General features: G+C 43.4%; 2 protein-coding genes and 2 long non-coding RNA genes across 6 annotated transcripts in view; 2 read left to right on the top strand and 2 right to left on the bottom strand.

Annotated features, from left to right (window-relative positions):
- LOC145860369 (uncharacterized) overlaps positions 1-20,376 on the bottom strand; it is a 21,105-nt gene extending 729 nt beyond the window's left edge. Inside the window, exons 1-2 of the long non-coding RNA XR_014380409.1 lie at positions 17,874-20,376; positions 1-411 (exon numbers count right to left, since the gene is read on the bottom strand). The exon at positions 1-411 is cut by the window's left edge and continues 729 nt beyond it. This is a non-coding gene — a long non-coding RNA (uncharacterized LOC145860369). The remainder of the gene's footprint in view (positions 412-17,873) is intronic.
- On the top strand, positions 1,444-13,748 carry LOC106570043 (PR domain zinc finger protein 1). Of its 2 annotated transcripts, XM_014141970.3 has the most exons (6): positions 1,444-1,593; positions 6,290-6,409; positions 8,493-8,736; positions 10,578-11,446; positions 11,551-11,679; positions 12,390-13,748. In XM_014141970.3, exons 1-6 carry the CDS (start codon positions 1,450-1,452, stop codon positions 12,960-12,962), a joined length of 2,079 nt encoding a protein of 692 aa, XP_013997445.2. In that variant the 5' UTR covers positions 1,444-1,449; the 3' UTR covers positions 12,963-13,748. The 2 variants fall into 2 exon arrangements, with proteins under 2 accessions (XP_013997445.2, XP_013997446.1); XM_014141971.3 differs by lacking the exons at positions 1,444-1,593; positions 6,290-6,409 and adding an exon at positions 8,131-8,267.
- A 13,647-nt stretch (positions 20,377-34,023) lies between the features above and the next one.
- LOC106570042 (uncharacterized) lies at positions 34,024-127,556 on the top strand. Its single transcript, XM_014141968.3, has 22 exons — positions 34,024-34,918; positions 49,445-49,556; positions 76,129-79,895; positions 89,627-91,703; positions 112,570-112,617; positions 114,614-114,732; positions 117,485-117,701; positions 118,102-118,241; positions 119,152-119,278; positions 119,421-119,456; positions 119,574-119,713; positions 119,887-120,013; positions 122,932-123,086; positions 123,413-123,539; positions 123,756-123,791; positions 123,931-124,043; positions 124,303-124,432; positions 124,887-125,026; positions 125,324-125,447; positions 125,592-125,750; positions 126,090-126,249; positions 126,475-127,556. The coding sequence occupies exons 1-22, from the start codon at positions 34,740-34,742 to the stop codon at positions 126,561-126,563; spliced, it is 8,322 nt and encodes a 2,773-aa protein (XP_013997443.3). The 5' UTR covers positions 34,024-34,739; the 3' UTR covers positions 126,564-127,556.
- A 404-nt stretch (positions 127,557-127,960) lies between these two features.
- On the bottom strand, positions 127,961-143,710 carry LOC145860368 (uncharacterized). Of its 2 annotated transcripts, none has more exons than XR_014380408.1 (2): positions 143,636-143,710; positions 127,961-131,756 (listed from the first exon to the last, which is right to left on the bottom strand). It is a non-coding gene; the product is annotated as an uncharacterized LOC145860368 (long non-coding RNA). The 2 variants fall into 2 exon arrangements; XR_014380407.1 differs by lacking the exon at positions 127,961-131,756 and adding an exon at positions 136,556-141,573 and having other exon boundaries at positions 143,636-143,705.
- Positions 143,711-144,179: the final 469 nt, after the last annotated feature.

Below are 144,179 nucleotides of genomic sequence, written 5' to 3'. Positions count from 1 at the left end.
GTCAGGGGCTGAGGACGTTGTTCCACCAGATCAGATTGCTCGTTAAGGGCCAAACCACGCAAAAGTCTATCAGTGTGTTTGTCAGTGGCCACAAGCCAGCCATCTGCTCTTCCTTCTTTCATTCATTCATATGTCTTATGTGGCCCGCGGGGTATTTATGTGTGTGTGTTCGCGTGTGTGTGCATGGTCACTTGAGGCCAAGTGTACATTCAGGCAATTGTCCAAAGCCACCAGTTGTGTGTCAATTGGAGCACGTCCAACTAATCCGCTCAGTCACATGGCCAACGGCAGCTTCTCATTGGACGAGAGGACGGGGTAAAAAGCCTTGCCCAACGGTGGCTCAGGAGTTTTGGTGGCAGAGGCAAAGTGGGCACAGCCTGGATACCCTAAGGATCTTACGGGGAGGAATTCCTGGAAAAACAAAGCGAGAGTGACACTGGAAATAGTAGAAGACAAGAAAAAGCGAGGAAGCGAGGGATGACCTTACCAAAGAGATGATGATCCCACAGCAAAATGATTGTCTAAAAGTAATTGTCAACGGCTTCCTATTTTGTGCCTGTATGACAATCCATTGTTTTAGAAGGAAGGTGTTTAAGCAATATGTCAAATACAGTAATTGTGAACTTTTGTATTTGAGTCAATGCTGAGTGAATGAACAGTGAATGAACAGCACCGAATGGGCTTGACCTCTTGGGTCTAATTGAGTTTGGATTGGGAAAATAACTCATGGTCAACAACGGGGGGGGGGGGGGGGGGGGGTTGAGAAATGGAGTTGACTTGTTTACACTTACTTGATGGACTAGGATTTGGATTGGATTTGATCATCCTTGGCGATATTCAGATTAATATTGGGGCTTGGGATATGTTGAATATTTTTGCTGGGTTGAATGGAAAAGCTGCATAGATTTTTGGTGAAATTAAGCATGTTGACTTGATTCACAGTTCTGGTATTGAACAATAAGTTATTATCTTGATGATGTTTTGGCTGAATTATATTGCTGATAATTTTGTCATTCAGTGGTTCTGTTGCCTTTTTGCAATATTTTGCTGCTCCATGGATTATATTGACGACGACAAACATTGTCAACACCCTATCATGCACTGGGATTAAGTCACTTTCAATCAATTCTGACAGTACAGTGTTTTGCTTATCAAGTGACAATGACAAGTGACAACAAGAAGCAAAGCAAAAGGAATTCCACTAGTGTCACTAGTGAATTCAAACATACCATTGTATTCATGCTAGGATAAAGTAGCATGAGACCCCTTCTCTCCCTTTTCTCTCTTCCAGACCTCAAGCTTTAACCAACACATCTAAAGAAGAGGGCCCCCAAGAAAACCAAAGTATCACCAAAGTAACACCGTACCAAAGCACCCCAAACCAAGTCCAGTGGGGAAGAGAGAATCAACACAAAGAGTGTTAAGATGAAGCTGGAGACAGCCCCAGATATGAGTGAGTGGCGAGAGGACGACTTTGCCCTCAACTGCACCTACATTGTCCCTGACCAGGTGTCGGACCCCAGCTTTGGTGTGCCCAAAGCCATGACGTCCATACCCCGCAACCTCACCTTTGAGTACAGCACAGAGAATGAGGTAAGATCTTTATCAGAAATCACATTAATCAGCATTTCTGTGAAGGCGCCAGATTTAGAACCAGGAGGGGAACACAGTACATGTTCACAGCCAAGTGGCATGTTTGTGTATTGACATTTACTGTGATGAACAATGTCTTTCTTACATACTCTATTAATTAAGTCTGAATTAATCTGGGACAGTCAGAGGTTAATGACAAGTTGTGGTCAAGGCTCATGTTAGGTGCAAGCAAGAGTTTTCCATTCCATTCCTGGTCTGTTCAGTGTCACAATGGCCATCTCATGTGTGCACCGGTTAAAGCCCCTAGCCTCTTTACCGTTACCATGTCTCTAGGTCAGTATTACAATCATGTCTCTGGGTCAACACACACACACATTTCCGTGAACAGGTAGCTGCAATACTGAAATAAATACCTTGTCATTATGTGTCTTTTCCATGTTGCATCACAATCACCTTAGTTTCTTCACTGCCAGGATCTTCCAACCACAAACAGGCATAAGGGTCATGTATCTTAACCCCATGGTAGTCATCCACCTACCTAACAAGAAGTCAGGGATCAGCTCAGCTGCATCCAGGTGATCCAACCTGAGCCGTACAATCACATCAACAGTTCCCGCTCTTGCCCTCCTTCCCCCTCCCCTCTCCATCCCTCGTTTTCCTCTATTTCGGTGAATCAGTCTTCTACACAATATTTCCAGGCTATGAGTGTCAGTGAATCAGCTGACTGGCATGGCCTTATTATGACTCACTAGAGAAGGGATCTGAGGTGTGAGGTTTTAGGCTGAGGGTGTCCTAAAATGTACACCATGCTCTTATGAAAAGTGAACTTAAAATAGTGGCAGAAAAGTCGTCTCTCTCTTTTTGGGAAAAAAAGGCTGTAATTCTCTCTCGCATACTTCTCACTTGGTGTCACGCCCTGACCATAGAGAGCCTTTTTATTCTCTATTTTGGTTAGGTCGGGGTGTGACTAGGGGAGGTGTTTCTATCTAGGTGTTTTATTTCTATGTTGGCCTGGTATGGTTCCCAATCAGAGGCAACTGTTTATCGTTGTCTCTGATTGGGGATCATATTTAGGCAGCCATTTCCCCACTGTGTTTTGTGGGATCTTGTTTTGAGTTAGTGCATGTAGCACCTCTGTTACAGTTAATTGTTTGTTTCCTTTTGTAAGTTTCACTAAATAAAATATGTGGAACTCAGAGCACGCTGCGCCTGGGTCTGTCTCTCCACCCAATCGTGACACTTGGTCAATCTTCACTTTTCGTGTGGTTAAGTGAGCATACGGTTCCTTCCTCCTTCTCTCAGTATTTTCATCCGAGCAACGCTTAGATTTCCCTCCTTTAGCTATGAGCGTCTCTTTTCTTCCTCTCTCTGCTGCGTTTTCTGCCTAGGCCCGTGAGAGGTGTGAAAACTGTGGTTATGAACGCATGGTAAGCTTTTATATGGCTTTGTTAGTCTCCTTCCACCCTCACAAACATCAGCCAAACCAGATGTAGCAAGTTGAAAACACAGTGAAAGACTTCACTTTCACACCAAGGGGTTGTGAGAACTCTTTTCCTGTTTCAGCAGAGGCAAAGTGACCCTCAACTCCACTGTACTTGAATGCAAAAAAGATACGTTACTTGCACTTGTAAACACAACTTTTTAATATGAGTGTCTCACTAAAACACACGTGTAAAGTACAACATTTCAAACATGTTACAGTCTTTTGGTAAGGCTGGCTTTGTACCCTCAGAAGTTTCCCGTTCTGATAATGGCATCATGTAAATTTCTCCCCTGAGTAGTTGGGATTTGCTTGAGGAATCCATATACCCTAGGGTGTTTTTATGTCTTGGCATCTTACCTTTATGTGTGTGCTTTTCCTGGTAAAGTCACAGTGCCAAAGGGTGTGAATCGACAGGAAACAGACACATGCCAATTGAATCAAAAATAAAACCTATGAACTACCTATGGGGACTTCACACGTACTTATTAGTCCTTGCCAACCATTGTTTGTTACCAGTCATTGTTTAGTCATGGCGATTGCCGATTATGCAAAATTACTACTTTTCAATTCTGGGATTCTTTCAGTTGTTCACCAAGTTATTAATGACTAATACATTTTCCCTACTTTTTTTGGTCCTCTTTGAGTTCTAATGTAATACTTATATACAAAAGTATGTGGACAACACTTCAGATTAGTGGATTCGCCTATTTCAGCCATGCCCGTTACTGACAGGTCTACAAAATCAAGCACACAGCCATGCAATCACCATAGACAAACATTGCCAGTAGAACGGCCTTACTGTAGAGCTCAGTGACTTTCAACATGGCACCGTCATAGGATGCCACCTTTCCAACAAGTCAGTTCGTCAAATTTCTTCCCTGCTAGAGATGCCCCGGTCAACTGTTAGTGTTGTTATTGTGAAGTGGAAACTTCTAGGAGCAACAACAGCTCAGCCACGAAGTGGTAGGCCACACACGCTCACAGAACGGGACCGCCGAGTGCTGAAGTGTATAGCGCATAAAAATCTGCTGTCCTCGGTTGCAACACTCCCTACCGAGTTCCAAACGGCCTCTGCTTCCAGAGGCAGCGTCACCACAAGAACTGTTCGTCGGGAGCTTCATGAAATGAGTTTCCATGGCCGAGCAGCTGCACACAAGCCTAAGATCACAATGCGCAATGCCAACTGTCGGCAGGAGTAGTGTAAAGCTCGCTGCCATTAGACTCTGGAGCAGCGGAAACGCGTTCTCTGGAGTGATGAATCACGCCTCACCATCCGACAGACGAATCTGGCTTTGGCGGATGCTAGGAGAACGCTACCTGCCCCAATGCATAGCGCCAACTATCATTTTTGGTGAAGGAGGAATAATGGTCTGTGGCTGTTTTTCATGGTTCAGGTTAGGCCCCTTAGATCCAGTGAAGGGAAATATTTTATGCAACAGCATACAATGACATTCTAGACAATTCTGTGCTTTCAACTTTGTGGGAACAGTTTGTGGAAGGCCTTTTCCTGTTTCAGCATGACAATGCCCCTGTGCACAAAGCGAGGTCCATACAGAAATAGTTTGTCGAGATCAATGTGGAAGAACTTGACTGGCCTGCACAGAGCCCTGACCTCAACCCCATCAAACATTTTTGGGCTGAATTGGAACGCCGACTGCGAGCCAGGCCTAATCGCCCAACATCAGTGCCCGACCACAGCAATGTTCCAACATCTACTGGAAAGCCTTCTCAGTAAACAGCTGAGGGGAGGAGGTGGGTAAGTAGGTTAAGCTCCAACGATTAACTTTCGTTTGGGGCGCAGGGCAGGCATCGTCACAGGCCGTATTTCCTGGCTGCGAGAGGACCTATTCCGAGCAGGGACAGTTAGGGGGGAAGGTGGGAGGGAGAGTGGTGGCGAGTGATACTCCTCTACTCCTTCCCCCCTCCCTCCTTCCTCGTCTTCTTATAAACCTGGCTGAGCGGTCGTTAATCAGCAGCCCTGTCGCAGCTCATTCATTAGTCACACTAAAACGGGGCCACACAATGTCCCTGTCACACTCACTCTCGTCTCACCCTCCGTCACCCCCTGGCCAGGACTCAACAGATCTTCAAGACAAAGCCCCTTAAGACCCCCAAGCTATGGGTGCGTCTCACAGATGCTCCCTGCCAATGGGGGGTGTCCCCTGTGCCTTATTCAAACTTCCAGTACTTTCTAAAGAATCCCTATTGAAGTATGAGTCAGGTTGCTATTCCTGGCTGTCAAGGCTCAGGGGATAGAGTTAGTCTACTCTAGTTATTTCCCTGTTTTCTTATCCCAGCTCTTGAGTTAACTGTGGATGCGTTTTTTTTCTTTACTTCATATACGTGTGTAACTTGAGTCTGGTAAACTCTGAGTCAGAGTGTAGACATTGAACACGTACCAGAAAAAGTCCAGGCACTACAGAGTCTGGTGGTCATTCTCACCAGCAGGGGCAGCGGTGAGCTGAGTTAGGTAATTTATGTTCTGTCTCTGTCCCTGTAAAAGGCTCTGCATGGTCAATCCAACATCTGCAGCGGCCGTAGAGCGTTCACCGCAATACGGCCTCTGCAGAAGTCAGGGCATTTATACTTCTTGAGCATTGCTGAGCTGTTGTGAAGCAAGTTGTCATGGAAGTGAGTCCGTGTTTATACTGTCAATGCAGAGCTATACGGACCCCTCCGCATTGTTAAAACACTTGGTCGGCGCACAGCGATGCGGTACAGAGCTCAATTTGGCCTCTGCATGGCTCTGGAGGCTCCGCAATTGCGTCACACCATTCATACGGTGCCTCCAACCACATTGTCAGGTCAAGCATAAATTGGCTTTAAGTCAATGGTGTTTACGAGGACAGTCAGCAGGTCAGAGAAGCAGGTCAGAGAAAGTGCAATTCCCTTCATTAATTTAACTCATTAGGCAAGAGGAAGAAAGCGAGTCACCTTGGAGCTCAGGAGAGAAGATCAGAGCTCCTGTCTGGGTCAACATGTCAAGGCCATAGAAATAAAATTGGTAGAACAGAAGAAGTTCCTCAGGCCACAGCAAATTGACTGCACCCTCATGCTTCTAGTAACTCTATTTCTATGGTCAAGGCTGTCTTAAGGAACTGGCACTGTTTGACTGACTCTAATGTTTGATAGCATGGGTCCCAGATCTGTTTTTGCTGTCTTGAAATAGGATTCTAAGGCTAACTGTTTGATGATGTATTGTCTTGTGTTTAGGTGACAGGCGTGTTCAGCAAAGAGTACATTCCTCAGGGGACTCGGTTCGGACCTCTGCAGGGTGACATCTACACCAAATACAACGTCCCCAAACAGGCCAACAGGAAATACTTCTGGAGGGTAAGTTAGCAGAATAACCGTTAACACACACACAGTGTGTTTGACCTTGGTCCAATTGTCCTTTTCATTAAAGTTCATAGTTCTTCCTATCTTATCCTAACATGATTTTGGCAGCAACAATTTAGATTTGGCATACTTAAAAGAAACAGGATTACCAAAAATATTTATAAGTTGCTCTCAGTCAGCTGGAGTTGTATATGAAAACATACTGTAAATACCAACCAAGTGATACCACCTGTGATACAAGTTAGTATTCAACGTCCATCCATGTCTGAAGACGTCAAGATGTCGGGAGATGATGTGGAAACCGGCCACTAGGGGCAACAGTGAGCGCTGTTACCTTCAAGTAGGTTTGGGTTTTGCTCGGGCATTGTGGACAGGGATGATGGATGGACGTAAGCATCTGCCTCTGATTCCAAAGGTTGCAAGTGCTTATCCAGTGATATTTTTTTTGAAGCCTATCCCAGCCCCTAACCCTTACCTTAACCATTCTGAGTTAATGCCTTCACAATTTGTAGTCAATTCCTGAACTTAACCCTAAACTTAAAAATGCTGAGTTAATGCCTAAACTTAATGCCTTAAACACAAATTTGACTTTGGAACAACTTCGAAATTTGACGTTTGAACGTCTAATTCTGACGTGAGAATGTGAGAGCTGGTTGGTAAGTACAGCCATGAAAGCAGGTGAATGAAATTATACTGTGGGTTCTAGGGGATAAATCTCAATACCTTACCTAACAAGCAGCTATGGGAACTGTTTCTCGAAAGAGACGGGAAAAGAGATTCGACCCAAAATTCGTCCTTGTTTTCTTCTCCAATTATTCTTGGAAAAAGAAGCCAAAGTGGTAAAACAGTTTCACACCAAGTCAGTCACTTCCCATCTAAAAGGAAACCAAAATGCATTGCTCAGAAGCCCATAGGTATTCAGGGGTTTTGGACAGATTTTTGGGGAAGTTGTGGATCTTTACATGCACGCAACAATTGCATCCTTCCCAGCGCTCAAGTCCCATTCAACCCATTCAACAAGTATGACATATAGGAAGTGATTGTTAGTGTTCCCCTCTCTCTCTCTCATACACACTTCCTTCTCATTCCCACCCACCCTCGTCCTCTCTCTGTCTCCCGGCGGTGACTTGCCTAATTCAGGAGTTTTCTCTGAGTCGTTTCCCTGTTAGGGCTTTCTGTCCTACGCTTTCACCTTCCTTCTGGCATTTCCTGTAAACCAGATCCATCCTGTCCTACTACTGAAAATTGGTGAAAGTCTGACTCGCCTCGAGAGTATGGCAACACTCTCTCACGGGACAGGTGTGGATGTGTGTGACGTGTGTGACTGCGTGTGCCTGTGAGCACGTGCCACCATCTATTTGTGTGTGTTTGTGTCTGCTAACACAACCCCTCTTACATATCCTTAAGCGATGCCAGTAAAAACAATTACAGCGCACCCTATATTTAATAAGTGATTGGCAACTTGACAAGTGAGGAAATGTAATGGAAATGCCTATGGTTGACAATATGGTGATATGCTGTATCTCCTGGTGGGAAGCAGCCATTCAAGTCTGGGCATGTTGAGAGAAACCCCCAACCAGAGTGTGAGAGAAAGAAAGAGAAAGAGAAAAATAAATGTCTGTCTGTCTGGGCATGCGTTCAACCTCTTTGCCCTGCCCCCTCTCCGTCAGTCTAACTAGCAGCTGATAAAAGCAGTGACAGAGTTGATTTCACACCAGACAGTGACAGTAGTTCAGGAACACACACACACACACACACAGTGCGCGGGACACACGCTCAAGAAACAACCCAGGTGGAACAAGAACCAGATCATTAGAAGAGGATATAGGAGACTATTCTGTACATGGCAGAGGTGAACTACGCTTTCTATCTATATACTGTGACAATGTCTGTCAGCTCAGCAGCTCAACTGCTACAGTGAATATTACAGTCATGAGTGAATGTAACAATACAGTAGAGGTCAGTCGGTTACAAAGTTGTGTACTAACTGATGTTACACTACGTTTAAATACAAGTGTGTGTGTGTTCTATTATTGCATTTTATTCTTATTTCACTCTCCCCTCTTTTCCCTCCCAGATCTATAACGGCAGGCAGCTATACCATTTCATCGATGGCTATGACTTACAGCGTAGCAACTGGATGCGCTACGTCAACCCGGCGCACTTGCTGTCCGAACAGAACCTGGTGGCGTGCCAGAATGGCCTTGACATCTACTTCTACACCAGCCGGCCCGTGGAGCCCAAGCAGGAGCTGCTGGTGTGGTACAGCCAAGATTTCGCCCAGAGACTGTGCAGCCAACCGGGTGACGAGCTCAAACAAAGTGAGTACCATCTTTGATTCTTTTTTTTGCCCTCCTCTCATCTGTTCACTCTCCTCAACTCCTCTCCTTGTTTCTTTCTCCTCTACCCTCTCCCCTCGTCTTTCCCATCCTCTACTCTTCTCTCCTCTGCACTCATCTTTCTCTCTATGCTCTCCTTGAATTGCTTTTCCATCTCCTCTCTAGCTCTCTCTTTTCTGTGGCTCTACAATAAAGCACTATTCTATGTTATGACACTCAATGAAAAACTGTTAGTGAGTGAGAGGGCAATGTAGTAAAAGACAGCCAGGTGTGTGTGTTTGTCTCTAGGAGGAAACGATGACGAACAGTGAGACAGCTTTCTTTTCATACCTATATCAGATAAAAAAAGGGATTTAAATCTCTCTGTGTGTGTCTGCTCGATAAGATGACGCAAAGGTGAGCCATTTTTGTCCGATCACAGACTTCTCATATTGATAAGATCTGAGTTTATTAGATGGTAAACAATGAGACTGAGTGTGACGGAAACTGCTTCCTGTCTTATTCCCTTTTTGGAGCGGGTGGCATTGTTATGGAATACATACTGAGTCATGGTTGGGTGACAGACTTACTGACAAAAGACAATACACGGCTACACCTGCCTTAATGTAGAAGACAGCTCACCCACAAACACAAACACACTCACTCTTCCTTACACAACGTAGGGAAAATCTCAAAAGGAGTAGAAAAGTCATCTCAACAATGCCTGGTCAAGTAAAGTCCATGAGTCAAAGTCAGTTGTGAATTCAGGTATGGCAAGTTGTCCATTCATTATATGACAACTAGTTTTGTTGCCAGAAACTCTGTAAGGAGACATGCCCTCTTAAACTATAATTACATTACACAGTCATTCAACCTGTTGACTAATGATGACGAGGCTACAATGGCAACTGCATTGACGGTCCTTTTTACTGTGTACTCCACACACTTGGGGACACCCCTGATAAAGACTTTAGTAAATAGGCTAGGCCTCTAAAATTTAAACAAAGCAATAAAGGATAAAAGTAGCTTAAATAGTCTATCCAAACACATTTGGTTTAAAATGACCAATTTATAGGCCTAATTAAATGGCTTACAATTTTTTTCAAAGAACAGGTTGGCACTGAACAGGTGACAGTTGAAAGTTCACGCCTAAGCTTTGTATTATCACTAGTGCATGGTTTAATGCACTATTGTAGCCTGCAGTGGTTTGACTTTCCCTTTAATCCTGGTTGTAAGGCAATTTCTGTTAAACAGCGAGTAATGCGTCAGTTAAGCTACACAGCTACTCACATAAAACATAAGTAGGACTTAGAACAAGCTAACTAAATGGCAAATGTATTTCTTCCTGCGGTCCTGAGAAAGACGCTTGTGAGGTAATTGAAACCTTGCGACAGAAACGTCCCCCAAAAATGAAAGCCTTTTGTTTTACTACAAATCCTACATGACACATACCCACATACACCCACACATCAAAATGACAACATTGCTATCATAGTGCCAGACAGAAACCATGAACTCTTTGAAGTTTCATCTAAAAACTGAAACCATCATCATTTACCATAAGAGGGAGTGCCAGCGAGGATGTGAGAGCTCGAGTGTGAGTGTGGTGCGTCATTACAGTCACTTCTAACTTCGTTAAGACTGTGAACTTTGTCATTTGCCAATCAATACTGTCCTATTACAGAGTGATAAGTGAATAATTGCTCATTAGGTCTGCACAAAGGACGAATGGAAGTTGTATTATTGTGTGGATTGGCAAGGTTGACAATTGTTTTTACAGTGTATTTCATACACACTCAAACCCAACCACTATGTCTGACCTTGTGTTTTTTCTTCTTCTATAGAACACATTATCGGAGATGTCAGAGAATCTGAAGAGAAGGAGGAGATGAAAGACGAGAGAGAGGATGAAGGGGAGGAGAGAATTGACGTGGAGGTGCTGGAAAGAGACACTCCGCCCGACACGCCAGACGACCAAATCATGGACTTCAGCCAGAAGATAGAGAATGAGAAGGTGACCCAGGACCACCAGGGACCCATCCCCTCTCCTCAACCCGACCAGCGAGAGCCCAACCTGGGATCTCACGTCTACGGCTTCCCCGAGTGCCACCCTACCGCCCCCTCCTCGACCCGCGACCTCCACCTCCACGGGCTCTACGGCCACAGAGAGGGCCTAGTGTCCCCCTACCCCCTCTACCATCCCTCCAGACCCCTTAAAACCCCCTACCAGCTTCTCCCCCCATACAGCAGCCCCCACTACCCTCACCTCCTCCTCCCCCAGTACCCCCCACCATTCCCTGGGATGCTCCCCTCCGGGGGCCCTCTGCAGTACAGCAGCTACCCGAGTAGCGATGGACTTCCATACCCCTCCATGACCCACCAGCCTGGTCTGCTCCCAGTGCCTCTGCCCTACCCAGGAGCTCCTCAGGGAGGGCTGAAGGAGAGGACCCCAAATATGTCACCTCCTTGTGGGGCCCCAGCCACCCCAGAGCTCTCTCCCCTTCCCAAGCAGGAGCATCAGACACCCTTGCCGTCACCCTGTGGCTGTGAGGAGGCCATGAACCTCAGCCTGGCCATGCCAAAGAGCAGCCCCTCGCCACCTGCTGCCCCTGGCTACAAATCCCTCCCCTACCCCCTGAAGAAACAGAACGGCAAGATCAAGTACGAATGCAACGTCTGCATCAAGACTTTCGGACAACTGTCCAACCTCAAGGTGAGGATCTTATAGAAATAGGTGGTCCTTTTGATTTCTTTGGAGGCCCAATCTATTCCTGTCTTATTGTGGGTTCCTATCTAACCGAGGCATTTTTCTTTTAGGTGCATCTGAGAGTTCACAGTGGAGAGAAGCCCTTCCAGTGTCACCTCTGTCAGAAGAGCTTTACCCAGCTAGCCCACCTGCAGAAGCACCACCTGGTCCACACCGGAGAGAAACCACACGAGTGCACGGTATGTTTGCGTTTTGATCTGCTTTTTCCAGTCTACTTCAGCTCTAAAACACACACACACACACACACACACACACACACACACACACACACACACACACACACACACACAAGCACACACACACACACCCCTGCGTGCCAGTATGACTTTCACCTTGCCCTGCCCCTGTGATGTAAGGAATCCCTAGGCTTTTGTTGAACACTATTTTATAACTATGTGGGTGTGATCATGACCTCAGTCCTGTGTTGATTTTCATGGTAGGGTTCACTGATCTCCCACTCAAAAGAAGCAGTCTACACTTATAGAAAAAAGGGTTCTTCGGCTGTCCCCATAGGAGAACCCTTTGGACAACCCTTTTTGGTTCCAGGTAGAACCCTTTTTGGTTCCAGGCTGTACTCTTTTGGGTTCCATGTAGAACTCTCTGGGGAAAGGGTTCTACATGGAACCCAATAGGGTTCTACCTGGAACCAAAAGGGTTCTACCTGGAACCAAAAAGAGTTGTTCAAAGGGTTCTCCTATGGGGTTCTAGCACCTTTTTTTCCCAAGAGTGTAGGGTCATACCCTGCTAGCACGCAACCAGTGAAGGCCCTGTCTGGCTGGGGGACAATAGAAACCCAGGAGCCAGGTTTCCCCCAGTTGTTCTAATGATATCACTATCACAACATCATCCTAACCTGAACTTTCCTATCTATCTGTTCCTATTCATATAGGTGTGTCACAAGCGCTTCAGCAGCACCAGCAACCTCAGGACCCACCTGCGGCTCCACTCGGGTGAGAAGCCCTACCAGTGCAAGTTGTGCAGCACCAAGTTCACCCAGTACATCCACCTCAAGCTGCACCGACGCCTGCACATTGCCCGCGACCGCCCCCACTGCTGCCCGCTCTGCGCCCACGCCTTCCTCCACCACTTCTCGCTGCTCATCCACCAGCGCAGCTGCTGCCCCGCCTCTGCCCAGGCCCACGCCAACTCCCATGCCCACACCCACATCCACGAGCTGGTCGAGCGCTTCGACACCAGCCCCGAGGCGGACACTCTGCCTGAAGGGGCAGGACCAGCCCATTTGGAAGCTGCAGTAGAGCGCTGGGTAGCCCGGAGCTTGGAAGGGCGAGAGGGCAAGGAGGACCAGAGTGAAGCCACCCTGCTGCTCAAGGCCCTCACGGCGGCCATTAACGCCCCAGCTCCTCCCACCACGTCATCGCACACTTCTACTTCAGCCTATCAGGAGAGGGCTAGTGTGGTACGCCTCTACAACCGGCCAATGGTGAAGACGCAAGGGCAGTAGGCGAAGTAGAAGGACCCCTGTGGGGAGGGGTAAGAAATAAGAAACATTTTAAGGGTCTACCTCCTGAAAAGCCAGAGCACAATCGATAAAGTCGTCACGGAAAAATAAGTATTTCCTCGAGGGGAAGAGAGACTATGGAAAGCCAATAAGAGAGCAGCACCAAAACAAAGACTATTGAAAGACATGGCCAGTGTGTTCAGTGATTGCACTTCCACCCTAACTGAGGGTGTTTTCTTATTAGCTGTGGAGTTTCACTCAGGTTCACAGGTGTAATTTACATAGAATGTGTGAGAGAGTTTGTCAGCTATATTTGTTCAGTTGAGTGATTATTTTTCTTGTTAACGTAATGTTACGTCTTGACACTTCCAAGGAGGCTTACTCCTGGGAAAACCGTTGGACCAATGCCACAAACTATTACTGCGATATCTAATGTTTTATTACCGGACAATCTTTGTGCGTATTTATTTATTTTTGCTAAAAAGGGTAGATCAGGGATCTTGAAACTATGTGTATGTATTTGCGTTTGCCAAAAAACAACAAGAATCAAATAAAATATGAGAATAAACGGGTCTAACTTATGTAGCATAACTTTTTAAATCTTAAATAGTGTATTCTAATGTATTGTAACAAGAGAGGAAAGCAAACTAAAAGCAGTCAGAATGTTATAATGTTCCGGTTCAATACAAATAGCTTCTCAGGACTTCCTGTGAGTCATTTAGTGATGTATTGGGGGTACATACTTCTGCACAGAAACTAGCAATAAAAAGAAAAACGTTTGTTTCTCTATTTTTTGTGTCTTTTTGTATGTTAAAACATTTTAAGACAGTGTATTTTTATTTGAATTTGTTTGAATATATCCTGAAATACCATTGTGTTTCTAGCTCTTTCTCTTTGATTTAGTTGCTATCTACCCACTGTCGATAAAGCTTTATTTCATTTGTCCTCTATACTGGTGGTACTGTAGATGCGAGTGTCATCTGAATCAGAGCATGAACCATACAGTATGTGAGAATGAACCCAATGTAGCCTTTACTGCACTTGCCCCTTTACTCCGTCTGCTCCTAGTACCACTGTATATATACACTCAGGTGAATGGCTCTCGACTCTTGTTATTTTACCAAAACTATTGACAAAAGTACCTCATATGAGAGCTGTACGTTTTCGCTCTCACTGGAAAAAGCCAGAAATAGATCCATGCGCACCAAGGTTTCTGTTACCTAAAACCTAAATGGTGGAACTGTTCTAACATTAATACTGTGTGAATTATAATTGTTTTTGTATACACATTTGTAGTTTTGTCTATGTAGTTTATTTTTGGACCAAGGTTATGATATGTGGATACTTTATGTCAGAGATTATTTTGATGATACTTTTGTAATAAATGTAGCACAGTAAACATGTTGTTTTTCAAAATGTGATGTCTTTTGAGTTTTCTATTTTCTCGCTTCAAAAATCCAACATGCTTGTATTTGCACACTCACATGAACGCACACACAGACACCCCCTCACAAATCCCCCACATACTCTTACCCTCTCTTACTCATAACCAAACTCTAGAAAGTCCCACACGACTGCCCACTCAAAACTCTTGAGTTCACTTTCTTAGAAAATAGAGGAACTGAGAGTATGCACTGATGTTCACTAGAATCAGCATCACTTACCATCAGACTATACCTAATGTGCTAATAATGATTGCAACATTGAATGCGGATTATGTCTTCTGAGAAGATGTCACCTTTGTGGATATTCAGCTCTCTTCAAAATCTGTGAAACTATTGTTATCACCTTTCAGCAGCATATAGTATGTAATCAAGACAGTCGTGAAGAGGGCATGACAAAACCTATTCCCCCTCAGGAGACTGAAAAGATTTGGCATGGGTCCTCAGATCCTCAAAAGGTTCTACAGCTGCACCATCAAGAGCATCCTGACGGGTTGCATCACTGCCTGGTATGGCAACTGCTCGGCCTCCGACTGCAAGGCACTATAGAGGGTAGTGTGTACGGCCCAGTACATCACTGGGGCAAAGCTTCCTGCCATCCAGGACCTCTATACCAGGCGGTGTCAGAGGAAAGCCCTAAAAAGACTCCAGCAACCCTAGTCATAGACTGTCCTCTCTACTACCGCACGGCAAGCGGTACCGGAGCGCCAAGTCTAGGTCCAAGAGGCTTCTAAACAGCTTCTTCCCCCAAGCCATAAGAATCCTGAACATCTAATCAAATGGCTACCCAGACTACTTGCACCCCCCCTTTACGCTGCTGCTACTCTGTTATTATCTATGCATAGTCCCTTTAATAACTCTACCTACATGGACATATTACCTCGACTAACCGGTGCCACCGCACATTGACTCTGTACCGGTACCCCCTCTATATAGCCTCGCTATTGTTATTTTACTGCTGCACTTTAATTATTTGTTACTTTTATTGAAAAAAAAATGTGGGGGTATTTTTCTTAAAACTGCATTGTTGGTTAAAGGCTTGTAAGTAAGCATTTCACTGTAAGGTCTACAAGCATGTGACAAATAAAATTGGATTTGATTTGATTAATTGAATTAAATATGATTTCAATAATTACATTATACCAGAACGTGGTTTGAAATGCTGATAAAGGACCACGCTGCTGTTTCCCATAAATACATTCTTAGAAATGATATCGATTTACAAGAACTGGCTCCATGTGTTGATGACTGACTGAGTACTGGCACACCTGATGAAGGTGAAACAATCTGCTGATGAACCTCCCCCGACATTAAACCACACTTTCAGTCATCAGCATAGTTACAGTAAGCTGGGCCACTACTCCCAGTCTCTCCTCTCCTGTCAGGGTGTTTACATGAGTGACCTCTCTCTCTCTCTCTCTCTCTCTCTCTCCCTCAGAGTGTTTGTGTTTCCTCTCGTGATCTTTGCTTAAGGAGTCTGTGCTCATCAAGGGAGAACCCCACTGCACACTTCTGACCAGAACAAATACACCTCAAACCAGATTAAGAGCCATAGGTTTGTCACGTTGTCGAGCAGAGATGTAAGTCAGTTAGCATGCCTGTTAACTAGCAAGTTACATACAATATATGACCATTTAGCCAGTAAGTAAGCTTCAGAGTTAGTCAGTAAATGTATATTCTTGCCAGTATAATCCGTAGAGAATAAAGGCTTTTTAATTTTTTTCACTACATTAGGGTTCTTTGATAACTTCTTAAAATTCTTTGCACAAAGGCCTTTTCGGCATTGTTCACTATCCAGCAATGCATAAACTTCTGTTTCTTATTTTAGCCTGCCCGTTCAGCAGTCATCAAGTAAACTAGTCAATCAGTCTGTTTTCAGAATACCAGTGACAAATTAGCTCACTAGCTGATAAAAACACATCCTGGTGAAGAAAAGGATGGAGCAATTATTGTGGAGAGGGGGAAGTTATGAGGGCCAACTTCCTGTTTACTCTTGAATTTCTTTGAAACCTTGTTCCAGTCTGTAGCTGGGAAGGGGTGGGACCACAACATCACAATTTAATGGAATGCCATCCGGAACTTCTTCATTGAACACATTAAAGTGGCACCAGTCTTCTTTTAATAAAACATTTAAAAAAACATTTAACTTAAATCCAATGACAAGGTAAACATCTTTGTTGAATTCACGTTAGTTGACAACTCAACCAAATGTAAATCAAAACCAGACGTGGAACTGGCATCTGTGCCCAGTGGGCAAGGTGTTGTCTGTATCATGTACGGTTCACAGATCATTGGGTTTTACAGGGGGCATGATTTGATCTAAAAAGGGCCTAGAATGGCCACTTTCATCATCATTTTCTCAAAAATGGTTTGTGTTACAAATGTAAAAAGCATATCAAACATGCTTTCTACCAATGAGGTTTCTATGTGAGAACTGCCAGAACAATCTTAGATACACAAAATATTTTTGAGCCATGCTGGCATGGAATTGCCCAATACTATTAAGTGTAAGGCGAAGCGGTCATGGTTAATCAGAAACCTGTCAGTCTGAGTTAGATTTCACAAAATATTCATCGCCAGTCTAGCAAAGCCAAACACTCACTCTGACACGCCATGGACAGTGAACATGCAACAGGTGTTTTCTTACATCATTATTTTTGATTGATGGGTGTCTTTGTGGTGACTATGTATTGGAGGGGGATTTAACAGGTCATTAAACCACATTAACACACTTGACACCCTTGATAAAGACGAGCGATAATGATTGTATCAAATAAATAATTCAAATACTGAGCAAAACAGTTGGAAATTATATTATCTTACACTAACACAATTGCTCAGAGAAAGAGATTTAGTTGAACAAGTAATACATTTTTCCCCCAACATATATATATTTTTTTTACTTTGAAGTAGGGGTGCTGATATTTTTTGGGCACAAAATAATCTGAAACAGCCAAACTGAACTGCAGATGCATCCAATAACTTGGTAGAGTCACAAGCTTGATGTGGTCATCACAGTTCATTGCCCACCATTGCTTCACACACCATAAAACCCATCACTCAAAACTCTTTGTGGAACTGCGAAAGTAAAAGCACAACTGGTCCTCCACTTTCCTTAGAAGGAAGAATTCTGGTTATGGTAGTTCTTTGAAAGTGTGTGTGTGTGTGTGTGTGAGGTATGCCAACAGACTTCCTCTTTAGAAAAAGTCCAATCCATGGCTCCTTACATACTTCTTACTGTTGACTGATTTCTAGAATAATAGTCATTAGGGTGACACCACAGCCCTGCTATATATTGTAATTGAGGTAACAACTAGCTTCTTATCAGGAGGGCTTTAGTTTCCATATGATGTCGTCACATTTCACTGATGAACCTGTCCTGTTTGCCTTGGCCTCTGAGAGCAAACACTTATAATACACTACAGTAGAAGCAAAAGAGAAAAAACATTCTGTGAAGGTGTGGTGTTTTTACCTGGAACAGGAAAAGATCCAGGGCTTCGCTGGAAGAGAGAAAAAAAAGTACATTCTTACACTTTTTGTGGTTTGTTATCTTCAAAAGAACAACATGAAGGTAAACTGGGAGCTTTCTTTACTTTCTCTTTTACCTAACTGCTAGATTCTTATCACAAAGAACTGGTTGTTCCAAGATGTCACGTGACTGGCCCCACAAGCTCTCAGTCCAATGGGATCCTTTTTACTTTAATTGCTTTTATTTAACAACTGATTCAAGATCTGTTTCCCCTACTTCTACCTAAGCCTAACTGACAATAAATATAATTTGTTTCAGGCATAATGTACCTTCACAAACACCAATTGATGGTAGTGTATAAACAACCAAACTGAACTGCAAATGCATCCAATAAGTTTGTAGAGTCACAAGCTTGATGTGGTCATCACAGACAGTGCATTGCCCACTATTGCTTCACACACCATAAAACCCATCACTCAATTTGTAAGTCGCTCTGGATAAGAGCGTCTGCTAAATGACGTAAATGTAAATGTAAATGTATAAACTACATATGGATTCGGCTACCTGCACAGAAACATAAGCTTACATTATATTACAGAATCTGTCCTTCAATTGAAAATATGTATTAAGACTATGGCCTAGGGTTGTCTAGCAGTCTAAACTGCTGCCTCTTGATCACATACTGACGATGTTTTGTAAAAACTCTATCAAGGTCCCCAGGCGCCGAAGACGTGGATGTCGATTAAAGCAGCCCCTTGCACCTCTCTGATTCAGAGGGGTTGGTTGAAATGCGGAAGACACACTTCAGTTGAAGGCATTCAGTTGTACAACTGACTAGGTATCCCCCTTTGCCTTTCCAATAAGGCATACAAAATGCAAAAACGAACTTTATAAAAATTAGAATATGGACCTTTGATAAAAAATGAAACACAGATAAGTTTTATCTTGGTGTCCAACCCTGGTCCATTTGTCACTGTCCTGGGCTGTTTGTCTTTCCATTACACACCGTCTCTGACAACATAGGTAGGGCAGAGTGCAGAGCAGACAGTGATAAACTGGATGAGTGATAAAGTCTCTCAGATACAGTAATCTATATGGGTTTAAAGGTACAGATAGAGGGTGCTTATTCATATATATGCTGCTTGTGACGTGCACCCTACCCCCGCATCATTCTGCGGATGTCATAGAGCTGCATCCATATTCAACTGATCAGGGAAAGTGATACCAGACTGTGCTGGTGTTTATCTCGTGTTCTTTTCATTATCATATGTTATTCTGGGGGAAATTAGGTTATTCTAAGTTATTTAGCAAAAATATGATTTTCTACCTGCAACTGTACTAAACAATTGCTTTTGGTGACTTTCAAAGGGAAGATAAAGTGATATGATATTCTTCTACTATAAATAGAAAATTCCTATAGTAAATTTGTTCCATAAATACTATCAAACAATAAGGAAATGCAGTGAAATTGATTTTCTGTCATTGTGTATCAAAGTTCAGTCAGAACCCCTCTTGTGCCACAATAGATGAAAATCACAATTTGCTGTATTTTAGCGCCCTCTTGTGTCAATTTTGTAGGCCTAGTCAGCCTATTGCTGCATTCAAGACAACTGGGAATTTGGGAACCTGAAAGTCTCCGGCCTCCGACTTTAGTTATTCAAGACAAGTGGGAACTCTGAAAGAAACGAGCTTCGACTGGGGAAAAAACTGTTTTGAACGGTCATTCAACTTGGAATTCCAAGTCAGAAACTCTGGCCTCCTCCTAGAGCTCCGACTTTCCGAAACTGAAAACAACTGACTTTGCCGTGGGCTTTGAACAGGGCACCTGGCTAACGCCCGGGAGGCAGCCAGATTCCAAAATGAATGCAATCAACTTTCACCTGGTGCAAAACACACCTACCAGGGCACTCGGGCCAGATTAAATCGAATCTCCTTATTGACACAACAAGGAAATTTGACAGAGCCCATTTATCGTCAATTTATTTGCGGTTACATTAAAATACTGTAGCTAAGTCTAAAGCCTACAACAGATGGCATGGGACATAATGCACGACCATTTTTGAGGTCTTGTTTTGGAGAAGCAGAGGAAAAGTCGCTTCGGGTAATTTTAGTGAAGTTTTAGGCCTACTTTTAGGCAAACGCACCATGCAACAATTTCAATGATTTTACTGAGTTAGAGTTCATAAAAGGAAATCAGTCAATTGAAATCAATTCATTAGGCTCTCTGATCTATGGATTTCAAATGACTGGGCAGAGGCGCAGCCATGGGTGGGCCTGGGAGGGCATAGGCCCACCCAATAGAAATGAATGGAAATAATGTATTGTGTCATTTTGGAGTCACTTTTATTGTAAATAAGAATATAATATGTTTCTAAACACTTCTACATTAATGTAGATGCTTCTATGATTGTGAATAGTCTTGAATTAATCGTGAGTAATGATGAGTGAGAAAGTTAGAGGGTCAAAAATCATACCCCCAAGACATGCTAATCTCCCCTGTTATTGCTAATGGTGAGAGGTTAGCATCTCTTGGGGGCATGACCTTTGACCCTCTGTAACTTTCTCACTCATCATTATTCACAATTATTCGTAATCATGATAGCATCAACATGAATGTGTTTAAAAACATATTATATTCTTATTTAAAATGACGCAACACATTATTTAGCATTCATTTGTACTGGGCAGAAAAATTGTCTGAAACACCCAAAATGAACTGTGTGTGTGTGTGTGTGTGTGTGACGGTTTGAACACTTAACCTGATAGAGATGGTCTCCTGTAGTTGCCAGGGTGTGGCATCAACGACATCACTCTACACCTCCATCCTCAGGCCACACATCACTGGCCGGTCAAAGATGAACATCTGGAAAAGACAGCACCATTTCATAAGAGATGTTAAAAGTAAAGGGCACAATAATAAAATCAACCATAGGCCTCTATATATTGTGTGTGTGTGTGTGTGTGTGTGTGTGTGTGTGTGTGTGTGTGTGTGTGTGTGTGTGTGTGTGTGTGTGTGTGTGTGTGTGTGTGTGTGTGTGTGTGTGTGTGTGTGTGTGTGTGTTGTATGCCAACAGACTTCCTCTTTAGAAAAAGTCCAATCCATGGCTCCTTACATTAGGGTGACACCACAGCCCTGCTATATATTGTAATTGAGGTAACAACTAGCTTCTTATCAGGAGGGCTTTAGTTTCCATATGATGTCGTCACATTTCACTGATGAACCTGTCCTGTTTGCCTTGGCCTCTGAGAGCAAACACTTATAATACACTACAGTAGAAGCAAAAGAGAAAAAACATTCTGTGAAGGTGTGGTGTTTTTACCTGGAACAGGAAAAGATCCAGGGCTTCGCTGGAAGAGAGAAAAAAAAGTACATTCTTACACTTTTTGTGGTTTGTTATCTTCAAAAGAACAACATGAAGGTAAACTGGGAGCTTTCTTTACTTTCTCTTTTACCTAACTGCTAGATTCTTATCACAAAGAACTGGTTGTTCCAAGATGTCACGTGACTGGCCCCACAAGCTCTCAGTCCAATGGGATCCCTTTGTACTTTAATTGCTTTTATTTAACAACTGATTCAAGATCTGTTTCCCCTACTTCTACCTAAGCCTAACTGACAATAAATATAATTTGTTTCAAGCATAATGTACCTTCACAAACACCAATTGATGGTAGTGTATACAGTACATATGGATTAGGCTACCTGCACAGAAACATAAGCTTACATTATATTACAAAATCTGTCCTTCAATTGAAAATATGTATTAAGACTATGGCCTAGGGTTGTCTAGCAGTCTAAACTGCTGCCTCTTGATCACATACTGACGATTTTTTTGCGAAAACTCTATCCAATACGGCATAGAAAATGCCAAAACTATAATAAAAAATAATAATATGGACCTTTGATTAAAAATGAAACACAAATATATTTTGTGACGACCCTCCCACTCTGTCTGCCGAATTCTTTCTCTTTGCTCGTTTTCCTTAATAGGATGTCGGTGGGCGGAGCCGGGAGGGTCGTCAGTGAAATGGGACACACCTGGGTTCGGGTGTGTCCCGGGATAAATGCACCTCGTTCCCCAATCATTGAGGAGACTCCCTCCATGCAGACACAGATTTTGGTTGTGGCATTTTTGTGGTTGTTTTTGTTGGCTCCTTTCAACACCCCTCACTATCACATTTATGCACGCAACCACTCACTTACACTACTGATTACTGACTACACACACTGTTGTTAATTGTATTTAGTTAACTTCAGTTCATAAAAATATTTGGTTATTCCTTATCTCCACATTGTCTCCCTTTTTGTTACGAACTTCGAGCTGGTTCGTGACAGTCTTATCTTGGTGTCCAACCCTGGTCCATTCATCACTGTCCTGGGCTGTTTGTCTTTCCATTACACACCGTCTCTGACAACATAGGTAGGGCAGAGTGCAGAGCAGACAGTGATAAACTGGATGAGTGATAAAGGCTCTCAGATACAATAACCTTACATTTACATTTAAGTCATTTAGCAGACGCTCTTATCCAGAGCGACTTACAAATTGGTGCATTCACCTTATAATATCCAGTGGAACAACCACTTTACAATAGTGCATCTAAATCTTTTAAGGGGGGGGGGGTTAGAAGGATTACTTTATCCTATCCCAGGTATTCCTTGAAGAGGTGGGGTTTCAGGTGTCTCCGGAAGGTGGTGATTGACTCCGCTGTCCTGGCGTCGTGAGGGAGCTTGTTCCACCATTGGGGTGCCAGAGCAACGAACAGTTTTGACTGGGCTGAGCGGAAACTGTGCTTCCTCAGAGGTAGGGAGGCGAGCAGGCCAGAGGTGGCTGAACGGAGTGCCCTTGTTTGGGTGTAGGGCCTGATCAGAGCCTGAAGGTACGGAGGTGCCGTTCCCCTCACAGCTCCGTAGGCAAGCACCATGGTCTTGTAGCGGATGCGAGCTTCGACTGGAAGCCAGTGGAGAGAGCGGAGGAGCGGGGTGACGTGAGAGAACTTGGGAAGGTTGAACACCAGACGGGCTGCGGCGTTCTGGATGAGTTGTAGGGGTTTAATGGCACAGGCAGGGAGCCCAGCCAACAGCGAGTTGCAATAATCCAGACGGGAGATGACAAGTGCCTGGATTAGGACCTGCGCCGCTTCCTGTGTGAGGCAGGGTCGTACTCTGCGAATGTTGTAGAGCATGAACCTACAGGATCGGGTCACCGCCTTGATGTTGGTGGAGAACGACAGGGTGTTGTCCAGGGTCACGCCAAGGCTCTTAGCACTCTGGGAGGAGGACACAAGGGAGTTGTCAACCGTGATGGCGAGATCATGGAACGGGCAGTCCTTCCCCGGGAGGAAGAGCAGCTCCGTCTTGCCGAGGTTCAGCTTGAGGTGGTGATCCGTCATCCACACTGATATGTCTGCCAGACATGCAGAGATGCGATTCGCCACCTGGTTGTCAGAAGGGGGAAAGGAGAAGATTAATTGTGTGTCATCTGCATAGCAATGATATGAGAGACCATGTGAGGATATGACAGAGCCAAGTGACTTGGTGTATAGCGAGAATAGGAGTGGGCCAAGAACAGAGCCCTGGGGGACACCAGTGGTGAGAGCACGTGGTGCGGAGACAGATTCTCGCCACGCCACCTGGTAGGAGCGACCTGTCAGGTAGGACGCAATCCAAGCGTGGGCGGCGCCGGAGATGCCCAGCTCGGAGAGGGTGGAGAGGAGGATCTGATGGTTCACGGTATCAAAGGCAGCAGATAGGTCTAGAAGGATGAGAGCAGAGGAGAGAGAGTTAGCTTTAGCAGTGCGGAGAGCCTCCGTGACACAGAGAAGAGTAGTCTCAGTTGAATGCCCAGTCTTGAAACCTGACTGATTAGGATCAAGAAGGTCATTCTGAGAGAGATAGCAAGAGAGCTGGCCAAGGACGGCGCGTTCAAGAGTTTTGGAGAGAAAGGAAAGAAGGGATACTGGTCTGTAGTTGTTGACATCGGAGGGATCGAGTGTAGGTTTTTTCAGAAGGGGTGCAACTCTCGCTCTCTTGAAGACGGAAGGGACGTAGCCAGCGGTCAAGGATGAGTTGATGAGCGAGGTGAGAAGGTCTCCGGAAATGGTAACCTACAGTGGTTGCTCCACTAAAAGTTTTGCGATTATGCCGAGGGACTTAGAGGTAATTTGTGGTTAATATGGTACCCTGCGTCACCACTTCATTGCTCCAGACCAGCGCAAGGGGGAGTTAGAGCACTGATTATGCTAAATAGAAACTGATAATTGTGAACGAGTATTACTTACTAAAACTGTTACACTAAGGTTTTTATTATTCTCTAGTACAGCCACTATTGAAGACTATCAATTGCTTCTCAAAGATGCCCTCTGGTGGTCAAACTAAATATAACTAGCATTAATGGTACCAGTAGTTCACACTTAAATAACGTGCCATTGAATTCAGCGGCACCATGCAAGCTGCGCCACAGTACGCTGCAACTGGGCAGAGGCGCAGCCATGGGTGGCCCTGGGAGGGCATAGGCCCACCCACCAGGTCCACCCACCCAGAATACGTTTTACGTTTTTCCGCACAAAATGGCTTTATTACAGACAGAAATACTCCTCAGTTTCATCAGCTGTCCGGGTAGCTTGTCTCAGATGATCGCGCAGGAAGCCAGATGTGGAGGTCCTCGGCTGACGTGGTTAAACGTGGTCTGCGGTTGTGAGACCAGTTGTACTTACTGCCAAATTCTCTAAAACGACATTGGAAGCAGCTTATGGTAGAGAAATTAACATTCAATTATCTGGCAACAGCTATGGTGGACATTCCTGGAGTCAGCATTCTAATTGCACGCTCCCTCAAAACTTGAGACATCTTTGGCATTGTGTTGTGTGACAAAACTGCACATTTTAGAGTGGCCTTTTATTTTCCCCAGCACAAGGTGCACCTGTGTAATGATCATACTGTTTAATCAGCTTCTTGATATTCCCAAAATATGAGAGAAATATGCTTTTTGTGCATATTGAAAATATCAGGGATCTTTTATTTCAGCTCATGAAACACGGGACCAACACTACTCCAGACTGTGCTCTGCAATCCCCGGGGCACGCAAAGCTCCCCTATTGATCAGGCTTATATTTAAGAAAATTATTCCACCTAAGCTACAACAAGAAAGTGCAATAAGGAATGTATTATTGTTACCAAGTGAGCATACAATTATTGTCTATAAGCTGTAAAGTGCAGTGATGTAGGCTAATTTGAATAACTGCTCAAACGTCCACTTTTGTTTTAGGCTATCAGCCTAGGCCTGATTATACAACCATTTGGATCAGTTATGGGTCTATTCGACAGTTTATATGGTCCAGAAAGGTACATTATTAGCAGGCTACTCATATGGTGTATTTTGTCAGGATGTATCGGTGCTAAGATACCATAGGAAAATATGGGCTTCCTCTGACACAGATGCACTGTCTCTCTCTTTTCCAACTCCCTGCCAGTTCTTAAGGCTGTAGCCAATTTTACATTCGGCAAGCAAGAGCAAGTGTGCATCTCTCCTCCAATAGTCTATTATAAATAAAATAAGTCTAAATAATTGTCCAACAAGCTATTGTAGTCTGGCTTTTCCTAGGAATAGCCAAGGCAGCAACATCAGTACATGATTGTGTTGATATCTCCTGCCTTGCTGACTCTGAGATGAAATAGGCTAGGATGTCGTGCTTCTATACAGCACAACAATTGTCACGTCCTGACCAATATAAGTAATTATTTCTATGGTAGAGTGGTCAGGGCGTGACAGGGGGTGTTTTTGTGTTTGTTCTATGTTCTCTATTTCTATGTTGGATTTGTAGTTTGTCTATATCTAGGTTGGGGTTTATTGGGTTGACCTTCAATTGGAGGCAGCTGTTCCTCGTTGCCTCTAATTGGAGGTCATATTTAGTAGGGGTGTTTTTTCCTGTTGTTTGTGGGTAGTTGTTTCCTGTTTAGTGTATGCTCACCTGACAGAACTGTTGACGGTCGTTTTTGTTATAGTGTTTCATTAAAGTTAAATATGAACACTTCACACGCCGCGCCTTGGTCCCCTTTGTACGACCCACGTTACAGAACTACCCACCATGACTGGATCAAGCGGTGTGCCCAGGCAGCAATGGACACCTGGTCATACATGGAATGGATGGAGAGGACAAACTGGACTTGGGGGCAAGTAATTGAAAGATATCGGAGCCTACCGGGGAAGAACGAGAGGCAGCCCCAAAATGTCGTCCTGTTCCTGCTCCCCGCACTCGCCCTGAGGTGCGTGTTACTAGTCTGGCGCCTCCAAAGCCAGCCCCACGCACCAGGCCTCCAGTGTGCCAGCCCAGCCCAGTACGTCCTGTTCCTGCTCCCCGCACTCGCCCTCCAGTGCGCCTCCATAACCCGGTACAGCCAGTGCCTGCTGTGAGCACTCGGCCATTAGTGCGTCTTCCCAGTCCGGTGAGACGGATTCCTGCTCCATGCACTCTCCCTCCAGTGCGCATCCATAACCCGGTACAGCCAGTGCCTGCTGTGAGCACTCGGCCTTCGGCGGTGGTCTGCTGCCCAGAGCCTTCGGCGGTGGTCTGCAGCCCAGAGCCTTCGGCGGTGGTCTGCAGCCCAGAGTCTTCGGTGGTGGCTTTTAGCCCAGAGTCTTCGTTGGCGGTCCGAGGCCTCCGACGATGATCCATGGTCTGGTTCCTCCGGACAAACAGAAGCGGGGGGATCAGTGGGCGGTGGGGGTACTACGCCCGGAACCAGAGCCGCCGCCATAGACATTTTTCCACCCTCCCTTCCCTCCCTTTTGTTTTTTTGTGTGTTTTTTTTGTTATATTGTGTGCATTCGGAGTCTGCACCTTTGGGGGGGGTGGGTACTGTCACGTCCTGACCAATATAAGTAGTTATTTTCTAGGGTAGAGTGGTCAGGGCGTGACAGGGGGTGTTTTTGTGTTTGTTCTATGTTCTCTATTTCTATGTTGGATTTGTAGTTTGTCTATATCTAGGTTGGGGTTTATTGGGTTGACCTTCAATTGGAGGCAGCTGTTCCTCGTTGCCTCTAATTGGAGGTCATATTTAGTAGGGGTGTTTTTTCCTGTTTGTGGGTAGTTGTTTAGTGTATGCTCACCTGACAGAACTGTTGACGGTCGTTTTTGTTATAGTGTTTCATTAAAGTTAAATATGAGCACTTCACACGCCGCCCCTTGGTCCCCTTTGTACGACCCGCATTACAACAATACTGTAGCCTACTCATACTGTCACATATTTGAAGTCTATTTAATTTCGAGGATGCTTCTTGGCTATTGAATGAGCAATGGATAAATAAATGCCTAATATTTGTTGTGCAGTGGGAATAAACCAGTCATGTCAGAAAAGGAGAGACATCCCAGCTAGCACATAAAGTTTAGAGAACCATGTTTCTTAAAGCTTGGTGAGAGCGTGGTTGTCCTATGCTTATTTTGCATACAACCTTCGCACAACTTTCTGGGAATGGTGCAGGATAGTTGCTTGGCTTTGGAACATTCTTAGCACATTTAAGGAACTTGTCATAAATGTTATTTTCTTGGTATTTCATTATTTTAACTGTATGTTTCCAAAAAGTTCAAACATGGCTACATTTCATTTACATTTTGGTAATGTTCTAGTAATGTTCTCCAACTGGTTTGACATTGGGAATATTCTCACATTGTTCTAAGACATTTTTTTTTTTACAAACTTTAACAACATTCAGAACATTCTAATAATGTTATTTATAAAAACATACGTTCCGTTCTCAGCATCAACAAAACTCTCTGTATCCTGTATTTTGTTAAGTGTGTTCAGGTGTTGGCCACGCTGTCACAGATATTGCCGTGTTGAAGGGAGGACCAATACGCAGCAGGAATATGGATGCTCATCTTTTAATTAGATAAAAAGCAGCATACACAAAAAAACAAGAAAACCAACGAATGACAGTTTCGCAGGCTATACCTCGCAGTGCAAAAAACAACTACCCACAACCTACTAAACAAACACACACCCCTATATAGGACTCTCAATCAGAGGCAACTAGAAACACCTGCCTCCAATTGAGAGTCCAGCACCCAAACCTAAACATAGAAAACCTAAACTAGACAAAAATGAGGCAATACAACCTAGAACATACTAACCTAGAACATACACCCAAAACCCAGGAACACATAAATCAAACACCCCTCACAACACACACAAAAACCACCACCATATAAAACAAACATCCCTCTGCTGGTCAGGACGTGACACACGCCTGATCTTAATGAGTGCTTGTTTCTTTTGAAATGAGGTCTTTTTGAATAGACTAAAACGAACAGCTTTATATGAGCTAAAAACATGGCATGCTAGAACCAACCTGGTGGCGTAGTGGACTAATTCCATGGGTAGCGAACAGAAGATCATAGGTTGGAATCCACAATTAAAAAGAATTGTGTTTGCTTGATTAATGCCAAAGCAAATTAATTTCCATGGCCGTGTCAGCCAAATTCAGAATTTTTTTCCCCCTACCAATGGTCTTTTAAGAAATCACATCAGATATTTTCACATCAGCTCTTTTCAGAGCTGACCGGATTGGTCAAAAGACCAATGAGTGAAAAAATATCAGAGTTGGGCTGCCTGTGTAAACGCAGCCCATATGTCATATCTGTGCTTGGAGTTCAAAGCTAGCAGTGTTAATACATGTTTTAATAAAACATGTTTTCATAACGTTATTTCGTTACGTTCAAATAACCTATATTTTCTGTTCTCAGAACATGAATAAAATCTCCCAGGAAAACTTTCAGGGAACCATAGTAAAACATTCTCAGAACCTCAAAATTAACGTTCCCAGAACAGGTGAAATTTTCACTTCCGTTCTCAGAATGTTTAACAAAACAGGAAACTTATGGCTTCATTCCCAGAACCAATGGGAAACCAAAGACATACGTTCCCGCAACTTCCAATGAACCAAATGTGCTAGCTGAGATGTCCTGCAATATATCATTAAGATTTAGGACTATATAATAAACGTAAAAGAAACATATTAGGCTACATACTGCTATGTGATCTCCTTACCAAAAGCAAATGCATCTGTTTTATCATTAGGCCCACGTTTAAATGTTTTTATTATTCGAATTCCCTGTGCATCAAACACCTCCATTTCCCCATGAGAACAGTATTTGCTTGCAATACAATTGATCAACCACTAGAAGTTGTACATATGCAAGGTCTGAGCTGTACTTGGATATATGCCAGCCGCACACTTTCCTGCAAGTTCACTTTCCTGAACCAGATTACAAAATCCCAAATTGTTTGCAAAATCATTGTCATGTGGTTAATCAAAATTCTATCCAAATCTAAACGAAAATGATTCAGATCTAAAAAGTAACTTCTATTGCCATTGCCAATTATGTAGAAATAGCCTACATAAAGCCAACAAATAAAAACATTGCAGCCTTCAGGTAGAAAATATCCTGATAAAAAAATGATATCCTATACATCACATTGGCTAGACAAAGCTTGTGCTAGCGAACTTGTAACATTGTATAAAATATTATGGCAGTGGTGGAAAATGTACTCAATTGTCATACTTGAGTAAAAGTAAAGATACCTTAATAGAAAATTACTAAAGTAAAAGTGAAAGTCACCCAGTAAAATATTACTTGAGTAAAAGTCTAAACCTATTTGGTTTTGAATATACATAAGTATCAAAAGTAAATGGAATTGCTAAAATGTACTTAAGTATCAAAATAATTTCTAATTCCTTATATTAAGGAAACCAGATGGCCAAATTTTCTATTTTTTATAACTAATCTACAATGTTTGTAACTTTGGTTATGGTCATTTATTTTAATGAATTCAAGATTATTCCAGTCTTCCTGTTGTCACTGTTGGAGTGCACACATTGTTTGCAGAGTTTACAACCTATGCTACACTTGTGAGAAACAAGTTTTGATTTATTTCATTTCATTTACGACTTCTGACAATTTAGTCATTGCATTTTGTTTGGAGTGCTCTTGTCAATGTTTTGTAAGGATGTGCATGCATAGAAGTAGGCCTAAATGTACTACTAGTGATATACACTAAGATTCAAAAGCAAACAGTTCACACAATGAAGTTATGGATGAAGTTATGAAACAATGAATCTGCACAAATTGGCGGGTAAGCACATTCTGGAGAGAGAAGTGCGTTGTGCATCTGGGCGCATAGTCAATCCGACATCGGTATTAGCCATGCAGCATTTACAGTGATATGGCCTCAGCAGAAGTCAGAGCATTCATACTTATTGTACGTCGCGGAGCAGGGCTGTTGTCAAGGAAGTAAGTATGTGTTTATACAGGATGTACCCCCACCTACCGTCAACCAATCATGTCAATGCGAAGCTATACATAGCCCTCCTCATTGTTAGAAAATTTGGAAGGCGCATGTGGTACAGACCTCAATTTGGTCTCTGCATGCCTTTCGAGGGTCCGCAATTGCATCACACCTTTTTCATCTAGGCCTCCGTAATGGATTCGTTCACTGAGATGGGCGCAGGTGCCTTTCCTCAGGTGACAAATCACTTCACCATATGGAGCACAAGTTTTGCTTGTGCTCTATATGTGCGCAAGTAAGCCATGCTTGTGCGAGACTTTTATGAGTTGTCTGTCTCTGAAGAAAATACATTTTTAACAAAAGGAGTGTCAGAACTCCAGCAATTATTTTTAACCAAAAACCGTATTATGAATAATCTGTTCAGCTCCAAGGGCCAGCAGATCAAGGGCCAGACCAGTGCAAACTTTTGGGCCAGTCACTGAGGAGGAAGAATCAGGTAATGATGAGCAATTTAATAGATTAATCTATACAATTCCTTGCTAGTCAGTGGCCTTGTAATTCATTTATTATATTTTTTTAAATTAAAACTGTAATTGGCAGTTGTAACAATAACAAAGCACACTCCCCTCCCGTTTTGGTAAAAAGCTGAGTGATGGGGTTGGGGAAATGTAACCACTTTCAATTTATGGACAGAGCTATGGATGCAAGGACTTACCATCAACAATATTCAAATAATAGTTTTAACCATGTTTTAAGGCTATACAATGTTTTTTTAAAACATTTATTTTGTTTACATTTATTTTTTACTAAAACAAGGTTATATTTTGGGTTCTGATGGGGTACGACAGTTGAAGTAAGCTCATGAGGCATTCATAAGTTATATTCATCAAGAATCAATGGGTATATATCATTAATATACAGTGCATTCAGAAAGTATTCAGACCCCTTCACTTTTTCCACATTTTGTTACTTTTCAGCCTTATCCTCAAATGTATTAAATCGTTTTTTTCCCCTCATAAATCTACACACAATAACCCATAATGACAAAGCATAAACTGTTTTTTAAAAATGTAATAATACAAAAAAAACGGAAATATTTGAAGCACCTTTGGCAGCGATTACAGACTTGTGTCTTCTTGGGTATGACACTAAAAGCTTGGCACACCTGTATTTGGGGAGTTTCTCCCATTCTTCTCTGTAGATCCTCTCAAGCTCTGTGAGGTTGGATGGCACAGCTATTTTGAGGTCTTTCCAGAGATGTTTGATCGGGTTCAAGTCCGGGCTCTGGCTGGGCCACTCAAGGAGAGACTTGAGAGAGACTTGTCCTGAAGCCCCTCCTGCATTGTCCTGGCTGTGTGCTTAGTGTCGTTGTCCTGTTAGAAGGTGAACCTTTGCCCCAGTCTGAGGTCCTGAGCGCTCTGGAGCAGATTTTCATCTGTACTTTGCTCCATTCATCTTTCCCTCGATCCTGACTAGTCTCCCAGTCCCTGCCACTGAAAAACATCCCCACAGCATGATGCTGCCACCACCATGCTTCACCGTAGGGATGGTATTGGCCAAGTGGTGAGCGGTGCCTGGTTTCCTCCAGACATGACGCTTGGCATTCAGGCCAAAGAGTTCAATCTTGGTTTCATCAGACCAGAGAATTTTGTTTATCATGTCCTTTAGGTACCTTTTGGCAAACTCTAAGAGGGCTGTCATGTGCCTTTTACTGAGGAGTGGCTTCTGTCTGGCCATTCTACCATAAAGGCCTGATTGCTGTAGTGCTGCAGGGATGGTTGTCCTTTTGGAAGGTTCTCCCATCTCCACAGAGGAACTCTGGAGCTCTGTCAGAGTGACCATCTGGTTCCTGGTCACCTCCCTGACCAAGGCCCTTCTCCCTCGATTGGTCAGTTTGGCCTGGTGGCCAGTTCTAGGAACAGTCTTGGTGGTTCCAAACTTCTTCCATTTAAGAATGATGGAGGCCACTGTGTTCTTGGGGACCTTCAATGCTGGAGAATTTGTTTGATACCCTTCCCCAGATCTGTGCCTCAACACAATCCTGTCTCAGAGCTCTACGGACAATTCCTTCAATCTCATGGCTTGGTTTTTGCACTGCGGGACCTTATATAGATAGGTGTGTGCCTTTCCAAATCATGTTCAATCAATTGAATTGACCACAGGTGGACTCCAATCAAGCTGTAGAAACATCTCAAAGATAATCAATGGAAATAGGATGCACCTTAGCTCAATTTCGAGTCTCATAGCAAAGGGTCTGAATACTCCATTTTTTTTGGTAATAAATGTGAAAATGTTTTATTTTTGCTTTGTCATTATGGGGTATTGTGTGTAGATTGATGAACAAAGCTGTAATGTACAAAATGTGGAAAAAGTTAAGGGGTCTGAATACTTCCCGAATGCACTGTATTTGTTATGGTCTTGTGAAGGCTGGCTGAATTCTAGCAGAGTATATCTTTTATCTCAGCATGTCTTCAGATTCTCCCTTTTCCCTGTTTTTCTTTTCTTGTAAATGGTGATACTGGAGACTGTTATCAAACGAAACTGTGTAATCAAGCATCTAAGAAATGCATTTCCATTAATTGGAATGTTGGTTATCCTTCCACAATGTCAAGTTATGTATCACAATAGGATTTATTACAAGATTAAGGGTAAACTGGGAAACTTTCATAAGGTCTGAATGCTTTGTATGGAGTACAGTATGACAAAAGGAGTCTGTATTGAAAACATGCTGTCAGGGAAGATACCCATTTAGGCAATCCCTAACTGCTGGGTGGCTCAGTCCTGGCCCTGGGTGTTGTCACTCTGGTCTTGGCCCAACACACCCAAAACCAATAATGTTTCATTAAGACCCTAAAGTTGAGTTGGGTGTGTTGGATTGGGGCGCTGCAGGATGGTAGACCCCTAGGGGCAGAACAGGGTGACCCAGCTATATTTGGTGTAAAAGTTAAAAGAGCTCTACAATACTATTAGGCCTATGAGAGTAATTATATGGAGGATGTGCTGTTTCTGTGTGTTAATGTGTATGTGTAGTTGTATGTGTTTTTTTGTATTTTTGTTTCCAAACCTTTCCCTTGTAAAAAAAGAGTTGACAGAGTTGAGGAATTGACTAGACTGGTGGGGGTCAGGTGTGCAGGTGGCTTGGGCAGGCTGGGCAGTCTGGCTGAAATTTGATATAGAGGATGCCTTAATAAGGACCGTCAAAAGTCTTTGTACTTGATTTTTTTAGAGAGTTATTCAATTTATTAGGCTATTAGTTAAAGGTGAAACAATATTGATTATTGAATTACCTATGATGTAGTTCAATCTTATCAATCATAAACATATCTAATAATGACCTCTTACCTAGCTTGCTTACTTTTTGTTGTTCTAAATAGAGACGGCTAGAAGGGCCATGGGTCACATTGGATTGTGTAGAAATGCAGGAAATTAGCTTCTGATGCACCCCAAAAATCTGGGGTCGGACCCCAAGACCCCCCACCAGGTTATGTCCCCCCAACTTCTAAAACCAAAATGTTGCCTCTGCCTTCAACTATCGGTCACCACCACAAGTTGGTTCAACTTCTTTAATTAATATCATTGTCTGATCCTGGCACTGTCCTTTCAGCACCTTTCGCTTAACATGTAATTTCATCAAGATCTGTTGCCTACGCCTATAATAGTCATACTCATCACTTATTATTGTTATTGTTACAAATAGAAGATTATCACTTCTCACAATGGTGCTCCTGTCTCAGCCTCCAGTATTTATGCTGCAATAGTTTATGTCGGGGGGCTAGGGCTAGTCTGTTATATCTGGAGTATTTCTTCTGTCTTATCCGGTGTCCTGTGTGAATTTTCCGATGAGGTTTCCGAGGCATGAGTGCAGCATGATCCTCAAACTTGGAATTTCGAGTTGGATGATCATTCAAACCGATTTTTCCCAGTCGGAGCTCCGTTTTTTTAATGAGCTCCCAGTTGTCTTGAACGCACTGACGTCAGATTATCTAGCCAAAAAGCACAAATGAGCTGTTATATTTATCCCAAAATCTGTCTATCAATAGTCTGGCTCTAATTGTGTCTATATTTGAGCGATTTACGCATCTGCAGGTATGTGGATTTCCTTAAAATGTTTGACTAACGCATCACAAGGGCTAGCTTTGGGCCACAACATCGGGAGTCTGTGTATTGGGTGCAGCAGCAATATGGTGCGGTTCAGACAAAAGTTGGATTCAAACATGTATTTGATAGTGAGGGACACATTTGACTTTACGACTGGTAAATAGTTCCTACAGGTTATACATATGCCGTTGTTGACAGGAAACGTTTATTTGTTGTTGGTGAAGTCGGAAACATTGTTATAGTGTTACTTTCCGTCGATACACACCAGAACGATGTACAACCGGGAGTCAAACCTACACTCAATACACAGACTCCCGGTGTTGTCACTCACCTGTGCGCAACTGCGCGTGCTACCGGAGAAAATGAAGTGCGAGGATCAGCTGTCATCTTGCTGTCAGCAGGTTCAGCTGAGCTTGTGTTTTTCATGTCAAGATTCGTGACAATTCGGTGTTTTGCCAGATCTCGACCTCGTGTCAGGAATTCACTTGAAGATGGCGAAAAAGAGTAGTTCCAAAAAGTCATTCAAAAGCTTGTTTTCTAAAAGCGAAGCCAATTTAACCGACTCTGTGGAGAAAGAGAAAGATGACGGTGGACGAAAAATATTTAAGCTCTTCAAATTCAAGAAAAAGTGGAAACCCAACAAAAATGAAGAGAAGCAAGTAGTCGTCGGGTAGGCTATGCCAAATACTTGAAATAGTTCCAGGCTTTTCTTTTTGAAACAACATAATGTTACTGGTTTGGTGGAATGACACCTGTCTTATTTCGTGATAACGTTACCATTATAATGTTCCACTGAAGTCCACAGACTTTGAATAGCATACTTTATTTATTTTGTGCATGACTTGAAATGAGTTCACACGTTTGTTATATTTATTGCCCGCATCTCTAAACAGTGGGAACACTTAGGTTTTAAAAAAAGATATGTTATTGTTTTGTCACATACACCGGATAGGTGCATTGAAACGTGTTGTTTTACAGGGTCAGCCATAGTAGTACGGCGCCCCTTAAGCAATTTAGGGTTAAGTGCCTTGTTCAAGGGCACAACGACAGATTTTTCACCTTGTTGGCTTGGGTCTTCAGCCACGACCTTTCGGTTAGCCTACTGGCCCAACACTCGAACCGCTAAACTACCTATTGCTGCTAGGTACAGTAATTGACTGGATAGGTATCATTATGGTTCATGATAGAGTATAACATTGAATACATCTGCAGGGTTTATCCCGTTTGTGGGGTAGCTTTTTCAAATATTTAGTGGTTGGCTGTAGCTAGTGTCAAACTTGCGACCCTGGGTTTCAATGCCAGTACAGTTCTAACAGATGTAAGGTTTAATTGTCAGGGCTCCAGGCTAACTTTTTCAGTTGGTAGCACCAGCCCATCATTCTGCAGTGTAACACAACAGAAAAAATAGGAATAATCATCTTATAATGTGATTATAAAGTCATTCATAAAGCTTTATTAAGAAGGGGACTACTTGGGGGACTACTCAATTGGAATTCAATGAATTAGATAATCCAGTGATTGTCATGAATTTATGAATTGTCATGAATTTAAGGTTTACAAGTAGGCTATTTTTGTTATATTATAGGCTAAAATAAATAAATAAAATAGGCTACTGCCAAAATAGGGCTGAAAACACATTAGGTCTAACTCTAAATATAAAACCTACTGCTAGTAGCATTGTATTAATCAGTAAACGTAATGTCCTAAAAAATACTTTGCAATGAGACCTAGTGCACTTATGATGACCGATGCACATTTCACACGCTCCATATTTTAAATCCATATCAGATATTTATTTGTAAAACAGTGTGTTTTGAGCTCAGTATTTAGCATTGAGAAACAAATACCTACAGAAAGCTGAGACCCTCCTTTCTATAATATGGACAACTGGTTGCTTCTAAATAATAATTATTCTAATGCCATGGTTGGTGTTTTGCATGACAAGAAATGAAAAAGCCAGGTAGGAGTTATGACAAGGTAGGAACCAAAGTGTTGGTCAGTGTTTCCCAGGGGACCCTAATTACATTTTAATAGATGTTACATTTAAGACAAATATTACACAATAGGCTCTCTGATTCAGAACATACTGTTCCACAAACAACATGCTGATATACACCACACTGAATGCAATTTGCAACCTCTATTAAGCATAGGGTTTCAAAGGTCGGAAACTTTCTGGAGATTTTCCGGACATTTTCCATGGGAAGTTAGCCCGTTAATTTTGGGAATTTTAGCTTATAACAGTTAACTTTCTTTGTGGGATACACATAAGGCAATTCTAGGTCTTGTGGCATATTTTGGTTAAACTATCCCCAATTCAATGGAATTGCAACCCTCTGCATGTGCAGTGCACTCTTCCATCACATGTACAGCTGATTCTCAAGATCTTGCACACTATTGAGATGCTATTGAGCCCACACTACTACACTGTCTGAGCCAAGAACTACATGCTTTCTGGTAAGTTTTGATTACAATACTGGGTGGGGTGAATATATTTTATATGACATACATAATTTTTTGTTAACTAGTAAATAGTAGCCTACAGCAAAGTGTGTTTAAATAATTTCTAACTTGTTAACAATTTCTGCTAGTTAGATTTTGGTACCATGTGGATTTTAGCATGCTTGAGCCTGCCAACTGAGGAATGTTAATTCACCTGTTTCCATACATGTTTCATTTTAAAACATTTATCTTACAAAGGAGCTGTTTAATCTAACTGCTTAACTATTTTTTTTACCCATTTTTTTCTAATCTTTACAGGAAAATGCCACAGACACTATCTAATGTGTGGAGACATTTCACTGCAGCTAATGTAGAAGGAAAACCGTGTACATTTGCAAATACTGTGCCAAATCATATGTGAAGAATGCAAAAAAGATGCGGAATCATCTGGCCATGTGCATAAAGTTCCCTCAACGCTCACAACAAGCAACCTCTGACAAAAGTCCCTCTACTGGTCTTCCCTGTGGCTCAGTTGGTAGAGCATGGTGTTTGCAATGCCAGCATGGTGTGTGCAATGCCAGGGTTGTGGGTTTGATTCCCACGGGGGGCCAGTACAAAAAAAAAAAAAATGCATGAAATGAAATATATGCATTCACTACTGTAAGTCGCTCTGGATAAGAGCGTCTGCTAAATGACTGAAATGTAAAATGTACTTCTATTTGAGGTGAAAATTATGAATCAGACACCTTATCGATAGCAACAGCTCATGGTCCTCCTGGAATCAGACGTTTTTTTGACTCAATGGAGGAACGTAGTCAGATAAATGCTGATGAATGTCTTGCTGGAGCTGTGTATGCAACTGGTTCACCTCTGATGCTCACAGGCAATGTGTATTGGAAGATATTTCTGAATGTTCTTCGCCCAGCATACACCCCTCCACCAGACATGCTTTATCTACTAATTTGCTGGATGCAGAGTTCAACAAAGTTCAAGTGAAGGTCAAGCAAATTATAGAGAAGCAGACTGTATTGCAATCATCTCTGATGGGTGGTCGAATGTTCGTGGGTAAGGAATAATTAACTACATAATCTCCACCCCTCAACCAGTATTCTACAAGAGCACAGACACAAGGGACAACAGACACACCGGTCTCTACATTGCAGATGAGCTGAAGGCAGTCATATATGACCTTGGACCACGGAAGGTATTTGCACGGGTGACAGACAATGCTGCGAACATGAAGGCTGCTTGGTCTAAAGTGGAGAAGTCCTACCCTCACATCACACCCATTGGCTGTGCTGCTCATGCATTGAATCTGCTCCTCAAGGACATCATGGCACTTAAAACAATGGATACACTCTACAATAGAGCCAAGGAAATGGTTAGATAGGTGAAGGGTCATCAAGATATAGCAGCAATCTACCTCATCAAGCAAAGTGATAAGAATAAGAGCACCGCATTGAAGCTGCCCAGCAACACCCGTTGGGGTGGTGTTGTCATCATGTTTGACAGTCTCCTGGAGGGGAAGGAGTCTCTCCAACAAATGGCCATATCACAGTCTGCCGATATGGACAGCCCCATCAAGAGGATCCTCCTGGATGTATTTTGAGAGAGAGTGGTATGCAGCCTGAAACTCCTGAAACCTATAGTAGTAGCCATTGCATGGATTGAGGGAGACAATGCCATCCTGTCTGATGTTCAGATTCTGCTTACAGATGTAAGAGAAGAAATCCTTACTGCCCTGCCCACTTCACTGTTGCTCCAAGCAGAATAAACTGCAGTTCTGAAATACATATTTTTTTTTTTAAGACTTCTGCCTGAAGCCCATACACGCTGCAGTGTACATGTTGGACCCCAAGTATGCTGGCAAGAGCATCCTGTCTGGTGCAGAGATCAATAAGGCCTATGGTGTCATCACTACTGTGTCTCGCCACCTTGGACTGGATGAGTGCAAGGTTCTTGGCAGTCTGGCGAAGTCGTGCCAACATATCTCAGCAGCCACCTGGTGGAAGGGACTTTGTGGATCTGAAGCTCTTTCCCCTGTTGCCTCCATCATCCTCCAAATCCCACCAATATCAGCCACCTCAGAGCGCAACTGGTCCTTGTTTGGGAACACACACAACAAAGTACGCAACAGGCTGACCAATACAAGGGTTGAAAAATTGGTGGCCATCAGGGCAAATTTGAGGCTTTTTGAGCCTGACAATGAGCCATCCTCAACAAGGTTGGAAAGTGACAGTGAAGATGAGGCGTCAGAGTCTGATGTTCAAGAGGTGGCCATTGAGGAGGTCCTGGGAGAAGACATGGAAGCCTGAGAGGAAGACAGCCAAAGCTTTAGTTTCTAGACTATCATTTTACAGATGTATGTTGGAAACGTTTTTGGTAGATGCGATGGATCATTCAAAATTTCCTTTCTTTTGTTGTTCAGTGAAATCATCCCATGTGAAGAGTCAACTCATTTAATTCATGTTCAATTCATAACAAAATAGTTGTTTTTATTTCTATTGGAAGGATTTAACCATTTGCAATTATGTCTACTTATGATAAGGTAAAATGTTTATGTTTCTGTCTCCATATGATATTATAAATACATTCAATGCAAAAAACATCTACATTTAAATGGCATTAATATTAATTTGCATATATTTTCATTAATTCCCAGGGAAAGTTTCCACCTCTGAATATTCCCCAAAATGCGCAACCCTAATTAAGCATGTGTCCCGAACGTCGTTGGACGCATACTCGGACCAAAGCACAGCGTGATTAAAGTTCCACATATTTATTTAAGCGAAACTTCCAAACAAAAAGAAACAAACAATCAACGTCTACTTATGATAAGGTAAAATGTTTATGTTTCTGTCTCCATATGATATTATAAATACATCCAATGCAAAAAACATCTACATTTAAATGGCATTAATATTAATTTGCATATATTTTCATTAATTCCCAGGGAAAGTTTCCACCTCTGAATATTCCCCAAAATGCGCAACCCTAACAAACAATCAACGAACCATGACATCAGAGGTGCCACATGCACTAACTCAAAACAAGATCCCACAAAACACAGTGGGGAAATGGCTGCCTAAATATGATCCCAAATCAGAGACAACGCTAAACAGCTGCCTCTGATTGGGAACCATACCAAGCACACCAACATAGAAATAATAAACCTAGAACATCCCCTAGTCATGCCCTGACCTATACCAGGTCAGGGCGTGACAGCACCCCCCCCCCCCCCCCAAAGGTGCGGACTCCGGCCGCAAAACCTGAAACCAACTGTGGGGGGGGGGGGGTGATTAGTGTCGGTGGCGGCTCCGGTGCAGGTCGTAGCCCCCGCCTGGATCCGGCCATGGCGCCGGGCTGAACACCGTGCCTGGACTGGGCATCGGCGCAAAGGAGGGCTCCGGCCATGGAGCTGGGTTGGACGCTGTGCCTGGACTGAGCACCGGCGCAAAGGAGGGCTCCGGCCATAGAGCTGGGTTGGACGCCGTGCCTGGACTGGGCACCGGCGCAGAGGAAGGCTCCGGCCTTGGAGCGGGACTGGACGCCGTGCCTGGACTGGGCACCGGCGCAGAGGAAGGCTCCCGCCTTGGAGCTGGACTGGACACTGTGCCTGGAGTGGGCATCGGCGCAGAGGAGGGCTCCGGCCTGTGGACCGTCGTAGGAGGCTCCGGCCTGTGGACTGTCGCAGGAGGCTCCGGACTGTGGACCGTCGCAGGAGGCTCCGGACTGTGGACCGTCGCAGGAGGCTCCGGACTGTGGACCGTCGCAGGAGGCTCCGGACTGTGGACCGTCGCAGGAGGCTCCGGACTGTGGACCGTCGCAGGAGGTTCCGGACTGTGGACTGTCGCAGGATGTTCCGGACTGTGGACCGTCGCAGGATGTTCCGGACTGTGGGTTGTCGCAGGAGGTTCTGGACTGTGAACCGTCGCTGGAAGCTCCGGACTTTGTACCGTCGCCGGAAGCTCTGGACTGTAAACCGTCGTTGGAGGCTCTGGACTGGGAACCGTCGCCGGAAGCTCTGGACTGTGAACTGTCGCCGGAAGCTCCTGACTGTAAATGCGCACTGGAGGCCTAGTGCGTGGAGCCGGTACAGGTGGCACCAGACTGGTGACACGCACTTCAGGGCAAGTGCGGGGAGCAGGCACAGGACGTACCGGACTGGGGAGGCGCACCGGAGGCCTGATGCGTAGGACCAGCACAGGTTGCACTGGACTGGTGACACGCTCTTCAGGGTGAGTGCGAGGAGCAAGCACAGGACGGACCGGACTGGGGAGGCGCACTGGAGGCCTGATGAGTTGGGCCGGCACAGGTTGTACCGGACTGGTGACACGCACTTCAGGGCGAGTGCGAGGAGCTGGCACAGGACGTACTAGGCTGTGAAGGCATACTGGAGACTTGGTGCGTAGAGCCGGCACAAATTTAACCGGAACGATGACACACTTCGCAGGGCGATTGCGGGGAGCTGGCACAGGACGCACCGGACTGGGGACACACACTTCAGGGCGAGTGCAAGGAGGGGACACAGGACGTACCGGACTGGGGAGGCGCACTGGAGACCTGATGCGTGGGACCGGTACAAGTTGCACCGGACTGGTGACACGCTCCTCCAAACGCCTGCGTTGCCGCATACTCCTAGCCAACTCCATTCTCCGGTATCCCTCCTCGCACTGTTCCATTAACTCCCAGGCGGGCTCTGGTACTCTCCTTGGGTCGACCGACCACCTCTCTATCTCCTCCCAGGTTGTCACTGGCTCACTCCCCGGCTCCGCCGACCACCCCGTGTGCCCCCCACCTTTGAGCTTTCCTTGTGGCCGCGAACCCCGGCGTCGTCGCTGTCCTCCCTTCTCTCCTTGCGTCTGCTTCCATGGCAGGCTTTTGTGTCCTGCCAAGATTTACTCCCAAGTCCAGGATGTCTTCTCCTCCTTGGTCTCTTCCCAAGCCCAGGATATCTTCTCCTCCTGGGCACACTGCTTGGTCCTGTTGTGGTGGGATCTTCTGTCACGAACGTCGTTGGAAGCATACTCGGACCAAAGCGCAGCGTGATTGAAGTTCCACATATTTATTTAAGCGAAACTTCCAAACAAAAAGAAACAAACAATCAACGAACCGTGACATCAGAGGTGCCACATGCACTAACTAAAAAACAAGATCCCACAAAACACAGTAGGGAAATGGCTGCCTAAATATGATCCCAAATCAGAGACAATGCTAAACAGCTGCCTCTGATTGGAAACCATACCAAGCACACCAACATAGAAATAATAAACCTAGAACATTCCCTAGTCACGCCCTGACCTACTATACCATAGAGAACCAAGGGCTCTCTATGGTCAGGGCGTGACAGCATGAAGCATATTGAGAATCGGACTGTTGATAAGTACTTAAGTATCACAGTAGGAGGCTGTTCCTTCTCTTGCTAGAACAAAATACGTACCTGCTGCGTACGAGTTGGTACCGACGAACCAGACGATTCTACTTGTAGAAACGCAATGCTCCTCAGTGGCCGATAACTTGGCTTTGAGCCAATGATAGAGCATACATCTCCATGTGGGGGAGCTGACAGGAGTGACAGCAAAAAGGAAAAAAGTGTTGTGCTAGGTAGCGAATGACACGCTAACGGTTTAGCTAACGTTAGCTAGCGAGCTAAAAAAAACTGTCTATGGGCTGGCACTATGGGATTATGGAGAGTGAATTAAATTGTTTCTTCGTCATCTGGCTAGCTAGTTAACTAGCTGTGGCCATCTGGCTAGTATCAACAAGGGCTTTCTACAACACTAGCTAGCTAGTTAGCTAACATTGGAAAGCTTCAAAGCAAAATACAGATGGAATAGCATTGCCAAACTAAGCTTAAGAATGCAACTCTACTGCCAATTTCTGTTTTGGAGTATTTTAACAAGGCTGATGGCTTCAATGTCGGTGTGGTCGAACACAAAAGAGATTGACCGCTGACACTGTTCAGAGGTGCTAAGTACACCCGGCACGCAAACGTTTGATAATCGTACTGGTATGTGGGAGCCATTAGAGTTAACGTTTGCTTTGCTCTAGTTCAGTGCATTAGGTAAATGGCATTGAGCTGGCCAGCTAGTTAGCGATTAGCGTTACACGTGCCAGCTTCCTTAGACCGACTAACTAGTGTTTTGCAAGACACACAAACTAATAGGAAAATACAGAAAACGTGGATTCATATTAAGAAGCAACGTGGAAAGCCACATGCATTGATAGTGTGCTGAGAGAAAGTCAACAGGGGGACCTGTGCTGCCTGCTTGAGAGACGGGGGGCGGGAGCCATCAGCCACGGGAGGGAGAGTATTTTTTTTTTTAAGAGAGAGAGAGAGAGAGAGAGAGAGAGAGAGAGAGAGAGAGAGAGAGAGAGAGAGAGAGAGAGAGAGGAGAGAGAGAGAGAGAGAGAGAGAGAGAGAGAGAGGAGAGAGAGAGAGAGAGAGAGAGAGAGAGAGAGAGAGAGAGAGAGAGAGAGACTCGTTAATTCCAGCAGCCGGCCCCAGCGAAACAGGCACAGTGGCAGGGCAGACACTTTTTTTTATTACAGGAATCTTGAGGATAATTCAAAATGTAGGACATTTTGATTGAGGTAATCAGGTAGAATGTGCAGATCGCACCAGTAAAATTTTACTCTCACAACCAAGTCAAAGGGTTGCAAAATTCGACTAAATGGTTGCAGTCTGGATCCCAGGCTATGTGGGGTCAGTTGATAATTGGAGTCCTAAAATATCCAATTTACGATTGGTGTGGTCCCTATACCATTACCTTGTGTAGATGCAGTATATTGTGTAGATATCATAGGAATCCTCCCAATGATATGATACCTGTCATATCACCTTTCATATTTGTTCACCATGACCTGCCATTCAAAATTGGCCCTCCTTGGCCCCAGACATTAAGGCAACAACATCATTGTTAGTCTGTGGATAACTATTCGATAACTTTTGTTCTTTCATACAGTTGTACTATCGTATTGATAGTTCCCCCAATAGTGGCGAATCCTCAGCTGCAATTCTGCGAAGGTGGTGGGGTGATTCAGAACCAGCAACCTTACAAGAGGTCCAGTCCCTATGGTGTTAAACCATACACAACACGCTAGACAGGATGCAGAGCTACCGGGTCAAACCATCCACTTTGCATGCTCATCTGAGGGTAGCCCAAACATGCAGTATTTACACACATTTATGTTTCTGTTGATCCTACAAAATTCTCAATGGCTTTATTTAGGTATGCTATGTGGTGATGAAACTTTGACCCTTATTTAGTGTCAAAGTTGAATATGAACAAACAGGTGAATGAGCGGCATAGCACATTACACAACAATCATGTGGTTGGTCATTTTAGACAGCGGCGGTTGACATCTGTTTTTATTGGCACCAATACACCAGGTTGCCTTATTTGAACAGTGCCAACTATACACCTCAATGCCTGGATCAACAGCAAGAGTAAACATTTCCTTTTCATAGAAGAGTTCATTCAAAGGCAGGAGGGCCAAACCAGTAAAACAATGGAGTTGAGGTTTAGGCTGTGTTTGTTTTGGTGGTGTTAGTCAATTCCAGGGTATCAAGGGTAGTTGCCGTGTTTGACTATTTAGTATAGGCTTTGGTGATAAATAAATTCCTTATGTTATAAAATCAATTTTACCAAGACAAATATGAGTGTTCCATGTTCTGAATCGTTCAGTGGGGTCTTTCTCTAACATATCATTAGCATTATACCCAAAAAGTCTGATTTTGTAACCGAATATATCCATTAATAAGCACAGAGCCTTGTTGATATAGCAGTGCAGGTTTCTCTGAACAACTTTTGAAGATTTTGCCTTTCGTGGTCGTCGTCTTCAAAGTTGTTTCCGTGTGTCGCAAAAGTAGCATGACATGAGTTGAAGTTAGTCACCCGAATTCTGGCCATCCTACAAAGATAAAAACTCCAATAACTTTTGAGCGGATTATGATAGAGGCATGAGGTCTGGACCATTGGTTTTCTTAGAGGATTATCTACACATCACCCATAACCCCTTCTAGTGAAACCACCTTTATCTCTTCAATGGGGAGTGGTGAAGGGGAAAGGTTTTAAGTACACATGTCTCCATGAAAATGTAAAAAAAATAATCCCATATGTGAGACTACATAAAAGATCATTACAATATCCAGTCAGCATTGCCAAAATCACACAGGTAAAGATACTTCCAAATATAGAGCACTTCATGCCGTTTAGTCTAAAAATCCAGTGTGGAGTGTTAACTGAACTTATCACGTAGTGCTCAGAGCAGTTGTGTGACAAGAGGAAACCTGGCCTCAGCATAACCCTTTTTCACAATTTAAAAATAAAATTTGTCTTGACATAACTGAAGACACGTCCCACTCCATTCTGTCCTTGTGCATAGCTTAGCTTCTTCACAGCCATCTGTCTAGACAGAATTTTAGCTACATTATCTGTATCTAAGGAGGACTGTCTATGGACATATTTATGCCTTAGCTCAGAGAAGGGGCACGAAGAGAAATTGGGTACTTTTCCAACCACTGTCCACACTCCCCTCTTCATAGTTCTACAATGGTAGCTAAATCAATAGTGAAAACAATATGTGCTTCATATTTTTGACCCAGTACCTTCTCCCATATCTGAATGTTACATTACCTTCTATTGTTCATGTTTAGCCATTTGACTATTGATCCCAAATGTCATGTCAACTCAGTGACCCCAGTACACTAGCATTCTTGTATGCTCCACTGTTACGTCCGTTGTTGGAATGAGACCAAGGTGCAGCGTGGTAGGCGTACATTTTATTTTATTAACAATGACACCGGGAAAAACAACAAAATACGAAAATGAACGTAAAGCTACATGCAGTGCAGAAAGCAACTACACACAAACAAGATCCCACAATCACAGGTGGGAAAAAGGGCTGCCTAAGTATGATCCCCAATCAGAGACAACGATAAACAGCTGCCTCTGATTGGGAACCATACTAGGCCAACAAAGAAATAGAAACATAGATATGCCCACCCAAGTCACACCCTGACCTAATAAAATAGAGAATAAAAAAGGCTCTCTAAAGTCAGGGCGTGACATCCACAATGCGTTTTCTGGATCTCGAAACAACGCTTCCGTCAATAGAACTTATTGGTTTACCGGGAGGTGTGTAAATAAGAGTATGTTTACCTGCAAATAAGGCATATCAGCAAGAGATAATAGTAGTTTACTCTGTAGAATTCTCGTGTTTTATAGCACTGTATTTATTGCCCAACATTTGAGTTAAACAGATGTCAAATAGATGTTTTTGAATAAGGTCTACCTTTACCAAAGTGTGGCAAGGTTATCTCACATACTGTGCACAATTACTAGGAGCTACACAGGTATGCTTCACCCCTCAGGCTCTGGGTGAAACTTCCTAGACGCCACAGAACTTCATATTATATATGCATGCTTGCACATGTGTGTCAATACCAGTCTCCCCCTTACTACTACACTGAACAGAAATTTAAAAACAACATGCAACAATTTCAAAGATGTTACACATAAGGAAATCAGTCAATTAAAATAAATTCATTAGTCCCTAATCTATGGATTTTACTGGAAATACAGATATGCATCTGTTGGTCACAGATACGTAAAAGGTGGGGACGTGGATCAGAAAACCAGTCAGTATCTGGTGCAACCACAATTTGCATCATGCAGCGCGACACATCTCCTTTGCATAGAGTTGATCAGGCTGTTGATTGTGGCCTATGGAATGCAAAGTTGCTGGATATTGTCGGGAACTGGAACAGGGCATCACAAGGCATCACAACCATGCTCAATAGTGACATGTCTGGTGAGTATGCAGGCCATGGAAGAACTGGGACATTTTCAGCTTCCAGGAATTGTGTACAGATCTTTGCAACATGTGGCCGTGCATTATCATGCTGAAACATGATGTGATGGCGGCGGATGAATGACACGACAATGGGCCTCGTCATGGCATCTCTGTACATTCAAATTGCCATTGATAAAATGCAATTGTGTTTGTTGTCCGTAGTTTATGCCTGCCCGTACCATAACCCCACCGCCACCATGGGTCACTCTGTTCACAACATTGACATCAGCAAACCATCTGTCATCTGCCTTGTACAGTTGAAACCAGGATTCCTCCTTGAAGAGCACACTTCAGTGGCCATAGAAGGTGAGCATTTGCCCACTGAAGTCAGTTACGATGCTAAACTGCAGTCAGGTCAAGACCATGGTGAAGACAAGGAGCACGCAGATGAGCTTCCCTGAGATGGTTTCTGACAGTTTGCAGAAATTCTTCAGTTGTGCAAACCCAAAGTTTCATCAGCTTTCCGGGTGGCTCGTCTCAGACCATCCTGCAAGTGAAGAAGCCAGATGTGGAGGTCCTGGGCTGGCGTGGTTACATCTAGTCTGAGGTTGTGAGGCTGTTTGGACGTACCGCCAAATTCTCTAAAATGACGTTGGTAGAGAAATGAACATTCAATTCTCTGGCAACGGCTCTGGTCGACATTCCTGCAGTCAGCATGTCAATTGCACTGTCATGTCCTGACCAGTAAAAGGGGTCATTTGTCATTGTAGTATGGTCAGGGCGTGGCAGGGGGTGTTGTTTTTGTGTGTTTTGGGGTTGGTTTGTTTCATGGGGATTTGTTGTAGTTTTCATTTTCTATGTTCATTTTCTATGTGTGGCCGAGTATGGTTTCCAATCAGAGGCAGGTGTCTTTCGTTGTCTCTGATTGGAAGCCATACTTAGGCAGCCTGTTTTTTCCTGTGGGTTGTGGGTGGTTGTTTTCCGTATTGTCTGTGCACCTTACGGAACTGTTTTGTCGTATTGTTTATTTTGGTTAAGTGTTCACGTTAATAAAAGAAGATGAGCACTTTACACGCTGCGCCTTGGTCCAATCCTTCTGACAGTTATGACATGCACACTCCCTCAACTTGAGACATCTGTGGCATTGTGTTGTGTGACAAATTTTAGAGTTGCCTTTTATTGTCCCTAGCACAAGGTGCACAGGTGTAATGATCATGCTGTTTAATCAGCTTCTTGATACGCTACAACTGTCAGGTGGATGGATTATCTTGGCAAAGGAGAAATGCTCACTGAGAGGAATGTAAACAAATGTGTGCACAAAATTGGTGAGAAATACACTTTTTGTGCGTATTGAACATTTCTGGGATCTTTTATTGCAGCCCATGAAACATGGGACCAACCCAGACCATGTTGCGTTTATATTTTTGATTACTATACACTGAACAAAAATATAAACGGAACATGCAACAATTTCAAAGATTTTGCTTAGTATAGTTTGTTGTCAACCTTAATTAGGCTATATACTGTATGCATGTGATTCTATTAACGATTAAGGTTGGCATAACGCGTCGTTTGAGCAGAACTTTAAAATCCCAAATTGAATTTGTGAATAATAGCCTGAGCCCTTAAGGTGAGCCTTACAGTATATTAAATCATTTGAATAGGGAAACTGGGTGGCTTGGCTGGCTGTGAACCAATATATCTCTATGCAAATCCTGAACTCTTAAAGTGTCCTGTCTAGTTGCACTGAGGCGCTCCTCACTTTCTCCCTCTATTTCTGCCTGTGCAGCTGAAGGAGGCTCTTTAGGTATGCCCAGTTGAACAGCAGCCAAATCATGTCTTAGATAGGAAGATGTTGGTCTATGAGCCTTTATATGAAGTCTTTATGAAGCCCACACAAGCAAGGCATTGTGCTTCTGTCGGGGTATACATGCCACCGGGGAAGGATCTTGGAAGATGACATGACCCGTCTACATGCATCAGCACTCTTCCCTCTGAGCCAGAGAAACAGCAACATACAAACATCAATTACATCACACCTGCCCAGACCCACTAGCATACACCCCCATGGCCTTAAACTGCACCATTTTGTTTCTCTCTGTCGCCCACACACTTTCTATTTTTAGATAATTTAGCATTTGACCTTTCCATTGCGTTAATGACTGAGGATTGGTTGATTTCCAGCTTTTAAATATACTATATATTTTTAATATGATTAACGAGAAAGGTATCGTCCAACCCATCAGGTATCTCACTTTACCCTCATATGCCATGTCTTGATATATGCAGACAAATGCATTAAAAGTACATTTCCATTGTAATACTTCTGACAGCCAACTTTCTAACTCCGCCCATAGCTTGTGGAGGCCAGATGACCTGGCCTCCACAAACACCCGACTTCAACCAAATTGAGATGGTTTGTGATGAGTTGGACCGCAGAGTGATGGAAAAGCAGCCAACAAGTGCTCAGCATATGTGGGAACATCTTCAAGACTGTTGGAAAAGCATTCCAGGTGAAGCTGGTTGAGAGAATGCCAAGAGTGTGCAAAGCTGTCATCGAGGCGAAGGGTGGCTACTTTGAAGAATCTGAAATATAAAATATATTTTGATTTCTTTTACACTTTTTTGGTTACTACATGATTCCATGTGTTATTTCATAGTTTTGATGCCTTCACTATTATTCTACAATGTAGAAAATAGTAAAGAATTAAGAAAAACCCATGAATGAGTACAGGTGTGTTCAAACTTTTGACTGTTACTTTATAAAGTATAAAAAATATTTTCTCAAGCAACCTGAACATGGTCAGTCTGCACATTCTAAAGGTGGTATAGTGTTAACAGCTCAAGAGGTTGAAGCGCTAGAGCGAGTGGAATAATAATAAGATGTAAGAAATCTAGAGTTGTGCTTTGCCTTCAGCAAGCACACCTAATCAGGTTGTATTTGTGTGTTCTCCAGTGCTGCTGAGACCAATGGATCTGGTGGTGATGCCCTGGGGAGGGATGCTAAGGATTGGCCTGATGTCAGTCACACCAAGACAACCAGATCTCTGACTGCTCCCAGATCAAAGGTCAGTTAAGGCATCCGCATGCATCCCAACCAAAACAGTTCGGTAGAGTTTATGCCTATATTTTGATGACATTTTGTGACGTTTCGGTGGAATTCGGTCAGGGTTTTTTCAGTTGTTCCGGCACACAGCATTTTTTCTGGAGGCTATCCGAAGTTCGGACCAAAGTCTACGGCCCTTCGTCGGTGATTGGTCAACAGTAGTGATTCTTCAATAAAGTATTTCTTGTCGTTCAACAAGAGATAACTCGTTTTCATATTTTTCCATTGAAAAATACTGCACCAAACATCTCTGGTTAGATGTAAAATTGTTTGACTAATATCTCTTTGAAACAAACGTCAAAATTAATGACACATTTCTTGAGTTATCTTAGATTATTTCAGACTATTTTGAGTAAGTATATACTGGCTACGGCACCTCAAAATGGACAAACAAACACTCGTTTGGTTCAGCTCGCCAAGTTCGACTAGGCGCCAGCCGAACTGAAGCATGCTTTTAGGGTTTGTCAGTCCTTCTGGAGATACAGTGCATTTGGAAAGTATTCAGACCCCTTCACTTTTTCCACATTTTGTTACATTACAGCCTTATTCTAAAATGTATTCAACTAATTTTAATCTAATACCCCATAATGACAAAGCGAAAACAAGTTTAGACATTTTTGCAAATGTATTAAAAATAAAAAACATAAATACCTTACTTAAATACAGTTGAAGTCGGAAGTTTACATACACTGTGCATTTAAAAAGCTTGGAAAATTCCAGAAAATGATATCATGGCTTTAGAAGCTTCTGATAGGCTAATTGACATCATTTGAGTCAATTGGAGGTGTACCTGTGGATGTATTTCAAAGCCTACCTTCAAACTCAGTGCCTCTTTGCTTGACATCATGGGAAAATCAAAAGAAATCAGCCAAGACCTCAGAAAAGAAATTGTAGACCTCCACAAGTCTGGTTCATCCTTGGGAGCAATTTCCAAACGCCTGCATGTACCACGTTCATCTGTACAAACAATAGTACGCAAGAATAAACACCATGGGACCACGCAGACATCATACCGCTCAGGAAGGAGACGCATTCTGTCTCCTAGAGATGAACGTACTTTGGTGCGAAAAGTGCAAATCAATCCCAGAACAACAGCAAAGGACCTTGTGAAGATGCTGGAGGAAACAGGTATAAAAGTATCTATATCTATATCTATATCCACAGTAAAACGAGTCCTATATCGAGATAACCTGAAAGGCCGCTCACCAAGGAAGAATCCACTGCTCCAAAACCGCCATAAAAAGCCAGACTACGGTTTGCAACTGCACATGGGGACACAGATTGTACTTTTTGGAGAAATGTCCTCTGGTCTGATGAAACAAAAATAGAACTGTTTGGCCTTAATGACCATCATTATGTTTGGAGGAAAAGGGGGACGCTTGCAAGCCGAAGAACACCATCCCAACCGTGAAGCACGGGGGTGGCAGCATCATGTTGTGGGGGTGCTTTGCTGCAGGAGGGACTGGTGCACTTCACAAAATAGATGGCATCATGAGGCAGGAAAATTATGTGGATATATTGAAGCAACATCAAGACATCAGTCAGGAAGTTAAAGCTGGGTTGCAAATGGGTCTTCCAAATGGACAATGACCCCAAGCATCCTTCCAAAGTTGTGGCAAAATGCTTAAGGACAACAAAGTCAAGGTATTGGAGTGGCCATCACAAGGCCCTGACCTCAATCTTATAGAACATTTGTGGGCAGAACTGAAAAACCGTGTGCGAGCATGGAGGTCTACAAACCTGACTCATTTACACCAGCTCTGTCAGAAGGATTGGGCCAAAATTCACCCAACTTACTGTGGGAAGCTTGTGGAAGGCTACCCGAAATGTTTGACCCAAGTTAAACAACTTAAAGGCAATGCTACCAAATACTAATTGAGTGTATGTAAATTTCTGACCCACTGGGAATGTGATGAAATAAATAACATGTGAAATAAATCATTCTCTACTATTATGCTGACATTTCACATTCATAAAATAAAGTGTTGATCCTAACTGACCTAAGACAGGGAATTGTTACTAGGATTAAATGTCAAGAATTGTGAAAAACGGAGTTGAAATGTATTTGGCTAAGGTGTATGTCAACTTCCGACTTCAACTGTATGTATTCAGACCATTTTCTATGAGATTCAATTGATTGGACATGATTTGGAAAGGCTGTCTATTAAGGGACTGTCTATATAAGGGCCCAGAGTTGACAGTGCACGTCAGAGAAAAAAACAATCCATGAGGTCGAAGGAATGGTCCTTGGAGCTCAGAGACAGGATTGTGTCGAGGCACAGGGTACCAAAACATTTCAGCAGCATTGAAGGTCCCCATCATTCTTAAATGGAAGAAGTTTGTAACCACCAAGACTCTTCCAATTCCTGTGACGATCGTCAAAAGGAGTAGACCAAGGTGCAGCGTGGTGAGTGCTCATGATAAATACATTTTAACTCAGAACACTAAAGCAAAACAATAAACAACAGAAAACGACCATCACGTTCTGCAGGCTAAACTGAGCTGTACAAAAACAAGATCCCACACGGAAGGAGGGAAAAAGGGATGCCTAAGTATGATTCCTAATCAGAGACAACGATAGACATCTGCCTCTGATTAGGAACCATACTCGGCTCAACACAAAGAAATAGAAAACATAGAATGGAACATAGAAATACCACAACCTAGATTGCCCACCCCATATCACACCCTGACCTAACCAAACTAGAGGAAATAAAACGTCTCTAAGGTCAGGGCGTGACACACCCGGCCAAACTAAACAACCGGGGGAGAAGGGCCTTGGTCAGGGAGGTGAACAAGAACCTGATGGTGACTGACAGAGCACCAAAGTTCCTCTGTGGAGATGGGAGAACCTTCCAGAAGGACAACCATCTCTGCAGCACTCCACCAATCAGGCCTTTATGGTATAGTGGCCAGACGAAAGCCACTCCTCAGTAAAAGGCCCATGACAACCCGCTTGGAGTTTGCCAAAAGGCACCTTACTACAGTGGTTGCTCCACTAAAAGTTTTGAGATTATGCTGTGGGACTTAGAGGTAATTTGTGGTTTAGTACTGTACCCTCCGTCACCACTTCATTGCTCCAGACCAGCGCAAGGGGGAGTTGGAGAACTGATTATGCTTTTGGGTCCTACTGTGTCTCTAACTGACAATGAATGGGCGACATAAACCTAAATAGAAACTGATAATTGTGCACGACTTCAGTATTACTTACTAAAACTGTTGTTACACTAAGGTTTTTATTAATTTATTTTGTTAGGATTCTTTTTCTCTTACTGTAGTGCTGTAGGCCATGTTGTACAGCGTTTGAGTGGCGCAGCGGTCTAAGACACTGCATAGCAGTGCAAGCTGTGTTGCTACAGCTGCTGGTTCAATACCTGTGCTGGTCTCGACTGGGAGACCCATGAGATGACTGTAGGTTTTTGGTTTCTCTCCCTCTAAAAACAGAAATAAATCATTATAAATAACAAACTGGCTTTATTTACAAATGAGTAACCATGTCTCACCCCATGTTCAAGAATGATATTTTTGTCGCTAATTTTACATTATTTGGAAACGAAATCATCTCCAAAATATTGTTATTTTTTTAAACAAAGTGATTATTATTATTATTAATTTAGTATTATATAAAAGCCCGTTGGATATTCTCACAGATATATTATTAACCTTGTTATTAGCAGGACAGTATATTGGTCATGGCTCCCGAGTGGCATACAATGGGATTGCCTTGCAGTTCTCCAGCTGTATCCACTGAAAGTGCGTGAGGTTCAAGGCACGAGGGCAGGGGGCACGGGATGGGCCACAGAGCCGTGCACAGAAGACGGACCTAGCACATGGGGGAGGGGGGGTGGACCCCCACCCCGTCACACTGGGTAGCACAGAGCAACACTTTAAGGGGCATTGCGCTAATAATGGTGCTGACGGGGAAACGTTCCCTCTGTTCTTAGTGCCAGTCTGCACGTTCAAGCTAAAACAATGTAATTAATAATAGCATCTTTATGCTTTCGTTAATAAAATAGTGATAAAAATACTCTTTCAAAATGCCAATGTTTATTTAGTTATGCATCCATAATGAATTACTATGGGAATAAATATCACTGACTTACAGAAATATTGGAACAAAGTTGTCTAATGAAGGTAAACAAATTGTTGCTTACTGGAAAATACTCTTTCAAACACACACGGTCATGTTGTACAGCGCCATTATGGTTATTAGCAGGTAGCTGGACAATATACTTGCCTAGAAGGAGGCTAGGGGGAGAATTATATCGTCAAATGTATTTCTAAGTTAGGTTGGCTGTATCACAACCGGCCGTGATTGGTTGCAATTTCAGTTTAATCCACCAGAAAAGACAAAACAAATAATTCCACAAAAAGTATTATTATGTATCACATCTGACCGTGATTGGGAGTCCCACAGGACGGCACACAACTGGCCCAGCATTTCTCTCCCTCTAAAAACAGAAATAAATGTTTTGGCCTTTACAAATATTATTTTGGCCATTATTCAGATTACAATTGCTCACTTTTGAAAACGAAATAACCTCCAAAATATCGTTATATATTATCAAGTTGATGACACGGTCATATAGCCCGGCACCTACATTGTAACGTTCATCTGTGGAAGAAGGAGTAGACCAAAGTGCAGCATGGTACGTTTTCATGATGTTTATTATAACTGAACGCTGAAACAAAAAAACTAAGTGGAACAAAACCCCACAGCTCTGTCAGGTGAACACACCAAACAGAAAACAACTACCCACACCAACCCTGTGGGAAAGTATGGTTCCCAATCAGAGACAACGATAGACAGCTGTCCCTGATTGAGAACCATACCCGGCCAAAACAAAGAAATACCAAAACATAGAAAAAGGAACATAGAATGCCCACCCTAGTCACACCCTGGCCTAATCAAAATAGAGAATAAAAACCTCTCTATGGCCAGGGCATTCTGAACCTGAACCTATAGGGGAGGGTCTGGGTGGGCTTTTCTCCGTAGTGGCGGCTCCGGACAGGCGGGCAACTCTGGCAGCTCCAGTCAGGCAGGCGACTCTGGCAGCGCCGGACTGGAGTCAGGCACAGGACTCACCAGGCTGGGGAGACTTGCAGGAGGCCTGGCTCTGAGCGCAGGCACAGGATTCACCAGGCTGGGGAGACAAGACATGCAGGAGGCCTGGCTTTGGGAGCAGGCACAGGATAGACCGGGCTATGGGGGAGCACTGGAGATCTGGTGCGTAGGCTTGACACCACACTTTAACTAGGCAAGTCAGTTAAGAACAAATTCTTATTTACAAGGACAGCCTACTCCTTCCTCCCTGTCAGAGAATTGAACCCCGGTCTCCCGCGTTCCCTACTCTCTATTACAGCCACTATTGAAGGCTATCAACTGCTTCTCAAAGATGCCCTCTGGTGGTCAAACTAGCACTAACTAGCATTAATGGTACCAGTGGTTCACACTTAAATAACGTGCCATAGAATTCTGCGGCACCATGCAAGCTGCACCGCAGTACGCTGCAACTTTTAAAGGATGAACCACTGTACTCTCAGACCGTGAGAAACAAGATTCTTTGGCCTGAATGCCAAGCGTTATGTCTGGAGGGAACCAGGCACCGCTCATCACCTGTCCAATACCATCCCTACGGTGAAGCATGGTGGCAGCATCATGTGGGGATGTTTTCAGCAGCAGGGACTGGGAGACTAGTCAGGATCAATGGAAAGATGAACGGAGCAAAGTACAGAGAGATCCTTGATGAAAACCTCTTCCAGAGCGCTTAGGACCTCAGACTGGGGCGAAGGTTCGCCTTCCAACAGGACAACGACCCTAAGCACACAGCCAAGACAACGCAGAAGGGGCTTTGTGACAAGTCTCTGAATGTCCTTGAGTGGGCCAGCAAGAGCCCGGACTTGAACCCGATCGAACATCTCTGGAGAGACTTGAAAATAGCTGTGCAGTGTCACTCCCCATCCAACCTGACAGAGCTTGAGAGGATCTGCAGAGAAAAATGGGAGAAACTCCCCAAATACAGGTGTGCCAAGAAGACTCGAGGCTGTAATCACTGCCAAAGGTGCTTCAACAAAGTACTGAGTAAAGGGACTGAATACTTAAGTAAATGTGATAATTCAGGTTTTTATTATTAATACATTTGCAAAATAAAAACTGTTTTTGCTTTGTTATTATGGGATATTGTGTGTAGATTGACGAGGGGAATATAAAAATAAAAAATAAAAATATATATTTTAGAATACTGCTGTAACGCAGAGGTGGGACCAAGTCATTGTTTTACAAGTCACAAGTAAGTCTTAAGTCTTAGCACTCAAGTCCCAAGTCAAGACAGGGAAGTCCGAGTCAAGTCTCAAGTCAATTCTCAAGTCCTAAACTGTGAGTTTCGAGTCCTAAACAAGTCATAATGTGCTCTTCGCCAAATGTAATACCATTTCATATTTTTAACAAGGGTAATAGTTAGTATATTACATTTACGCAAATCATGAATGCTTTTACAAATATATATATTTATTACTTTAAAAAATAAACGTTATATTTTGATGGAAATATATGGGTAGCCATGAGAAAGAACCGCGCCATCAGGCGATGTAGGCTTGTACACAACAAACGAACAAACAAACACACACACACACACACACACACACACACACACACACACACACACACACACACACACACACACACACACACACACACACACACACACACACACACACACACACACACACACACACACACACACACACCCTCTGTGGTTACATCAGGCAGGATTTAGGCTACCAACTGCCTAGCCAGTTGTAGCTCAATCTTGGGTGCAATGATCACGTTCCCGCACCGACTGACTGTGTGGAGGCTCATTGATTTAACTTTACGTTAGCCTACATGCTACACTAGCAAAGTTATATATAGCTGTCGGCTATATTAGCCACGACTTACCGTTCTTTGTGCAGCTTCAAATGTCGAACAAAGTTGGAAGGAATTGCACCTCCGTCTGTAATTTTAATGATGTACTTCTTACTCCATACATTTTACCTGACACCCAAAAGTACTCGTTACATTTTGAATGCTTAGCAGACAGGAAAATTGTTTAATTCACACACTTATCAAGAGAACATCTCTTGTCATCTCTACTGCCTCTGATCTGGCGGACTCACTAAACACATGCTTTGTTTGTAAATTATTTCTGACTGTTGGAGGATGCCCCTGGCTATCCGTAAATAAAAACAAAACAAGAAAATTATGCTGTCTGGTTTGCTTTATATAAGGAATTTGAAATTATTTATACTTTTACTTTTGATACTTAAGTGTATTTTAGCAATTACATTTACTTTTGATACCTAAGTATATTTAAAACCAAATACTTTTACTTAAGTAGTATTCTACTGGGTGACTTTACATTTACATTTACATTTTAATCATTTAGCAGACGCTCTTATCCAGAGCGACTTACAGTAGTGAATGCATACATTTCATACATTTTTTCCCCCGTACTGGTCCCCCGTGGGAATCGAACCCACAACCCTGGCGTTGCAAACACCAATGCTCTACCAACTGAGCCTTTACTTTTACTCAAGTATGACAATTGGGTACCTTTTCCACCACTGCAAATCATTCACGAGAGAAATCAAGTCAAGAACACTGTGTGACACTGAGTCTTAGTTATCATTGATCAAATCAGAGGAAGAGGCGAAGCGAGAAGTTTCACTCTCGCCAAAATCTGTCCAAAATAAGCCCAATACATTTCTATGTACTTATTTTGGACCTAAGCTTGTCACCTACCTTCCCGTCTTTGGGACAACGACTTCCCTTGTTAGGGCGGAGACATGAGCATATCATCATTATATACAGATCTCTGGACAGATCACATTTTACGCCTGCTACATTAGGTTTATACACACAGACTGCATGAGAGAGGAACGTACACAACGACGAGAGGGACAGAGACAGTGTTTGAAAGTATTCCTAGTAAAATAATTTTTTCAGACAGCTCTGCAGCGTACAGTATGGGGAGGACGTAATGTTAGATGGCCTGGCTGGCTGACTGCTACTGCCTGAACATAAATTAGATGATTACTTTAAGGCATGAAAAATAATACCTGAAATATTGTATTATTTCATAGTAATTTCCTATTTTTCTATTGATGTGTACCCAATGTGTACCTGACAGAGACAATGGAATATTTTCAATGTTTTGGCAATTTAATCGTCACTATTTTTGGCTTTGAAATTACCATTAAAAAGCTAAAACATCATTGTAACGTCATTATTTCATAATGCATTTCATGTTAAGAAAATATGATCTAAACCAAAATAAAAACATTTGATTATTTTTAATAATCGAACCGGCCTCAAAAAGCACTAATCGCTCAGCACTTTCAAATACTTCAAATAGAAGTAGTGGATTTTAGCCACATGTTTTTGAAAATACAAAAATACACAGAAAATAAGTATTTAAAAAATCTGTCATATTCTTGCACTTTAGGCTATCCTTCTCTCTCAAACGTTAGGTAATCTGTGTCTCTTAAGTTGTCGCCACCGCTGTCGGCCCATCTGGAGATCTATTTAAGCAATACTATATGAGAGGCCATGAGTTATGACATTTTTATCATGGCTGTGCTGTGATCATAGAATATACTGTAATGTATGTCCAAAGTACTTCAGTTGTTCCTTTCCCTTAAACCTAATGTAATGTGAAACTGTTGTAGCTCATCACACGACATGGGTTTTACCTTTGTGTTTGTCTAGGTTGTGTCTAGGATATCTCTATGTTTGTCCTAGTCTAGTGACTCCATTTGTAACTCAATTTTGTCCAGTGCTGTTTGCTGTAGTGTTTTCAGCTCAACTGCCAGTTCTGTGTGGATATTTGTGATGATGGTCAGTATATTTGCTGCGGTATTATCCCAGTGGGGTTCCAGTTCTAGTAGACGTTTGCTCTGTAGTCATTGTCCACTGTCCTCAAAGTCTTTTTTCAGTTATGCCCAATATGGGTGCAGCTGATCCCCGTACTGGATCTTACCACTTCACTTACTGTAATAACTGTAGCTCAGTTTGAGAAATAGTAATGCACATGAATCAAAAAATGTAATTATATCACCATGGGAATAGAATCATAGTTACAATTCTGTAAAAAATTAAAAAAATTAAAAATGTTGTATACAATTATGTCAAAAATATATTTCCTTATCAGCTTATCAGCTATGGTATCCATTTAATTTGCTTTACTGTAGTATGACTGTAGCTCACTCCTAACTGTTAAGGTGCAGTATCTTTTTTCAGTAGTGGTGCTTGGGTAAAGAAATTAAGCCATATTACAACCTATGTGTTCTGATAATTGCGTGGTTTTCTCTATAAATCCTGTTAGTTCATATGCTTTGTGACCGTGATATATAGGCCTAAAGAAGACAATAAGAAGACGGTGGCAGAATAAATTCAACTACACTTTTGTTTCAACACAAAACTGGAGAGCAACCACAAAATCCACAATGCGTATTGCATGTAACAAACAGTTACATGACCAACAGCATGGTCAAGCAAGTTAATGTTTCCAACCACTAAACAACTATTAATTTAGAACCACAGAGAGTTACCTGAAGTCGCAAAGAAAACAGGAGCTGCCTCCCCTATTCCAGCACCATTTCAACTTCAACATTTCAACATCATCAAATCACCTATGCTTAGTCTAATACAATGACAACTAGGGCTGACCCCAATAAGTCAACTGTTCGATTGTTTGGTCGTTAGGCTGTTGGTCGACCGAGATTGTTTTAGTCGAGCAGTAACAAATCTATATTGCGGATGGCCTAGAATAAAAGGCCATTTATGCTTGATTTGAAAATGTGGTCAGTGGCTCCACATGGAGGGTGTGATGCAGTTGCTGAGCCTACAGAGGCATGCAGAGGCCAAATCGAGCTCCGTACCGCATTGCCATGCGCCTTCCACATTTTGTAACAATGGGCTCTGTATAGCTCAGCATGGATTGGTTGATGGTAAGTGGGGGCGGTACATCCTGTATAAACACAAACTCACTTCCTTGACAACAGCTCTGCTCTGCAAAGCGCAAGAGGTATGAATGCCCTGACTTCTGCTGAGGCCATATCAGCGTAAATGATGCATGGCCAATGCAGACGTCGGATTGACTATGCGCCCAGATGCACAACGCACCTCTCTCTCCAGATTGTGCTCTCTCCTGACAATTTGTGCACATTCATTGTTTCATAACTTTATTGTGTGTATTGTTTGGGTTAGATTGTTAGTGTAAATCAATTTCCATTTACATACAGTATATCACCAGTAGTACATTTACTGTTAATTCTTCTCATTTCTAATCTACAATATTTGTAACTTTAGTTAGGGTAATTTATTTTAATGCATTCAGTATTATTATTCCAGTCTTCCTGTACTCATTGTCAGAGTGGACACATTGTTTGCAGAGTTTACAACCTATGCTACACTTGTGAGAAACAAGTTTTGGTTTATTTAATTTCATTTACGAGTTCTGTCAATTTAGTCATTGTCTTTTGTTTGGAGCGCACCTGTAAATGTTACGTAAGGACGCGCATGCATAAAAGTAGGCCTATAGGCTACCTGGCCTGTGCAAATGTAGGCATATAGTGGTTAGAGCGTTGGGCCTGTAACGGGAAGGTTGCTGGATCGAATCCCAGAGCTGACAAGGTAAAAATATGTCTTTCTTCCCCTGAGCAAGGCAGTTAACCCACTGTTCCCTGGGTGCCGAAGACAAGGATGTCGATTAAGGTAGCCCCCAGCATCTATCTGATTCAGAGGGGTTGGGTTAAATGCGGAAGACACATTTCAGTTGGATACATTCAGTTGGACAACTGACTAGGTTTCCCCCTTTCCCTATGTGCCCATTTGTGGATCTGATAGTATTTCTGATTGGCTTAACCCACCACCACTAATGAATGACCTGTGGAGCTTCTCAAAGTAATGTTTTCTTCACCTCAAACAGCAAGCAAACGAAGTCTGTTGAATTACAATAGTACCTCAATGTATTTGAAAAATCTTTCCAGCTCTCTCCCTTTCAATAACCAGTCAGTGTGAAAGGGAAAAATGTCATGCTCTAATCCAGTGGAAACATCATATAATAGGCCTACCAGATGACTTCTTAGCAGTGCTTGACTTGGACTGAAATAGGTTCCGGTACTCAGTAGGTGCTGGTACTGTTTATATTTAGGTGCAGGAGCTCCACGATACTTTTGAGCTAATATTCTGTAAGAGGAACAGGAGCTTTAGCAGTAGAACATTTGAGGTGCCGGTACTCTGCTCCAGTGAGCTCCTGTCCAAGTTAAGCACTGCTTCTTATCTCCTGCGCAAGCAGCCTACAGCTGTGTCTGTCCCGAGCTCACAGGCACAGGAAACTGAGGGCCCAGAATATTTTATACAATGTTGCAAGTTTCGGGGCTGGACCCAACTTAATAGTTGATACAATGTTTCAAGTTCGTTGCAGACAGGCCATGCATAGCTAATATGATTTATAGGATATTTATTTTCAGCTGGATATTTTCTACCTGCAGGCTGCAATGTTTTTATTTGTTTGCTTTATGTAGTTTTTTTAAGTAGTTGTCAATGGCAATAGAAGTTACTTTTTAGGTTTATCATTTTCATTTAGATTTGGATAGATTTTTGATTAACCAGATGACAATGATTTTGAGATATGAAGATGTTATTATAAATTAGATGAAACTTTCAGGAAAATGTATATATGAAAACCATAACTGGCACACATATTAGTCCAATCAACGTAAGCTAAATATGATATCCATGGTTCTGATTTCTGTGTGTGCGTGCGCGTTCCTTTGTGCAAGTAGAAAAACATGTTGACTCACCCTACTTGTAGAGAAACGCCAGTGCCATCCTCCTCTCTTTCATGTTGACGAAACTATCACTCCGTCATACCGTACACACTTTTATTTTTTGTTGTCCTAGGCTACCTGGCTAACATGCTTGCTCGCTTCCTTTCACTGGCAACGTTAGCTCGTTAACATTAGCCTTCTACAACTAGCTACATATTGAACTTCCATCCTCTCAGGCCAGGGGCACAATGTATGCATTTATGGTTATATCAGAATCACAGTTATAATCATTGGTCAGTACGGAGAATTAAGTAAAACCACAAGTCCAAATCCCTATCTTCATCCGTGACTAATATAAGAAAGGGACAATTTTATCTAGCTAGCTATCCACCGGAGGACAACAACACAAAGAGATGCAACAATTCAAGTTGTTTCGGTCAATGACGTATGCTCTCAATGCGATTTGATAGGAGGGATGCCAAATCCAAACTGGCGTCCCTTTACACTTTCTTTTTGGTGCGCCAGGACCATTCACAGTTGAGCTTACTATTGGCTATTATTTTATTTATTTTTTCTTTCAAGGGAGGCCAAATGCTCACTGGCTTCCCTTGCATTCAATGCTACAGGTGGCAACAATGTCATACTCTGTTGGACCAGACAGCATCAGATAGATGGCCTACACATACAGAGACAGAGGGGCGCTGTTTCGCTCGCTCGGATGCTTTCTCAGGTAAGATACATTCAGCCTCTTGCGAATTGAATGAACATTGTGAAACGCAGAGAGATGAAAGATACATTATTATTGATATATTTTCCCATTTTTTGGTGGGGGAAGCCTGATTTCCCTTGGCATCCATGAATACACGCCACTGTCTGTTTGAGAAGCCTAATCGCAAAAGGGCAACTACTGCTTTTGTTGGCGTTATTATGGTGTCCGTCATTCTGATGGAGAAACCATCTGAGTATTTCTCTTAATTTTCTCAAGGCTTGTCAGAGCAGGAATATACTCGGGGGATTATTTTTGTTTGTGTTACAAAATGCATATCGCCCCTAAGGTTAGTGTGTGGCCCCTTTCTAACAGTAACTGCATTCCTGTCGCAGTCCCCCTCCACTCCCTCTGTCAGTTCTCAGTGCAGTCATGACAGTAAAGTACACACCCACACATAGACTCATCACACTGTGATCTGTGTAGCAGTAATTTTCAGTGCCGTTGTAATTTGAGTGAATTATAATGTTATCAGGTTCTGTTATTCCATGCTAGAGGGAGCTACAGCAAAACAGGTTGTGGTGCTCTGTCCCCCTCTGCTGTGCGACTGTGTGTTGCTCAGACCTGGGTTCAAATACATGTGTATTTGAGTATTTGTATTTGAAATATTTATTTTCTTTTTTTTTTCTTTTTCTGTAGCCGAAACAGCTAGACTGCAATGGGGGCACCTGTCATAGGCCTCATAGCCAGAACAACCTTGTCGACTGCTGTTGAATAATTCATCAATAGTCAGACACATCTAACCTTTTTTAAAAGAAGACCGATTTAGTAATTTAGTATAAAGCAATGAAAATGTGTATTGTATAAAAAACATTGTTTTTACTGAAGTGCCATGGCCTATAGAGCTCTACACCCCCTCGCATCATCATTTGGAAAGAGGTGTAGAACGTTTAGTAGGCAGACTAAGTTAGCAAAACAATTGCTTATAATCATTAGTTAACACTCCCACTATTAGGTAAAGTTTATCTACATGAAAATAAAGTTGATATAACGTTTAAAAAATCCCAAAATGAATGTAGGACTATTTAAACTGTTTTGACGTTGTTTTATTTTCATGACGGTCTTCATCCATAACCGTCAGTTAAACGTTTATTCAATTACCATCACAGCCCTACTTGTATTCTATCTACTTGTATTTTGAAATAAAAAAATATCCAAATACTTACTTGGAAATTTCTTAGAAAATAATTGAAATACGCGCAATAGTTTAACTCGAGTTTGGTGTAGCCTATTAAAAAAGGGCCAAGCCAATAACAAAATAATGATCAGCTTAATAATCAGATTGATTTTGGTTTAATGTAGGCTATTTCTTGTTGCTTTAATGTAGACTATTTCTTGTTGCTTTAATGTAGACTATTTCTTGTTGCTTTAATGTAGACTATTTCTTGTTGCTTTAATGTAGACTATTTCTTGTTGCTTTAATGTAGGCTATTTCTTGTTGCTTTAATGTAGACTATTTCTTGTTGCTTTAATGTAGACTATTTCTTGTTGCTTTAATGTAGACTATTTCTTGTTGCTTTAATGTAGACTATTTCTTGTTGCTTTAATGTAGACTATTTCTTGTTGCTTTAATGTAGACTATTTCTTGTTGCTTTAATGTAGGCTATTTCTTGTTGCTAGATTTCTAGAATTGCACAGAGGGATTAGGGAAAAGTTGCCCTGCTAACTGCTGATACAGATCCAGATATTATTTTATATTTCTAACACATCAGTGAACACTTCTCAAAGTGTTCCAGTGAGTTAGGAGACACATGGGAACTTTCAATATTTGGTAGCTTTTCTACTTGTGTTTGTGTGCATGTCTGAAAGCGTGTGTGTGTGTGTGTGTGTGTGTGTGTGTGTGTGTGTGTGTGTGTGTGTGTGTGTGTGTGTGTGTGTGTGTGTGTGTGTGTGTGTGTGTGTGTGTGTGTGTGTGGTGTGTGTGTGTGTGTTGCTTAAAGGAGCAATCTGTAATTGGACTTATAAATGAATTATATACAGTTGAAGTCAGAAGTTTACATACGCCAAATACATTTAAACTCAGTTTTTCACAATTCCTGACGTTTAATCCTAGTAAAAATTCCGTGTCTTAGGTCAGTTAGGATCACCAATTTATTTTAAGAATGTGAAATGTCAGAATAATAGTAGAGAGAATGATTTATTTTAGCTTTTATTTATTTAATCACTTTCCCAGTGGGTCAGAAGTTTACATACACTCAATTAGTATTTGGTAGCATTGCCTTAAAATTGTTTAACTTGTGTCAAACGTTTCAGGTAGCCTTCCACAAGCTTCCCACAATAAGTTGGGTGAATTTTGGCCCATTCCTCCTGACAGAGCTGGTGTAACTGAGTCAGGTTTGTAGGCCTCCTTGCTCGCGCACGCTTTTTCAGTTCTGCCCACAAATGTTCTATAGGATTGAGGTCAGGGCTTTGTGATGGCCACTCCAACACCTTGACTTTGTTGTCCTTAAGCCATTTTGCCACAACTTTGGAAGTATGCTTGGGGTCATTGTCCATTTGGAAGACCCATTTGCGACCAAGCTTTAACTTCCTGACTGATGTCTTGAGATGTTGCTTCAATATATCCACATAATTTTCCTACCTCATGATGCCATCTATTTTGTGAAGTGCACCAGTCCCTCCTGCAGCAAAGCACCCCCACAACATGATGCTGCCACCCCCGTGCTTCACGGTTGGGATGGTGTTCTTCGGCTTGCAAGCTTCCCCCTTTTTACAAACATAACTATGGTCATTAAGGCCAAACAGTTCTATTTTTGTTTCATCAGACCAGAGGACATTTCTCCAAAAAGTGTGATCTTTGTCCCCATGTGCAGTTGCAAACTGTAGTCTGGCTTTTTTATGGCTGTTTTGGAGCAGTGGCTTCTTCCTTGCTGAGCGGCCGTTCGGGTTATGTCGATATAGGACTCGTTTTACTGTGGATATAGATCATTTTGTACCTGTTTCCTCCAGCATCTTCACAAGGTCCTTTGCTGTACGTTCATCTCTAGAGACAGCTCCTTCCTGAGCGGTATGACGGCTGCGTGGACCCATGGTGTTTATACTTGCATACTATTGTTTGTAAAGATGAACGTGGTCCATGCAGGCGTTTGGAAATTGCTCCCAAGGATGAACCAGACTTGTGGAGGTCTACAATGTTTTTCCTGAGGTCTTGGCTGATTTCTTTTGATTTTCCCATGATGTCAAGCAAAGAGACACTAAGTTTGAAGGTAGGCCTTGAAATACATCCACGGGTACAACTCCAATTTACTCAAATGATGTCAATTAGCCTATCAGAAGCTTCTAAAGCCATGACATCCTTTTCTGGAATTTTCCAGTCTGTTTAAAGGCACAGTCAACTTAGTGTATGTAAACTTCTGAGTCACTGGAATTGTGATACAGTGAATTTTAAGTGAAATAATATTCTGGTTGTCAACAATTGTTGGAAAAATTACTTGTGTAATGCACGAAGTAGATGTCCTAACCGACTTCCCAAAACTATAGTTTGTTAACAAGAAATTTGTGGAGTGGTTGAAAAACGAGTTTTAATGACTCCAACCTAAGTGTATGTAAACTTCCGACTCCAACTATATACCCATTGATTCTTGAAGCCCCCATGCAGTCTTTTTAATGTTCTTTTCAAATCATCACTTTGTGTTCAACATTTGCTAAAAACCCAGTTTTCTTAACTCTCCATATTATTATAATTTTTGTCCAAAAGGAAAAGGCTTGCTTTCGCACAAGGTTAGCAGCAACATTCTGCGACAGATACGAGATTTCCCTATATACCATATACTCCCATAAAGCCCAGCTCATTGGCTATCTACCTAGCTTTGTTTGACCCTGATTGGTGCTTATTTGACAAAGTTGACTTCACAGTGAATCAAGTGAAGACCGGCCGCATCATCGGCGGGCCTGGAAGGCGTTGCTCTCTGACCGAATTTGGTGTCCTATAGGATATACTACACTCCTAATGATATAGTGAAGTCTGGTTACGTTCTAGGATCTCTGAGGAATAAATACAAATGTGATTTGACTGGTTGAAACAACGTGTAGGGTTTGATTTTTACAGATGCCTTTCTTTAGTAAATTGAACGAGTGGAAGTACAAAATTGATCATGCATGCTATATGGACCTTTTTAAGGATATGAAAAAGGATTTTATCTAACAAAACAACACTTCATGTTATCTCTGGGACCCTTTTGGATGATACATCAGAATGTAAGTACACATTTCACCTTCAGAGGTGAATTTATCAAACCTATCGTGGTGAAAAAAAGGGTTTTGTTGTTAGGAGCTCTCCTCAAACAATGCATGGCATTTTCTTGCAGTAATAGCTACTGTAAATTGGACAGTGCAGTTCTATTAACAAGAATTTAAGCTCTCAGCCGATATAAGACACTTATATGTACTGACATTTGTTGTTTCTCTAAAATCTGCGATCGTGACACAAGGCGCTGCATGATTTACAACTGTCCCGTTAACGGAACGCCTATCCCTCCGTCAGTCCTCCGCTAACCTCACACCCTTTCAGTGTGTTCTAGGCTATCAGCCGACCCTGGCACCAGAGTCAGATCGAGTCTCCTGTGGTGGACGATTGGTTCCGGCGAGCCAAGGAGGTATGGAACATAATAGATCAAAACTGGACGAACCCAAACGCTCGTGCTCAAAATATATCTTCATAAACAAAAAGCCAAAGGTGAACCCAAAATGCAAAATATAAAGTACTCAGGAAATAGTAAGAGCGATTTCTCTCAGGAAAACAAGTAACATTTGCAATGACCGACAAAAACAAATGGCAGAGGGCATATATATATAGTGATAGAGTGGGGATTGGAACCAGGTGTAATGATGTGTAATGATGACGAGACAAGTCGGGTTGATGAGTGAAGAGCATTTTCCAGCAGTAGGTTCGGCAGCAGCTAGAAGTCCGGCGACGCCGAACGCCTGAGCTGGACAGGAGGGGGAGCCAAAGCGAAGGCTGGTGTGACACATATGATAAGGAAAAACATATACAACTAATATAATATTTAAAAAAAACGACTTTCTTGAAACAATAAGGTTAGGGGAATACATTGTCTCATTCACCCCTGAAAATAAAGTACACGTTACATCACTATCATGACCATAACATCGCACACAACTGCTTGCCCGTGATTTCAGTTGGTCCACAAACCACATCATATTGTCCTTTCAGTCTTTCCTTTAACAGTCAACAATTTCTATAGTAATCTTCAAGTACATTGACGTTTCACTCTTTCTGTTCTGACAATCAGCCAAATACTAGCTTGGTCATTGATCTGTTTTTGCTGATGTATATAGCAACCCCTAAGTATAGCCAAGCAAACTGCTATGGTAACATGGCATGACAACCATCATACATTAGGAGTTAGTAAGAGAGCATAAACAGATCGGAGACCAGGCTGTAGAATTTCTACTACATGCCCCACCAGCTTGGTATGTACAGTGCCTTCGGAAAGTATTCAGACCCCTTGACCTTTTCCACATTTTGTTAGGTTACAGACTTATTCAAAAAAAAATCCTCAGCCATCTACACACATTACCCCTTAATGACAAAGCAAAAACAGGTTTTTAGAAATGTTTACAAAATTATTACAATAAAAAAAACAGAATTACCTTATTTACATAAGACCCTTTGCTATGAGACTTGAAATTGAGCTCAGGTGCATCCTGTTTCCATTGATTATCCGTGACATGTTTCTACAACTTGATTTGGAGTCCACCTGTGGGAAACTCAAATGATTAGACATGATTTGGAAAGGCACACACCTGTCTATATAAGGTCCCACAGTTGACAGTGCATGTCAGAGCAAAAACCAAGCCATGAGGTCGAAGGAATTGTCCCGAGACATGATTGTGTCGAGGCACAGATTGAGGGAAGGGTATCAAAACTTTTCTGCAGTGTTGAAGGTCCCCAAGAACACAGTGGCCTCCATCATTCTTAAATGGAAGAAGTTTGGAACCACCAAGACTCTTCCTAGAGCTGGCCGCCCGGTCAAACTGTACAATCGGGGGAGAAGGGCCTTGGTCAGGGAGGTGACCAAGAACCCGATGGACAGACTTACAGAGCTATCGAGTTCCTCTGTGGAGAAGGGAGAACCTTCCAGAAGGACAACCATCTCTGCAGCACTCCACCAATCAGGCCTTTATAGTTTTATTTTAAATGACTCTACAACCATCAAGATTGATTGTCAGATCCAACAGCAGATCTCTTTGTTTCTTGCGACCTAGAACTAGCATCTCTGATTTGTCCAAGTTTAAAAGTAAACCATTTGCTGCCATCCACTTCCTTATGTCTGAAACACAGGCTTCCAAGGTAGGCAATTTTTGAGGCTTCACCATGTTTCATCGAAATGTACAGCTGTGTGTCGTCCGCATAGCAGTGAAAGTTGACATTGTGTTTCCAAATGACATCACCAAGAGGTCGAATATATAGTGAAAACAGTAGTGGTCCTAAAACGGAACCTTGAGGAAAGCCGAAACTTACAAATGATTTGTCAGAGGACATACCATCCACAGAGACTAACTGATATCTTTCCGACAGATAAGATCTAAACCAGGCATGAACTTGTCAGTGTAGACCAATTAGGGTTTCTAATCTCTCCAAAAGAATGTGGTGATCGATGGTGTCAAAGGCAGCACTAAGGTCTAGGAGCACGAGGGCAGTTGCAGAGCCTTGGTCTGACTCCATTAACCTGTTGGGGCTAGACAATTTCGGAAAAAATATGTGCCCATATTAAACTGCCTCCTACTCAAACTCAGAAGCTAGGATATGCATATTATTAGTAGATTTGGATAGAAAACACTCTGAAGTTTCTAAAACCGTTTGAATGGTGTCTGTGAGTATAACAGAACTCATATGGCAAGCAAAAACCTGAGAGAAATCCTACCAGGAAGTGGGAAATCTGGATGCATGGGCTCTCTTCAAGTCGTTTCCTATTGAATACAGTGACGTAGTAATAATTGTGCACTTCCTACGGCTTCCACTAGATGTCGACAGTCTTTACAAAGTTGTTTGAAGCTTCTACGATGAACAGAGCCCGAATGACAAGGAGGGGAAGTTGTTGAGGCAGGGGGTGACATCACTTCTTGGGGCGCTTTCACGAGGGTGGATCCTCCTGTTCCAAAACCTTTTTCAAGACACAGGAACCGTCCGGTTGAGATATTATTGAATCTTCATGTTCTGAAGGCCCTAAAGATTGATGTTTTACAACGTTTGACATGTTTGAACGAACGTAAATACAACTTTTTTTTACTTTTCGTCGCGACATCGTCCGCGCGCTTTCTACACATGGAGTAGCTTACTGGACGCACGAACAACAAGGAATTATTTGGACATAAATTATGGACTTTATCGAACAAAACAACATTTGTTGTGGACCTGGGAATTCCTGGAAGTGCCTTCTGATGAAGATGATCAAAGGTAAGGGAATATTTCTAATGCAATGTATGATTTTAGATGTCCCCAAGAAATCAGCTATCTGTATAGCCTAGTGTATTTTTCTGAGCTCAGTACTCAGATTATTGCAAAGAGTGCTTTCCTCGTGAAGCTTTTTTGAAATCTTTCATAGCGTTTGCATAAAGGAGATGTTCATCTATAATTCTTTGAATGACAGTTCAATTTTGTACCAATGTTTATGACAAGTATTTTTGTAAATTGTGGCGCTGATTCACCGGCAGTATTTGAGGGAAAATATTTTCTGAACGTCACGCGCCGATGTAAAATGCTGTTTTTATATATAAATATGAACTTTATCGAACAAAAGATGCATGTATTGTGTAACATGATGTCCTAGGAGTGTCATCTGATGAAGATCGTCAAAGGTTAGTGCTGCATTTAGCTGTGTTTTGGGTATTTGTGATGCATGCTAGTTGCTTTGAAAATGGCTGTGTGATTATTTTTGGCAGGGTACTCTCCTAACATAATCTAATGTTTTGCTTTCGCTGTAAAGCCTTTTTGAAATCGGACAACGTGGTTCGATTCAGGAGAAGTGAATCTATAAAATGGTGTAAAATAGTCATATGTTTGAGAAATTGAAGTTATAGCATTTATGAGGTATTTGTATTTCGCACAACGCGATTCCACTGGCTGCACAAGGTGGGACGCAAACGTCCCACCTTGCCCAGGGAGGTTAAAAGGTAATTTACCACCTTCACGAGTGCAATCTCAATACTGTGATGGGGTCTAAAACCAGACTGAAGCATTTTGTATACATTATTTGTCTAAAGGAGGGCAGTGAGCTTGTAACGGGCATCATAAGGATTGGACCAAGGTGCAGCGGGAACGTGTATACTTTTACGTGTATACTTTATTAAATCAAAAGAAGGAAAAAACAAACAAATCACGTATACAAAACAACGAACGACACTAAACAGTCCTGTCAGGTACACAGACACAAAACAGGAGACAACTACCCACAAACCCCCATAGCACAAACACCCCTATACATAGGACCTTCAATCAGAGGCAACGAGGAACAGCTGCCTCCAATTGAAGGTCAATCAACAAACCCTAAACATAGAAATAGAAAGACTATACTGAACATAGAAATACACTAACATAGAACATAGACCAAAAACCCCGGAACACTCTAAACAAACACCCCCTGCCACGTCCTGACCAAACTACAATAACAAAATACCCCTTTACTGATCAGGACGTGACAGAGCTGCTTTTTTTTTAATTGAGAGGAATGGGAGATTCAATATATGCCGTTACATTTAATTTTTTTCTGTGTCAAGGTTTGGCTTTTTCAAGAAAGTCTTTATTAATGTCGTTTTTAGTGAGTTTGGTACACATCCGGTGGATAGAGAGACATTTATTATGTTCAACATAGGAAGGCCAAGCACAGGATGTAGCTCTTTCAGTAGTTTAGTTTGAATAGGGTCCAGTATGAAGCTTGAGCGTTTAGAGGCCATGACTATTTTCATGAAAGTGTCAAGATATACAGTATTATAAAACTTGAGTGTCTCCATTGATTCTAGGTCCTGGCAGTTCTGTGCAGACTCAGGACAACTGAGTTTTGGAGAAATATGCAGGGTTAAAGAGGAGTCCGTAATTTGCTTTCTAATGATCATGATCTTTTCATCAAAGGAAGGTCATGAATTCATCACTGCTGAGGTAAAAGCCATCCTCTCTTGGAGAATGCTGCTTTTTAGTTAGCTTTGCGACAGTATCTAAAATAAATGTTTGGATTGTTCTTATTCTCCTCAATTAGGTTGTAAAAATAGGATGATCGAGCAGCAGTGAGGGCTCTTTAATATTGCACAGTACTGTCTTTCCAAGCTAGTCGGGAGACTTCCAGTTTGGTGGAGCATCATTTCCGTTCCAATTTTCTGGAAGCTTGCTTCAGGGCTCGGGTATTTTCTATATACCAGGGAGCAAATTTCTTATGACAAATGTTTTTTGTTTTTCGGGGTGCAGGTGCGTCTTGGGTATTACGCAAGTTAAAATTTAGATCCTCAGTTAGGTGGTTAACCGATTGTTGTACTCCGACGTCTTTGGGTAGGTGGGGGAGTCTGGAAGGGCATCTAGGAATCTTTGGGTTGTCTGAGAATTTATAGCACTGCTTTTGATGATCCTTGGTTGGCGTCTGAGCAGATTATTTGTTGCGATTGCAAACGTAATAAGATGGTGGTCCGATAGTCCAGGATTATGAGGAAAAACATTTAGATGCATAATATTTATTCCACGGGACAAAACTCGATCCAGGGTATGACTGTGGCAGTGAGTAGGTCCGGAGACATGTTGGACAAAACCCACTGAGTCGATGATGGCTCCGGAAGCCTTTTGGAGTGGGTCTGTGGACTTTCCCAAAAGTCACCAAAAATTTGAATATTATCGACCATGACTACAAGGTCTGATAGGAATTTAGGGAACTCAGTGAGGAATGCTGTATATGGCCGAGGAGGCCTGTAAACAGTAGCTGTAAAGAGTTATTGAGTAGGCTGCATAGATTTCATGACTAGAAGCTCAAAAGGAGAAAATAAATTACATTTTAATTTGCTTTCGTAAATGCTAGCAACACCTCTGCCTTTGCGGGATGCGAGGTTGATATGGTTACTAGTGTAACCAGGAGGAGAGGCCTCTTTTAACACAGTAAATTAATCAGGCCAATCACATCAAGATTATGATCAGTGATTAGTTAATTGACTATAACTGCCTTGGAAGTGAGGGATCTAACATTAAGTAGCCCTATTTTTAGATGTAAGACATCACTATCTCTTTCAATAATGGCAGGAATGGAGGTCTTTATTCTAGTGAGATTGCTAAGGCGAACACCACCATGTTTAATTTTGCTCAACCTAGATCGAGGCACCGACACGGTCTCAATGGGGATAGCTGAGCTGACTACACTGACTGTGCTAGTGGCAGACTCCACTAAGCTGGCAGGCTGGCTAACAGCTCCTATATCATTGTGGAGCTAAAAGAGTTAGAGCCCTGTCTATGTTGATAGATAAGATGAGAGCACCCCTACAGCTAGGATGGAGTCCATCACTCCTCAGCAGGCCAGGCTTGGTCCTGTTTGTGGGTGAGTCCCAGAAAAAGGCCCAGTTGTCTACCAATTCTATCTTTTGGGGAGGGGTAGAAAACATTTTTCAACCAGTGATTGAGTCGTGAGACTCTGCTGTAGAGCTCATCACTCCCCCTAACTGGCAGGGGTCCAGAGACAACTCGATGCGACACATCTTTCTAGCAAATTTACACACTGAAGCTATGTTGCGCTTGGTGACCTCTGACTGTTTCATCCTAACATGGTTGGTACCGACGTGGATAACAATATCCCTATACTCTCTACACTCGCCAGTTTTAGCCTTAGCCAGCACCATCTTCAGATTAGCCTTAACGTCGGTAGTCCTGCCCCCTGGTAAACAGTGTATGATCGCTGGATGATTCTTTTTAAGTCTAATTTTGTGGGTAATGGAGTCACTAATGACTAGGGTTTTCAATTTGTCAGAGCTAATGGTGGGAGACTTCGGCAGCTCAGACCCCATAATGGGTGGAGGAGAGACCAGAGAAGGCTCGACCGCTGACTCCGACTCGCTGCTAAATGGGGAGAACTGGTTGAACGTTTCTGTCTGCTGAATGAGTGACACTGGTTGAGCATGCCGACAGCATTTCTTTCCGGAAGTCTTGAGGAAATTGTCCGGCTGCGGGGACTGTGCTGGGGGATTTCTACTGCTATCTCTATTTACTGGTGGCACAGACACTGTTTTATCCTTTCCTACACTTAAATTGCCCTTGCCTAACGATTGCATCTGAAGCTTTTCTTGCAACAGGGCTATCCTCATCATAAGGTGATAGTTCTCCTGTATATTATGAGTACAGCGACTGCAATTGGATGGCATAGTGTTAATGTTACTACTTAACCAGGACCTCCACCATTTAAAGCGTCCGGGGTGAAAAAGTTGAATCAAAAAAGTAAAACCCCAAAGGTTTTCAGATAGCCAAGTAGCAACAAACAGCCCAGCAGCACAGAGACAAGTCCGGAAGTTGAGGTTGGAGGTCAAATTTCTGCCCTGCTAGAGCTGCCCAATTGTAAGTGCTGTTATTGTGAAGTGGAAACGTCTAGGAGCAACAACGGCTCAGCTGCGAAGTGGAAGGCCACACAAGCTCACAGAACGGGACCGCCGAGTGCTGAAGTGCAGGGCGTAAAAATCGCTTGTCCTCGGTTGCAGCACTCACTAACTTTCTGTGGGAGCAACGTCAGCACAATAACTGTTAGTCTGGAGCTTCATGAAATGGGTTTCCATGGCCGAGCAGCTGCACACAAACCTAAGATCATCATGCGTAATGCCAGGAGTCGGCTGGAGTGGTGTAAAGCTTGCCGCATTAGACTCTGGAGCAGTGGAAACATGTTCTCTGGAGTGATGAATCACGCTTCACCATCTGGCAGTCCGATGGACTAATCTGGATTTGGCAGATGCCAGGAGAACGCTACCTGCCCAAATGCATAGTGCCAACTCTAAAGTTTGTGGAGGAGGAATAATGGTCTGGGCCTGTTTTTCTTGGTTCGGGCTAGGCCCCTTATTTCTACTGAAGGGAAATCTTAACTCTACAGAATACTTTCACATTGTAAACGATTCTATGCTTTCAACTTTGTGGCAACAGTTTGGGGAAGGCATGACAATGCCCCCATGCACAAAGAGAAGTCCATACAGAAAGGGTTTGTTAAGATCGGAGTGGAAGAACTTGACTGATCAAATGTCCATTGCTCGTGTTTCTTGGCCCAAGCAAGTCTCTTTTTATTGGTGTCCTTCTAGCTGCAGCTTGTGGTCCTTCTAGTCTGGTATGTTGATTCTTAACTCAATCTTTTATACACTTGGATAAAAAGGGTCATTTCCGTCATACTGAACACACTCTCTGAGCACCCTCGGGCATGGCTAGTTACTGGGAAAACATCATCAAAAACTATGATCTTGTTAGAAAACTAAAATCTATCTTAACAAAAAAATTATCTTCATCCTTTATATTTCCTACACATCGTAAAGGATGTAAACCTGATACAGTATACACAGTGTGAAAGCTCTTCAAGTTATAATATTTTAATGAAATCACTTTTATACCATGTTTAATGACATCACAAAATATACATTAATTTCCCATATTCCATCTCTCATCATTCCCCACATTCGGATGTTGAAATATATTGTCCCAGTGTTCACTGTTGGACGTTAGAGTTTTTGGAAAGTGATTCCATTCACCAATACTAGTTACCAAAAGGAGACATGTGCTGCCTACAATTTACGATTGGCGTGAGGTGTCATAAAACCCCCACACCAATCCCTGCGGGTGAGAGGGCTCTGTAGACGCTGATCCATTATAACCTGATCTTTGGATTCTCACAGGAGAGTCATGACACCTCTCAAGCTCTGTCAGGTTGGATGTGGAGCGTCCCTTCACAGCTTTTTTCAGATCTCTCCAGAGATGTTCGATTAGGTTCAAGTCCAGGTTATGGCTGGGCCACCCAAAGACTTTCAGAGACTTGTCCTGAAGCCACTCCTGCGTTGTCTTGGCTGTGCGCTTAGGGTCATTGTCCTGTTGGAAGGTGAACCTTCGCCCAAGTCTGAGGTCCTAAGCGCTCTGGAGCAGGTTTTCATCAAGGATCTCTCTGTACTTTGCTCTGTTCATCATTCCCTCTGTCCTGACTAACCTCCCAGTCCCTGCCACTGAAAAACATCCCCACAGCATGATGCTGCCACCACCATGCTTCACCGTAGGGACGGTGGCAGGTTTCCTCCAGACATGACACTTGGCATTCAGGCCAAAGAGTTCAATCTTGGTTTCATCAGACCAGAGAATCTTTTGCCAAACTCCAAGCAGCCTTCAAGTGCCTTTTAATGAGGAGTGGCTTCCGTCTAGCCACTCTGCCATAGAAGCCTGATTGGGGGAGTGCTGCAAAGATGGTTGTCTTTCTGGAAGGTTCTGCCATCTCCATAGAGGAACTCTGGAGCTCTGTCAGAGTGACCATCGTGTTCTTGGTCACCTTCCTGGCATGTCACCCACAATTTCCAAATTTTTATAAAAACCTGTTTTCACTTTGTCATTATGGGGTATTGTGTGTAGATTGATGAAGCACATTTTTTTATTTAATCCATTTTTGAATAAGGCTGCAACGTAACAAAATGTGGAAAAAGTCAAGGGGGTCTGAATAGTTTCTGAATATACTGTATACATACCAGTGATTCTTGCCTTTTGTTGTCATGTGAGCATTGCAAGCTCTGAGTAACTGGGGTTTGGTTCTTATGAAGTCAAAACATTATTCTCATGTGAATGATGCAGTGAGATTATTGGCTCTCTAAAAAAAGTTGGTAGAGTATGAAATGTTCATTTAAAAGCTAAGAAATAATGCTCTCTCTCATTTCTCTCCCCAATCTGTCTTTTATCACATTGCCCCCCCCTCCCTCTCTCTCACTCACTATACCTCCCTCTGCCTTTCCGCCTATCGCTCGCAAACAGGCCAAGGACCTCAGCTACTCAGAGATGGACCTACGTGCCAAGCCCAAGAGGTTCGGCACGTTCACCTTTGGCTTGAAGAGGAGGAAGAAGAAGAGTGACGGGGATCTCTCCCAGAGCATCGTGGTCCTCCACAGCCCCGAGTCAGAGGTCAAAGGGCAAGAGGAGGAGGAGCCTCTGAACCTCAGCCTCTGGGACATCGGCCAAGGCGGCACTCTGAACAAGAGGGTAAGGTTCGCTGTGTCTCAGCCTGACCTAAACACTAAGACACTGGTCACCTCTTATCCTCCTCCCACTGTCCCCAAGAAATCGCAGGCCCAGGAGCCCCCGATGGACAGTCCTGAGACCGCCACCAACCAACCAAATTCCCAGATGGATAACATTATTCCTCTTGAAGTGGGCCGGGCTACAAGAAAAGTCCCTTTAGCGATGGCTGAGATGGAGTGGGACAAGACCTCACAGGAAGAGGAGAGCCCGGATGTTCAGTGTGACAACCCTTATGCCTCAACAGACCATACTGACACATCTTCTCCTATGGATGTTAATAGCTTTAACCCAAGTCCTCCACCTTTCTCACCTAACCCACCTCCACCGTCCTATCCATCTAGCCCACCCCCCTGCTACCCATTGAGCCCACCTACATCTTTTTCCCCCTTTAGCTCTCCTCCTACTACAGTTTACACCTCAAACCAGAGGGATGAAATATCCCTCTCCCCTTTACCCAGCGCTGACCCTGTGAATAGTGGTATTTCTGATCCTGTCCTTCCTGTTACTGAACTCTCACTTAGCAAAGCTGAGGCCTCTTATGTTACTCTCTCCATTGGCCAACCTGTTGTTGTTGAAAATATCAGCACTTTTACCCCTAATACAGATCCCTCTCATATTGCCTTGGACCCCAATATAGAAGCCACTATTACTGAAACAGACACAACTATCCCTGAAGTTAAAACCGAAACCTTTCCTCTCAACCCTGATACTTTGGCTGACAACACTGAGACACCTATTCTCATCACCGTCACCTCTGCTCTTATTACTGTCAACTCTGTTACTGACATGGACACCAGCTCCATCAATGACACCTCTGTCTCCACCGCTGATACATCTAGGCCTATGCCTGAAACTGTCACCTCCATCACCTCTGAAGAGATCAGCACCGCTATTGCTGATCCTGGCCCCTCTCTCGCTGAAATGGTCATCCCCGTTCCAAGCACTGATAAATCTACACCTGAAATGCTAGCCTCCATTGCAAACACTGTCAACTCCATTACCAACAGTGACAACACTGTCCCCAACACTGACACTTTCTCTGCCAACACGCAGGTATTTGGAACTCTGTATGACTCACTATTTCCTCAAAGTTTCACCTCGGAACAAGAATCTGCCAGATCAGACAATGACTCTACTGAGGGATGCCTTGACACCAACCTAACCGTAATAAATTATGAAACTAACCCACACCTGTCCTTGGATAACCCCTTTGACTCACCAAGTCCTATTTTACCTGAATCAGTTAAACAGGAGTCTGAAACTGCCATTGATCACACTGAAGCTAGTGTCAGTTACCCCACCCAATCAACTCCGTTACAGTCTGCCACTGACGCCCCTGTCCCCGACATGGATATACCTGCCGCTGCAGTCTCCAAAATGGATACCAGCCATCCTGACACAGACACCACTGTTTCCCCTAATACTAACCTCACTGTTACTGATACTGACTCTCAACCAGTATTCGAAGATATTTACGACTCTCTTTTTCCTGGAATGTTTCCCTCACATCACATATCTGGCCACACCGCATCTGCTATCAGCAGTTACACTTCTGGCGTTATGACATCGGACGTTATGATGGACACTCGATGCACACCTACTAATATAGACACTTCTTTTGAAAACAAGCTTCCCTCTGTTCCTCAAATAGACACCTCCCACCCTAACACAGATATCTCCCTCACTGAGCCTGAGGCTTTTGCCTCTCTGCGCTTTGAGCCTACACTCCCCACAACTGAGCCAATGGAAATGGATGACTTAGAGCCTGAGCTTGCCACCTCAGACTCACCTCTCCCAAATACTGATATCGCTGTCCCTGATACTGGCTCTAGTGACACATATGAATCTCTCTATGACTTTCTTTTCCCTGAAAGTTTTCCTTCTGACCAAGTGTCCACCATTTCTGACCCCGTCCTCGATAAACCAGTCTATGTTACGGACGCTGATTCTGATCTGCTCCGACCAGATTGCAACACTCGACCAGACCTTGTTGATCAGTCGGAGCCTTTGACCTCAGCTCTTCCAGTATACCTTGATACGGAGGACACTGAAAACACAGATCTCGTCCTTCATCATTCTGATATGAACATTGATAACTCTGATCACATTCTCTCAGACAACGTCACCCTCGTTTCTGACATTCTTAGCGCTAACCATCCAAGCACTAAGAATTCCAGTTCTCTTGAATCCACCTTCTCCATTGATGCGTCCGTCTCCTCAACAATAGCTGAAACAATGGCTACTGAGACAGGTCAAGAAGCAGAGGTGGAGATAATGGAAGAGGCCAACAGCATAGATTCTAACAGACAGATTAAGGAACATATGCCCTGTGATGCAGAAGTTAACAGGGCAAGCTCACAGTATGTGATCATACCAGAGAACAGCAATGCCGTGGAAGTCGCTATACCAGCGGTCCATTACAGCATCTTGGAGGATTACATGGAGGAGAGTGGAGTTGAAGAGGTAAAAGCAGAGGAAATGAAAGGAACGGGCAAACAATGGAGGAATGGTAATGAAACCATTGAAGTGGGATGGAGTTTGGGGTCACAGAAAGTAACGGAAGTAATGTTAGAAACAAAGGATAGAGGTCAAGAGAATGAAGTCCACCGAGAGGAGAAGAGACACATCGAGTCCCCAGAAGACAGTGATGCAGAGAGGCTGGTGCTGGTGGAGGAGAGAGGAGCGAGAGAAGTCTCGTCACTGGTGAAAGAAGAGTGGGAGGATGGGGTGGAACCAGCCCTGCCTGCTCAGCAGGTGCACACACTCATGGAATGTGAGTCGCCCGCCCCGCCTTCCATCACAGAGCAGCATGGAGAGGAGGAGGGGTCAGGGAGTAACCGGAGTGCAGTTACACACGCTTACCTGGTAACAGAGGCCCGCGCTGATACACATACACTCAGACAGACCCCAGGCCACGAAGAGCCACAGGAGTCTCACAGCGCTGAGAATAAACACGCTGCCACCGACAACAGAGAGAGACAGGACACACTCGCAACACGTAACACACTCGCACACACCACAGACCGAGAGGGGAGCATTTTAGACACACACACAGCAGAGAAAGCGGACTTAGTCACTCGTACTACCGAGGACACATCCTCTTTCTCTGAGCAGAAAGCAAAAGTAAACACCACTAGCACACATGGCGAGAACACATTCACACTTGACAGAGAAGAGACAGCGACAGACACAGAGTCCAAAACATACACTGTAAAGGTAGAACATAAAGGGACACTCGGTACTGAGTGGACAGACAGCATTGTCACGCAGGAAACAGACAGAGCCAGTTCCGAGCCAGTGCCAGAGCAGGTGGCAGTGAACCCTACAGTCACACGAGACACAATCCTCGACAGACTTCGAAAGAGAGCCAACGGTCTTGCCACTGAGGACACAGAGAGACCCGGTGCAGAGCCAGAGCAGGTGGGAGGGAAGCTACCAGTCACTGCAGACACACTCCTCAACTCACTGAGGAACAGAGTCAAATTCCTCAGCCAGCCCGGAGGGTAAGGGATGAAATTTCATCTGCTATCCTTACTCTGATTTCCTACTTTTCTTGATGTGTGTGTTTTGAAGTGGAGGTGGAGGTGATCAAGCTTCATGTGCTCTTTCTATGGTAAATGAGTGAGTGTGTGCGCAGATTGCACAAGTGTGTCTGTGAGTGCGAGAGAATGTGGGGACTCAACAACAATAGGGCTAATTGCTCTGTGTGTGCTGCGCAGTAAATTGTATGAGTATGGTATGGGACTAGGTGGACTAGAGGGGAAATTGTTGATGTCCATTCTCTATGCAATGTATATGGAATGTTGTTTATTGGAAATGCAAAGACTGTTATTATCTCATAATGTTGTGATTGAGGGTAATTAGCTAGAATTATGAATTTGATTTCAATAGCACATCCCCTCTACTATGTACAGTACAGACAGTCTACTTCACTGTCCTGATACATGACATGTGGATCTGCGGAACAGCCATCTGAAATAGGTACGTTACGTTGTAAATTCTCCGGCAATACAACTAGAATATTTACCAGTAGAGTGGAATTCATTCTGCATTCACCCAGGCATTTTTTTCTGTCACCTTTTAATATTATTTGTGGACATTTCTTTATTGCAACGGCATCCTTTTTGTTGTTGTTGAATAGGCCAGTTTCCTTGGTGGAACACATCATGTGAAAGTCTCCAAGCCAGACTAGAAGTGGTGATTAGCCTCACCCATCCACCCACATACTTGTGGTCCTCTCTTGCACCCTCTCAGTGGGATGGGCTGTAAGGAGTCATAGTAAAAGAACTTGACTTCTAGTCCAGTGGCTTGTTTGTGTTAGATGGTTGACCCGAGATACACTTGTTGATGGATAATAGGCTTTGCCTATGGAAACACTTGTGGCGTAACATTTCATCGGCACATACTGTGGTACGCCTGTTGTCGACACCTGAACATGAATGGCTGTGCGTGCGTGTTTGTGTGTGCGCACGCGACACTCTTTGTGTAGAATATGGCTTTAATTCTTTAAGATAGTGTACACTATGTAAATTGTTTCTCGTAGAACGCAGGCACAGCCTTAACATTGTTTGCCTGATTGACAGGCCTTTTGCATGCCATGTGTTATCTGATCATGGGAATCTTGGACCTAGTCCTTTTTCATGGAACACAGTAAAGAACCCAGTGGACCCACACAGTAAAGTTTATATAGTCAAGCCACACTGTTTTCAGTTCATCTGAAAACAGACAGTACAGTGTTGTCCATATGTTATTTTCTTTCCCAATAGTAGCTGTTGTTTCCTACTGCCCCAAAAGATGGCGACAAATACGTATTGTAAAGTCAAGAACACAGTGGTCCGTTTAGTTATTACAATATCACTTAGAGATATCTCTATATGTAAGGGGGGAAATAGAAAGAATCAGGTTGTGTGAATGTGGGAAGTTTCTAAAAAGTCACACAGGACACAAAATGGTTCGCTAGCCTCAATCAGGTAAATTGCACTCTGTCCAACAACATCTCTTGTATGAACTAGGAAGTCCTGTCATAATCTGCCGATTAGATAAAACCTCCACCTACTCTTTTATGAGATGGGAGCTCTGATGGACAGGCATGTTAATGCAAGGTGAAAGCTAAACTAAGGAATAACCCTTATCTGTCCTGAGGCAGAATATTACATGGCTATCGTATTGTGGGTGGGGTGGAAACTGGAGGTAACTCTTGACACCGCTTTCAGTGTTTACCGCAGGTTGTCCATTCCATTTCCGTCCTCTCTGTTACTGTCACCTCTGTTTCCGTCACTCACAAAGACCAGTACAGCTGGGAATGCAAGGAATGACAGCACTGCATAGAATGACAACAGGAATGAAAACAGGTGCCCCTGTTTTAAAAGTGCCCCTGTTTTAAAAGTTGTGAATCAGTCTTTATCTCTCCTTCCGCCCTCCTCAGCAGGTGACGATGATGACATGTAGGGTAATAACTCGGAGGTCGCCCTGGATTGGAAGGGTCAAATGTTTCCTGATGTCATCATCTGGTGCTGTCGTTGGCGCCCTCCATTCTTTGTTTACCGAATCGACTTAGATTTTCTATAATATTCAAAGCAGTTGCTTTCGAACTAGGGATTTCATGGCTAAATGAGGTAAGAGTAAATCCGCTCATAGATTGTGTAGTACACACATGCATATTGACACATCCAGGCCAAAGCGGGAGGTTTCAAAAATACTTTCTTAGACGCCAACGTACTGGAGCATGTCTTTAATAACTGAAGATCTACAGATCTAGAATATCTGTAATGCCAGCAGAATGAGTTATCTTACGGGAACTATACACCCTGGAGCTACAGTGGTGGTCGTTTCACATGTTGACATGACTAAGAACCCAATGAACTCAGTGGATGGTGTCACTCTGTCCTCTGAAGCTGTCAGCCTGTCAGGTCACATCTAAAGTTGCGCTGGCTCTCTGCGTGTAAACCTGGTACACCTGGTATCAGATGTACACATGGTACCAACCAGATGAGTTCCCAGAGCTGGTTTCTGTGAGAATGGAGAGACCTGTGTGGAATGTGGAGGCACACAGGCAGGCCCCAATTCAAAAATACTGTAGTACATTGAACAACAAAAAAACATCCACAGGTGCTGCCAGGGTACAAATACTGCCGTAGGAAAATAAATACCTGCAGAACATTTCACTGTTGGAATGCTGCTGAATTTCAGTAGTTAAGCCTGAGAAACTCTCTTCGTGATTGATGCACTGCTATTCAAATGTAGGAACATGCGAAGAGTGTGTGGGTATTTGTTGTCTTCTTTAGACTGCAAAGCCCTCCTCCGCCTTACCCTTCAGACAGCATAGAGAAAAAACAAGTAAAAAAAAAAAGAATGGTCCCCAAATTTCAGTTGGAACATGATCAAAATCAAATCAGTTTATTGGTTGTGTACACAGCTTGGCAAGTGTTATAGCAGTGCAGCAAAATGCTTCTGTTACTAACTCCTAATAATGCAGTCGAATGTAAAAACAAAAATATGGAAAGAAAAAAATAAGAAAAAAACGTAAGAAATCAAGAACAGTTGAACAGTCTTATGGCCTGGTGATAGAAGCTGTTTTTTAGTCTCTTGGTCTTAGCTCTGATGCACCTGGACTGTCTACGTCTGTCGGACGGGAGCAGAGTAAACAGTCCGTGGCTCGGGTGACTGAGGTCCTTAATGATCTTCTTGGCCTTCTTTTGACACATGCCCTGGAGGGCAGGCAGCGTGGCCTCTGATGCATTGGGCTGTCCTCATCACCCTCTGGAGAGTCATGCGGTTGAGGATGGAGCAGTTGCCGTACCAAGCAGTGACGTAGCCCAACAGAATGCTCTCAATGGTGCATCTGTAGAAGTCTGTGAGGGTCTTAGGGGCCATGCCAAATAGATTTTTAGCCATCTGAGGTTGTAAAGGTGCCTTTGCACCTTATTCACCACAATGTTGGTTAGGTGAGACCATTTTAAGTCCTCAGTGATGTGCAGGCCGAGGAACTTGAAGCTTTTGACCCCTCCACTGTGGCCCCCTTCGAAGAGGATGGGGTGTGCTCCCTCTTCTGTCTCCTGTAGTCCACAATAAGATCCTTCTTTTTATCGTTGAGGGACAAATTATTTTCCTGGCACCACGCCGCCAGCAGGTGTATCTGCATATGTGTGAATTTCCAATTTTTCATGTTGAAGAAGATTATTGTGAGTTTGTGTTGGTCTGATGTTTATAGGGCCTTCCTAATTTGGCCTCGTTTTAGATTCGGTTCAATAAGAAATGCTAGCGGCCGTGATTGAATTCAAACGTGAGTTGATTTCGGGGTGTGGTTTGATGTGGGTGTCACTTGTGTGTGTTCTCAGGTGATTTCATACATTAGCTTCTGCTGGGTGGTGTGCGACTGTGGCAAAGTTGGTTTGACTTTGGTTAGCCTATCTCTGGGGATAGTTAGGGACCGTCAATAAATTACGCAATGTAAATGGGACAATATTTTCATGTTGCACATCTCATTATATGCTTTCAGTATTTGTATATTCATTTATACAATTTATAGTTGGTTTGAGGTTAATTCATTGTAATGTGGAGCGATTGACCTTTTAAAATATAGTCCCATGTACGTTGTGTAATTTACTGATGGTCACTAACTATCCCCATAGGGATATCGAATGTCAAACCAAATTGACCATGGGCATTACGATCGGGTCGCATGCAGCTGCACTCGGGAATTGGTTACTTGGGTGCTGCCAGCTGTGAGTAGGATTAAAATAAACCCAACCCATGACAAACTGTTACGGTACCCTTCATTCTATGACATTCCATTTTTTTCCTATCTTGCAAATCTTAGTTTTGGACAAGACTGACTTCATGACCAAAATTATCCTATTTACATTTTGTCGTCAATTTTGACACTAGAGTAAATGTTGGACTCATATCGATGCCACACCGGCCATTTAAAAAAACTAGAAGTTGCTTTTTAGGGGCAGTCGCTCTTTACAACTTCATGTTCCAGGAGAGAGGTGCAGTGGTATGTGGTAGCTATTAAGCTCTTCTGTCTTCCCCGGGGCGCAGGTGTGGTGATGAGCTGAGTTACCTGCTGAAACGGAGGGATGGAGAAGTAGCATAGCAGGCTACCAAGACACATACTGGAGAGAAGTTGGAAATAGTTTAGAAAAAAAATACACTGCTACAGAATGGCATTGTTACGGTGATGTGCTGTCAAATTTTTCCCAAGTGGTAGTATGAAATTAAGGAGGAGTTGTGAGGATAGATGAACTCCATTTACTGTAGGTAACATTAGTTGTCGGCTCACAAAAGGGCTGCTGTTTAGTCTGTAAGACATAAACTCAGCAAAAAAAGAAACGTCCTCTCACTGTCAACTGCATTTATTTTCAGCAAACTTAACATGTGTAAATATGTGTATGAACATAACATGATTCAACAACTGAGACATAAACTGAACAAGTTCCACAGACATGTGACTAACAGAAATGGAATAATGTGCCCCTGAACAAATGGGGGTCAAAATCAAAAGTAACAGTCAGTATCTGGTGTGGCCACCAGCTGCATTAAGTACTGCAGTGCATCTCCTCCTCATGGACTGCACCAGATTTGCCAGTTCTTGTTGTGAGATGTTACCCCACTCTTCCACCAAGGCACCTGCAAGTTCCCGGACATTACTGGGAGGAATGCCCCTAGCCCTCACCCTCCGATCCAACAGGTCCCAGACGTGCTCAATGGGATTGAGATCCGGGCACTTCGCTGGCCATGGCAGAACACTGACATTCCTGTCTTGCAGGAAATCACGCACAGAATGAGCAGTATGGCTGGTGGCATTGTCATGCTGGAGGGTCATGTCAGGATGAGTCTGCAGGAAGGGTACCACATGAGGGAGGAGGGTGTCTTCCCTGTAACGCACAGCGTTGAGATTGCCTGCAATGACAACAAGCTCAGTCCGATGATGCTGTGACACACCGCCCCAAACCATGACGGACCCTCCACCTCCAAATCGATCCCGCTCCAGAGTACAGGCCTCGGTATAACGCTCATTCCTTCGACGATAAACACGAATCCAACCATCACCCCTGGTGAGACAAAACCGCGACTTGTCAGTGAAGCGCACTTTTTTTCCAGTTCTGTCTGGTCCAGCGACGGTGGGTTTGTGCCCATAGGCGACGTTGTTGCCGGTGATGTCTGGTGAGGACCTGCCTGCAACAGGCCGACAAGCCCTCAGTCCAGCCTCTCTCAGCCTATTGCGGACAGTCTGAGCACTGATGGAGGGATTGTGCGTTCCTGGTGTAACTCGGGCAGTTGTTGTTGCCATCCTGTACCTGTCCCGCAGGTGTGATGTTCGGATGTACCGATCCTGTGCAGATGTTATTACAGGTGGTCTGCCACTGCGAGGACGATCAGCTGTCCATCCTGTCTCCCTGTAACGCTGTCTTAGGCGTCTCACAGTACGAACATTGTTATTTATTGCCCTGGCCACATCTGCAGTCCTCATGCCTCCTTGCAGCATGCCTAAGGCACGTTCACGCAGATGAGCAGGGACCCTGGGCATCTTTATTTTGGTGTTTTTCAGAGTCAGTAGAAAGGCCTCTTTAGTGTCCTAAGTTTTCATAACTGCAACCTTAATTGCCTACCATCTGTAAGCTGTTAGTGTCTTAACGATCGTTCCACAGGTGCATGTTCATTAATTGTTCATGGTTCATTGAACAAGCATGGGAAACAGTGTTTAAACCCTTTACAATGAAGATTTGTGAAGTTATTTGATGTTTTATGAATTATCTTTGAAAGGGTCCTGAAAAAGGGCTGTTTCTTTTTTTTGAGTTTAGATTGGATGCTTACGTCTGTGTTGTCACTCCACTTGTCTCTCTAGTACAGCAGTATTCAACTCTTACCCTATAAGGTCCAGAGCCTGCTTGTTTTCTGTTCTACCTGATAATTAATTGCACACATCTGGTGTCTGTCCCAGTTCTAAATCAGTCCCTGATTAGAAGGGGACAATGGAAAAAATGCATTGAAACTGGGTTCGAGGTCCAGAGTTGAGTTTGAGGGCTCTAGTAGTTTGCATATTGTGCACTTTATGATGAATCAGTCTAGTTGTAACTGTCCCTGGAAAGAGACTGTCAATGTTTGAACAGACCAATTACTTTTTGTTGACCGCTAAATGAAAAGGCTTCTGCTTCGTCTAATCTTGAGTCAGTGACCATGTTTACATGCACACCAATATGCCGTTATTATTTGGGATACTCAAGTATTCTATTTTTGAGTTGACGCATATAAACATCATATCCCATTTACAATAACTGGAAAAAGCTTGTATCCCGGTTATGAGAAACCAGGATATGATGCCTGGGCTATGCTGATCTAAGACGGGATACTGTGGCATGTAAACATCTTGTTCCGTTTACTGTTGTTTTTGCGGTGTTGTGTGATGATGTTTTCATCTGATTGTCAAACAAATCACTTCAAAAGGTAGGTTACCTGCGCAGTTCGATCCACCATAATAATTTAGCCTACTATAATTAATTTACTATCATTTACTATTGGCGATCCGGTCACATGCAGCTGTGCTTGGAATTGATGATTTCTTGGGTACTGCCAGAAACAGCAGGGATTCAAACTTTAGAACCCAGTTCCTACATTTAAATATAACAATTTATTTTATCAAACAAATCTATGCTACATTTTATCTCTGGGACCCTCAGGATGACAAATCAGAGCAAGATTACTGAATGTAAGTACATTATTTACCTTCAGAGGTGAATGTATCAAACCAAGTGCCGTGATATAAGCTTTTTGTTGTTGTGCACTCTCCTCAAACAATAGCATTGTATTTTTTCACTGTAATAGCTACTGTAAATTGGACAGTGGAGTTAGATTATCAAGAAGTTAAGCTTTCTGCTCATATAAGACATGTCTATGTCCTGGATTGTTGGATGTTACTGACAACGTCATTGTTGTCACATTAGCACACGTTAGCAACAACCGTCAAGGTATAGAGACGCCGATCCTGTAGAGGTTTTAAGAGATGCTGAAAGAAAGAAATCATATTTCGCCACTCCTATTCCCTAGACAAAATTAACATATGTTGTATAATATCACTGCAAGAAATGCATATTTCTGCAGGATTTCATATTATATTAATCTACATGTGAAAGGTTATAGGCCTGCAGTCAGTGTCCATATTTCAGTTACTATTCCATTTAACCCATATACTTAATGAGGAATAGTCTGTTTATTCATGGACACAAGAATACTCATGAGCGGGATATCAAAGGTGCATGTAAACAGCTTATTCCGAATAAGATTTGAGCTACTATCCGGAATACTGTGCACATGTAAACGTGGTCAGTGGTTCTAATGGTTCAGTGGGTCAGAGCAGGGTTTCCCAAACTCGGTCCTGTGTTCCCCCATGAGTGCATGTTTTGGTTTTTGTCTTAGCACTACACAGCTGATTCAAATCATCAAAGCTTGATAATGAGTTGGTTATTTGAATCAGCTGTGTAGTGCTAGTTCGTAAAAAACTGAATGTGCACCCAGGGGAGTCCCAAGACAGAGTTTGGGAAATCCTATTTCTCCTCTGGGACACCAATCCGTTCCATGTATTTGAACTATTCCAGGGCTGGCAAACCTGGTTCAACTTGTCAACTATTTATCAAGCCCTTGACTACCTGAGTCAGGTGAGCTAGTTCAGTGCTTCTAAATCCTGGTCCTGGTGACCCAAATGGGTGCACATTTTTGGTTTTGCCCTAGCACTCGCACACCTGATTCAAGTCAAAGGCTTGTTGAGGAGTTGATTAGTTGAGTCTAGTGTGTGAGTGCTAGGGAAAAACTCAAATGTGCACCCCTTTGGGTCCACAGGACCAGGATTGACAAACACTGAGTTATTTCAGGGCTACAACAAAATTGTTAGGTTTCTGGAGGGGTTTAAAAACCACTGGGTTAGAGCATGGTGCTGGCAACATCAGGGTCGTAGTTTCAATTCCCACGTGGACCACATACTGAACACACATGTCACTGTCAATGCTGACGTTTCTGTAAGTCTCTTTGGATAAAAGCGTCGGTCACACTTTATTTGGATAGTCCGTCTGTAGATGCTCTCATACATGGTCATACTATCAACAAACTATCTGTTGATAAGCGACTGCTGGCTAATGTTACGGTTAGGTTTGGAATAAGGGTTAGGGTAGGGTTGATTTTAGGGTTAGGATAAAGATTAAGGTTAGGGTTAGTAGACAGTTAGTTGAAATGTTAATGACTAGTCTGTAGAGCATCTACAGATGGACTATCCAATTAAAGGGACACCGTGCTGCTAAAAGACGATTATTAGTCATACCGACAAATATAGTAAGTATGTAACAGTGACCTATGAGGAATACACGTCTGATATCTGTGCGTTTTGATTTGACATATGAGAGAACTCCGGTTGTACTTCAACGGGTTTGTGAGTAGGTTAATCGCAACGCATTGCCATTGTTTGATCTTATGACCTTCTCCAGTGCTCCTGGAATCCACCCACCCCTTCCGTGAAGAGTGGGTAGGGCACTTTGGTTAATGTCACTGCCTGAATGTTCTCCCAACGCAAAGACCTTTAGCGTAACAGTAATTAGCTGTTAAATGTTATTTGGCACGTGTGGAATAGTACTGGGATTCAAAAATGACTTTACCTGTAACACTTTGTTTGGAGGTGAGGGAAAATGGTGATTCATTTCAAAGTCATTTCAACATTGCCTGATAGTTAACCTGTGACATTCAAGCTCAAAAGTGATTTAACAGAGTTAAATCTACAATAGTATCACAACAGTGGGTTGGGCATGGTATAATTTGAAACGTGTTTAAAGTAACCTTTTAGCTTTCATCAACTATTCATGGAACATTGCAAACACAAGCTAAAATCTCAGTTTAAACCACATTGTTGCAATGTGTGTAGGCCTATAGGCACGGAAAGAGTCTGTGGAGTTGTTGACATTATAGAAGTTCTGTGTGCATTTTTTTGTGCCTCACTGTACGTTTTAGGAAGAAAATATACATTGGCCCAACACAGTGAATGCAACTGTTAAGCATGTAGCCTAGCTTCTGTTAACACTTTTCACAGTACACCCAATTCTGCATACCTAAAGTTCACCTCTATAATTTACATAGCTCGTCTAGATAATCACCACCTCTTGAGAAAAAAGTCCTTAACACACTTCCATGGTTGGTCAATGACAATTATTAACATATGTGTAATTCTGTCTGTTTGTCTTCTACCTGTTAGGTCTCTGGATGCTTCAGCTGTTAAGAGTACAGCTTTTGAAGACTCTGAGGACGCTGATTCAGAAATTCAGCAGATAGTGGCTCATCTGGAGTCAGACAGCGAGATGAGGTCATACAGTTCCACTCTCACTATAAGACCCTCTCCCACCCACAAGGGCATGGACAAATCAAAACAGGGCTTCCGCAAAGTCTCCCGGGTCACAGACAATGAAACCACAGACCACACTGAAGACAGTGTGGACTACAGTGAAAGCACTATCAATGAACCGAATAGAACTGAAAGTGACCTAGGTCCAGTCGCACCAGAATACAAATGGAGGAACCTGTACGAGGGGGTGCAAACTACTTTCGAACCCACAGGGGAGTCCTGGCGCTCTGACTCTCAGTCAGATGAGTCAAGAGTGTCCACATACGATGGACACTACTCCTCCCTCTCCCCCTCCCTCTCTGTGTACACACGACAACTCACCTCTCACGGGCCGCCATTCCAAGAACCTGGCTTGTCCTCCCTCTCCTCAGGGACACCCCGTTCCCCCGGCAACGACCGCTGGTTGAGTGACAGAAGCGAAGTTCAGTTGACCCGGGAGAGTAAGGAGCCAGAGGCAGGAACAGGCAGGGGGAGTTGGAAGGAGTGGGAGGAGGAGCTAGCCACTGCACCTGCAGGACGGAGAGAGAGAGAGGTAGAGCAAGAGGGGAAGGAGGGAGAGTCCATGGCAAGGAAGATAAAGTCAGGCTGTGACTTGAAATCACTCCCAGTCTCAAACTTCTCCTCGGCGGGTCAGACCATTGACAACGTGGACTACAGCAGAGGCAGCAGTGACTCCTACTCCAGACAGTACAAGGCCACACGCGTGGATCTGCTCCCTTCCCCCTCCTCCTCGGACCCTTCCCCCTCTTCCTCTCCCGTGACCCCTGACCCGGGCTCCCCCTATCACTGCAACATGGAGAGCTTAGTGGACACCCTGAAGAGCATGAACCCTAACCTTCCCCAGAGGCAGAGGAGGCTGTGTGGGACCACCACCACCTCCATCATCTCCTCCCTGCCCTCCATTGAGGAGGACACCCCCAGCTACAGCTCCAGCCCCACCAATACCAAATCTCCCCAGGTGCCCCATGGGTCTCTGCTGGAGGGCCCCAACAGCCGCTACAACCTGCCCGCAGACCTTGGCCGCAACTGGGGTGCCCCCAAGGAGACGCGTTCCCCTCTGGAGTTGATGAAGCTCCAACAGCAGCAGCAACAGGAGCAGCAGGCTGGAGACCACCATTGGAACCGTGGAGACCTCATCCTCCCACTCCGAGCCTCGGCTCTTCGCAGCATCGTCATGAGGAAGAGCTCCTTGGGCAGTGACTCTTCCCCAGAGCACTCGCCGTCCCCCCTGCCAAACGGAGGGAGCAGCAACCAGTCTCCAAACCCCTCGCGCCTGGACAGGTCCCTCCTCTACTCCAGCTATCGTTCAGCATCGATTGATCAACCACAGGAGAACGGCAAGGCCCATAGCCCAGGCCAGCGGCCCTCTCTGTTCCATACGGGCTCCCTACCGGACATAGGGCCTAACCAGGATCACATGAGCTCAGGGCCTGGTATGGGCATGGCTGGTGGGTCTGGGAGTGGACTTGGATTCGAATCTGGAGTTGGAACTGGAACAGGAACTGACCCATCCACCCACTTCCGCTACGAATGTTTCTCCTCCCGGATGTCTGACTCCTTAACTGGAAACAACACAGACACCAACTCTCGAATGAGCAGGCCCCCTCCCCTACCTAGCTTCACCTCTACCCGAGAAGGCCTTCTCAGTCCCACAAGCTCATCTCTGGACATCCACAGGTCTTTTGCCAATGCTAATGAGTCCACATTAAATCTCAGCCCGGGGCTGGGTGGTATGGGCTCCAATGACAACATGGGCTCTGTGGGCTATATTGGTCTGGGTCTGCAGAGGAACTTCAGTAACGAAGGCCTGAACTCACCACTGTTCAACATGGGGTCCCCCCATGGAGGGTCCCCCCATGGAGGATCTCACTTCAGTCCAGAGGCTGAGAAGAACCTGGTGCCCAAGTACAGGGCTTTCCCTGACGCCTATGTGAGTACTGACTTCGGGTTTCTTTTTAGCATTGATTTAGATGGAAGGTTTGAGAAGGGAGAATATTTCAGTAAGAGATTGCGTGAATACTCGGATCATGGAGATGGTAAAAGGGGTGTGATGTAAGTCATGGAAAAGACTAATGGGGCAGGGTCTAGAGTAAGGGAAATGGAGGTATTTACTAGGACTGCAATTAGATTGTATTTGCCTGGGACATTTCAGCATTGGCTTCATTAATTTTTTAAATAATGCTGAGCAAGAGATTGTGGGAACCCAGTGTGAGAGGAAAAGAATACAGAAGGAGGGAAATGGAATTCAGCCTAAGTATGCAGGATGTAAATGTTTTACACGCCTACTAAGCATTTGAGCATTAGTTTATATAGAAGTTCTGAAATACAGATGAGTTTAGATTTTTTTTAACCTTTCACTGAATGAGTTCCACCACAGTGATGCCGATGCCCTTGCTGAATGAAAGGGTGTGTGAGAGAGCAGTGAAATGAGTCTAGGGTGACGATCCATGGCCATATACAAAATATATACAAAAAAATACCAAAAAAATTTATGAAATGTATGCATTCACTACTGTAAGTCGCTCTGGATAAGAGCGTCTGCTAAATGACTAAAATGTAAATATACATTACATCAGTCTACAGTATGTACAATATTTGTGCTCCCCTCTCATGTAACTAGCTCTTCCCATCTGCATTCTCTCTTGTCATGATACACATTTTCAGGTCTCTAATAAGTACAGTAGTACACAAGAATACAGGTGACACTAAAAGAGGGAGGTGACTTAAAGAAATAAAGAAGTAACTCCTTGTGTGGCTAGGGTTGCTGTGGTTACAAGGTGAGAGGGTTAAGCCAATGTTTTGCAGTGTGCCTCTGATGATAATAGTTTTCAGGACGGGTCCTGATCAGCAAGTTATTTCATGCCGACACACACATTCACGCAGACATGAATGCACATGCATGTGTGAGCGCACACACAATCATTCACTCTATGTGCCTCAAGGCTTGGATCACATGCGAAACTCATTCAACACAATCTCACACTCAAAAAAGTATTTCAGCAGATTTTGTGCGTTTTTGTGCGTTTCTGTGAAGCTTAATTCGTGTGAAAAGACACATTTTTTTGCGATTTAATTTACAGGTAAATACATTTTTGTGAGGGCACATTTTGGGAACAATCTTTTGAAAGTTATTGCATGATGGGCAATTTTGTTTTACACTGCCTTATTTTATGTCCCACATTTATTTATATAAAAAAACAAACGTTTTAACAAACCAATATTGTTATTCAACCAGGTTATCACCCCAAATAATTATAATATAATAGTAGCCTTACACAGTTTTTTAAATTTATTAACGCAAATACTATTTTCTATGCTTGTTTTCGCTTAATACTTTGGGATACTGGTGCACTTGTAGTCAGAAAGACCTTTTTCTCCCTTCTTGATAATGTATTTCATATTTCAGGGAGCCTACGTTACACAATTTTACACACACACACACACACACACACACACACACACACACACACACACACTTTGTTTGTACTCATGTTATAGCCAACACTTGTCTTGGCTGGGCCAATTGTGCGCCGCCCTATGGGACTCCCAATCACAGCCAGATGTGATGCAGCCCGTATTTGAACCAGGGACTGCAGTGACGCCTCTTGCACTGAGATGCAGTGCCTTAGACTGCTGCGCCACTCAGGCGGGAATATGGGTGATATTGGTGATCCACTCAGGCATATGGGTGATCCACACCCATATGATGTGGATCATTGTCAGGTTATTAGATGTACAAGCTTCAGTAACAGAAGAACACCATGTTTGTAATAACAATTTAAACAGGTAGTTTGCCAATGTGTAGAACGTGTTTGTTTTGAGTCCACACTGGTAAGTTAACTTATGTAAATGTCTAGTCAGAGGATTTTCTTCTGAATAACTTGTCAGGGCATAGCACTTTCCATTCATCTTCAGGCAACTTTGATGTAAGGCTTGATCACACCTGTAGTAAGTATGTCTATCCATCACGCCCATTGTTGCTTATCCATTGTTCACTAGATATATCAATGTAATTACACCCAACACAATGATGAATAACAGAACGCTTCCCACTACTCGATCACATAACTAGATCTGAGCTGGACGTGATCCCAACGCTGTCACCAATGTAGCGTAAGAAAGTGAAAGCTGCAACAGGAACTCTAACCAGGGCTCATATGTGGCAGGGGAATTTAAACCGAACATATCTTTTTTTGTAGGTTTTCTGTTTCCCCACATTAATCAATTAATTAATGTCCCATCATGAAAATGTTTCCCCATTCCCCAATCAAATACCTTCATTGATTGATACCACACAAAAAACATAAATATATTTTTTTTACTGCAATCTGTCAACCGACATAGCACCAGTATCCCAAAGTATTAAACGAAAACAGGCATGAAAACAGCATTGGGAACCATAAAAATAATGTAAGACTACTATTATATTATAACTTGGTTGATTAACAATATTGGGTTGTTAATTCATTTATATTTTGGGGGGTATTGTTTTGTATATAAAGTTGGAAGTTTACATACACCTTGGCCAAATACATTTAAACATTTTTCACAATTCCTGACATTTAATCCTAGTAAAGATTCCCTGTCTTAGGTCAGTTAGAATCACCGCTTTATTTTAAGAATGTGAAATATCAGAATAATAGTAGAGAGAATGATTAATTTCAACTTTTATTTCTTTCATCACATTCCCAGTGGGTCAGTAGTTTACACACACTCAATTAGTATTTGGTAGCATTGCCTTTACATTGTTTAACTTGGGTCAAATGTTTTGGGTAGCCTTCCACAAGCTTCCTGTCACGTCCTGACCAGCAGAGGGCGTATTGCTTAGTCTTGTTCAGGATGTGGCAGGTGGTTTGTGTTTGTTAAATGTTGTGTTGGTGATTGGGACTTCCAATTGAAGGCAGGTGTGTATAGTTGCCTTTGATTGGAAGTCCTATATAGGTGTGTGTGTGTTTTTCTTTGGGGTTGTGGGGAATTGATTTTGCACTGCGTTTTGTATAGCCTGCAAGACTGTCCATGTCGTGAGTACTGTCTAGTGTTGTTTTTCAAGTGGATGCCTTACATGTTTTGTCAGTAATAAACATGAGTGTCCACAATCCCGCTGCGCCTTGGTCCTTCTCTCTCCCGAAGAGTACGACATTTTCTGTGACAGAATTCCCCACCAAACCAGGACCAAGCAGCGGAAGAAGTCTGGCGAGGACTGGGGAACACGACGGGTAAGGGAGACCGAGAGGCACCGCCAAGATTTTTTTAGGGGGGGGCACAAGGGCTGTTTGACGGGGCAAGACTGGAGGCCAGTCAACAGTCACCAGAGCTGCCCGCCAGTCAACAGTCACCAGAGCTGCCCGCCAGTCAACAGTCACCAGAGCTGCCCGCCAGTCAACAGTCGCCAGAGCTGCCCACCAGTCAACAGTCGCCAGAGCTGCCCGCCAGTCAACAGTCACCAGAGCTGCCCGCCAGTCAACAGTCACCAGAGCTGCCCGCCAGTCAACAGTCACCAGAGCTGCCCGCCAGTCAGCAGTCGCCAGAGCTGCCCGCCAGTCGTAAGTCGCCAGAGCTGCCCGCCAGTCGTAAGTCGCCAGAGCTGCCCGCCAGTCGTAAGTCGCCAGAGCTGCCCGCCAGTCGTAAGTAGCCAGAGCTGCCCGCCAGTCAAGTCGCCAGAGCTGCCCGCCAGTCAAGAGTCGCCAGAGCTGCCCGCCAGTCAAGAGTCGCCAGAGCTGCCCGCCAGTCGTAAGTCGCCAGAGCTTCCCGCCAGTCGTAAGTCGCCAGAGCTGCCCGCCAGTCGTACGTCGCCAAAGCTGCCCGCCAGTCGTACGTCGCCAAAGCTGCCCGCCAGTCGTACGTCACCCGACTGCCCGGAACTGCCAGAGTGGCCCGACTGCCCGGAACTGCCAGAGTGGCCCGACTGCCCGGAACTGCCAGAGTGGCCCGACTGCCCGGAACTGCCAGAGTGGCCCGACTGCCCGGAACTGCCAGAGTGGCCCGACTGCCCGGAACTGCCAGAGTGGCCCGACTGCCCGGAACTGCCAGAGTGGCCCGACTGCCCGGAACTGCCAGAGTGGCCCGACTGCCCGGAACTGCCAGAGTGGCCCGACTGCCCGGGGCTGCCAGAGTGGCCCGACTGCCCGGAACTGCCAGAGTGGCCCGACTGCCCGGAACTGCCAGAGTGGCCCAACTGCCCGGAACTGCCAGAGTGGCCCAACTGCCCGGAACTGCCAGAGTGGCCCGACTGCCCGGAACTGCCAGAGTGGCCCGACTGCCCGGGGCTGCCAGAGTGCCCTGCCTGTCAGGAGCTGCCAGAGTGGCCCGTCAGTCAGGATCAGCCCGAGTGGCCCTCCTGTCCTCCGGCCCAGCCCGAGTGGCCCTCCTGTCCTCCGGCCCAGCCCGAGTGGCCCTCATGTCCTCCGGCCCAGCCGGAGTGGCCCTCCGGTCCTCCGGCCCAGCCCGAGTGGCACTCCGGTCCTCCGGCCCAGCCCGAGTGGCCCTCCGGTCCTCCGGCCCAGCCCGAGTGGTCCGTCTGCCAGGGTCAGCCCGAGTGGCACGTCTGCCCGGCGCAGCTAGCGGCGCCACCGAAGTGGGCGACGCCAAGGGTGGAACGAAGTCCATGTCCTGCACCTGAGCCACCTCCAGGATAGGTGGGTTGGGGAGGGAGGGTGTAGCACAGTGCCGTCAGTGACGTCAGCCACCCTCCCTTCCCTCCCTTATTGTTTAGGGGTTATTGTTTGTTGGTTTTGTTGGGGTATTGGGGATTTTCTTGTGTTTTTCTTTTTTTAGGTGCATCCCGGGGTCTGCACCTTGAGGGGGGGGGGGTACTTTCACGTCCTGACCAGCAGAGGGCGTATTGCTTAGTCTTGGTCAGGATGTGGCAGGTGGTTTGTGTTTGTTAAATGTTGTGTTGGTGATTGGGACTTCCAATTGAAGGCAGGTGTGTATAGTTGCCTTTGATTGGAAGTCCTATATAGGTGTGTGTGTTTTTCATTGGGGTTGTGGGGAATTGATTTTGCACTGCGTTTTGTATAGCCTGCAAGACTGTCCATGTCGTGAGTACTGTCTAGTGTTGTTGTTCAAGTGGATGCCTTACATGTTTTGTCAGTAATAAACATGAGTGTCCACAATCCCGCTGCGCCTTGGTCCTTCTCTCTCCCATGCGACATATTCGCCGAAGAGTACGACATTTTCTGTGACACTTCCCAAGATATGTTGGGTGAATTTTGGCCCATTCCTCCTGACAGAGCTGGTGTAACTGAGTCAGGTTTTTTAGGCTTCCTTGCTCGCACAAGCCTTTTTAGTTCTGCCCACAAATGTTCTATAGGATTGAGGTCAGGGCTTTGTGATGGCCACTCCAATACCTTGACTTTGTTGTCCTTAAGCCATTTTGCCACAATTTTGGAAGTATGCTTGGGGTCATTGTCCTTTTGGAAGACCCATTTGCGACAAAGCTTTAACTTCCTGACTGTTTTCTTAAGATGTTGCTTCAATATATCCACATAATTTTCCTCCCTCATGATGCTATCTATTTTGTGAAGTGCATCAGTCCCTCCTGCAGCAAAGCTCCCTCACAACACGTGCTTCACGATTGGGATGTGATCGTTGGCTTGCAAGCTTCCCCCTTTTTCCTCCAATCATAACAATGGTCATTATGGCCAAACAGGTCTATTTTTGTTTCAACAGACCAGAGGACATTTCTCCAAAAAGTACGATCTTTGTCCCGATGTGCAGTTTCAAATCGTAGTCTGGCTTTTTCATAGCGGTTTTGGAGCAGTGGCTACTTCCTTGCTAAGCGGCCTTTCAGGTTATGTTGATATAGGACTCGTTTTACTGTGGATATAGACACTTTTGTACCTGTTCCCTCCAGCATCTTCACACGGTCCTTTGCTGTTGTTCTGGGATTGATTTTCAATTTTAGCACCAAAGTACGTTCATCTCTAGGAGACAGAATGCGTCTCCTTCCTGAGCGGTATGACGGCTGCATGGTCCCATGGTGTTTATACTTGCGTACTATTGTTTGTACAGATGAACGTGGTACCTTTAGGCGTTTGGAAATTGCTCACAAGGATGAACCAGACTTGTGGAGGTCTACAGGTCTTGGCTGATTTCTTTTGATTTTCCCATGATGTCAAGCAAAGAGGCACTGAGTTTAAAGGTAGGCCTTGAAATACATCCACAGGTACACCTCCAATTGCCTCAAATGATGTCAATTAGCCTATCAGAAGCTTCTAAAACCATGAGATCATTTTCTGGAATTTTCCAAGCTGTTTAAAGGCACAGTCAACTTAGTGTATGTAAACTTCTGACCCACTGGAATTGTGATACAGTGAATTATAAGTGAAATAATCTGTCGTCGTAGGAACTGGACCAAGGCGATCAATGAAACTCACACAAAAAACAATAAAGAATGAACGAAACGTGAAGTGGAGTGCTCCCAGGCAACTACACAAAAACAAGATCCCACAAAACACAGTGGGGAAATGGCTGCCTAAATATGATCCCCAATCAGAGACAACGATAAACAGCTGCCTCTGATTGGGAACCATACCAGGCCAACATATAAATAAACACACTAGATCACCCACCCTAGTCACACCCCGATCTAACCAAAATAGAGACTAAAAAGGCTCTCTATGGTCAGGGCGTGACATAATCTGTCTGTAAACAATTGTTGGAAAAATTACTTGTGTCATGCACAAAGTCGATGTTTTAATCGACTTGCCAAAACTATAGTTTGTTAACACGAAATTTGTGGAGTGGTTGAAAAACGAGTTTTAATGACTCCAACCTAAATGTATGTAAACTTCCGACTTCAACTGTGTATATATTTTTTTAAACTTTTACCCCTTTTTCTCCCCAATTTCGTGGTGTCCAATTGATAGTTAAAGTCTTGTCTCATCGCTTCAACTCCCGTACAGACTCAGCAGAGGCAAAGGTCGAGAACCATGCGTCCCCCGAAACACAACCCAACCAAGCCGCACTGCTTCTCGACACAATGCCCACTTAACCCGGAAGCCAGCAACACCAATGTGTTGGACGAAACACCGTGCACCTGGCATCCGTGTCAGCGTGCACTGCACCCTGCTCGCCACAGGAGTTGCTAGTGCGCGATGGGACAAGGATATCCCTGCCGGCCAAACCCTCCCCTAACGCTGGCGATGCTGGGCCAATTGTGCACCGCCCCATGGGTCTCCCGGTCGCGGCCGGCTGCGACAGAGCCTGGACTCGAACCCAGAATCTCTAGTGGCACAGCTACGTAGCACTGCGATGCAGTGCCTTAGATCACTGCGCCACTCGGGAGGCCCACATTTGTTTTTTTTACATAAATAAATGTGGGACACAAAAAAAGACAGTGTAGGACATCTTTGCCCAAAATGCATTGCTCCAATAACTTTCAAAAGATTGTTCCAAAGTTTTCCCCCCCCAAAAATCTATTTTCCTATGAATGAAGTCGCACAACGAATGAAGTAGCACAAAAATGTGTGTATTTTCACACAAATTAAACCACACAAAAATGTAAGAAATCTGCTGAAATACTTTTTGTACATATTTGCACAAATTGAGTGTGATATTGTGTTATATAAAACTCCACTAGAGTTCTTCCAGTTTTTCAGCCTCTTCCATAGAACTGTGAAACTGGCACATAAATGGTTTCACAATCAGACATTATGGCTTATTTTTACAGTTTACATATACCGTTTATGCCACATAAATGTCACACCACAAGATGCATCCTCGATTGGAAATACATTTACATTTTAGTCGTTTAGGATTTTTCCTCAATAAAGTAGCTATCAGCATATTCACAGCTAGTAAGTGAGAAAAAAGTCAAGTGCGAGTATTAGTTCACGAAAAGGGGGTGGTTTTCTGTGGGACTATTTAAGATACTTTTTGAAGAGTTAGGGTTTCAGATGATTTCGGAAGATACAGATGCCATACAGTATACATTCGAGCTTTATCCGACTGCATTCTACTGAGATGTTGGTGCTTGTCCTATGCAAACTGTAGGGTGTTGTGCAGAGTTGGCACATTGCATGTGTGCCTTCTTTATTTTCCGGTCCAGATATCTAGTTGCCTTGCCTCCTGTCAGGGCCACAGGTAAAGCTCATGTTGCTTTGTGTCACTGAGACTATTATTGACCCTGTTGAGCCATGTGATTAGGCTCCTCAATGGAACTGGCTGTCTGACCTCAAATGTGTAGGCCGAAACCTAATATAAATCAGAATATGAGATCCACAACCGAAAATGAGATCCACATGGGTGAGAATTTTTATTTTATTTATTGTATTTAACCAGGCAGGTCAATTAAGAGCAAATTACTATTTACAATGGTGACCTGGCTCAAGTTTTTTGAGCAAATCTCCCATTGACATCAATACAGGATTTATGTAAGCGTTTCTGTGCATGCATAGCCTAGATCTCAGGTAAGGATTCAGACAGAAGTCACAAGAGCAGTTCAGTTACCTATAATGTTAGTGGCTCTCTGACCCAAATGCTATGTCACTAGGGCAGGTAAAGTAAGTGGCTTGTTATCAAGTGGGTGTTGCCAGGCGAGTGTTTGGGGAAATTTTGTTTCACCACCCACTGTTGGCTTTTACAGCCTCATCCTGCTTTCCCTCTGCCAACAGAGAGGAGAATTGAGGGAGAGATGGAGAGAGACAGAGATGGACATGGAAATGGAGAATGAGAGTAAGAGAGACAGAGGGATGGAGAGATTAAGAAAAGAGAAGAGGGATAGGGATGGGAGAGTGTACGAGAGAGAGTCCAACACGCAAAGACAGACCTATCAAAACACAATGGTTGGAGTTTCTGGGGAATTTTAATGCTCAGGGGCAGGGTTTTAGAAGTTGGGGGGTGGGGGGATTTTTTGGGGCATCTAGAACAAAAAGTAAGCAAAAATGCCCACAGTTTAAGTGATTAATAAGACCGAACTAGATCAAAGGTAATTCAATAATAAATATTGTGTTGCACCTATAACCAGTAGCCTAACAAATGAACAACTCGTGAAACAAGTCTTTATTAAGACATCTTCTATGCCTGCACGCCAGACCCCCACCAGTCTAGTCAATAACTCAACTCTCTCCCAACACAATTTCCTTCCCAGTTCTCACCTTAAATTTTTGTAATTCCCAGGGGAAAGGTTTGGAAAGAACAACCAAACACATCAAACTAAACATATACACTGCTCAAAAAAATAAAGGGAACACTTAAACAACACAATGTAACTCCAAGTCAATCACACTTCTGTGAAACCAAACTGTCCACTTAGGAAGCAACACTGATTGACAATACATTTCACATGCTGTTGTGCAAATGGAATAGACAACATGTGGAAATTATAGGAAATTAGCAAGACACCCCCAATAAAGGAGTGGTTCTGCAGGCGGGGACCACAGACCACTTCTCAGTTCCTATGCTTCCTGGCTGATGTTTTGGTCACTTTTGAATGCTGGCGGTGCTTTCACTCTAGTGGTAGCATGAGACGGAGTCTACAACCCACACAAGTGGCTCAGGTAGTGCAGCTCATCCAGGATGGCATATCAATGCGAGCTGTGGCAAGAAGGTTTGCTGTGTCTGTCAGCGTAGTGTCCAGAGCATGGAGGCGCTACCAGGAGACAGGCCAGTACATCAGGAGACGTGGAGGAGGCCGTAGGAGGGCAACAACCCAGCAGCAGGACCGCTACCTCCGCCTTTGTGCAAGGAGGAGCAGGAGAAGCACTGCCAGAGCCCTGCAAAATGACTTCCAGCAGGCCACAAATGTGCATGTGTCTGCTCAAATGGTCAGAAACAGACTCCATGAGGGTGGTATGAGGGCCCGACGTCCACAGGTGGGGGTTGTGCTTACAGCCCAACATCGTGCAGAACGTTTGGCATTTGCCAGAGAACACCAAGATTGGCAAATTCGCCACTGGCACCCCCCTGTGCTCTTCACAGATGAAAGCAGGTTCACACTGAGCACGTGACAGACGTGACAGAGTCTGGAGACGCCGTGGAGAACGTTCTGCTGCCTGCAACATCCTCCAGCATTTGGCGGTGGGTCAGTCATGGTGTGGGGTGGCATTTCTTTGGGGGGCCGCACAGCCCTCCATGTGCTCGCCAGAGGTAGCCTGACTGCCATTAGGTACCGAGATGAGATCCTCAGACCCCTTGTGAGACCATATGCTGGTGCGGTTGGCCCTGGGTTCCTCCTAATGCAAGACAATGCTAGACCTCATGTGGCTGGAGTGTGTCAGCAGTTCCTGCAAGAGGAAGGCATTGATGCTATGGACTGGCCCGCCCGTTCCCCAGACCTGAATCCAATTGAGCACATCTGGGACATCATGTCTTGCTCCATCCACCAACGCCACGTTGCACCACAGACTGTCCAGGAGTTGGTGGATGCTTTAGTCCAGGTCTGGGAGGAGATCCCTCAGGAGACCATCCGCCACCTCATCAGGAGCATGCCCAGGCGTTGTAGGGAGGTCATACAGGCACGTGGAGGCCACACACACTACTGAGCCTCATTTTGACTTGTTTTAAGGACATTACATCAAAGTTGGATCAGCCTGTAGTGTGGTTTTCCACTTTAATTTTGAGTGTGACTCCAAATCCAGACCTCCATGGGTTGATAAATTGGATTTCCATTGATTATTTTTGTGTGATTTTGTTGTCAGCACATTCAACTATGTAAAGAAAAAAGTATTTAATAAGATTATTTCTTTCATTCAGATCTAGGATGTGTTGTTTAAGTGTTCCCTTTATTTTTTTGAGCAGTATACATTAACACACACAAACAGCACATCCTCCTTATAATTACTCTCATAGGCCTAATAGTATTGTAGAGCTCTTTTTACATGCACACTACAGTATATAGCTGGGTCACCCTGTCCTGTCCCTAGGGGTCCACCACCCTGCAGCACAACAACACACCCCACTCAGCTGGATCTTAGTAAAACATTCACTTATTGGTTTTGGTTGTGTTAGGCCAAGGCCAGAGTGACAACCCACAGGACGGCAGACCACCAGGGCCAGGACTGAGCAGCCAAGCAGCTGCCTAAATAGGTATCTCCCCTGACGTGGGCATGTTTTCAATACAGACTCCTTTAGTCATACTGTACTCCATACAAGGCATTCAATCCTTATGAAAGTTTCCCAGTATAACCTTAGTCTTGTAATAAATCAAATCTAGTGATGCATAACTTGACATTGTGGGATGGTAACCAACCTTCCAATTAATGGCAATGCATTTCTTAGCCACTATAAATGCTTGGTTACACAGCTTCTTCAGATAAGTCTCCAGTATCAACATTTCCATGCAAACAAAAACAGAGAGAAGGGAGAATCTGTAGACATGCAGAGATTAAAGAACGTACTCTTTGCCAGAATTCAGCCAGCCTTCACAAGACCATAACAAATGCAAATACAGTATGTCCCCTTTTGTGTTTTACATCTCCAGCAGAGGAATGACATTTCTGAGTGCATGTTATTCAGTTTCACTGGCATATAGTTTCTTCTATGGATGGTCTTAAACTGCAGTAATTTATGACTGAGATGATATGAACATGACTGGGGATTCAAACATACAGTATTTTTATCCATTCATCATCATTAATAGCTTCTACCAGGTCTTCCTCACATTTTTGTTTGACATGTTTTGTGAAGTCGGGAAACGCCTCTATCAACCCTTGATACGTTTTGGTTTGTCAGACTGCCTTAATATAGCATCTGGCTTGTCCACTGTTTGCTGCACAGAGAGAAGAATTTGTATTATTTTCTACATGGTAGAATAATAGTGAAGACATCAAAACTATGAAATAACACATATGGAATCATGTAGTAACCAAAAAAGGGTGGCTACTTTGAAGAATCTAAAATATATTGTTTAACACTTTTTTGGTTACTACATGATTCCATATGTGTTATTTCATAGTTTTGATGTCTTCACTATTATTCTACAATGTAGAAAATAGTAAAAATAAAGAAAAACCCTGACATGAGTAGGTGTGTCCAAACTTTTGACTGGTACTGTATATATTTTAGCTTTACGGGTCGCCACTAGCCTAGTAATACAGATATCCTAATATCAGGGCTATGTGGGAAACTCTGGTAATTTAAACTATTTCTTAAGTTGTTTTTGCGCATTTGATATTACCTATAGGGCGCAAAATTGCTGGGACCATGGCTGTCAAGTGAGCTGCGTCACATACGCCTAAAATAACATTGCGGGACTACGGTTGTTTTGTTTTACCAGTTCTAGCGGTAGGGGGTGGGAGTCGGACAGAGGGCCAACGTTGCGGTATGAAAAGCTGCGGATGCGGGTGGGAGCGGGACGGGACGAAGAAATTGGTCCGTGCAGACCTCTACTGTGCACCATGACAGTGAAGTCTGTAACGTTAGAGCTGTTTATTACTGTGTCAGTGTGAAAAGTAGGAATTAGCTAGGGAAACTTGACAGATCAATAACGTTACATTGCCGTACTGACTAATAAAAACTCACATTGCACTGAAAAAACGTGAGAATATCAATCTTCAATCGTATGGCTGATGGTTTCATCGTTTGATTCAGGTCTAGTGTGATTGAGGCAAAAATAATAGCTAACATCAGCCAACTTTTGGACAGCTCTCTCTCTAACGGTACATCAACTGGCGAAAGCTAGCCAAGTTAATTTACTTCTGTTGAAATGGGACAAAACAAAGGTTACAAAACATTTCCATACTGCTATTAGATAGTAATAGCCACCTCATATCGCTATCTGACAGATAACTAAAGGCTAGAGCTGGGACCTTGTGAAGATGCTGGAGGAAACAGGTACAAAAGTATCTATATCCACAGTAAAACGAGTCCTATATCGACATAACCTGAAAGGCCGCTCAGCAAGGAAGATGCCACTGCTCCAAAACCGCCATAAAAAAGCCAGACTACGGTTTGAAACTGCAAACAGGGACAAAGATCGTACTTTTTGGAGAAATGTCCTCTGGTCTGATGGAACAAAAATAGAATTGTTTGGCCATAATGACCATCATTATGTTTGGAGGAAAAAGGGGGTGGCTTGCAAGCCGAAGAACACCGAAGAATCCGAAGAATTTTTACTAGGATTAAATGTCAGGAATTGTGAAAAACTGAGTTTAAATGTATTTGGCTAAGGTGGATGTAAACTTCCGACTTCAACTGTACATAACAGTTATACACCGAGTGTATAAAACATTAGGAACTCTTTCCATGGCAGACTGACCAGGTGAATCCAGGTTAAAGCAATGATCCCTTATTGATGTCACTTGTTAAATAGATTAAAGAAGGATCTTTAAGCCTCAAGACATTTGAGACATGGCTTGTGTATGTGTGCCATTCAGAGGATGAATGGGCAAGACCAACTTTTTAAGTGCCTTTGAACAAGGTGTAGTAGTAGTTGCCAGGCGCACCAGTTTGAGTGTGTCAAGAAATGCGAAGCTGCTGAGTTTTTCAAACTCAACAGTTTCCCGTTTGTATTAAGAATGGTCCACCACCCAAAGGACATCCAGCCAACTTGACACAACTGTGGGAAGCATTGGAGTCAACCAGGGGCGAAAATCTGATATCCACTTTGGAGGGGACAATTACATTAAATTTTCTCAAGAGCAATTCCTGAGGGGGACACCAAAAGTAGTGCTGTAACACATAGCCTACATTGTAATATGGTAAATGTATATTGAGGAACCAAAGAAATAAGGTGTTTGCCGTACTCCTAACTACCGGTACCCAAAACTACACAACTAATCACAACAGCAATACCATTGCCTTTAACAAATCTTAGTTCAGTCACCAGTTTAAGTTGAGAGTGGGGGTATCCATGGCATTTTCCAATTATGTTCCTATTTTACAAGTCAAAAAAATTGAGAACCTTTCATAATGTTGCCAAACAAAGACTCAACAAACTTACCTGAGACTCCCTGTCTCTGCCAGTCTGTCCCTGCATATCTGTCACCAACTCTGCTGTCTGTGTGCCATCTGTTGCCTGCTCTGCCTAATGACATCATTGTGAAACATTTCCATTAGAATTTCATTTCTTTCTTATGAACATTTTATCAACTAGTCTTTGAGATATTAGGCTACTAGGGTTCTTACTATGGGTTTTGGTGTATTGAAAAATACTCTGATGTCCGTCTTTTATTTTTCTGCCATTTTTCTACCTGGCTGGCTGGCTACACACACAGTGTGTAGGTTATTTACAGTAGGAGATGGGCTTCTATCATCTTCAATCATTCTATTTGGGCTTCGATCTAAAAGGTAGCTAGCAAATGTGAAACGGATTAAAATGACAAGAGTTGACAGCTGTATGAGTTCACCATTTACACAACATATGCTGCAACCTTTTGTAATTTTAATAGTTTGTTTCATATTGGCTGGCTTCCAACAATAGCTGAATTTGCAAAGCTAGCGAGCACCAATTCAGTTTCAGTGGTGTTTGCTATAATCTTTGCTACCCGGGTTAAATAAAGGTTAAATAAAAGTTCCCTTGCGACAATTTAGCTTTTGCAACGAGACCATTAAATATATTTAAGACAATGGTAGAAGAGAGTGTAGTTCTGTTCAGTTTGGACTTCAGTTTATCGCTAACCTTATCACAGGGACTTTGAAGCACTAACTTACATCATCTGCATGCTGATTCCATCTTTGACGACGCCACATAAATGGAATAGGTACTAGCTAGCTTAATAGTTAATATTTGCGCGCTAGCTCTGCATATTCAGCTAGTGTGTGTGTGCGCGCTTGACTGGATGAACCTCACGGCAGTTACGTGCAAACTAAGGAACTGGCAGTGGATCAAAGCATTGTGAGGCAAAGGGCGGGGGGGTCGCAATCTTTTGAAACTTAAAAACGCGCTATTAAGTGTCTATAATCAGCACAATTGCTTTCATTGCGTATTATTAACATTATTTAAATTACATAGTTATGTTTCAGTGATATATTGGGGGGGACAAATCATATTTTTCCCAGGATGGGGGGGTCGTGTCCCCCCCGCCCCCCCAAGGATTTCCGCCCCTGGAGTCAACATGGGCCAGCATCTGAAGAACGCTTTCAACACCTTTTACTGTAGAGTCCATGGTCCGACGAATTGAGGCCGTTCTGAGGGCAAAAGGGGATAAAACTCAATATTAGGAAGGTGTTCCTAATGTTTTCTACACTCAGTGATTAATGACTACAACCCACCCAATAGTAATGAGACATCAGATGTGATGTTAATTGAAATGCCAGGCATACAGTAGGTCCTCATGGCAAAGGGATGTTTTCAACTACGTAAATTCACAAAAGCAGGGACGAGCGGGGTATGGAAGCAACCGTTCCCCGTTGAAGGCAGTGAACGTCATTCCGTGAGTGACTATCAAAATCACTAAGAATAGTAGTGGGCACTAACATTTTAGTTTTAAAAATCCTGTATAGCAGTAAAAGAAGCTTGAGTGGCATGTTGGAAATGCATTGCCGCAATTGTTCTGCCAATACCGCGGAGTGACCTACCTTTTTAGTGCCTGCAACTGTAGTTATTATTATGCTTATCATCATCACTAATCAAGTCAGGCTAGTACTGCATAGTACATGATGAAATCCTGGCACTTGAGCAGAAGGTTGACTGACAGATCAGTTACTCAAGTCTTTACCTATAGTTAAGTACATCCCCCACTCTCTTTCTCTCTGTGTATCTGATTAATTGAGTGAATGCTGTCAGTTCCATCATGTACCCACGCCTCACCACCTTCCACCATGCAGATCAGGTGTCAACCTCAAGCCAAGCACTGCAGGGTGGGAATGTGCTTACAGAACATCTTGCAGGCTCAGCATGATCCGTTCAGACTGTGCACAGACTTGTGTAAGAGAGATTAACGGAACAGCGGGTAAAAGAGAAGACTTAATAATTGTTACCCCTCCACCTCCCTCCCTCTTCCTCTCCTGGGCCAGACTGTCGACTCAGCTCTGTCTGATCCAGCAGTAAACAGAGGTCTAACTTAAGGTAAACAAGAGATGAAAATACAAAAGACGAGGTGTGGCATCCAAAGCAGGATTCGACAGATAGATCGCTGGGTGGAGAAGTGCGATAGAGACTCGTAAAAATAATATAAGAAAAGAAAACATAACACTGTGCCAAGATTAATGCTACCTGGATGGGTAGTTTTCATTAATGTCATATACAGTTGAAGTCGGAAGTTTACATACACCTTAGCCAAATACATTTAAACTCAGTTTTTCCACATTTCCTGACATTTAATCCTAGTAAAAATTCCCTGTCTTAGGTCAGTTAGGATCACCGCTTTATTTTAAGAATGTGGAATGAATAATAGTAGAGAGAATAATTTATTTCAGCTTTTATTTCTTTCATCACATTCCCAGTGGGTCAGAAGTTTACACACACTCAATTAGTATTTGGTAACATTGCCTTTAAATTGTTTAACTTGGGTCAAACGTTTTGGGTAGCCTTCCACAAGCTTCCCACAATAAGTTGGGTGAATTTTGGCCCATTCCTCCTGACAGAGCTGGAGTAACTGAGTCAGGTTTGTAGGCTTCCTTGCTCGCACACGCCTTTTCAGTTCTGCCCACAAATGTTCTATAGGATTGAGGTTTTGTGATGGCCACTCTAATACCTTGACTTTGTTGTCCTTAAGCCATTTTGCCACAACTTTGGAAGTATGCTTGGGGTCATTGTCCATTTGGAAGACCCATTTGCAACCAAGCATTAACTTCCTGACTGATGTCTTGAGATGTTGCTTCAATATATCCACATAATTTTCCTGCCTCATGATGTCATCTATTTTGTGAAGTGCACCAGTCCCTCCTGCATTAAAGCACCACCACAACATGATGCTGCCTTCCCCGTGCTTCGCGGTCGGGATGATGTTCTTCGGCTTGCAAGCCTCCCTCTTTTTCTTCCAAACATAACGATGGTCAGTATGGACAAACAGTTAGATTTTTCTTCCACCAGACCAGAGGACAGTTCTGCAAAAAGTATGATCTTTGTCCCCATGTGCAGTTTCAAACCGTAGTCTGGCTTTTTTATGGTAGTTTTTGAGCAGTGGGCTTCTTCCTTGCTGAGCGGCCTTTCAGGTTATGTCGATATAGGACTCGTTTTACTGTGGATGTAGATACTTTTGTACCTGTTTCCTCCAGCATCTTCACAAGGTCCTTTTCTATTGTTCTGGGATTGATTTGCACTTTTCACACCAAAGTACGTTCATCTCTAGGAGACAGAACGCGTGTCCTTCCTGAGCGGTATGGCGGCTATGTGGTCCCATGGTGTTTATACTTGCGTACTATTGTTTGTATAGATGAACGTGGTACCTTCAGGCGTTTGGAAATTGCTCCCAAGGATGAACCAGACTTGTGGAGGTCTTCAATTTTTTTTCTGATGGCTTGGCTGATTTCTTTTGATTTTTCCATGATGTCACGCAAAGAGGCACTGAGTTTGAAGGTAGGCCATGAAATACATCCACAGTTACACCTCCAATTGACTTAAACAATGTCAATTAGCATATCAGAAGCTTCTACAGCCATGACATCCTTTTCTGGAATTTTCCAAGCTGTTTAAAGGCACAGTCAATTTTAATGTATTTAAACTTCTGACCCACTGGAATTGTGATACAGTGAATTATAAGTGAAATAATCTGTCTGTAAACAATTGTTGGAAAAGTTACTTGTGTCACGCACAAAGTAGATGTCCTAACCAACTTGCCAAAACTATAGTTTGTTAACAATACATTTGTGGATTGGTTGAAAAACAAGTTTGTAAACTTCCAACTTCAACTGTAACTCCAACTTGTGGGTCAGTCCCAAAGGTGAAGTTTACTGGTAGTATGCTTTATGAATCATGCCAGTCATGCCCTTTAGCATGGACTAGTGTTTTTTACAACCAAATCCTAGTCGCTAATGGAAAAAGCACACTCGACACAGAAACAGTCTGGATAATTGCCACGGTAACCAACACTCAATCACTTTTGACAAAAGGTCCCTGGCAACGGTGTGTCGTAAACAGACAGGTGAGGACACTACATGATGATCACTCTATTGTGGGACTGCTCACTCTGTCTCTCAGCAGTTTCAGTCAGGTTTTTCTACCCCCAAAGACACCACAGACACACGTGGTGCGTTTAATGACTGTACGAGTTGACTTAGGGCTTACATAACGCATCTGCAGCATCTATACGTTCTGCTCCAGAATGTTTCAACTGCAAAGGCATCTCGTCAAGCAAGCCACGATGTAAGAACGAAAGAGCACGAACCTGTGCCTTATCTTGAATTGCACGTTATTACATTATTTTATAGATGTTGGCACGACACCTTTGATACATTTGACAAGGTTTCAGTTTTTGTTCCAATGTTGGAATTTGTAATTGGTTATCACATTTCAAACATACATCTGCTTTTGGCCAATAAAAACAAATTAAAAGCCGATAAATAAAACTCGTGGCAACCAAAATGAGGAGATCGTTAATCATCATTTATCTTATTTATTCAAACACAACGATCACACACGTACAGCGTACAGAGCCTATTTTGAGCGGGATTTCTCCTGCAGCTCCTCAGCTGGTTGTTGCTGGAGTAAAACATGCATTTATCAACCCATTCATTGCGCAACAATTCTAAATAAAGTCCCGTGTTAAAAACAGTCTTGGTGCACGATTAAAAAGAGCTACTATTTTTATTTCTCAACTGGTAATTGATGCACACCTCCCATTCACCATTAAAGTTTAGGAAACAGGCTCTCAGCTCGTCACCCACCACTTTATAATGTGCGCTGGAGGCAGTATACATTATGAAAATATATTTAATTCTTTGAAACCTGAATGTTTTATTTCATATTATGAGGCGCATGTCCTACCTTGCTTCAAAGTAGCCTATAGGCAAAATCCGACCATGGAAGCCTGGAGGCAATTATTTTATAAAGACTTCATAGGCAGGGCGTGACTTTCAAGTTTGGAGAATCTTACAATTTGTCCTACCATTTCTACCATTCTGCATGCCAGTTGTGATTTTCATATGCGCATTTTCGTGGAGCAGTTTCATTTCAATAACTTTTTTTCCTCGCAGCAGGCCAGGTACTTCTATGCGTGCTCAGGTGCGCATGCTCCCTCAATATTATCAGGACAGGAACCAGACACGTGCTCATTGCTCACATGGAGCACTCCAAACAAAAGACAATGAAAAATTGACAGATCTCGTAAATTATGGTTATGAAATAAACCAAAACTTGTTTCTCACAAGTTTAGTAGGTTGTGAACTCTGCAAACAACGTTTCCACTCCGAGAATGAGAACGGTAAATGACTGTAATTAGTAAATGCATTACCAGCAATTTATGTAATCAAATCGCCTCACAAGTCCTCAACTGGCAGCTACATTAAATAGTACCCGCAAAACACCAGTCTCAACGTCAACAGTTTCTCAAACTAGACATTCTAATGTACTTGTTCTCTTGCTCAGTTGTGCACAGGGGTTGTCCCACTCCTCTTTCTATTCTGGTTAGAGCCAGTTTGTGCTGTTCTGTGAAGGTAGTAGTACACAGCATTGTACGAGATCTTCAGCTATTTGGCAATTTTTCGCATGGAATTTCTCAGAACAAAAATAAACTGATTCAGAAGAAAGTTATTTGTTTCTAGCCATTTTGATCCTGTAATCGAACTCACATTTGCTGATGCCAAATACTCAATTAGTCTAATTCTTTAATCAGAACAACAGTTTTCAGCTGTGCTAACATAATTGCAAAAGGGTTTTCTAATGATCAATTAGCCTTTTAAAATGATAAACTTGGATTAACTAACACAACATGCCATTGGAACACAGGAATGATGGTTACTGATAATGGGCCTCTATACGCTTATGTAGATATTCCATAAAAACTCTGCCGTTTCCAGCTACAATAGTCATTTACAACATTATCATTACTGTATTTCTGATCAATTTGATGTTATTTTAATTGGCAAAAACTGTGCTTTTCTTTCAAAAACAAGGACATTTCTAAATGACCCCAAACTTTTGAACGGTAGTATACGTATTCAGACCCTTTACTCAGTACTTTGTTGAAGCACCTTTGGCAGCATAGAGTCTTCTTGGGTATGACGCTACAAGCTTGGCACACTTGTATTTGGGGAGTTTCTCCCATTCTTCTCTGCAGATTTTCTACAAACCTTTTTTTCACTAATGCTGAGATGGTTAGGCATGCGCTGAAATAAAGTGAAACGCATAGTAAATCACTGCAAAGGATATTGTTAATTGTGTGGATGCACGCATGCACACACACACACAGACACACACACACAGACACACACACACACACACACACACACACACACACACACACACACACACACACACACACACACACACACACACACACACACACACACACACACACACACACACACACACACACACATACATACACACACAGTAGTTTGTTTTTGTCTGTCTCATACATCATTCCTCTCAAGGTGAAGTTCATGTTTGCATTCTCATGGAGTAATGGGACATGGGTAATTGCAAAAGGGGGTTGACAGGGTGGCTGGGGGTTGTGGATTTTACATTTCTGTAGTTTGGGTACTATTGCTGCAGTAGTTTAGATGTTTTGAGGTTTGGTATGTTAACTATTTAGAAGTTAAACATGACATACTGTAGAAGGTCTAGTGATGCACTGTTCCTTTTTGTTTTTCCATTTGACATTTTAGTCATTTAGTAGAAGCTCTTATACAGAGCAACTTACAGTTTGCACATTCATCTTAAAAGATAGCTAGGTAAGATAGCTATGTGCTATTTATAGTAGTTTGGTAAAGTAGGAAATTACTAAATAGCTGTTTTCTCTGTGTGTCTGCAGCTCACCAAGGAGAAAGAACATGGAAAGCTCAACCCTCGACCAGGAAAGGTGAGTCTCTGTCTGACTGTGAAACAACTACAGGAATCACCCATCTCTGTCCCTCATCTATCGTCTTTGTCCTACAGTAAAGGTCAATGTCCCATTGCAACTTTTTTTTAGATGTAATGAGGGATCTGCTCACCAACCAAGTTAGCCTTATCAAAAAAAAATGTTTGCCAGCTGTCTTGACTTGAACTATGGAGGTCTCCAAGGAGCAATAGTAACCACGTAACATCCTTAAACATGTTTTTTTTTTTAAATGATGATAATTAAAAGGGAATTAATGGCTTCACACTTCAAAGTACCCCAGAGGGACAGTTGCCAAAGTCGAGTAATTAAGGATGAGAAGAGCATGGTAAAGCTGAGGAAATGAGATTAGTATGATTGTATTCTTATTCACTCAGCCAAACATCGTTCTCTATTTAGGCTGTTGAACATTTGAATATATCAATCAGATGTTACAATGCCTCCTAGTAGGAGGGGGGTGCAGGAATCAGGAGCAGGAGAGCAAGGAAGTTCCAGTGGCACAAAACGTTTAATATGGTAGTCCCGAACTCAATAATAACATGAGGGAAAAACACGCACAAAACGAAGTCGCCACACACAGGGAAACTCATTTCACACACGGAGGAGAAACCTCGACTCCTAAACAAAGTCTCGAAAAAAACGGTAACACTACCGAATGAAACGAAAACCCTGTGGTGCAGACACGCACCCCTAACATGGAACACATACAAACAATCACAAAGACTAAATCAACTAAATGAACACAGGTGTGAAAAAACAGACTGACACAAAACGAAAAGGAAAAATGGATCGGTGGCAGCTAGTAGGCCGGCGACGACGACCGCCGAGCGCCGCCCGAACAGGGAGAGGAGCCACCTTCGGTGGAAGTCGTGACATCAGAACTATGTGGAAGTGGAAATCACGTCTTCACAAAGAAAGACATTTTCTTTTTTCCAATGCACACTCAGTAGTTTGGAGAATATTACTAAAAGCCCAGTTCATTCACTATAGACCTAACATACTACAGAGCAGGGGTTCCCAACCTAAGGGTCGCAACCCCAGCATGGGGCTTCCAAAGCTTCCAGAGCTTGACTTGAGAAAAATAAATACATATTTGTGGTGTACTTGATGGGCATGTTTTCGTTTCATCGTTGGTAACAGTTTCAATCTCTTATTATTAGTCATCCATAATTATTTCCGCATTGGCAGAAGTTACGTCGGTGCCTTGCCAACGCCAGTGTTCTCCTCTCAACAACCCTGCTCTTAACCCTGCTCTCAATTACTGTGGTATTTCAACCCTGAGTGACACTAGCTAAATGCCTGCCTCATTTGCCTATTGCCATCAAGATGGAGATTATGAAACGAGCTAAATGTCAAGCTTGCTCCTGCATGCAACCAAATTGCTCCTCCCCCAACTGTACCATTCTATCTCAGCTCTGTCATGGCACCTACAGGCTTGCTTGACATTTAGGTCTGACAGTTTCTGATTACAGAGCATACCTGTGATACACAATAGCATACCTTACCTTACCTGAACTTGCATGTGGTTCACAACACAAAGCAGTGTGTCTAAGTTGCATCTCTGTCTTTTTGCTGTTTGCTGTTTCGATTGATGTTGAAAAGAGATGGATAGAGTTAGCCTGGTCATTAGATCTGTTTGTTCCTTTTAATGCATGGACAGAAGTGGGGGGGTTAACAAACGTGAGTGAAGGTGCAACCAAAAAATTACATCGTCATTGAAAAGGAAAAGGTGCAATGCTTGCTCACCATTAAAAACATATCATTTTATTTGAGCAACTATTAAAAGCTTGGCGTTTGAGCCTTCATTCCCTTTGATAGTGGCCTTCATCAGAACCTTTTTTAATGTACGTCAGATATTGGCTAAAGACGAGCTGATCTAGCGTCCTTGCTTGGATAGAGGATGGGCCATGGTACATGTACAGTATTAGTGTGCTGTTTCATTTGAGCATCTCTTATGAAATGGTGTTGTCTTTTCCAGATGTTCATCTTTGACCAGCCAGGGATGTGTGGCCAGAGGATGGAGGTGTGGAGTGATGTCGTTGATGCCACACCCTGGCAACTACAGGAGACCATCTCTATCAGGGTTGTCAGAGGAGGGTAAGTGTTCACACACAAAGTGCAATCGTCCCAGCCAATTCTATGAACTAAAGCCTGAACACCATGACCCTGGTGCACCACAGATCCTAATCCATAGAATTATGATGAAGATAGTTGCAGTATCATCTCAACCAAGTACCTAGTAGTAATGCACACTATAATCATTTCATTATTTCTGAGAGGGAATGGATATTAATACTAGGAAGTAGAGGCATGCAGTCCAACACCTGCACTGGGTGTGTGCACTGCAGAGTCTCTCAAGTCTCTTACAACCATCCCTTTCTCCGTGCTGCACGGAATTTCTTAGGAGCTCTCTGGAGAGGGATATTTGCGTATCTGTCTTCCTGTCTCTTTTTCTTGCTATAGTTTGCCTACTCTAAAATGTTTAAATATAAAACAGCCTCTCACAACCTATTACTGTACACTCTTAGAATAAGGTGCCATCCAGAACCTAAAAGGATTCTTCAACTTTAGCCCATAGGACAACCGTTTTTGGTTCCAGGTAGAACCCTTTTGTCTTTCATGTAGAACCCTTTCCACAGATGGTTCTACCTGGAACCAAAAAAGGGTTATTCTATGGGGGCAGCCGTAGGGTAGCATGGTGTAGGGTAGCATGGTGTCCAAAATGGGTCTGAACATGCTGACTCACCCATCCCTGGGGCTCCAGAACACTAAGCAGTGATGTGGTGCAACCCCCTTCTACCGCCAAGCCTCACTGAGACACAGCGGTGAATAATCATTAGGCTGCTTTCATTACCATCACACATCATCTGAAGGGTGACATCTGTCACTTGTTCATTCTGTCTCCATCTCTCTCTCTTTTTCTGTGTGTGTGAATGTTGACTTTTCAAAACTCTCAGTGTAGGATATGCAGCTAATGAGCCATGGCCGAATTGGCATGACATGATTATTATTTATGGTGATAATTATTATTTATCACGTGTGTGTGTGTGTGTGTGTGTGTGTGTGTGTGTGTGGGTGTGTGTGTGTGTGTGTGTGTGTGTGTGTGTGGTGTGTGTGTGTGTGTGTGGGAGTGAACTTGTGGTTTTCGGAACTCTCAGTGCAGTACAGAACATGTGCCACCGGGTGGTTTGGATTTATATCACTAATGTCACGTTCGTTTGTAGAAACGAACCAAGGTGCAGCGTGGAGTAGCGTTCCACATCTATATTAGAAAGTGAAAACTTAACAAAATACAAAAACAATAAAGAATAAACGAAACGTGACGACAATGCAACTACACATAAACAATATCCCATAACCCACAGGTGCAAAAAATGCTACTTAAGTATGATCCCCAATTAGAGACAATGATAACCAGCTGCCTCTAATTGGGAATCATACAAAACACCAACATAGAAAAAAGAAACTAGAACCCCACATAGAAAATATAAACTAGACTAACCCCCCAGTCACGCCCTGACCTACTCTACCATAGAAAATAAAAGCTTTCTATGGTCAGGACATGACAACTAATACAAATGTTTGACTGAAAGAAGTCCAAATAACAAGCAAATGTTATTTGTCACTTATTCTGTGTCAACCCCCACTTTTGCAAAACTCTCCGTGGGATATGGTTTTGAAAGAATGAGAGGATTTTAGTTCCACGGATAAATTATTAGACTGTATTAGTGATTTAAATACTTGGATGGCTCACAACTTCCTCCAGCTAAATCAAGATAAGAACGAGATGCTTGTTGTTGGAGCCAAAGCACAGAGAGAATCTGGCCGCAAGTTTTAATTCACGGGCAATAAAGATAAAACACCAGATAAAAAACCTAGGTGTTATTATAGATTCTGAACTCAGTTTCAAATCATACATTAGGAACGTGACCAAAATAGTGTTTTACCACCTGAGGAACATTTCCAAGGTGCGGCTGTTTCTCTGTCAGGATGACACAGAGAGACTCATCCATGCTTTTATTACAAGCAGGCTTGACTACTGTAATGCTCTCCTGTCTGGTCTACCCAAGAAAGCCATTGGTCAACTGCAAAACATACAGAATGCTGCAGCACGGGTACTGACCAAGACCAAACGGAGAGCACACATTACACCGGTTTTAAGGTCTCTGCACTGGCTGCCTGTGAGTTTTATAATACATTTTAAGATTCTTCTATTAGTTTTTTAATCAATCCATGATTGTGCTTCCCAATACATGTCAGACATGCTTTGAAGTTAAGTATCCAGTAGGTCACTCAGGTCCTTTGGCACTGGCCTTTTAACTATCCCAAAGCCTAGGACCAAGAGGCAGCCTTTGGTTACAATGCCCCCAGCCGCTGGAATAGCCTGCCAGAGAACCTGTGGATTTTTTAAAAAAGAAATCTTAAAAAACACCTTTTTAGCTTTGCTTTTCATTTTTAGTCATTCAGTTTATTTATTTTTCTTTTTTTTTTCCTTCTGTAAAGCACATTGTGTTGCATTCCATGTCTGAAATGTGCTGTATAAATACAGTTTGATTTGATTTGACGAATCAACATCTTGTGAATACTTACATAACTGGATAGATATTTCTACTTTCACCCTTTCATATCTTGAATAGGGACACCAGTGCCATCCTCAGTGTGCTAGTGTCGAGCTCTACTAGTGTCTCCATCATTAGAGCAATGGCCAATCTATTCACCAGCTTTGCCTGTTTAACTCACTTTTAAAATAGGTCATGCATTGTTAAATGAATCTTGTTCAGACCACTGATCCTTACTGTTCATTACCCGGACTTGTTGTTAACCCCCGTCTTTCCATTTCTCTCTTCAGCTGGGTTTTGTACGAGAAGCCCAACTTCAAAGGGGAGAAGATCGCTCTGGACGAGGGGGACATAGAGCTCAGCTACCCCTTCGACCCCCCTGAGGAGGAAGAGGGACAACAACCGCAGAATGGAGAGGACAGCCAGAAGGAGGGAGGAGAAGAAGAAGTGGTGGCGGCCAAGCCGGCCAGGAGGTTCATCATAGGATCAGTACGAAGAGTAGTCAGGGTAAGAAGAAGAAGAAGAAGAAGAAGAAGAAGTCACAGATGACCCTTTATGAGGACCCCTTACTATTATGATTATATGATTAGCACTAGATCAGTGCTTCTCAAAGTGTGGGATGCAACCAGGCAACTACTGAAGCCTAGGTTGTGGTTAGAAACATGGCTTTGTGTATTTGGTGGATCAGAAGAATTCCAAAGGCTTTAGGTGAGAGTTAAGTCAATCTGATTAGGTGTGGTTCAGTAGAACCGCTCATCTGTTGGTAGACTCAGGCACTCTTAAGGATTTCTGCCTCACAACGCTGTCCTCTCTGTTAGAGCCTGTATCACAATAGCGCTGCTCTGTGAGACTATAGCACCCTCTAGTGTCAAAGTACCATACCTGTCATTTCTCTCTGCCCCCGCAGGACTACAGTGTGCCAGAGATCAGTCTGTTCCCAGAGGAGAATGCCGAGGGGAAGAAGGTGATCTTCAGAGACACGTCAGATGACGCCAGGATATTTGGCTTCCCCATCAAAGCCAACTCCGTCATCATCAACGCTGGACTGTGAGTAACTGTAGTCAGCTCTGCCAACTGCTTCTTAGTAGGCCACGTTGGGCACAAGGATAAACATTTATGAAAGTAAGATGATACAATGTATTATTTGATCAAATAAAGCTTCAAATGTAATCCCTGGGGGAGTAGTGCTAAGCTGACATATGGAATTGTTTTAAGATGGTCGTACTATAGACCATTTGGCTATTTGATTTTGAATTTTAGGACCCCTTTAGGTATAAAAAAAATGATGGCAAAAAAGACAGTCAAAAAATATATCATAAGAAACAAAGGTTTGAAGTGTCTGTCCTAAATCAAGGAGATATAAGAAAGCTCAGGAAATATTTGTAGTTTTTTTTACACATATCTAACCCCTTTGTTGTGTAGGCACAAAACTACCTTCATACTTCCAATATTTTTTTACATCTGGTTACCTTCAGCAGAGTCCTGTGACACTTGTGGGGTCGTAGAGCAAAACGGAGAACACCGTGTTCATGAGAATCTCCCCTTTCCATAGTGGTCATAATAGTTTTTAGGTCGAACCGTTCTGACGCTACATACATTTCCATGAGAAGACCGATTTTCGGGATGTCTTATGATCTGACAAACACCGCTCTAGCCCTGCCATGTGGAAGTGCAACACTGGCGGATGCAGTGGATTTGAAATGCATCCAATGCCCAAAAAACGAGATCTCTAGCTTAAACTGGCGGATTTTGATGGGGAATTTTTTATGGAAGTTAGATTGACGCACCAGTGCGTCAGTCAACTCTAGGGGTTTAACGTTGTATTGGGTGAAAATAAGTTAAGCTCAATATTACAGTATATTGGCTATTTTATTGGTGTGATAGCATGGTTTTGGTGAGGTCTGTCTTCTGTAATGATATCTCTGTTCTGATTGGATTGACTCGCTTCTCTCTTCAGATGGCTGGTATATGCTCAGCCTTTTTTCCAGGGCATACCACGTGTTCTGGAGGTGGGGGGGTACCCCAACCCTGCAGCCTGGGGCGTGGAACAACCTTACGTGGGCTCCGTGCACCCTCTCAAAATCGTAAGATTGTAATAGACAAATTGTAGAGACTGACCACAGCTATAACAATGTACACCCCATAGAAATAGCTTTAGTATAATTAATGTATTGCATTCATAGGAAAGATCCATGAAATGACATTTCCCTAATGTTTTTATGACAGGGTGAACCAAGAGTGGAGAAACCTGGTGAGCCCAAGGTAAGAATGAACAAACAAACGAATGATTGAAGCTGATACCTCACTGTTAAAATGATTGGGTAACTTTCCATTGAATCTTACTCAGCCCCACTTGTGCCTGCTGTTTTTTCTTCCCAGCTGGTGCTCTATGAAAAGCCCTACTTCACTGGGAAGACAAGGACAATCTACACCAACATGAGAGACTTCATGACCAGGAAGGATAGACAGCAGACTGCCTTCATGTACAGCCCTGGATCCATCAAAGTAGAGGGAGGCTGGTGAGTAGATGAGTAGACTGTGTGTGCATATGCATGTGTGTGTGTGTGTGTGTGTGTGTGTGTGTGTGTGTGTGTGTGTGTGTGTGTGTGTGTGTGTGTGTGTGTGTGTGTGTGTGTGTGTGCATGCGTGTGTTACTTCATGTATCTTACCCTGTGTCTCCCTGTACTTCTAGCTGGGTGGGCTATGAGAAGGAGGGTTTCCGAGGCCACCAGTATCTGTTGGAGGAGGGAGAGTACCATGACTGGAGGGTGTGGGGGGGCTGCGATGCCGAGCTGCGCTCTGTCAGAGTCATACGAGCCGTGAGTGGGCCATACCATCACGTAACACCCCCATCTCTATCAGGCCCTTGTATCTTGTATCCAGCTGCTGCAGGAATGATCATGCCCTAAATGGCATATAAACTGAGTATACAAAATATTAAGAAGGCCTGCTCTTTCCAGGTGAAAGCTATGATTTCTTATTGATGTCACTTGTTAAATCCATTTCAATCAGTGTAGATGAAGGGGAAGAGACAGGTTAAAGAAGGATTTTTAAGCCTTGAGACAACTGAGACATGGATTGTGTGTGTGAGCTATCAGAGGGTGAGTGGGCAATCATTTTGAACAGAGTATGGTAGTAGGCGCCAGGCGCACCAGTTAGAGTGTGTCAAGAACTGCAATGCTGCAGGGGTTTTCACGCTCAACAGTTTCCCGTGTGTATAAAAAATGGTCCACCACCCAAAGGACATCCAGCCAACTTGACACAACTGTGGGAAGCATTGAAGTCAACATGGCCCAGCATCCCTGTGGAACGCTTTTGACACCTTGTAAAGTCCATGCCCTGACAAATTGAAGCTGTTCCAAGGGCAAAAGGGGGTGAAACGTAATATTAGGAAGGTGTTCCTAATGTCTGGTATACTCAGTGTATATCATATATACAGGTACAGTTGAAGTCGGAAGTTTACATACACCTTAGCCAAATACATTTCAACTCAGTTTTTCACAATTCCTGACATTTAATCCTAGTAAAAGTTCCCTGTCTTAGGTCAGTTCGGATCACCACTTTATTTTAAGAATGTGAAATGTCAGAATAATAGTAGAGAGAATAATTTATTTCAGCATTTATTTCTTTCATCACATTCCCAGTGGGTCAGAAGTTTACATACACTCAATTAGTATTTGGTAGCATTGCCTTTAAATTATTTAACTTGGGTCAAACGTTTCAGGTAGCCATCCACAAGCTTCCCACAATAAGTTGGGTGAATTTTGGCCCATTCCTCCTGACAGAGCTGGTGTAACTGAGTCAGGTTTGTAGGCCTCCTTGCTTGCACACGCCTTTTAAGTTCTGCCCACACATTTTCTATTGGATTGAGGTCAGGGCTTTGTGATGCCCACTCCAATACCTTGACTTTGTTGTCCTTAAGCCATTTTGCCACAACTGTGGAAGTATGCTTGGGGTCATTGTCCATTTGGAAGACCCATTTGCGACCAAGCTTTAACATCCTGACTGATGTCTTGAGACGTTGCTTCAAAATATTCACATAATTTTCCTTCCTCATGATGCAATCTATTTTGTGAAGTGCACCAGTCCCTCCTACAGCAAAGCACCCCCACAACATGATGCTGCCACCCCAGTGCTTCACGGTTGGGTGAAATAATCTGTCTGTAAACAATTGTAGGAAAAATTGCTTGTGTCATGCACAAAGTAGATGTCCTCACCGACTTGCCAAAACTATAGTTTGTTAACAAGAAATTTGTGGAGTGGTTGAAAAACGAGTTTTAATGACTCCAACCTAAGTGTATGTAAACGTATGACTTCAACTGTAACTGCCAAAATAAAGCAAACATCCAACATACAGTGTCTTAATAGGCGTCGGGCCGCCACGAGCCAGAACAGCTTTTATGCACCTTGGCATAGATTCTACAAGTGTCTGGAACTCTGTTGGAGGGATTGTGGTGGAAAACGCTGTCTCAGGCGGCACTTCAGAATCTCCCATAAGTGTTCAAATGGGTTGAGATCTGGTGACGGTGACAGCCGTGGCACAGGGGATGTATTAGCTTTCAGATAGCTGCATTTTCGTAACGCAGACCATCCAAAAATCAGTGTTTTAAACCATTTCACCTACGTTTCATATTGAAAGTCAGTGTTTTTTGGCTTCAATAGAGTGACAAGGGGCGTGCAACACAAAATACATTAGTGCATCAGATGACAGCAAAAGTGCAACACTGTAAGGCTAGCAGCCACACATAAGTAAGTTAAATTACAATGAAAATGCAAGGTATTTTTTCCAAAAAACGATGAATGGCCATCATATTTCTAATGTTTATCATAGAAAGAAAGTAGCCAGCTGCATTTCCTAATGTTTGATGCTAACCTTGCGTTTAAACTTGCTACTGGAGAAAAACTACACCAGTTTAAAGTAGAGTGGAAAAGTAGCCTACATATCACTCAGAGCACTGTATAGTGATCCAATGGAATATATAGTGGAGAAGTGCAACTATAGTACAATAATATCCCTTTAACATTCATGATTTGGAGGGAACCCTGACTGAAGCCGAGCATAATTTACAATAAAAAGCATTTTAGATCTGCGTTTACAAAACGCAGCAAGATATTTTTCTGCATTTCATCTTTCCTTTTCTGTATGAAAAACACAAATGCGACCCCTGTGGCATATGGTTTATATCATTTTCATGCTCATCAAACCATTCAGTGACCACTTGTGCCCTGTGAATGGGGACATTGTCTTCCTATGGGGGCATAGCCATGGTAGCCAAAATAATGGCCCGCCCAGCATTTTTATACATGACCCTAAGCATGATGGGATACTAATTGCTTAATTAACTCAGGAACCACACCTGGGAGGAAACACCTGCTTTCAATACACGTTGTATCCCTCATTTACTCAAGTGTTTCCATTATTTTGGCAGTTACATGTGTTACACACAGAAGACCCCGACAAAGGGATGTACTCAGGCTTTTGGTTTGCGGTTAAGGTTAAATATCTATAATTTATAATTCACTCAAAAACAAATGTAGTTCCATTGAACTAATCAGTGTGAAACACGTTTGACCAGGCATGGAACTAAAGGTAGCATCTTTAAGGGCAGTGGCACACAGTAGCTGGTCACATTCCTGTTGGTTAAGTTTAGGATGGAGCTGATCCTAGATCTGTGCCTAAAGACAACCCCTACCTGGAGCCACAGTATGTGACCTCTGACCACTCTGTCCCCTGTAGGACCTGACCGAGCCCATGTTGGTATTGTATGAGCAGCCTGACGTGGAGCAGGAGGTGGAGCAGGACAACACCTTTGAGGTGGCCGAGGCCATTCCTGACGTGGAGCTGTTTGGCTTCCGCACCACCACTCGCTCCATCCACGTCGTCAGTGGAGCGTGAGTACAAATGCTTGTGACGAGCAGCGTTATAGTCTAACATGGGTGTCATCTCGTGTTGAACAGTAATGACTGATATCATTTTAACTGTGTCTGAGGCCTGATAAGATAGTAAGAATATGATCATAACTAGAGCCAATATACAGTAGATATGGCTCTGATAATAACTTGATACTGGCTGATACATTGATAAGAATATGATCATATTTGACAATACCTTTATGGACATACATTACACATAAGTTCCCTCCAACAGTGAATGAAGGACGGTACGGAGTATTAGTGGAGGTTTGACGCTAAGGTCCACTGTTATCCTCCTCCTCCAGATGGATAGCCTACTCTCACGTGGACTTCTCTGGTGACCAGTATATCCTGGAGAAAGGTTTCTACAGTAACTCTGCTGACTGGGGCTCTTCAAACAACCGCATCTGCTCTGTCCAGCCCATCTTGCAGGTGAGTAGGTCGTCTAGAGACGCTTTTCTACAGAGTAGACAGTGGAGAGACGGAAACAGACAGGAAATGACCTGAAAGGAGAACACACACACTGTTCAGATGCTCCTTTATTGTTCATTTTGAAACGTATTCATCGCTGAGGAAAATTTGAAGGGATTGCTGATGTCAGACATCGTGATGTTTACTCAGTGCACCCGGTTCTCTTGTCTGTTTCAGGCTCCAAGTGAAAACCAGGGCAGCGTCAGAAGTGAGGTGAGACGACTTGTAGCATCGTGTGTATATCCTTCTGCAGTCACGCTCTCTCTTTTCACACTTCACTTGTACTATGTACTACAGTGAAAGTGACTGATTTGAACTCTCTTTCTTCCTTCGCTGCCCCTGTCTGTCTCAGGTGATGCTGTACACAGAGCCAGATTTCCAGGGGGAATGCCATGTGTGTGACAAGAACCAGGAGTCCCTCTCTGACAAGCTCATCGCCAAGTCCTGCAGAGTGGTGGGAGGAAGGTGGGACAGAACCAACATGCACTATATATATATATATATATATATATATATACCAAGTGTAGGAAAAATGTAGAATTAGGAGAGATGGAAGTATACACAGGCTTAATGGAGCCGTAGAGGGATGGTATGGAGTACTGCAGGTCCTAGAGATGAGCCAGCATATAATTATTACAGTTAAAGGGGAGTTCGCTGTACTGATGAGTGTGTGGCGTTAGTAAATTCGTTTTAAATGGGTTTTGCGTGTTCCTCTACGTTTCAGTTGGGTGGTGTATGAGGGCCGTGAGTATTCAGGGAACCTGTACATCCTGTCAGAAGGAGACTACCCCAACTTCACCAGCATGGGCTGTCCTCCGAACTGTGTCATACGCTCGCTGAAGACTGTCCCGCTGGTAAGACCAATCCTCATATACTGGTCACACTCATATAAACTGGCTTATTCACTGTCAAATTTTCCTTCACTTTTTCTGTCTGTCTCTCACTCTATAGCTTTCTCCGTTTTATTTTCAATCACTTAATGAATCAATTTGTTGTATTTAGCTTAACACCCTCAGCCGTCTCTCTTCCCCATACCATTACTCCTCCCAACTCCATACCCTGACCCACTGTAACACTGCTGCAGCCTATCCAACCTAGTGTGTGTGTGTGTGTGTGTGTGTGTGTGTGTGTGGTGTGTGTGTGTGTGTGTGTGTGTGTGTGTGTGTGTGTGTGTGTGTGTGTGTGTGTGTGTGTGTGTGTGTGCGCGTGTTTATACAGGAGGGGTTGGAAGAAAAACAGAAGACACATTTCCATCCCATATGGACTAATAAAGTATATCTTAACACTGTCTCCCCCCTGTTTCCCCAGGTATTCTCAGTGCCCTCCGTCTCTCTGTTTGGTCTGGAGTGTTTGGAGGGCAGGGAGATCACAGTGGACACAGAAGTGGTCAATATGCTGGAGGAGGGCTACAACAACCATCTCCTCTCTGTCAGAGTCAACCGAGGCTGGTGAGTGTGTTTAAGTGTGTGCGTATGTATGTGCGTACGGGTATGCGTGTTTAAATGTGTGTGTCTGAGGGTTGACATTATGTGCTCTTGTGTTTCTGACCTGACAAAGATCCGTTCCAGATGGAAACGTTGTCAATAAAGCGGTGAATTGGGAGCTTTAACAGTGTGGGGGCCTTCTTGTTCTGTACTAGTATTCTTTATTAGCCCAGCACCTATGTTTTTAAGGATGTGCGTATGACCACAAACTTTTCCCTTGTGTCATTCTCTCTCCCTATACCTCACTTGCTCTCTTTGCAGCTGGGTGATGTGTGAGCACAGTAACTACAGGGGGCGCCAGTTCCTGTTAGAACCTATTGAAATCACCAACTGGCCCAAATTCAGTCAGCTTCTCACCATTGGCTCAATGTACCCAGTACGGCAGGTTAGAATCATTATGACTTCATTCACTTTGTTTGGGTTGGTTTATAATACAGTACTTCTACCCAATTCATGTTTACTCTTTTTATTACTCATATTTATATTTACTCATATATTATTTACATGTGCCCATTTCCATTTCCTGCAGAGGCGGCACTTCTTCCGCTTTAAAAGCAAGGAGCGAGGTCACTTCCTGTCCATCCAGGGTGGCGTAGAGGAAATGAAGTCGGGACGCGTGGTTGTGACTGAGCAGGTGGAGGGCATGAGCGACATCTGGTTCTACCAGGAAGGCCTCATCAAGAACAAGGTATTACTCACTAGGAATAAAGTTCCTCAACTTGTTCATTCTCATGATCATTTTCTTTCACCTTACTGAGGAACCCCTGGGACTCCCCCTCGGACCCCATGAGTTAACTCATACATACATTGACAGCCCTAAAATGTTGAGAATCCGTTTTTTCCCCCATAGAAGTAAATATCAAGCATTTTTATATCTTCAGATGTTATTTCTCCTATTTATTTTACACTATATTTATCATGTTTTACAATTAATTTCCCACATATCCTATCCACATTGCTTAGATGTTTTGCTATTTGAGCACACCAGATTTCTCAATTACTTATGTCTCTTGCTCTCGTTCTCTAGTTGGCTCCTACTATGAGCCTGCAGGTGATGGGAAACGTGGAGGCGGGGGCGAAGGTGGTGCTGTGGTCAGAGACCCGGCAGCCTGTCCAGACCTGGTCAGCCCAGATGAGAGGCACCATCCCCAGCCTCACCTTCCCTGGCATGGTGTTGGACATCAAAGGTGAGACACTAGTCTAATTTTAGGAGTGAAATTATAAGAACTACACATACATGATTTGTACTTTCATGTAATACTATGACCACTCAGCACCTATTGAGTAAATGTTTGGGGTAATTACCCCCCCCCCCCCCAATGTTTCATATGAGGCGATAGTACAGAATGTCACCTTTTATTTGAGGGTATTTTCAGCATACAATTGTATCATTCATTTATTGTATCTCTCAGGTGGCAAGCAGTACGATAGAGACCATGTGGTGATTTTACCAGAGAGTGAGGAGAGGCCTTGCCAACAGTGGGAGCTGGAGCTGCTGTAGCCTTCCAATAACCTTCCCTCAACCCGCACCCTTCACCCGCTCCTCCAATACAATACATTCCAATATCCCCAACCCTTCAGAACTCCTGATTTTCAGTCTGTGGAGATGGACATGGCCTTTAGGAAGCACCACAGACTTCACCTTGTGTCATCATGGTCAGGCACTCTCAAGAGGATCCCAGAACATCTTCATTGCAGTTAAAGGGTTTCTTTCATTCCGTGAAGAATCATATGAGGGTTATCATTTTTTGACTGAATGTGAGGAGAGCAGCATATGAATGACTCAACAACCAACAACCAGAGCCTTTGGATGTGGTCACCTGGAGAGGATGGGAAGGGTAGTGCTTCTTTTCCCCTCCCTTAAATGTGTGTATTTGGATTATTCTATTTACAGACATTCTACCCTCTCAGATTGTTCCTTGACAGATGGTATGACCCGGCTTAGCACACACAGTAGTGGACAGAACCATTCACTTGAACTCACCAATGATCATTGGGAAGGTCAAAGTTACATCTACTATATGATACATCATCTGTGGCTACTAGCAATATATTTAAGAGGCATTCATAAAGGAAGCCAAATCTATGCACATTATTTTCTGAATTGGCTTATTTCTGTATTTTTTTTAAATTTTGTTTGACTATGTAATTTACTACCTTTTGGGAAGACATTGGATGGGAAGTGTATTCTTTATGCTGTATAATACATACACAATACATATAATAATGTATGATGCAGTGCAATGACTCTGTGGGCTTTTATGCAGTTCCTCTCTAATGCTACAGTATGTTCTTCTATTTCACTATGGTCGATCTATTTTCATAGATATGAATCATACATTGCCAATCACTGTCAATATACAGGTTACTTTCTTATTTTTATATTTAACACCAAATGCCTTGCACCTCAATGCATTATTCTTTGATACCAAAAATAGAATGTGAAAAGAAATGAGTGGTTTTCAAATATTAAATAAAACTATCAAAAATGGAACTGTTGTTCAAATGTCTTGTTAATCTAAAATGTGTCTTTGTTCTTTCATGGATCTTCAATTGTAGCTAAGTTAGTATACTGTCATGTATTCCTTGGAGAAAGAAATGCTGGGACATCATGGGCTTTCACATGTTATTATAATGCAGACAGGTCAAACTTGAGGAGTGGTACTGTCTGACTATCATCTAGATTGGCTACCAGGATTCACACAGATAGAATCTAGAAACACTGAGCAAGCTGTTCTGAACACCATGGTGATGTGTGTACAAGATACAGGACTGTTAAGAGTGAGACAAAACAACTGATAGTAGTGTGGCCTACTCTGTACAGAACATACTATGCATATGTACATACAAGTAGCTCAAAGTTAAATACAGTACCAGTCAAAAGTCTGGACACACCTACTCATTCAAGGGTTTTTCTTTCTTTTTACTATTTTATACATGGTAGAATAATAGTGAAGACATCAAAACTATGAAATAACACATATGGAATCATGTAGTAACCAAAAAAGTGTTGAACAAATCAAAATATATTTTATATTTGAGATTCTTCAAATAGCCACCCTTTTCCCTGATGACAGCTTTGCACACTCTTGACATTCTCTCAACCAGTTTCACCTAGAATGCTTTTCCAACAGTCTTGAAGGAGTTCCTGCCTATGCTGAGCACTTGTTGGCTGATTTTCTTTCACTCTGCGGTCCAACTCATTGTGTTGAGGTCGGGGATTATGGAGGCCAGGTCATCTGATGCAGCACTCCATCACTCTCCTTCTTGGTAAAATAGCCCTCTACACAGCCTGGAGGTGTGTTGGGTCATTGTTCTGTTGAAAAACAAATGATAGTCCCACTAAGCCCAAACCAGATGGGATGGTGTATCGCTGCAGGATGCTGTGGTAGCCATGCTGGTTAAGTGTGCCTTGAATTCTAAATAAATCACAGACAGTTTCACCAGCAAAGCACCCCCACACCATAACACCTCCTCCTCCATGCTTAACGGTGGGAAATACACATGCGGAGATCATCCGTTCTCACAGTGTCTCACAAAGGCACCGTGGTTGGAACCAAAAATCTCAAATTTGGACTCCAGACCAATGGACATATTTGGTCCATATCGTAATCTAGCATGTGTAGGATGGTCATCTGAATCAGGGTTAGTTAGGCTGCTGGGGTGAAAGAGGAGCGATTACGGTAGAGGAAACCAAGTCTAGATTTAACTTTAGCCTGCAGCTTTGATATGTGCTGAGAGAAAGACAGTGTACCGTCAAGCCATATTCCCAAGTACTTGTATGAGGTGACTACCTCAAGCTCTAAACTCTCAGAGGTAGTAATCATACCTGTGGGGAGAGGGGCATTCTTCTTACCAAACCACATGACCTTTGTTTGGGAGGTGTTCAGAACAAGGTTAAGGGTAGAGAAAGCTTGTTGGACACTAAGAACGTTTTGTTGTAGAGCATTTAACACAAAATCCGGGGAGGGGCCAGCTGAGTATGAGACTGTATCATCTGCAAATAAGTGGATGAGAGAGCTTCCTTCTGCCTGAGCTATGTTGTTGATGTAAATTGAGAGGAGCGTGGAGCCTAGGATTGAGCCTTGGGGTACTCCCTTGGTGACAGGCAGTGGCTGAGACAGCAGATTTTATGCTAATTGCTATTTGAAGTTGTATCTGGTCTGTCCTAGCAAGCCTGGCAGCCACTCAGCATTCAGTCCCCATAAAGCAAAATATATCATTGTAATGTTATTTTTTTCATTTTTTTCTTCATATTTCTCTTTCTTCTTGGCCTTCAAAATAGCATCAGATCAAACACTACTCACTCAGTTCCAGGTTGGATGGTGTCCTCAGGTCTCTGCTGTTTGTTTGCTAGATCACCCTCAATATAGCTTGGAAACCTTGGTAGCAGTAATCTATCCGGTTAATTTTGGACACAATTATGGCTGTAGGTTTGGAGTTTTCATCTGGAGTGAAGGCCATGCTGTGGAGGGAAGCATCCTTTATGTCCCTGATGAAAAAATCCAAGTTTATCTAACTCCAAATCTATCCTTTTGTAAATAACATGTTGAAAAATGTCAGAGCTCACATGCAGCTGTGTCTCTCTCTATGCCTCTCCAAGACTGGTGTGCCAATACTGCTGCCGTGTGGTAGCAGAGTGAACAGTTTGTGACTAGGGTGGCTGGAGTCTTTGATAATTCTTAGGACCTTCCTCTGACACTGCCTGGTATAGAGGTCCTGGATGGCAGGAAACTTGGTCCCAGTGATGTACTGGGCCGTACGCACTACCCTCTGTAGTGCCTTGCGTTCGGAGGCCGAGCAGTTGCCATACCAGACAGTGACGCAACCAATCAGGATGCTCACGATGGTGCAGCTGTAGAACCTTTTGAGGATCTGAGGACCTATGCCAAATCTTTTCAGTCTCCTGAGGGGGAATAGTGTGTTTGGACCATGATAGTTTGTTGGTGATGTGCATACCAAGGACCTTGAAGCTCTCAACCTGCTCCACTGCAGCCCCGTCGATGAGAATGGGGGCATGCTTGGTCCTCCTTTTCCTGTAGTCCACAATCATCTACTTTGTCTTGATCATGTTGAGGGAGAAGTTATGGTCCTGGCAACAAACGACCAGGTCTCTGACCTCCTCCCTATAGGCTGTCTCATCGTTGTTGGTGATCAGGCCTACCACTGTTGTGTCATCAGCAAACTTAATGATGGTGTTGGAGTCATGCCTGGCCATGCAGTCATGAGTGAACAGAGAGTACAGGAGGGTACTGAGCAAGCACCCCTGCGGTGCCCCTGTGTTGAGGATTAGCGTGGCGGATGTGTTGTTACCTACCCTCCCCCCCGGGGGCGGCCCATCAGGAAGTCCAGCATCCAGTTGCAGAGGGTGGTGTTTAGTCCCAAGGTCCTTAGCTTAGTGATGAGCTTTGAGGGCACTATGGTGTTGAACGCTGAGCTGTAGTCAATGAATAGCATTCTAACATAGGTGTTCCTTTTGTCCAAGTGGCAAAGGGCCGTGTTGAGTGCAATAGAGCTTGCATCATTTGTGGATCTGTTTGGGCGGTATGCAAATTGGAGTGGGTCTAGGGTTTCTGGGATTATGGTGTTGATGTGAGCCATGACCAGCCTTTCAAAGCACTTCATGGCTACAGATGTGAGTGCTTTGGGTCGGTAGTCATTTAGGCAGGTTGCCTTAGTGTTCTTGGGCACAGGGACTATGGTGGTCTGCTTGAACCATGTTGGTATTATAGACTCATTCAGGGACAGGTTGAAAATGTCAGTGAAGACACTTGCCAGTTGGTCAGCGCATGCTCAGGGTACATGTCCTGGTAATCCGTCTGGCCCTGCGGCCTTGTGAATGTTGACCTGTTTAAAGGTCTTGCTCACATCGGCTGCGGAGAGCTTGATCACACAGTTGTCCAGAACAGCTGATGCTCTCACACATGCTTCAGTGTTACTTGCCTAAAATCGAGAATATAAGTAATTTAGCTTGTCCGGTAAGCTTGTGTCACTGGGCAGCTCGCGGCTGTGCTTCCCTTTGTGGTCTGTAGTAGTTTGCAAGCCCTGTCACATCTGACGAGCGTCGGAGCCGGTGTAGTACAATTCAATCTTAGTCCTGTATTGACGCTTTGCCTGTTTGATGGCTCGTTGGAGGGCATAGTGGGATTTCTTATAAGCTTCCGGGTTAGAGTCTTGCTCCTTGAAAGCAGCAGTTCTACCCTTTAGCTCAGTGCGGATGTTCAAATCAAATCAAATGTATTTATATAGCCCTTCGTACATCAGCTGATATCTCAAAGTGCTGTACAGAAACCCAGCTTAAAACCCCAAACAGCAAGCAATGCATGTGAAAGAAGCACGGTGGCTAGGAAAAACTCCCTAGGAAAAACTCCCTAGAAAGGCCAAAAACCTAGGAAGAAACCTAGAGGAACCAGGCTATGAGGGGTGGCCAGTCCTCTTCTGGCTGTGCCGGGTGGATATTATAACAGAACATGGTCAAGATGTTAAAATGTTCATAAATTACCAGCATGGTCAAATAATAATAATCATAGTAGTTGTCGAGGGTGCAACAAGCACGTCCGGTGAACAGGTCAGGGTTCCATAGCCGCAGGCAGAACAGTTGAAACTGGAGCAGCAGCACGGCCAGGTGGGCTGGGGACAGCAAGGAGTCATCATGCCAGGTAGTCCTGAGGCATGGTCCTAAGGCTCAGGTCCTCTGAGAGAAAAAAAGAAAGAGAGAAAGAGAGAATTAGAGAGAGCATATTTAAATTCACACAGGACACCGAGACGGTCCAGAGACAGACGACCCGCCCCCGACACATCTCTGCGCTCGGGGCGAGACGGGGGTCGGCCTGAGCCCCACCGAGACCCCCGGCGGGCCCGGCGTCCCCCCCCCGCCAGCCGCCCCCCCCTAGGGGGCCCCCCCCCCGCCAGCGCCGGGCCCACAAGCCCGCCACGGCACGCCGGGGGGGGGGGGGGGGGGGCAACCCAGATAGGAAGACCACGTCAGTGACTCAACCCACTCAAGTGACGCACCCCTCCCATGGACGGCATGGAAGAACACCAGTAAAGCCAGTGACTCAGCCCCTGTAATAGGGTTAGAGGCAGAGAATCGCAGTGGAGAGAGGGGAACCGGCAAGGCAGAGACAGCAAGGGCGGTTCGTTGCTCCAGCCTTTCCGTTCACCTTCACACTCCTGGGCCAGACTATACTTAATCATAGGACCTACTGAAGAGATAAGTCTTCAGTAAAGACTTAAAGGTTGAGACTGAGTCTGCGTCTCTCACATGGGTAGGCAGACCATTCCATAAAAATTGAGCTCTATAGGAGAAAGCCCTACCTCCAGCCGTTTGCTTAGAAATTCTAGGGACAATTAGGAGGCCTGCGTCTTGTGACCGTAGCGTACGTGTAGGTATGTACGGCAGGACCAAATCGGAAAGATAGGTAGGAGCAAGCCCATGTAATGCTTTGTAGGTTAGCAGTAAAACCTTGAAATCAGCCCTTGCCTTAACAGGAAGCCAGTGTAGGGCGGCTAGCACTGGAGTAATATGATCAAATTTTTTGGTTCTAGTCAGGATTCTAGCAGCCGTATTTAGCACTAACTGAAGTTTGTTTAGTGCTTTATCCGGGTAGCCGGAAAGTAGAGTATTGCAGTAGTCCAGCCTGTAATCCATATTGATGAAGCCAGTGATTGTATGTTGCCATCGGAAGAATCCCGGAACATATTCCAATCTGTGCTAGCAAAAGAGTCCTGTAGCTTAGCATCTTATTGACCGAGTCACTGGTGCTTCCTGCTTTAGTTTTAGCTTGTAAGCAGGAATCAGGAGGATAGAATTATGGTCAGATTTACCAAATGGAGGGTGAGGGAGAGCTTTGTACGCGTCTCTGTGTGTGGAGTAAAGGTGGTCTAGAGTTGTTTCCCCTGTGGTTTTACATTTAACATGCTGGTAGAAATGAGGTAAAATGGATTTGAGTTTCCCTGCATTAAAGTCCCCGGCGACTAGGAGCGCCGCCTCTGGATGAGTGTTTTCCTGTTTGCTTATGGCTGTGTACAGCTAATTGAGTGCAGTCTTAGTGCCAGCATCGGTTTGTGGTGGTAAATAGACAGCTACAAAAAATACAGATGAAAACTGTCTTGGTAAATAGTGTGGTCTACAGCTTATGATGAGATACTCTACCTCAGGCGAACAAAACCTTGAGAGCAGATGTTGTTTACAAATATACATAGACTGCCACCACTTGTCTTACCAGAGGCTGCAGTTCTATCCTGCCGAAAATACTTAAAACTGTATGTTATTCATGTCGTCGTTCAGCCACGACTCGGTGAAACATAAGATATTACAGTTTTTAATGTCCCGTTGGTAGGATATACGTGATCATAGTTCGTCCATTTTATTATTGATTGATTGTATGTTGGCTAATTGGATCGATGGTAAAGGTAGATTGCCTTGTCGGCAAACCTTTATCCACAATACCTCTGTCTCTTTCTACTGCAATTGACGAGGATGAGGGCCTTGTCGGGCATCTGAAGTAAATCCTTCCTGTCCGTCTCGTTGAAGAAAAAGTAGTTCTCCAGTACGGGGTGAGTAGTCGTTGTCCTGATATCTAGAAGTTATTTTCGCTCATAAGACACGGTGGCAGAAACATTGTGTACAAAATAAGTTACAAATAATGCGAAAAAAACATATACAATAGCAGAATTGGTTACAGGATTGTTCAATGGCAAATCTCCTTTGGCACCATTATCCCACTATACTTGTCATCGGAAAGGTCTAGGGAAGTTTTTTAGGATAAAAAGAAATGGAATAGAGCTAAGCACAGGGAAGATCCCAGAGGAAAACCTGGTTCAGTCTGCTTTCCTACAGAAACTGAGAGACAAATTCACCTTTCAACATGACAATAATATAACACTCAAGGCCAAATGTACACTGAAGTTGCTTACCAAGATGACATTGAATTTTCCTGAGTGGCCTAGTTAAAGTTGACTTAAATTGGCTTGAAAATCTAGGACAAGACTTGGAAATGTCTATCTATCAATGATCAACAACTAACTCGGCAGAGCTTGAAGAATTTAAAAAATAATAAAGCTCTTAGAGACTTACCCAGAAAGACTCACAGCATTAATCGCTACCATGTATTGACTATATAAATTAGATTTTTCTGTATTTCATTTCTAATAAATATGCAAACATTTCTAAAAGTATGTTTTCACTTTGTCATTATGGGATATTGTGTGTATATGGTTTAGTTTCGTTGCACGAATAGAAAGACAGTTTGTAGCAGTAAAAAAAACAATAGTATGTGCAAGAGGGGAAAAAAAATGCCCAATAGGACTTGTCCCAGAAGGACACCTCTTAAAAAAAAAGTAAACCTTGACTGGGATAGCTTGTTAGAAGTTCCAGATCATAGGGCCTCTGTAGGTCATTCGGAATTGCTGTTGTCTGTTTCTTGTTGAGTAGTTATGGAAATCATATGTGGCTGTAAAATAGTTTTTAATAGATGGGTGAGAAAAAAATCTATTTAATCCATCTTGAACAAAATGTGGAATAAGTCAAGGGGTATATATACTTTCTGAAGGCACTGTATATATTGGTTATAATGTGCAAATGTCACTGGTGCTCATGTCATGAATGAATGAATCAAAAAAAATGTTTTGTGTCAGATCACCAATTGGCAACCCATCACTTATGGGATAAATTGACACATAAACAAACATTACAATAATTCACTATGGTAATTAAATGTAAATCACCAGCTTGCGGTTAGGAACCGTATCCAACTTGCCATCCCCTGTGTCTCTCTCTCCCTCTCTTTTACTCTGTCTCTCTGTCTCCCCCTCTCCCATTTTAAGTCCAATAATCTTAATTACTATATGTATTGCCAAAACAAAATAGTTTTCAGTCATGTGGAAATACATAGAGAAGTAGAGAATTCTCTCTCTCTCTCTCTCTCTCTCTCTCTCTCTCTCGCTGTAATGTTAAATGGGAGGAACAAGAAGATCAGAGCTGTTGAATGGATATCTGATATTATCAGGGGTGATCACAGACCTGGGTGTGGAATGGCTCCTTTGTTGGACTCCGTCCATTCTTAACCTTAAGGTTTCAGTCCCTCTTTTTTAACAACAACAGCATTTAGGGGCTACAATTTAACTTCATGAAATAAGTCAGTAAACCTATTGGTCAGAAGGGTCAAATCAGATGTTTTCTTCTGTATTGTCCTGAATTCACCTGAAATATATTTGGGTTTCGGTTTACCTGGATTCACTTCAGAATTTGTTACATGATCCGTCTCCTTGCATTTCTCTCACAAAGGAAAGTATTTTGGTTATATTCGGTCAAAACTGCTCATTTAATTTCATTTACATTTACATTTACGTCATTTAGCAGACGCTCTTATCCAGAGCGACTTACAAATTGGTGCATTCACCTTATCGTTAGTGAGTTGGGTTCTACTAACACATGTCAGAGTGGTTAGAGGGACAATAGAGCCCTGAGTACCAGGCCGTTAGGACCTGATGATCGTTAGTGAGTTGGGTACTACTAACACGTCCAGAGTACATACGAGGAAAATACCCTGACTCAACGGTCACGTAGAATTTTACTACGGTCATGACTCATGACTGCTGGTGTGGTGGTAATACGGCCACCGCAACAGCCCTACACACTACCCTCTGTAGCGCCTTGCATTCGGATGCCAAGCAGTTGCCATACTTTCCATAATTTCTGTGGTAAGGCTGAGGAGACCTTCCTTGCCCTACACAAAAATGTGGTTTAAATGTGTATTAAGAAACTCACCCGCATAACTACTCAAAGGGGGATTTTTCCTGTGCAATAATGAACTTACCCCAAACACCTGGATAACAGATTTCATTGAATAGACCCTGTGATTGTGAGCTGGTTTGGTATTATGCATGGTGAGTTCAGCCATCTTGTTTACTGTTCATAATATCTTCCTTTACCCCAAGCAAAATATCCCCTGCTTAAAGATACTATATGTATACTGTATGTAAACAAACTGGCCCTCCAATATCTATTACGGACCCTTATTAGTTACACTTTTATGGTCAACTATGTTCAAGGGTCGCTTGGTCTTAGCCAGATGGTCCAGATGCCTCCTTAGCTAGGAATGTTAAATATTTACTAGTTATCTACACGAGTTTCTGTAGTTATTTGATGGACCAATGGCAATGAAGTAAATGTGGGTTCTGAGCTCTCATTGGTCCAAAAATACAATTTTCGCAAGAGGAATTTGAGTCACAGAGAAGGAGGCGGGTCTAGTCAGTGCAGTTCAGTTGTTGTCAGAAACTTAGCTGCTTGCTCACCTTTTGTTCTGACCACTGGTTCTCTTTGTCACAGGTAGGAACTATTACTATCATTGTCTGACAGCTCTTTTGAGGAAGCCTTGTAGCTTGTGTGTATTAGTAACCATATTAAGTACTGATTGTGAGTGGCTTTAGAGTGGTTGTTGTCTTTTGGGCAGGCATCCTTTAGGAATTTCTGAATTTTATGTTGCAGGCTTCTGAGTTCAAGTTCAATTTTATTGTCACATGCACAAGTACAGTGAAATGCTTAACTTGCAGTAATCAATATCAAAATAGGATAACTAATAAAAAAATAGAGTATATAATAAAGAAAACAGGAGAAATAAGAAAACATATGCACTCAACAAATAAAGAAATGGGACATTGGTTACACTTTCTATGAACCACCTGTACATAATGCATCATTAATGCATTTATAGTGCCTTCTACCCAATAAGGCATTTCTAGACTTAATAAACATGTTATGATTCTGAAAAACAACCTTCTATAAAGGCTAGAAACGCATTCAAAATACATTTCACACAATCTCAGTGGTTAGGAGAGCTTGTGACTTATTTTGTGATAAAATCGGAGTTGACACATTCCATCATTCCTCACGGGTTTTCATTCATGCATGAAACAATGGTGTAGTTGTATTAAATGGTATTTCTTGTTTCCTCTTTTGAAGGTGAAATTCAGACATGGAAATTGAGTACTTGCCATCATATATGTAAGTAAGTGTGAGGAACCTTTGTCTCCTTTGTCTATCAATCTTTCATCTCTTCTTTAGCTGTCGACATCTCATCATCTTAGTTTTGTCAGTGTTTCTTCACCCTACCTGTCCCATCACCTCTTTTTCCTGCACTAGGGTTGACAATTGCATGTTTGTAATTCCTTAAAGTCTCCACTGTGAAATGGAAGGGTGTGAAACCTTTAGGATAATGCTTGCCAGGCAAAATACACATTTGGTGATAACCTCACTGCAGTTTGAGGCTTACCGTCTGAGACAATCCATGGAGGTGAAGGATGGTGGGAGAGAGGAGGACAGGAGAAGGAGGGAGGAAGGGAGGGATAGAGATATACTTTTTTATAAAAAAAAATACCTTGATCGGCTCAATAATTAACATCACCTTAGTACACTCTTTACTACATTGTAGCAGTACTAAAAAGTTAAAACCCAGCCACCCCTCCTCGTCCACTGCACACAGATCCCCCTGACACCCCACAACTCCACAAAGTATCCCAGATGGTTCACCAGCCCTAGTAGCATAGCTCTGGGGTCCGTACACCCCGCTCCCTTCATCTCATTCTTCCTGGTCTTCCACACTGCCAATTTTTGCCTGCCCCAACAGGTAGTTTACATTGCAGTCCCTTAGCCTGTTAGCCACACTAAACCTAGGCCCTCCAATGTATAGGTCCCAAGTCAGCCCTGTACACCACCACCCCAGGACAAAAACAGCCCTGTCAGCCTTGAACAAAAGGAAAACAGATGCTGCACTGTCTCCTCCTCCCCACAGACTGGACACCCCCTTCCCACTGATGAATCAAGGTCCGTCACATATCTGTTCGTAGCGATAGACTCCTGAATAATCCTCCCCTGTAGATCGGCTTTACACTTCTCTATGGGAGTCTTATACAGGGAGCGCCAACATCCTCTCAGAGAAGTGCCCGGTCCCAAACCCCCCTGCCACTCCGTTGCTCTCTCAGCCCATGCAAATTGTCCTTCTGAGCCAACTTGATAGCCACCGTATACAAAGCCTTTTTGCTGGCTATACAAATTCCCCTCAGTCCTGAACGATAAAATAATCTTCTCACCCACCTGGTGTTCCCCTGCAGCAGCAGCAGCTGGGGAAAAAAGGAGGTAGGTGGTAAAAGGAAGCAGATCAGTTTAATTAGTGGTTAAACGGCCCAGTCTCTGCCTGTTTCCCAGCAGCTCTCTGAAGGAGCCCGCTAGTGCAGCATGGACCCCCTCCACCACCTGCTGCAGCAGCCTGGATAACTTTATGGAGGAAGCCTCCTCTCTCAGGTCACCCAAGTTAGTGAACCCCGCTCTCACAGGTCTGGCTTGCAATCTCGCAGAGGTCAGCACTCTGGTCTGGATGAGTGGGTTGTAGAACAGTGGCTCCTCCATTAGCCGTGCTCCTGGCCGTGAAACATCTCTGTAAACAGTTAAGAGTCTCTTTCCATGCCCGAAGCACAGCGCGGTAGAACGGCATAAGGGTTGACATAGCGACCTGCTCCACATCCAAAAGAAACAAGTGCCTGTCAAATACAAGGCCCCCTGACCTCATTAGAACAGCCAATGCTGTGTCTCACCACACCCCCTGCTGGTAAAAAAGGCTCTGTGCAGCTTGTAGGCAGAAAGCTGTGACTCTGGACCCAATGTCCACCAGCCCTTGTCCGCCTTGTGCAAAGGCTGGTGAAACACTGCTGGCATGTCCAGTGTTGACCAGACCCCCCCCAAAAAAATGTTGCAGTTGCTTTAATATGTTTTATTGTCTATTGGCAGTGAAATGTGTTGTTTTACAGGGTCGGCCATAGTATTACAGCGCCACTGATGCAAATTAGGGTTAAGTGCCTTGCTTAAAGACACATGGACAGATTTTTCACCTTGTCGGCTCGGGTATTCAAACCAGCGACCTTTCGGTTCCTGGCCCAACACTCTAACCTCTAGTTAAATAGTTAACCAAATAGCTGATGCTTTTTGCACTCTTTTTACTCATCACATACGCTGCTGTTATTTTTTATTATCTATCTTGTTGCCTATTCACTTTATCCCTACCAATATGTACATATCTACCTCAATTACCTCATACCCCTGCACAATGACTCGGTACTGTTACCCTGTGTATATAGACAAATTATACTTACTCGCTGTGTATTTATTCCTTGTATTATTATTTTTCTATTATTTTTCTCTCTGCGTTGTTGGTAAGGGCCCATAAGTAAACATTTCACTGTTAGTCTACACCTCCTGTTTATGAAGAATGTGACTAATAAAATGTGATTTGATGATTTGTTTTGACCAGTGGCAACAACCACCGCCATTTAGACCCCTTAAGCCGCAACCTTGTCCACCAACTCCTCCCAGTTTCATTCTTGAAATTCTTAGATCCCCAAGAACACCCCTAGGTGTACTTTTGGACAACTTTTACTTTTACTTCACTACATTCCTAAAGACAATTATGTACTTTTTACTCCGTACATTTTCCCTGACACCCAAAAGTACTTACATTACATTTTGAATGCTTAGCAGGACAGGAAAAATGTCAAATTCAAGAGAACATGCCTGGTCATCACTATTTCCTCTGATCTGACGGACTCAAATCAAATTGTATTTGTCACATACACATGGTTAGCAGATGTTAATGCGAGTGTAGCGAAATTCTTGTGCTTCTAGTTCCGACAATGCAGTAATATCCAACGAGTAATCTAACCTAACAATTTCACAACAATTACCTTATACACACAAGTGTAAAGGAATGAATAAGAATATGTACATAAAAATACATATGAATGAGTGATGGTATAGAACGGCATAGGCAAGATGCAGTGGATGGTATAGAGTACAGTATATACATATGAGATGAGTAATGTAAGATATGATATAAAAGTGCCATTGTTTAAAGTGGCTAGTGATACATTTATTACATACATTTTTCCATTACTAAAGTGGCTGGAGTTGAGTCAGTATGTTGGCAGCAGCCACTTAATGTTAGTAATGGCTGTTTAACAGTCTGATGGCCTTGAGATAGAAGCTGTTTTTCAGTCTCTCGGTCCCAGCTTTGATGCACCTGTACTGACCTCGCCTTCTGGATGATAGCGGGGTGAACAGGCAGTGGCTCGGGTGGTTGTTGTCCTTGATGATCTTTTTGGCCTTCCTGTGACATCGGGTGGTGTAGGTGTCCTGGAGGGCAGGTAGTTTGCCCCCGGTGATGCGTTGTGCAGAATTCACTACCCTCTGGAGAGCCTTACGGTTATGGGCGGAGCAGTTACCGTATCAGGCGGTGATACAGCCCGACAGGATGCTCTCGATTGTGTATCTGTAAAAGTTTGAGTGTTTTTGGTGACAAGCCGAATTTCTTCAGCCTCCTGAGGTTGAAGAGGCGCTGCTGCACCTTCTTTAACACGCTGTCTGTGTGGTTGGACCATTTCAGTTTGTCCGTGATGTGTACGCCGAGGAACTTAAAACTTCCCATTGATGTGGATAGGGGGTGCTCTCTCTGCTGTTTCCTGAAGTCCACGATCATCTCCTTTGTTTTGTTGATGTTGAGTGTGAGGCTTTTTCCTGACACCACACTCCAAGGGCCGTCACCTCCTCCCTGTAGGCCGTCTCGTCGTTGTTGGTAATCAAGCCTACCACTGTAGTGTCGTCTGCAAACTTGATGATTGAGTTGGAGGCGTGCATGGCCACGCAGTCGTGAGTGAACAGGGAGTACAGGAGAGGGCTGAGAACGCACCCTTGTGGGGCCCCAGTGTTGAGGATCAGCGGGGTGGAGATGTTGTTACCTACCCTCACCACCTGGGGGCTGCCTGTCAGGAAGTCCACGACCCAGTTGCACAGGGCGGGGTCGAGACCCAGGGTCTCGAGTTTGGAGGGTACTATGGTGTTAAATGCTGAGCTGTAGTCGATGAACACCATTCTCACATAGGTATTCCTCTTGTCCAGATGGGTTAGGGCAGTGTGCAGTGTGATTGCGATTGCGTCGTCTGTGGACCTATTGGGGCGGTAAGCAAATTGGAGTGGGTCTAGGGTGTCAGGTACGGTGGAGGTAATATGGTCCTTGACTAGTCTGTCAAAGCACTTCATGATGACGGAAGTGAGTGCTACGGGGCGGTAGTCATTTAGCTCAGTTACCTTAGCTTTCTTGGGAACAGGAACAATGGTGGCCCTATTGAAGCATGTGGGAACAGCAGACTGGGATAAGGATTGATTGAACAGATTGCACGGATTTTGTCTACCTTGTTGTCAAGAGACTGGAAATTGGCGAGTAGTATGCTCGGGAACGGTGCGCCCGTCTACGGAGCCTGACCAGAAGACCGCTCCGTCTGCCCCTTCTACGGCATCGTTGTTTTGGGTCGCCGGCTGGGATCCGATCCATTGTCCTGGGCGGTGGAGCAAACAGAGGATCCGCTTCGGGAAAGTCGTATTCCTGGTCGTAATGTTGGTGAGTTGACGTTGCTCTTATATCCAATAGTTCCTCCCGACTGTATGTAATAAAACCTAAGATTACCTGGGGTAACAGTGTAAGAAATAACACATAAAAAAACAAAATACTGCATAGTTTCCTAAGAACACGAAGCGACCATCTCTGTCAGCGCCAGAAATACTGGCTAAAATTAATGATGTCTGAAAGTCTGATTTGCATAATATAAGGAATTTGAAATTATTTCGACTTTTACTTTTGATAGTTAAGTATATGTAAAAACAAATACTTTTAGACTTTTACTCAAGTAGTATTTTACTGGGTGACTTTCACTTTTACTTGACTCATTTTCTATTAAGGTATCTTTACTTTTACTCAAGTATGACAATTGGGTATTTTTTCCACCACTGGGAACTTCTTCCCTACTCTGCCCCACTGAAGCCCCCCAGTAAGACTGGGACATCCTGTTGTGGCCCATCTCCCCATAATCAACCTCTCACTCCTTTCTCAGTTCACATCAAACAACATCTAACCTCCTCCACATCTCCCTCCCTCTTGACACTATCACATAATCAGCAGCATCCAACACTGAAACCAACTCCCCACCTGCTGCCCCCGGAACTGACATTCCCTGCAGCTTCTCCCTCAGCCTACATAGCAGTCGTTATATGGCTAGAAAGTAGAGCTGTCCCGAGAGTGGACACCCCTGCCTAATCCCTCTCCTAGCTGGGACTGGCCAGCTCAGCCCAGAGTACAATAGCTTGACCCATGATCTTAAACCTGCTACCCAGGTCAAAAGCGTTCATGGCCCTAAACAGATCGGTATGATACTATCAAAAGCTTTTGCTTGATCTATAGAAATGAGTCCAAGATCCTGATCATACATCCTAGTGATGTCTATTAGAGAGAGAGAGAGAGAGAGAGAGAGAAACGGCGAGAGAGCGAGAAACGGTGAGAGCGAGAAATGGAGAGAGAGAGAAATGGAGAGAGAGAGAGAGAAACGGGGGGAGAGAGAGAGAGAGAAACAGAGAGAAAGTGCATGGAACATTGAATACACATACTGTAAATTTAGAGATGAGTGACATACATTATTTAAAATGAGAAAGTGAAATACCTGTAATCTACTGTGATATGTTCTAATCAAGTAATCACCAATGTACTCAGAGGCCAAGTAATGTCCTGTCCTTACTCATCCTGGCCTTACTCAATTTAAACTTTAGTCTCTCTCCCCTCCCTGACAGAAATCCTCTTCACTGGAGCCTTGTCATAAGACTTCACTAAGATGTAGCACTTATTAGAAGAACCTCTGTGTACGATTGTCTGCTAAATGACAACATGTTTACATTTTGAATAGGCAAACAATATAGTAGATTATGAATATAATGTACTAGTGCTATATTTGACTGAACAGGCTGTGTTTGTGCGTGTGTGTGTGTTCGTGCGTGTGTGTGTGTGCATGTGCTTGTAACCTTATGTGCTGGTGACTGAGCAGGATCTCTCTGAAGCTATCAATCAGGCACATCATGGAACATGGATCACCATTCTGACTATCAGAGACTCTGAACCTCTTAACCAAGGCACACACACACGCGCGGGCACACACACCCACAATCATACGTACAGTATATGTGTACCCAGTGGTGTAGTGGGGGCTATATGCAGGTATACCCACTTTTTTCACTGGTTGTTGCATATGCTCACTTACTTCTTAATCCCCACTGATGTGTGTCAAAGTAGTGTAGTGGAGATGTATGCTGTATCAACTATGTAGAACAATAAAGAAATCACAAAGTAGCCTACACAAACGTAGCTCTCGAAAACCCTTATTGTCCAAACGTAGGGTTTTCAGCCCTTACATTCACCCACTATTGACTTCATGTGAACTACGGATGTAGGATCTTAATTACAAACATCTTTCATTAATTATAATCCACATAATAATTCATATTTCCTGTTGCTGCAGGATTACTTTCCTGCTGAAGCAAACTGGCTTAAATTAAGATTCTACATCTGTACAATTCCGACACTGTGTTTTAACGTTTAGAAACGTCAATAATCATAGCTGTCAAACCGGTTTTTGAAACATACGCTGATATGCCCCTTATCTTTCATATCAGTGAGAAAGTATATTTCAAAAATATATACTTACCACATGGCTGTGAGCGCTTCGCTGGTGCCTCCAGCCGAAGAACTACGCTTCCGCTCAACTTCCTTCCCAGTTACGCTCCCATTTCCGATGCAAACTTTTCCAATGATGTCATCACGCTACACCACTCAGTACAGAAGGCGAAAGAAAACGCAGTACCAGTACCCGTCCCTACTCCATTTTAGTTCATATGAGAGCATTCTAGCATCCCTATTGCATCCTAGAGCAAACTCAAACAGATATTGTATTTCATTATAGGCTATGTTAACTAGGCGTTTTTTTAGTTTTCCTCCTAACATACTTTATCGTTTAAATTTGTATTAATCTAAAAGTGTTTTAATTTCTTGTTGTATGTGTATTTTTGTTTTCTTCAATGTCTTCCTCAAATAATTACTGCACCTGGTCGTTCATCAGAGCCTTCAGTGGACTCACAAAAAGTACCATGCATTGTTCTCCAGGATGAAGAGGACTAATAATTCCACAAAGTCACAGTTGATCGTAATGCAGTCACCAGGCAGTGAAGTGTAGATGTAACGTTTGTTCAGTA

This window comes from Salmo salar, chromosome 14 (genome assembly GCF_965601325.2).
Source record: "Salmo salar chromosome 14, fSalSal1, whole genome shotgun sequence".
Classification (NCBI taxonomy): Eukaryota; Metazoa; Chordata; class Actinopteri; order Salmoniformes; family Salmonidae; genus Salmo; species Salmo salar.
The sequence above is the reverse complement of the archived record's forward strand: the minus strand, read 5'-3'. Positions and strand labels throughout refer to the sequence as shown.

Bases quoted from the DNA above. Each gene is read 5' to 3' on its own strand.
- LOC106570043 (XM_014141970.3), top strand. From the start codon at position 1,450: ATGAGTGAGTGGCGAGAGGACGACTTTGCCCTCAACTGCACCTACATT. The intron at 6,410-8,492 runs GTAAGTTAGCAG...TTTCCCTCCCAG, and splicing joins ACAGGAAATACTTCTGGAGG to ATCTATAACGGCAGGCAGCT. The intron at 8,737-10,577 runs GTGAGTACCATC...CTTCTTCTATAG, and splicing joins GGGTGACGAGCTCAAACAAA to AACACATTATCGGAGATGTC.
- LOC106570042 (XM_014141968.3), top strand. From the start codon at position 34,740: ATGGCGAAAAAGAGTAGTTCCAAAAAGTCATTCAAAAGCTTGTTTTCT. The intron at 91,704-112,569 runs GTGAGTACTGAC...GTGTGTCTGCAG, and splicing joins GGGCTTTCCCTGACGCCTAT to CTCACCAAGGAGAAAGAACA. The intron at 119,714-119,886 runs GTGAGTAGATGA...CTGTACTTCTAG, and splicing joins ATCAAAGTAGAGGGAGGCTG to CTGGGTGGGCTATGAGAAGG.